The sequence below is a fragment of the Melozone crissalis genome, unplaced genomic scaffold (assembly GCF_028551555.1).
Source record: "Melozone crissalis strain CALT ecotype California unplaced genomic scaffold, PUWL_Pcris_2 ptg000002l_1, whole genome shotgun sequence".
Classification (NCBI taxonomy): domain Eukaryota; kingdom Metazoa; phylum Chordata; class Aves; order Passeriformes; family Passerellidae; genus Melozone; species Melozone crissalis.
Window position 1 is genome coordinate 25,970,460 of NW_026535780.1, and position 144,179 is coordinate 26,114,638.

General features: G+C 39.0%; 2 protein-coding genes across 2 annotated transcripts in view; both read right to left on the reverse strand.

Annotated features, from left to right (window-relative positions):
• Window positions 1-6,682: 6,682 nt before the first annotated feature.
• On the reverse strand, window positions 6,683-108,957 carry RSPO2 (R-spondin 2). The gene is made up of 5 exons (XM_054279100.1): window positions 108,380-108,957; window positions 52,965-53,153; window positions 46,994-47,137; window positions 46,113-46,301; window positions 6,683-8,254 (listed from the first exon to the last, which is right to left on the reverse strand). Exons 1-5 carry the CDS (start codon window positions 108,471-108,473, stop codon window positions 8,145-8,147), a joined length of 726 nt encoding a protein of 241 aa, XP_054135075.1. The 5' UTR covers window positions 108,474-108,957; the 3' UTR covers window positions 6,683-8,144.
• Window positions 108,958-133,108: 24,151 nt separating this feature from the next.
• Window positions 133,109-144,179, reverse strand: part of EIF3E (eukaryotic translation initiation factor 3 subunit E) — a 22,749-nt gene continuing 11,678 nt past the window's right edge. Inside the window, exons 7-13 of the mRNA XM_054269963.1 lie at window positions 143,892-144,016; window positions 143,085-143,211; window positions 141,020-141,121; window positions 140,229-140,338; window positions 134,901-135,003; window positions 134,315-134,449; window positions 133,109-133,274 (exon numbers count right to left, since the gene is read on the reverse strand). Of these exons, the coding sequence (XP_054125938.1) occupies window positions 133,236-133,274; window positions 134,315-134,449; window positions 134,901-135,003; window positions 140,229-140,338; window positions 141,020-141,121; window positions 143,085-143,211; window positions 143,892-144,016 (741 nt within the window). The 3' untranslated portion in view covers window positions 133,109-133,235. The remainder of the gene's footprint in view (window positions 133,275-134,314; window positions 134,450-134,900; window positions 135,004-140,228; window positions 140,339-141,019; window positions 141,122-143,084; window positions 143,212-143,891; window positions 144,017-144,179) is intronic.

Here is a 144,179-nt window from a genome sequence, read left to right on the forward strand (position 1 = left end):
GCATCTATGCAGCAGTGGGGGAAGACCTTGGAAAATCCTTTTAATCTTAACACAATAGTGTTTCATCTCTTGCCATGATTAATGCTTTGTTTTCTACCATACCGTGCACAGTAAATGATATAACATTCCTAATAACTTTTATAATTAATTGTTTTGATTAATTTTCTAATTAATTGCTTTAAATAATAATAAGCAGTGCAATTATCCACTCTGTCACATACCATTGTAGCCAGCATTTAGCAAGGTTTGTGATAAGCTGCTATTGTGGGAACGCGGTTTGGGAAAATTAATGAAACTCTAAGCTTTACTAAAGCAGTTGTAATCAACTTGATATGCTTCTGGACCTGGAAGGAGGTCAACAAAGCCCTGGGAGAGATCTATATTGCTAAAATGAGGCACAAGAAATGCAGAATTCATGGACCACAAGGATATTTTTCAGAGCCCTGAGATAAAAAGGAAACTAACTAGGACAATTCAGCAATTGTCCTGAAATCCAGTCTGGGTGGACTAATTAGCATAAGAAGTGAGAAATCAATAACCAATAGGAGACAGAATGCTAATTAATGAAGAAAATTACATAATTCATGAACATTATTGAGCCAATGATCATTAACTTGTTTGGTAAAATGTATAAATAGTGAAAAGTTTTGAAAGTGCTTGTGTATGTTAGGTGGAGTTATCCCCATGCACTCACAATGCTGAATAAAATAATGCTGACTTTCTAACCTATCAAACTGGTTGGAGAGTTTATTTCTAAAAATCTAGATGATCTTTAAGGTTCCTTCTGACCCAAACCATTTTATGATTCCATGATATTGCGCTAAAGAAATTAAAATTGGCCTGCTCTATGTTTCAAGTCCTATTCCAGATCTTAAAAAAATTGATCCTAGGATTCAAGAGTGGTCTTGAATAATGCCTTGGTGGAACAGTAGTCCAGGCTAAATTGCACACATTTTCTTCATTGTTAGCAAAGAGCCCATGAGCGTTAAATGATTTTTATTTGCTCAAGAAGCCTTTATCTATATTTTTATCAGTTATTTGCCATTTTAATAGGGCAAAGGTAATTTTATGATCAGATTATTTGTGGCATGAAGTTCTGTTGTGGGGCTGAGTTCTCCATCTCCTCTATTCAGCACAGCAATAGTAGCATTCTGCTTAATACTACACCAATATCAATATTTTTCAATTCTAGTATGGTAAAAAATCTTTACTTTTCTAAGTGGATTTGAAGGCTTCCCAGAATATATATCTGCTCTTTCTTCTTGCATCACATCTAAAATAATGAAACTGACCAGGGAAAGAATAAAAATAAATATACTTATCTAGAATGCACATGCTACCTATTTTCTCTCTCAGAATAACATCTGGATTTTCTTCAGAGTGCCTGGCTGTGTCACTTGAAAATACATGCCAAAAAATATCCAAGTCAGCTGTTCATTGCAAAGCATCTGCAGCTTTGAGCTTGTGGGAATCCCTTGAATTATGGCAGATGGAGCACCAGGGAGCAGGAGGGGAGGGGAAGAAAGAGTAGGCAAAACCCCCAAATCCTTGTGCTGCACTGTTAGCATGAAAGAAAAAAATAAACCCAAAATTAGAGTAAAAATGAAGAGATATTGCCTCATTCAATTAATCAGAACTGCAGTTACATACAGAAGAAACACAGTTTTGTTAATCTCATTACAGATCTTTAAAATGCTATCATTCAGCATTCACACATATCTATCATTACTACATATAAAATTAAGACTGAAAAGTCTTTCTTCCACATCTTTCTTCCTGTTGCCAAGTTTCTACAAGCTATCACCTTGTCATTAACTGTCACAGTTTTAGTTCAAAGCCAAATACACCTTCAGGGCATAAAGACCTTTTACCTTCCCTGCTGAGATCACTGACTGCCTTCATCAACAATCCCAAGGGAAATGATTGAAGACTTGGATTTTAAACAATCCCATTGACCTGGGATCAAACTGATTGGAATTTATAAAATCATTATGAACCATAAAAAAAAAGGTCAGAAAACCCATTATCTAAACTATCTTAGTAGAGCAGCAAACACAATATATTTTCCATAAAAGCCTAAAAGAGGAGGTCTACCAAGTCAAACCAACAGTGGCAATGGGCAATACTGTGTAATACCTGAGCCATTATCTGCTGTCCATTGATCTCATTTTCCCTCAGCATCTGCAACCACTGGATCAGGGATGGTCATGATATTTACCTATACACTTACCTATTTATGTATTAGCTTATAGCTGTTAGAGGTTACATGCCTCTCATCATCTGTTTATAGACCTTTAGTCCTTGAATTTCTCTTTAACTCTCTCTAGAGAGAAATATCTGATCACAAAATAAATTACTAGGATCAGTCTTAGAATTAGAAATCACATGCCCTGGCCAAGAGAATATGCAGACTAGAAGACATTTATGGTAGAAAACTGTTCACTGCTCCTACTCAAGCCAGGCTACAGCATAACAAGGAACACAAGGCCCAAAGGAGAGCACCAGGCCGTGATAGAGAAATCCTGTGACTGCATTCCATGTGCCTGAGACTTTTCATGTACCTACCACAAGACAATTAAAGACTGAAACAATCCCGGAGCAAATATCAGGAGCCCCCTTGCAGTTGTGGCCCTCAGCTTCTGTAGATGGCAACCAAGTTGTGGGATCTCAGTCTCTCAGAACTGGGGTGCAGGGTGAACGAGACCACCCCTGGGGGGCTTGGGAGTCCTGGAATGTTGCCAGAAATGTCTGGTGGCTGGACTTTGATCCCACAGGGGAGATGACATCAGTATGAGGATAGGAGGATTTCACCGGGGTGAATGGTGAAGGGATAAGTTAATTGGAGTGTGAGATACAGGGTTTAAGATTTCTGTACAGGGGGGTCTAGAGAAGTAAGATGGAGGAATTGGGGCGTGCCCTTCTCCTTCTTCTTCTTCCTCTAGGCCTCCATCTTCTGTGGTGATGTTGGCACTCTGGGATTGGACCTTACTAGGGGAACACTGGTTAATAAGGGTAGAGGGTATTGGAGAAAAATGATAAATATTGTATACGTAACTCCGGGTATAAAGATAGGTGGCCGCCCCAGGGGCTCTCAGTGTGTGCCCATGGCTGACTGCTGAGCAGAACTCTGTCAGGCCAAGAGAAAATCTTTTAGATAAGCAATTAATAAACACCGAGACCGAGAAAAAATCTGAAGTTTCTTCTCGTCCTTTGGAACGCGGGCGACCCAAGGCCATCTTGGGCTTTTCCCAGACCATCTAAACAGCCCCAAAATCCGACACCAAGTCCACTCAGAAACAGAAAGCAAAGAGAAAGTCTCACTGCAGTTTCTGAGAAAAAAAATTTAAAATAAATACTTTTTTTTTTAAAAGAGCATATCAGGGGAAAAAAACCATAAAACCAAACAGCCCCAACTAAACCCCCAAAACTCTTATCTTTCTCATAAACCCCCTTAAAGTCCGAAAGGAAGCTAAGAAACACTTGCAAACCAAGACATGTTTGCTTTCTTGAGCTGAATTTCTATTTTGAAAATAGAAATTCACAGGGGTAGAACAAAATAGCCTCATTTTTAGTGTTTATTCGTTTGTGGTCTATGAACTGTTAGTTAGCTTCATCAGTATTGCCCAATCAAAATCAAATGTGACACAAGTGTCACTGAAGACACAATTTGAAAACAAGGAGGCTGGGAGCATTTTTGCAGCTGGCACAACCAGGAATATATTACTGGCCCTTTAAGAAAGTATACAGCTTCACTGAGGTTGAAGACATATGTTTATTAGACATAAACAGAACTAGTTTGCATTTTAAAAATCAGTTGAAGTCTGAAAGAGTTTGGCAATGGACTAAACGCTGGGCTCACTTTGGACGCTCTCTCTTGTCACACTTTTCTTAAAGTTTTTCTCTTCTGAGAGGAACCGCACTTCAGATACTGGGCTGCTCTTCTCCCAGATGTCCTGCAGGTCAGGCTGCTCTAATACTTCCTAAAGTTAATGTCCTTTCCTCAGTCCTGAGGCGGAGGCTTCTCATTAAAGAAACTATGCCAGGTTCAGCACAGAGCTTTCGGTAAAGGACTAAACAAAAAGCTGACAGTGGTTTCTGGGTTACGCTTTCAGAAGGGTACATTTTGTTCTTCTTGGTGTCAGTCCAAAATAACTTCAGTCTAGAGCTTACTGGAATTCATGCTGGCTTACACCATTGGATGTGAAAGTGGACTGGTGTCCAAAGACAAATACATTTTGTTGGTGAAGATACAAACTTTGAATTCAAAACTCTCATATCCTCTGCTAAGTGGTAGCATCAGCCTTCAGTAACATCACCTGCTTAAAAAAGCATGGCACTTGTGCCAGAAATATCTGGCTATTTTTTTTCTACATTCTATTTCATCAGCATAAAGAAGCTGAAGCACTGAATTTGATTTTAATCTTTCTGGAAAAGATCTGTCTTCTCATTTTATGAGGTTTCAATCCGGATTTTAGCAACATTTTTTGTTTAAAAAAATTAACATGGCACTTAATTGATCTTTGGTTTGTTTTTAGCTAACATGGATGAAAATCTACTTTTTTTTCTGCTCTGCAGTTTTCTGTAACTAATTCTGATAAATGAAGACACATCATGTAAGCTCTGTAACTATTCACTATTCTTTTGCTGACATCTTTATATTGAGCATACAGGTGTAAGAGAACAATTTCCTTACACTGATGTTCGGAATATGGAAGGTTTGCATTACCATAATGTGGAATGCAACATTGGTTTTTTCCCCCAGGAATAAACAAAGAGACTTATAACAATAATTTCTCACTAACAAGAGTAGCTGAGATGCAATAAAGATGAGTCAGCCACAAAATAATTGCTTTAAAGATACACCTGGGTATTTTTTTATTTATTCTTTTTCTTTGCCTGTTTTGCTTTGTTTTTGTTTTGTTGGTTTTTTCTTTTTTTTTTAATTTAGAGACAGACATTAGGAGGCCAGGAGAAGCTTAGACAAACTGAGAATAGAGAGTTCCTAAATACACAGTGCACTAGGCAATTGTCTTTTCTGGGACATGTGAATAAGATATAAATGGTATGGTTTTGAAAAAGCACTTTCTACTCATCATAGCAACGTAACAGCATTTTAAAACCAATGACTATACCACATGAAGTTCTTTGTCCTCCTAATTTGAATGTTTTGTAGTCTAAAATAATTTCCTAATAGTGAATTGTTAAACTAGGGCATTAAAGCCTTGTGAACACAAAAGTTACACTGCTCTGTAACCTTTTGCTGTTTGAGAGAAAAAGATTCAAAAAGCAGCAACAGTTATGAAAGGAAGGAAAAGGTGGCATTTGTACTTGGTCTGTTGCATACTGGAAAAGAAATATGATCTTTGTGAATCCACTTCTGATCAAATTTAAAGGAAATAAGCCACAGTGGACACAGTCTGTTTTTACGCTATCCGGCTTTGAAAACCTGATCTTCTGCACTTTATCAAGAAACAGTATTTGAAGATAACTTCAAGGTAGTCTTGTTTCAAGCAAATATTTTGACTAGCTGATCTCTCAAGGTCATAGATTCATCAAATCATAGAATATCTCAAGATGGAAAAGACCCATATGGATCACTGAGTCCAACTCCTGCTCCCCACAGGAGTAACTGAAACTAGACCATATTACTAAGAGCACTGTCCAGACGCTCCTTGAACTCTGACAGGCTGGGTGCCATGACAACTTCCCTGAGGAGACTGTGACCAAACACCTTCTCAGTGCAAAGCATTTTCCTAATGTCCAAGGACTCGTCCTTTCCAACCTCCAAAGTGTGATCCTACAAAACCCCAGGACTGTGAACTCACTCACAGGGTCCACCAAGCAAAGGCAGGATGTCCAGGACAAAGGAGGAGCTACAGAGGGATACTTAGGGATAATTTTTTTTTTCATTCTACACTCCCAAGAAAACTCTTGGTGTGAAGGTGACTGGGACAGGAGAAATCAATGTACATCTAATGCTCAGGGTCTTTTCAAACAAAACAGTTGTATGGAAAATCCTCACATTTTTTACTTCTGTGGAAGGAAATCTACATCTCCCCACCTTCTGCAATTTTTCTACATGTATGAAATTCCGAAAGAATATGCTATTTGAATTAAAAAGGACCAAAAATATTTTACTCAGGAGCTTGTGACACCATTTTATTGTATTTTGTAGCATCCTTTCCATGACATGCCTAATACAATATTTGTAACCACTACTGAAAGGCTTGTGTGAGGGCATTAACTGAACTTACAGCCAAATTTGATAACCAATGAGCAAACAGACAGCTACAGTTCTCATTTTCTTTTCTTTTTTTTTTTAAGTGAGCATTTTATGTCCAAAATAGCATCCCAGAATTAGAGCAATCTTACTGTCTGTAACTTTATTATGTTCTAGGTAAATATGAACATACAGTGTAAACCTCATGGCTGAGTGGAAGTCCACAAGCAGTTTGATGGAACATTCATATGTGTGCACATACGTACATTTTGGTAGTAACACTTGTCATAGCTAAATGCAGATATATTTGTGCTTACAGATGCTTTATTTCCCGAGTTTATTTGAAAAACATATACCCCATAAAACTGAAACCAGAATTTGTGGGATTTTTCTAAAGTATATGTCAAAAAGAGGTTTGTGAAGGTCCGGGGTCTGTTCTGCTGCTCCTTTTTTTTTTTTTTTTGTGTAGGTCATATGTAAGTTTTAGTTCTAAAAGTGAAATAATTTCTCTTAAGTGACAGTCGTTTCAGTGTAGGCCTTCCCTGTCAGGTTTCCAAAAATCACCTTGAATGCTAGGCCAATGATGGTAGGTTACCAAATTACATATCCTGTGCCATTTTAATGTCCTACACAGAAAATTGTCTCTACCTCTCTCCCACAAAAAAAAATATCCCAAAGCAAACAACAGCTGCAGAATAAATTTGTTAAGCTTCTACAAATAATCGGCAATACTGGGGAATTGGTGTTTTCTGTACTTTTGGATGGTTGACCTTACATGACCTTTATTTTGTTTCTCTCTTATTCAGGGAGAAAAATTATTTGTTTTCTTATCTGACTGCATCAGAGCTAACTGAAATAAAACACTGCATTACATTGGGGGAAAAAAAAACATATCCCAAACTACATATACAGTCTTAGATACCAAGAACTTTACAAGTAATTTCTCTCCTGACACTCAAAACTTCTATCATCATCATGCCTCGTCTTAAAAAACATTAAACTTCTTTTTCTGAGACAAAATACATGGGGGCAGAGACAGAAGTACTGAATTTCAGAAAGAATTTGTGGATTACTAGTCTGGCAATTATACTTCAGAGTAGACACTCCATTGTGAGGGTCAGTGCAAGGTAGCTCTGCAAATGTGTGCCTTGCAAATGAGAAAAAAAAATCCAGTTTGTAACTATTGAGAAACATGAGAAGATAGTTAAAACATAGCAAAAAGTAAACATTTACTGGATTATTTAAAGTACATTACTAGAACCAACAGGACATACCTTTAAACATGTATAAAGTATTATACATAAAAATGCATAGATGTACAGTAAATATGTTCATTTATATGTAGACAGAGTAATATGTACACACAGTCTGTTGTGCTTGGGTGAGTCTGAGCAGTGAATCCTGCAGCACGTTGTCTTAAAGCAGTTTTATTTCACAACTGTGTCGACGTAGCAGATGTGAGAACAATCTACATTACCACTCAGTAGGTAAGTCATATCCATTTACTCTTGAAATGTACAAATATATGAAACAAAGGCCATAAATCCAATTGTACCTCCAAGACTTCCTTTTCCCCCTATTTATTTAAATATGCACAAGTCCACCTACTGGTGCTGTGTAGGTTTCTTTCCTTGCCAACATGTTGACCAGGCACTCAGAAGAATGTTGCTGATGCACTTCAGGACAACTTCCACTGATCCAACTCAGTGCACTCCTGACCTTGAAGTCTTCAGGTCAAAAATGAGAGGAAAATATAAAATAAAAAATATATAAATAACGCAAACAAGCTTGTGGGCTTTATTTTCACAAGTTATTTGCCACCAATACTGTCAAAGCAGCTGAATTGTAGTGCATCCATGGGCAGGAGCATATAGCAGCTTTTGTGCACTTTGCAAAAAAAAATACATTAAGGAAATTCAAGTCTTTACTGGCTTGTTTTATCTGTTGCTAAAAAGATGCTGTGCTGCTTCTGAGCCCTTTCCATCAAATTCTTTTTCTTCTTTTTTTTGTCCTTCGTTTTTGCTGGCCTTCTCCCTAAAAAAAAAAAAAAAAAAAGGAAAAATAAATAATAGCAATGAGTCAAGTAAAGAGTCCAGAAGTGACAAAAAACCCAACAAAAACAACTCAGTGGAAGAGAAATTATCAGTAGGGACTGCAATGGTAATGCTGGCTAAAGAGCTTCAATCATCAGTGAAAACAGAAGTTTTCAGTGTGTTACAAAAGGAAGCAGGATCCCTGACTGTCATCACTTGTCCACAGGCACAATTTTTCTGGTATGAGTAACCATGTTGATGCAGGTTTCATTTTTGGCAGGGTAAGTTGCACAAGCAACATTATGCAAGTGCCCAAGTCCCAGAGCCAAATGAGAATGCAGGCTCCTTACCCTCTGGAAGCTGGATATACGCCTTAGACCCTTGTGTAAATTTGTTTGAGTGAGTAATCCTATTTAAGTCATGTCCAACACATCTGTGATTTCAATGAGAAATTTGGCATTACAGCCCAAGAACCTGGTTGGATGCCATCCTACCTGCTTTGGCAGAGACAGTACCAGAACTCTTGATATTTCTTATTAGTACATTGTGCCTAATTCTCACAGTATATAACTGTGCAGGAAAAAAATTTTATTACATGCTTCTACTATTGAAAGTTCATTGAAAAATAAACAAAATTGGGAAATCACCATCAATTCAGAAAAAAAAATGTTTAAAAGCTTTTTGAATAAGAAAGTTTTTCCTATTTAGCTCTAATAATAAATCAGTGCCCTTTGGTTATCTCAGCAAAGATAGCATGGACAGAAAAAATGTCAGATACAAAGGCCCTCATTGAGCAGTGCATTACCTTTTAAGTATATGCTTAAATCCTATCAAGTCTAGTAGGATTTAAGGAGACGACCAAATGTTGTCGGATGTGAGAATGGTCTGGATTTTCTTGGCAGTATCATATACTAAAATATGTGATCAATGGTAAAAAAATAAGGTTATTAAACTCTAGAAGCGCCAACTTTATAAATTTTCAGGAGCACTTAATGAACTTAAGAAGACAGTAAAAAGAAATTCAAATAGCAGATTACACAAAAATGTGAAAATGCATTTTTAATCTACATTGTCAGTACTTTATTTATTGGAAAAAATGTTTGCCAGTCTGGTTTTGTCTTATTTCCATATTGTTTCTTAATTAAAAAGGCCCAAACCAGTGCAAAGAGTTTTTCTCTATTTGATAATAATACTAAATAAATCTGATTATAAAATTATCAAAATTTATGATTCCTTAAAAATATGTACATACTTCAGATTACACATTCGTAATACACTTTCTAGGCTACTGTTCTCTAGGATTTATTGGAGTACTTGTATATAAAACAGGACAGGACATTAAGGTAACAAGCACATGAGTTTAGTCCATATTAAAAATCATAAGTGTCCTTGGGGTTTACTTCTGCTTCTCATTAAAGTCTGGCATTAAAGTTACTATGGCATTTTGCCATTTTTAAATCTAGTTAATCCTACACAATAAATCCTCAGTCCAACCAAGCATTAATCAAAGCAGCTTTTAAGTTAAAACTCTTTAGTAACAGTGTATCTAATGACTAGGGGCACCTAATGAGGTCAGAGGGAAGGAACACTTGACACAAAGTGGCATTACAATAAGGTGGTTTGAATTGCAGAAATTTCAATGTAATATTTTTTTATGGAATTCTACTGGTTGGTATATTTTAAGACATCACAACTTGGATTAATGTATTTCTCAACCCTGTATTCTCACTTGCACTTTCAATATGATAAATATTTTTACCCATATCTTTGAAGTGCTTATTAAGGAGGAGTAGATGAGGGGAAATAATATGAGAGAAATGACCAATTCTGCTGGTCAATTGATTCTCACAAGACAAGCAGAATCTACAGGAGCTTTACTGGAAATTTCCTACCCAGTTTGCTCAGTGATCTTACCTTCTGGGGTTTGTCACTAAATAGACTAATCAGTAAAAGAAATATAAACTTCAGTGTCTCATCTAGTTTTTCTATGACCTCCTCCAGAGAACTAGATTAATTGCTTACTATAAGTTAAAGGTAGTGAAATATCCTATTATTTTTCCTCTAAAAACTGTGAGTTGAGCTGATAAAACACAGTTAGTATCTCTATCTAAACCTTAGAAAGTAGCTCCTGCAATACAAACATCAAACCAAATTGCCAGCACACTCCCCATATGAAATCTTTAAAATAGAAATGAATCGGTCTAGAGCTCAATGATTTGACATCACTGTGCAACAAGCACATTGCAATGCTTCTGCTGCTCTGCAGCAATTGTCTCCCTACCTGCTTTCTTAATCCAAGGGACAACAAAGGCTAATTAACTTCTACCTGTGCTGTGGACTAGCTACCCATGCAGAGGCAGCATCCCTGAGCCACTGATAAATGATAGCTTGTTCTTCTGTTAGGAGCTCTTTGGCTGCTCACAATATCTCAAATTTTCCTGTTATGCAGATTAAGTTTCATTATTTTCAGGACAATATTAAACCACAAAGAGAAAATCTAGACGATTTGGTGATGCTGAGAGTCCCAAATTCCAAACGTCATTTTAACCAGAAAACTGAATATAAAAGGTATTTCTTGGGTAACCATCAGTTCCCATACTGTTAGTAGAACATTATGGAGATTAAAGATTAGCAAGAAAAAACTGATTATGAGGACTAGAGTTCAAACAAAGTATGCTGCTGAAGTCCCCATGCATAGCAACTTTTATTAAATGAAGATTTCAATTACAGTGTTTATTTTATCAGCAGAAGCACAGTGAACAGAAGTATCTCCTGAACATCTCACTACAGACATCTTTTGAAGAACATGATGTTTATCCTCTGAGAGGATCTGTGAGCCAAGCTATCCCATTTCCCCAACTGGAGAGCGGTGGGACGAGGACAGGCAATGGAGGAGCCTGTCCCCTGGGGCCAGGGTGGCAGCAGCCACCTCTGCTCTGTGCCACGGGTCAGGCTGGGTGCAGGTTGGGTGCAGAACCTTCCCCACACCTTGCCATGCTCACTTCCTGCTCCTTAGAGCAAGAACCTGGCCCCAGGTTTGTCTCTCCATAGGAAGCAGCAGGGCTCTGCCATGCTTGGCTCTGTTGTGCAGTTGAAAAGGAGTGGGATTTTTTAGCAGCACTGTATTACAGTCCAGAACCTGCTGTGGCACAAAAAAGGTAATTCCTGATTGAAGCAAATGAGGAGAGTGAGTAAAGGGACTCTGCCTCTTTAGAGGGGTTTTATCATCATCAAAACAGAGGGGGTTTATCACCACCCAAACCAGGCTACAATAATATTGTACAGAACAGAAAGTGACAATACAAGAGAACTGGAGACGGATTTCTTACAAGGGAGGGCGTGTGGTGATAGGGCAGGAAAAAATAGCTTCAAACTGAAGGAGGGTTGGTTAAGATTAGATATCAGGAAGGAATTCTTTACTGTGAGGGTAGTGAGGCTCTATTCTTTACTGTGAGGGTAGTGAGGAACAGGTTGCCCAGAGAAGTTGTGCCTGCCCCACCCCTGGAAGTGTTCATGGCCAAGGATGGATGAGGCTTTGAGCAACTCAGTCCAGTGGAAGGTGTCCCTGCCCATGGCAGGGAGTTTGGAAGTAAATGATGTGTAAGGTCCAACCCAAACCATGCTATGGTTATATGAATATCTGAGATATTAAGTCTGATCCAATTACCCTATGGACCTCTCCTGATCAGAAACAGTATCCAAGCAAGCAAACAATCCATTGCAACTGCCTAGAATCCACAGCCAGCACTGATCTTTTAAGTGACATTACATCTTTCCTGGTGGAAGGATGCTCATCTGCTTGTTGTCTGGCAGATGGCAGTGCACCTTGCTTCTGCTTTCTGAGTTATAGGTCTCCAGGCATCATCTTTCAATCTTTCTTTTACGACTGCTGTCTTTTTTTTTAAGACTTTAATGCTAGCAGCAAGGGGAGTAAATACAAATAATCCATGCTAAGAGCAGGATGTCTGAGTACTGTCCAGATATACAACATGCTGTATTCTTATATTTATTTTGACTGTGTTTTCCCTTGCATACAAACTAGGTAATTAGCTTTTTGTTGGAAGATATTTTTTTATCTCTGACTGTCCAAAAACAGGCTCCTCAATTTCTGTATCAAATTCAGCTCTGAACATGATTTACATCATTTGTTTAATTCTCTGTAAAGTCATATGTTTACACTGAAATCTATAGGGCCCAAGAAAGATGTGAAATGTAGCTGAATTCAGTGTTCAACTTTCTACTAAAAAGAAGCCTTGAAAGTCCAATGTATCATTCTATATCTTGCATTTCTGCACAGGTTATTTCGGTAGAAGCAATACTGTAATTTAAACTATTTATTCCAATTTTTTAAAATTCAGTTTTGCAATTTGCTTTATAAATTACCAATGAGTAAGTCTTTATCTTTTAAGTAACTTATCCCAATGGGTGGTGTCTTTACAGTGTTATTCATTAAACTTTTGTTTTGACCACTTAGTTCTGGTAGGTATCCAGGCAACTAATATGCTATGCAATGAAATATTATAACATATTTTAATGGCAACATTAAATGGTAATGGTCCAATATAGGTTATCATGCAATTAGAACATGCATTCCTTGAAAAAAACCACATTATTTATGCTCGTATACACAGCAACTCTCCACACACCAAAGAGTAACAGTTATAAAAAAAACCAAAACAAAAACAACCTTAAACTGGATCTTGCTGGATTATTTTTCTTCCTTTTATGTTGCTTTTGTACCATTTTATCAGCATTCCTCCTGCAACTCATGCACTTGTGCTCAGTTTTCTGGTTTGTCTCATACCCCAAGCTGAAAGATGCTTGGAAATACTGGGTATCCCTTCTGCATGGACCCACCTGGCCAACTGGGGATACACATTACCTGGTTCAGAAGGAGCCTTTATCACCTTCTGACAGCTGCAAAGGCAGCTTTCTCCAGATAGAATTTGAGCAGCAGATTCCTTACACCCAGGGCAGTCCTGGCCCTCCAGAGTTAAAAGGCAGGAAATGTATTCACAGGGACTCCCAGCCACATTTCTTGAGATTCTTGACTCAGCCAGAGAGCATCATTTCAGTGCCTGAACTGTCCATCTGGTGTGTAAACACTGTTGCAGATATTGCTGTCCTAGGGAATCCTGTCCATTGGGAGTTTCAGCAGAGAAAGTATAGTATGCAGCCACATGAGGGCAGCAAATTTAAAGCATTTAACAAAAGGCAAGAACAAAACAACCATCTGCAGTTTTATTTCACTGTGTAATTTCAGCAGTCTTATGTACAAATAAATTTATATTCCCTTAATATTCCCTTCCTTATTTAAAACATTTTTCTCTTCTATTGATGATTACTGAATGATGGGATTTACATGCGTGGGCCTTATTCCCTTCTGGATTTTCATGCACAGAACTTTCACTACTAGTAGCAAGGCACAGAGGAGTCCTAAGGTAAGAGCAGACCCTGCTAAATACACCTTTTAGTCTTTCATCCCCTTTCACTTGTCCTTTAAGGAATAAATATTTGTACATCATGCTCCTACAGACACAGCTCTACTACAGACCTCGTGTATGGCAGCATTTCATCCATGTGGAAAGCTAGAAAAGTTATTAGCAAGACGTATCACTGAAGGATGGCAACATTAGGGAACTAATGACAGCAGAGGAAAGATGATGGATACTCAGTGATTAACCAGTCAATGATGTAATCCTAAGAGAAAGATGGCAGGTCACAGAATCATAGAATAGAGTCATTAAGGTTGGAAAGGTCATCTAAGATCATCAAGCCCAATCACCAGTAAAGCACCACCACCACGTTTGCCACTAAAACATGTCCCAGTCACAGAATCACAGAACCATTGAGGCACTGGAAAAGACCTCTAAGATTGAGTATAATCAATCACCAGCTTGCCGACTAGATCACGGCACTAAGTGCCATGTCCAGTCTTTTCCTGCACACTTCCAGGAATGGTGACTCCACCACCTCCCTGGTTTAACAACCTTTTCTGTGAATAAATTCTTTCTGATGTCCAGCCTGAACCTCCCCTGACACAGCTTGAGGTGATGCCATCTAATCCTGTCTCTTGCTGCCAGGGAGAAGAGCTCGACCTCCACCTGGCTTCAGCCTCCTTCCAGGTAGTTGCAGAGAGCAGTAAGGTCTGCCCTGATCCTCCCCTTCTCCAGGGGAAACACTCCCAGCTGCCTCAGCCATTCCTCATGTCAGCCTCTGGAGGAGCTCCCTCTGGTAGAACACTGGTCATGCACAGACATACAAATGCCTCATCACTTACTTTGCATTTGCGCCACACATCAAGCTACACATAAACACTGACTGCAAAAATCAAAAACCCAAGCAAACAAAGAATTGAGTCCAGAAATTATTCCCAGAAATAATTTATTTCCCAAGGCTTTCAGTTAAAAATTCTGGATACTGAAACTGGCAGAGAAATGCACAAATTGTTAAGAAATCTTATAAACACACACACAGTGGAAAAAAAAAAATCCTCACTGCTACAGAGTCATCCTCTTCCTAAAGCATGATTTCCAAAGTGGTCCAGAAGAAGGGGACATACAGAGCTTTAGTACCTTTGCAAACCACAACCCATGGGCATCTCTACCAACCTCACCTGCTACTGAATTCATGATTTTTTTAATGCCATAACATTTAGGCTGCTGAAATTGTGCTCAATATGTGCTTTAGGAGGAATATGATTTGGAGGAAATCAGCCAAAGTAAAATATCTTTTTGGACAAGGAGTGAAAGACATTCTGTCTTGGATGGTGACACAGGAAAAGAACGAAGGTTTAGGAGATGCAACAGAAAGGGTCAAGTGTCAGAAACCACTTCCTCATTTTCCTGGGCGAATTTCTAATGTCATTTGACAAAGTCTTGTGAACATGTATTTGCCTCTGAAGACAGCAGAAGGAATGGAATGATCACACAGAGTACATCAGCTGCCCACGATATCATTTCAAATCCGCAAGGACCAGAATGAGTAAAGGTTAACAAACATTTGCAAAGCAATGAAACATGGTAACAATGGGCATCACAAAAAGTAACGAATCCTTTAATCATTCTTTCTTCATTTGCAAGGGTTAAATAATGTCCAGCAAGTTAGGTCTTACAACAATCACTGAATAGGAATACAAAAAACCCATCAAATAATTATAGCCATCATCGAAACAGATAAAAATAAGAGGCAAATGAAGGCACTTCTTCAGCTTTGCAAGGCCTGAGTTTGCAAGCTTACTGATCTTCTTTTATTCTTTTTGGTGTAATACTGGTAGCTAATTGTATAAATATATATTTCAAGTCTAATGAAATTAATAATAGGCTAAGAATTGGAATTCACTTATGCAAACACAGAGTTTGATGTTTTGCATTCATTCTTGTCTATTTGATGCCAGCTTTCCTGATGAAATCAGAAAAATTTCTCTCTTGAGTAAACTTTGCAATTTCTACACAAACCATTACACAAGCACTCAGTGCAAAGCTGATCTGAGTGATATCTTACTCAGTTCCTTACACTCAGAACCCTGATAGCTCATTTACAACTTAATAATGTCATAACTTTAGGTAAATTATTATATCTATCCCAACCAGCATTTAGTGTTGTATATACTTGATGTTTGCATACATTAGACATCAGCTACTGAGATGAAAGCAAATTTAAAAGATTCAAAGACTAATTCTTCAACTAAAAGGAATATTAAAATATCTCAAGTTCCTGCATCTAAATCCTGTTAGGTTTTTGTTTTGGCATTTCCATTAAGAAATTAAACAAATTACTACTTAGGACAAGAATAAACTGAGTGAGGTATTCTTTTTCTCCCAAATTACCCATCTATTTTTCATCTGGCCTGAATACAAACTAACTAAGCAATACTATATAATCTGATGTTCTTTCCTGCTGATATTCTTTTCTGGACAATATGCTGTAATCAGACATTGTCATCTGTTAAAGAAATACTGATTCCTACATAAAGAATGAATTCACATGTCATAGCCTACTGAAAGTTCAGTAGTCTTTTTCCTCAACTTTAGGGCAAATTAACTGGGAAAAGAGCCATCTTACACAGCTGAAATGCAATGCACTTCCCACAGTGCAGTTTTCCAGCATATACAGTAGATGGCAGTCGGATATGAACTGAAAACTGGCTTGCTCTCACAGCATTTCCAGGAATATTATTTGTTATTTGTAGAAGTACATATTCATGAAAGAATATGGAAAGTGAAAGACTAAAAACTTCACAAACATTTTCAGAGAAGAAAGCAAGAGTAAGCACTGTTGGGGTAGAGGAAAACCAGTAACCTCAAGGGGACATGGAAACTATAAAACTCTCATAGAAGACCCCATGTTTAACTGAATACACAGATGTTGAAATGTTGGGTGCCACTGTCCCCTCAGTCACAGTTCCATGAAAACAGGCAAGTCTCCACCGCAGCCAAAATGTTTGTCTAATGTAAATTTAGCTCAGAATTCAAACAATACCAATATCAGTTGCATGCATGGTACTCACTATCCTTATCTTAATCAACACCATGTCAGATCAGATACTTTGCAAGCACAGCCAAGCAAAATATTTACAATGGAAAGTTTGGGATTTTTTATTTTTCCTCCTTTTAAAGAGAAATATAAAGCAAATTTCAAAATAATAAAAAAAATTTATACACCATCAAGAGTATGCAAACACATGTAAATACATTCTAAACCTACAGGCAACATTTATAGCTAAAATCTAATTGGCTTCAAATTCTCTAGGCTTGACTGGATATTAATCTGACTTTAAACTCCTTCTGCTCACTATTTCAAAATGTATTCTTTATTTTTTTCCTGTTTCCAGTGAATTTAATTAATTGCATTTTTACCTCATCATATTGGGGATAAAAAATTAATTTTATTGAAGCAACATTTATTTTTGGCACCCCCAAGGTTTAATTTCATACTGGAAATTGCATTTTATTCAATTAAGGGTTTCTTACAGAGAGGAAGATTATACTGAGAAGCTAAATATTTTTTAGATATATATTTTCTTCTGTGAAATACTGTTTAGTTATGAAGAGTTAGTCCTTTTTAAATTCCCTTCAAGGATTCAGGTCAAGGACTGAGGAATAAATTTGTTTCAGGATAATTATATTTTATTTTATTTTATTTTATTTTATTTTATTTTATTCCTTTTTTATAACTGACACAGCTCAGAAATTATTTTTATTATCCCCCATGCCCCTCCTTAATATTGCACAGTAAATCTAATCTTATAGATGTTCAGGAGGAGGCTAAATTAAACATCTGACAACAAACTAAAGTATAGTCCAGCAGAAAGACTCCTTCTGAATAATAACTGAAAGTGAATATGAATGCATTATTTCTAGTATGGTGTAAAATTATTGCCTCATTCTTCTCATGTAGTGCAGAGGGTACCAGGTGAGCTGTGCACCTGCCCTGCTCCCTGCACTCCCTGGATTTCTGTTGTCAGGGTGCTCAGGATGTTCCTGCGCCAGCCTGAATTTGGTCAGGCAGTCTCTGTTTATCCATACCCACTGAATGCAGGGCACACCTTTCCCTTCTCCCCAGACATCTGATCAGACCAATGATCGAAATTCAGCTTTGAGGACTTCCCCTTACCCGTACATCCCACACACTGCGGCTGCAGACTTCTCCCTAATAGCGCTAGGCCTGCATTATTAAATCCAGCAGAGCTAGAGAACATCTCCAGACCCCACCTCCACGGTCTGACCTTTGCTCTGGGGCAGCCCTGTCCTTCCCAGAGGAAGATGTCCTCCCCACCTCCCTGCCTTGGGAGCTCTGGGCTGGATGGATGTGTCCCAGCCGTGCCCCCAGTGCAGCGCCAGGTCACAGCCCAGCAACCCCAGTAGAGAGAGGGACTGTCCTTCAACTGTGGCCAGGCAGGAGTTACAGGATGTTCTGAGTTACATGGCTTTATCCCCAAACGGGTTACAATACCTTTCCTGCTTGCTCAATGAGAAGCACTTTCCCAAGATTATGAGGACCCAATAATTCACACTTGCACACTTTTTCAAAGTCTGTAGATTAAATAATAAATACATAGGCCAATTAGATATTTGTCTCTTTCAGAATGCCTACACTTAATTTAATTGAAAACATGTTTTATTGCTTAAAAATTAAGATGATGCAGTGATTACAAATGAGAATTGGGGTCAAGAGAACCTTTAGTGGGATTTCTTACATAAACATGAGAAATGAAACATTAGTTTCATATACTGTTGAGGCTAGTAACTTGCTGAAGAAACTTGTCCAACTAAATCCAAAGACAAGAGAGATGGAGGGTCCAATACTTTGATAATTGTTCCAGTAATTAATCATTCTACCACCAGAATTCCTGTCCAATTCCTAACTTGAACTTTATTATGCAGATGTTATTTCTCATTATTCCTTTCTGTCCTAGATCAGACTTTAGATTAATATTTGTTCATCATCTGAGAAGTTAAACATATGGCAGATTCTGTGCACATTTCTTTTAAGTTTATTTTGTAGCCTTGATATAATTCTTTTTTATTTGTAACTACATTTTCCAACTGAACCGTTTTTCCAATCTTTTCTATAAAATACAGGTCTCAGTCTGGATGTCAAAATTCTGAAATTTATTTTTTTTGCTTCTTCCTTTTTACTAAAGTTATACAGAAAGAAATTGCATTTGAAATTTTTCTCTATATATCGTAGTGGACTCAAATGATCTCTTTTGAGAAACACCATTTTTTGGATGCCATTCCTTATCCTGCAGCGATGTTCTCCTAGTTCTATAACTCCTTGATTCTTCAGAATAGCTTTACATTTAACTATATGAAAAGCAACTGTGATTGCTTTATGAAGTAACCTACATTTTTCTTTGGGTCTACCCTGTACTATAGTTTACCATTACCCTCAGATTATTTCTTTTTTTTAAAGATGTTTATGTAACTGACTAAAACAGTAAGTAATGCTTACAGATACATCTAGAGGCCATCACCACTTTTTCCTAGACATCCAGTCAGCAAATGTTTTAATTTTATTTTGTGGTAAAGATAAAAAAAATTCAGTAGATCTATTAATTTCCTGAGTCTGAACACATTCAAGCATGGTAGGTAGGCCTGGACATGATTCCAGTGATGCCCCTGTTAGCTTCATTTCTACAGCTGCAAATATTAATCCAAAAGGAACAAGCTTTGCAGGAGCTTTCCGTATATAATTGTACAGGCTTAATCTCACAACAAGAAATTCCACTTTTAAAGTAATTATGCTTGGTTAAACTCCTCTGATGGCATGACACCAAACAAAGAAAACCAAAACAACCTGGCCTGGACTTAACAGTATGCCTTTAACACCTTTCACATCAGAAGCTGCAATAACAAAATGTGATCTGTCAGAGTGGTGCTACAGAGCACAGGTCTGTTATTTATCTTCACTTTTGAAGCGTATGTCTAGGAAAAGCCATCAGAAACATACCTTGAGTAATTTTGGAATGAAATCAGTATTACAATTACAATTACAGGGAATGCCCTTTTTCTGAACCCAGCTGCAGCTGCTGGGGACATTTTTGTCCGAGCTCTTCCTCAGTGCCCACCGACCCAGCAATTACTACTCACAGCTTTGCAGGCAGAAGAGGATGCACTAAAATTGTCACCCATGGAAGCAAAGTGTGCCTGCAGGAAGGGTCAGCTCCACCCATGCTGCTGGAGACTGGATGGACAGCTGTGCATGTGTGTCTCTTCTCCAAACAGCTGTGCACGTGTGTGTCCCTTTTCCAGACAGCTGTGCACTCCCATGTCCCTTTCTCTGGACAGCTGTGCATTCCCATGTCCCTTCCTCTGGACAGCTGCAGGAACACCTTCAGCAAGGCAGTGCTGGCCTCATGTACAGCAACCACCCCGAATTGAACTAAGGCTTATCTGAACATTTTTTCACTAAACTGAAATAAGTCCATGTCAATAAATTTATCCACATTTATTCACAAGTTTAAATATGCTAAATAATGAGTATGCATTTCAACCCAAGTGCATCAGTGTTTAAGCACATTGTACTTAAAAGCATGTACTTTTTACATTCAGCACTGTCCAGAGGAACACAACTAAAAAATGCCTTTTTTCCCCTTGCAGAGCTAAGAGAATGGGAATCAATAAATGGTCTGCAGCATCCCTGCTGCAGCAGCCTAGCACTGTAGATGCTCTCAGCACCACAGCAGGCTGTCTTTCCCCTCAGATCCCCCTCATATACACAGCAGCTGGAGACACTCTTGGCATCACATCGTATAACAAGCAATATAATATGGTGTCCATATACATGTGGAGTGGACAAATAGGTTCTCTTCTTATTCTGAGATATATCTGCAAGATAGTACTATAACCTCTACCATCAGTTTCAACAACATGTCAAAACTAAATTGAAAACCAGAAGTTTTTCTTGTATAAAACATTTTAAGGTATATATTCACTGAAAATTCAACTGAAATTGAATTGAAGGAAAATGCATGGATACTTTCTTAAGAAGAAAAGGAAAAAGAATACATGAAATAAACACAGCATGTAGCTTAAAGGCTACTTGCCATAAAAGGCTTTTCCTGACTGGAAGTTACAGTACAGATGTGCTAAAAAAACAGATGTACATCAAAGACTGTTGATTAGAAGCACAGAGAGAAGTAATTATCAGTTTCATTTTTTTAAAAAAAGAAATTCTTTATTCTAATACCAATAAAACCCTAGTATGTACAGAATGATTCTATGGGTTTAATTAACCATATGAAAAATATAAATGCATGTGCTATTCCAGTTCCACATCATCAGATTCTTATGGCTACTTTGGTGAGCTTCTAATGTATGTGAGATCTTGCCTTTATTATTTTGTGACAGAATTAGCTGAAATACTGAAACCGTTCAAGATTTTTCACTTTATGAATAAAATCAGCAACCTGATGTGGTGGCTGGCATCCCTGGCCATGGCAGGAGGGTTGGAACTAGATGGTCATTAAGGTCTTTGCCAATTCAAACAATTCTATGTTTATATGAAAACAAACAGAGCAAGAGCACAAGTTTGAACACCATCCTGAAACACTAGCAGGTTTCCTGGCATGTTTCTTGTGCCAACTGTCTTCCAAGAATGCTACCTTCCTGTTTGTCTGTTCTTTGCAAAAGATTAAGAGATGATGAAACATTTACCCGAACCCTTGAGACCTCACTAACTTCAAATTTACAACAGTTTTTCAAGCTGAACAATTTTTACAGATTAGATGCATGAGTGATAAATGCCTGGACTGGAATGCATGGTCCTAAAAACCAGACATGCAAGTTGTGGTTTGACCCAACAGGCAGCTAAACACTGTGCAGCCATTTGCTCACTCCTCTTCAACAGGATTGGGGAGGAGAATTGGGAAAGAGCTGACATTCATGGGTTAAAGACATTCATGGTGATAAAGACAATTTCATGGGACAGAAAAGGAAGGGAAAATCACAATAACAACACCAACACCCATGATGATGGTAGAATACGGAAAACAAGTGATGCACAGTGCAATTTCCCAGCCAGTCCCTGAGACATAGCTGCTAGCCACCAGCCAATTCATGCTGGTTTTGTTGTTCAGCATGATGCCATATGGTCTGGAGTATCCCTTTGTTCAGGTGGGCTCAGCTGTCCTGGCTGTGTCCCCTCCCAGCTTTTTGGGCCCCCTCCAACTCCTTGCTGGCAGGGCAGCAGGAGAAGCTGAGAAGTCCTTGCCTTAGTGCAAACACTGTTCAGCAACAGCCAGCACATGAGTGTGTTATCAACATTACTCTCATCCTAAATCCAATCACTGTACCAGCTACTAGGAAGAAAATTAATGCAAATTTACGACTCTGGCTGCATACTTGGTCTGGCTGATATCGTTTTAAATGCTGGAAGGAACTATTAATTTGGACCAAGCTCAGCTAAGTGATTATCAGCTCCTCACATTGAGGTATGACTGATCTCTACCAAATGCTAATTATTTCATCATGTCAGCAAATACTCATTTCTTGGCCAAACATTCATCACAATCTATTCCATATGTTGATTTAAACTGTCCTGTAAGATTAATTGTGGATGACAACTGGATCATTTAGGGTGTGACATACTTATCAAATTAGTTACAAGCATCCTCTCAATTGTTTATTTTCCCTACTGAGACAATTAAACCACTATTACAGCCAGTTTCCTTCTCTCTGAGACTGGAAGCATTTTCTTCTCCTCATTTACCGACTTCACAAAAATCCTTTCAAAATCCTGTCTGAATTTATTATCTTTCCAGTTATGGGTAATATCTTCCAGTTTCCTTCTGTGTAGCCAAATAATTACTTACTCCCTAATGCTAACTAGTTGTTCTTCTTTAAACTTCTTTCCACATACACAGGCTTTGAACATGTGATTTCTGTTGCTGCTCATTCTGTGTAAATAAACTTTAGGTAATAGCTCTTTCCTCAAACCTGATTTCAACAGGAAACGTAAAGCACTAACACACAGTTGAAAAGAAATGTTTGTACTACAGAACAAGCATTTCTCACTAGTTTGTCTGTCAATTACAGGCAATTTAAATCTGAACAACCATTTGGATTATTAGTTAGAAATTGACAGTGTTAAAGCTTGTCTCTATCAGAACTATGGAAACATCGCAGGTAAGAATAACAAGGCAGATTAACTCTCATGTCTCCATGATGAACATTCACAACTTGCTTTAATCATTATTCATATGTAATTAACTTAACAAAAAAATCTTGCCACCAGCACTATAAGCATGACATCTAGAAAAAAAAAAGTTTTAAAATGCACATTAGAATATAATATCAACGTCATACCACAAGTTAGAGTTATTTATATATTTAGATTTTCATTGATACACAGTGAGTTTTTCAAAGGAAAATATCTTAGGCATTTGAATATTTCTAGAATAATGAAAAAAATTTACTATTTTAAACTATGGATCTGCACAACAGACAAAACACACAGAAACATTTAAAAGTGCTTAGTAAGGTAAGAGCAAGAAATCAATTATTCATTGTCAGGAAATGTGTCTATTTGGATTAAGTGATCATAATATTATTTGTTTCCAACAAATACAATTCTCTAATCTTTAAACAATTTATTCTTTTTAAATACCTCTGATTTTATAAATTGGATGACTGATTTATTTTTTAATATCTGGATAAACATACAAGTAAAATTTTTGTGAATCAAGACTTTCCAAGCCAAGTCTCAACTGTGGGGGATTTTTTATGATTAAGTATGAATTCCTGGAAAACATGGTTTATCATAGAAAAATTGGCAAAACTTTCATAGTATTTGCCCTAACAGGCGCCACTGTAATGGGCTGCAGATCTATGAATAGGCCAAGTACAGAAGCTAAAACTAACACTGAACAATACAATATGTTACTAAATGGGAAGATAGGGTTTTCTTTTTTTTAAAGTTATAATAGATGGGATTGATTTCATCCATAATTTACATAATGAACAACTTAACTAGCCTGATCTCATCATTTCTCAAAAACGTTGTTTTGATAAATGATTCTCTTCTGAAATTTCATCTGGCAATGAAATTTTGGTCATCTTTGAAGAATTGATTTATTCTCTTCTTATACGCAAGAATTACTACTTGGAAACATAATTGAGCTTTCAAACAACAGACCAGATATAAGTTACTATTACTAGCAAAACTTTGCTCATTCCATACTGGCCATAAGTCTTGAACAATCACTGAAACTCAAATTTCACAAATCCTTAAAAGCCAATGCGCATAATGTTATGGTCTGCAAGATTCAGCTGGTGGCATCAGAATACAAAAACATGAAAGTGGCAGCTCTGGGTGAACCGAGGATCCACCAAAACCACTACTGCAGCAGTAGCCCAAAACTAATTTGTCAGTAACAGTATAAAAGCAGACAAAGGCATGTAGTCCCTCTCACAAGAAGCTTCCCTAGCACACATGAGGCCTGGCATGTCCATGGCCATATGGAGGCTCTCACTGCAGAAGGGCTTGGAAACTGGTTTCTGCTGGAGAATATTTGTCCTGTCCTGAAAGCCTCAGCCTGACCTTTCACCACTCAAGGAACTTTGCCACTTCATTATGCTAATCCTGCATATCTGGTTGGGACCAGGTAACCATCACATTCTGACTTACAGGTTTTCAGCTGATAATAGATCAGGACAAACTTTTTTGCACAGAAGGGACAGCTGACTTTGCATGAAACTGAAAATGTATGAAATCCAGGCTTAATAAAAAAGCACAAGACATGGATTGAACCTGCAAGTCTCATATGTACTGCCTGAGACATGAGAGGTCAGAAACAATAAGGGAAAATGTGAACTGCTGTATGAGATCCCACTAAGAGAGAGTAAAAGAAGGAGTGGAGGTACAGCTCACCATAACAGTGTTTTCATGCTAAAATCATGATATTTATTACCTTATGCCCTGAACACCAGGTCCATTCGTGATTTGATAGGTCATGAATCTACTTCTTTTGCAATGCCAACCTATAGCATCATGTAGCCATCAAGATGCTGCCACTTCAAACTTGCAGCTCCATAGTGTCATACAAAAATATGCGCATGACTCCATGTCTAATTTACACTCCTTACAAATCAGACACACAGTGCTTGCATTTCAGTTATCTGAAGTTTCCTACTATAAAAAATAATTGCATTTTTTGCATACGGCTTTCAAGTACCACAGTTTGGAAAGATTGGCCCAAGATGGTAGTTACAAAACATGAAAGCATGTAGAGACTAATTTCTGATAAAATAAATGGTTAAGACTTCTGTTACAAGCTGACTACATCAGACAACACACTGAAGTAAAACTTCTATCACCTTTGGGAAAGAAAACAGAAAATTATTTTCACTGTGATTAAATGGGGTCAGAAAAGAGAAAGGCATCTGTTAATATTCTGTTGTGAGGCAAGCCTACTCAGCCAACTATTGTGCTAATGCAAATGGTAACAGTTTGTTGCAGATGTGCAGTGGAACATAATACAGCCAGATCCTCTGGGCTTTTTGAAGTAAGAAACTATACACAGAAGACATTGGTGTGTTTAATAACCATTATAAAAGAGAATTTTAAGCACAGTGCCCTTTGCTTCAACCACCAACACTGCAAATGTTCAGTTGTAAATGTTATTTTGAGGAAATGAAAATGTAAGTCGATTCAGAAATCAAAGTCCAAGTGGCTAAGGGATTTCAGGCTTCTGTGTTGACATTTCAAGGCAGACAGAATCTTTTTAGGTTCTAGTCACTTATTATATTGATTTTAAATATTATTGTAGCAGAGAGAGATAGAGTCTAAAATAGGGGAATTATTTTAGGATAGTAAGAAAGAGACACAAATGTTGCTAATGTCTCAGTTGTAAGAAAAAAGCATCCGCAGTATAGCAAAGAACAACCTTCTGCTTCCAGCTACAGTAAGTAAACTGCAGACATCTTGCTGGCATTATATATCTCACATAAGTTCTCACTATTTTTTTCCATCGTGCTCTGCTAGTCTCAGAAATTTTCCCTACAATCACCCTCAGTGTTCCAGCGAGGTGCACAGCTTCCCATCAGTCATCCAGTCACATAAATTGCCCTTCCCTGGTAAAGCAACAGACTGAGAATGTCAGGTGGACTAAAATGCCAGGTTCTCTAAATTACATAGTATGAAAGCACATGTTACATCACATTTTGGGGTTTTTTAATGAATTATGGAGAACCATGTCATTCATAAAAAAGCCATGAACTTTTTACCTCTGGCAATATGCTTGCATTTAAAATAACTAGTATAACAGTTTTGATATATATACCACCACTTCAAATTTGAAATTGAACTATGCAGAGCAGAAAATGGTTGAAGTTGGGAAGCACTTCAAACTTAAAAAGAGATGTCATCTGGTCCAACATCTCCTGCTCAAGCAGGAGCCATTTGTCCAGACTATGTTCAAATGGCTTTGGAACACCTCCAAGGTGAAAGACTCCTCAACTTTTTCAAGCAACCTGTGCCAGCACTTGGTTTCCTCACAATGAAAAAGTGTTTTCTGATATTCAGAAGGAACCTGCTGGGTCTCAATTCATGCCCATTATCTTGTTTCCACCCTCTCTTCAGGTATTCAAACACATTAGTAAGATCCCCCCAAGCCTTCTCTCTGGGTTGAACAGCTTTGCCTCTTTCAGCTTTTCCTCACAGCAGAGACAATCCAGTCCTTTCAATCATCCTCACTGAACCCTTCACTGAGCTCTCCCCAGTATGTCCATGTCTTCCTTGTACTGGGGAGCCCAGAGGTGGGGACACAACTCCAGCTGTGGCCTCACCACTGCTGAGTAGAGGGGAAGGATCTCTCTCATCCCATGGGCAGCACTTCTCCTAGTGCAGCAAAGGACACCTTTGTGACCTTCTAGGCTGTAAGGGCTGTAATGCCACTTTGCTGGCTCAAATACATAATTAAATTGAGGTTTCTTATTTAAAGGTTAGATAAATATATCCCACTCACTTAGATTACCCACTAAATACAAAGTGGTATCACAATTATTGGGCAGGCTGATAAAAATTATCAGTCTAGATTAGTTACATCAATTAATTTATTTTACACAGATTGAAAGAGCTTGCAAAATGGAATGAGTGAATTATAGCATTAATGAGTAAATAGAAAAGACATACAGAGTAGAAACCCTTGTTTATTGAAGAAAAATAAAGTACAAGCACAGGAAGCAGAAGTAAACCACGGAAGTGGGGAGGAATATGGTTAAACAGGGAGAAATGTGTCAAAAACTGAAGGAAGAAGAAAACACGCAGGGGCCCAGAAACAGTTTTGGAAGGTGCAAAAGTGCTAGAAGGCTGGCAGTCACTAGACACAAACAACACCATGACAGAAGAAATGCTGAAATATTGACATTTTTGTGAATTTATGTTTAGTGATGCTTTTTGTAGTTATCCACCAATTAATAAAGTAATTGATAACTTAATTTAATGCTTTCAAAATTAAATATTGCAATCATTTTATGGAGGGCAGAAAACTCACATCACTATGCATGTCTGATAGGCTCAGCAGCTTCAAAGATGGAGGTTTTAGTGAACAATTTCATGAATACATGAAATTGTGATTTTCAATATGCACTGTGTAAGAGTGGATCTATCTCTGTACAAGCATCCTGAGTGGAGAGCCACTCCATCAAACAGGAATATCAAATCTCATCTCAGTATAGGACTGAAAAAAATACACATTATTTGAATGGAATATTATGAAATACTATGAATTTTCTTTTTTCTTCAAGGGACTTAAGAAAACATATCAAATTTTTTTGTGGTTATGTTAGAGAGCTAAATAAAAAAAAAAATACCCAGAAGTAGAAATGTCCCAACAAAAATGCACAATGTGAGCAACAGCTCTGTCTCCTCTCCAAACTGCATTATTCCATTGAAAATAATTTATTTTAGTAACCAAGAATTGGAGTTGTAGGGTTATTCAGTAGCCACATCTTGACATTCAGAAAAATAGCTGTATATCAAGTATCACAATTATACACAGTACAATAGCAATATAATCGTACAAAACAAAACACCATCCATTAACCACAATTTGAATATTTTCAGATACTTCTGCAATTCCTACTTTTAGCCAGTTCTGGAAGCTCCAAACCTTGGAAGAAAGCTTGTTCTTATGGCATGATTTTGAGAATTTTTCATTCCTTTATAATGGTAAGATAAATCATATCATGATCAAGACTTTTTGCAATGATACAGAAAGCTAAATATTCTTGAGGTCATGGTTAGGATTCTAGGGCTGTGGGTTAATATCCAGATTATATTCAAAGACATACTTTGAAACCAATTTTCCAAACTAATATGTAATTCACAGGTAGATACAACACAAAAATCTCTATCCTTCTACTCCATGCCTTGATTTAAGCCTTGCAAAAATAGGATATTAAATAGTTGAAAATAAATTGTGCATATTTTCACTGATATCAAGCAATTCCAGAAACAGTGCAACAACATTTTTATTGATAAACTGCTTAAAATTCCCATTTCTAAACCAGTCGGGGAGGGCTCCTTGTGTAGTGTTCAGCAGATCTGACCACTCAGTTATTTGTCTCATTTGGGTTGATATGTGTAATTGTAACATAGTCTGAAATATTCATAAATCAGGACACTGTTTCTGAGGAAAACAAGAGAATAAGATTTTATGGCACTATTTACAATCTAGCATTTTATAATTTTGAAGTTTAATGTGAACAAGTACAAGACTACAAAAATCTCACAGCACGCTCTGCAATACGATTACTCTGGGCAGAAAAGACCAACTTTATGATGAACATTTTCACGAGCCCCTGAGGCATTTAGAGCAGCAAGTCCATCTAGAAGTCAGCGAAGCATTTTTATAAAAGCTGAAGGAAACTTTGAACACACTCATCCCTCAGAAAGAATACTCTTCAGCAGCAAATGTTCAAAAGTGCTCAGCACTCCTTAGGGCATGATAATAACAAAATTGTTATGGAACAAATTTTTGAAAGCCTGAACAACAGCAGCTGTGTATTAAAAGAAACACCAATGGTGAAAAATTAGAATTATTCTAGCTGCAAGCATCTTCTGGAGTTAGGAAATACCAGGAAGCCTGGGAGCATGCAAATACTTTTAGTATTAATATTATATCTAAACAGATGACTATGTCCCAGTCTCTCTAATGTGAAGGTGTTACCTTTTTGGGATAAGCCAGTAAGCTTTAGGTATAAATGAAAACTATGACATATATAGCAAAATTAATCAAGGACACACAAAATCTAAATTCCCATATCATGGCTAAATGTGTTGAGTGGTAGAAAAATACAGGCAGAATAATAAATGTTGGGTCTTGAGGCACAGTCACTCAGTCAAAAATGTTTCTACATTTTATTATTATATACACAATTAGATGCTCAATTTCCTGGTACTTTTCCATCAAAATAAAGCTAGACTGCAATAAGCACTGTTTGAAGCAAGGAAGATCCAGATCTGATTTTTATTATTATTATGTTTGTAAATTTGGTAGAAAAACACTCCAAAACTTCCAAACTAGGCAAAGTACCTCTTGCATTTATCTTCAGAAGTGTAAGATCACCCTAAGTACAATTCAGCTCCTTTTTAATGGGAAAATATGTTTGCTAGCTAAAATGAGATTATGGAGCTTGTTTAGTATTAACTTCTGCCAAGCATAAGCAATGTTCCTCTGAGTTACTATTGACTCACATGGCTAATGGCAGTAACTATTATCACTTCATTTTCTATAAAATTACTTAGTCTTGAAACCTCTCACATTTGAGCTTTGTGATAACTCATAACTGTTAAACTATCAGCAAGTATTTGCTTTCCAAATCTCATACCCAAGGTAGCATGGTGACATCTCTACCCTTCAACAGCCCTTTAAAATGAGTTTTTTGATTTTAACTTATGCTCAGCTGAACACCGTGTTCGCGTGAACACTGCTGTAATAGGACAACTTCAATCAACTCAGCTTTGAAGAAATGTTTCTTTTTCACATTTTAAAAGAAAGCCATGTTTTACTAGCAGAACATAAATATAACTGAAGTATTTTTATCTGAAGCAGGAAATTGCTGTGCTTAATACAGGATTTGGAAAGTCTGACTATATCACAACTGGGTTTAGAGCAATCTCTTTTTGGACACACAATTATACCTATTCAAGACACATGAAACTGCTGACAGGAACCAAGGAAGTAAATTACCAGCTATTATTTTGCTCAGTCACAATGCATTGCATTAGCTCATTTTTTAGAGCTTAGTAGAGAATATGAATTTCTAATCTTCTCAAATTAGCATGCCAGATAGTGCATTGAAACGTTCCATCACTAACAACACTTGATTTTTTGCTGCTGACTAGGTTTTACGTAAATACATAAAAGGAAATACATAAATGAAAACCAAATGTTTTCACACAGAAATACATCAGTTTTCACGAGTACCTAAGTAAGACAGTGTTTTAGCAAACATTGAAAACCACCACCTCTAAACATGTTCCCTTTGGGGTGGATGTCAGGTTAAAGTTGACAACCATATGGAGTCAAAAATCATAAGCCAGGTCCAAGTAAAATTTAAAACCACTGGCTTTTAGTGGAATAATTAATTTCCAGTGCTTTTCATTTAATTTCTGGTGTTGAAACATTCAAAGTGTCCATTTTCTCCAGCTTTTGCCTGCAGCTATAAAGACTGGAAAAACAGCTAAAACATTAAAAGTATTATGTGGTGGTTCCAGCAGCTGAGCTTTAAGAAATGAGGAAACTGGTGACAAAAATTACACAAGAAAGCAATACAGGGAATTAATGTCCTCACTACTACATTAATGTCCTCACTAATGCTTTATTCTCTGAATCACTTTAGGAAGTAATGAGGTAAAACCTTTTTATAACTCCTGCAAGGATACATGGTAACCTTCACAGTTCAATGAGTTCTGCTGAAGGAAGTACCTGAGATTCCTCAAAGTGTCCACAAGGAATTAATACTCACAGATTTCAGGGCATTTGTACCTTTCCTTTGTACCTGAAGCATTGCCACACTGACAGCATTGGAGTTTCACTCCCTAAAACAGGTGTCTTTCCAAAATCACTCATTTTTGGTTGAGGGAGAAGAAAAATTTTGCACATGACACTGTTCTCAGAAGGCATCCACTACTCTGTTGTCTGCTATTGCAAGACAATTAGAAAAATTACTGTAAGTAGTACAAAAGGTAAACACACCAATTAAATTGCTATTGAGCTGACATGAAGCCTCTGCCAATTCTAGTGAAGTTACACAGATAATTGTCCAACTAGATAAAATTTTGGTTCACATAGAAAAATGAAACTCCTATCAATAGATCCACATCCTTCTTTAATAGCCCTGAAAGATGATACAGAGATGCTGACTTGAACAACTGTCTAAAAAGGAATAATAATTTTTAAGTGGTTGTTTTGAAGCATGCTGCTTCCAGCTTTGAAGTGCACTCACTGGTGCAGACAGTTATAACTCCAAGTCCAGCAATGCTGTTTAAACTCTTATTCTATACTCAGCTGAGGAAACTGCATCACTTTTTGGGGGTTTTTTTATTATTTCTTCTAGGACAACCTTCACTGAAATAGAGAGAGGTTCTGAAATTGCTCAATGAAGTGAGAAGGACTCTAGTTATATTTTGGCCCCTATTTTACATTCACTTTTTAAGTTCTGAGGTCCTATTACTTCATGGAACAAGTAATAATTACAAAACAGATAGATTTGCTTCTCATTTAAACTAAGCAAGCAATTAAACTTTGCTGGCTTTTCTAGCTTTGATGGAACTTCTGATTCTTGGCAATAACCATCAAGAAGTTCACATTTATCGATGCTATGAGAGATTAATAGCAACTCCTCTGTAAAACATCACCAACCTATTCCAGATAAGCATCTCACCCAAAGAACTCGGAGGTGAATGCTTTATAAGCTTCTGTTAGAGTTTGAGATACTGTAAACCTGTGATACCATAATAAAAGGGGGGGAAAGTTCCCCTCCAAAGAAATTTAATTTCTTTTATCTCTCTAAAAAATAATTGAGCTGTTTGGAAGAAAACTAAGAGGAAAGTAAAATATTATTATTTCACAACATACTCCACCCAAAAAAACATTGTTCTGGAAAAGACATATGAATCAACTCTTTTTTTTTTTAGAGCTTGAAATTTGAAGAACAATTACTTATATAATTAATAAACTCCACTTGAAAGAACTGTTCAGCATGTTATAAAACTTCTCTCAAAACACTGTGCTGTTTTTTGGGTCATCTCTATTTCTGAGTTCTGCAGAAATAATAAATTCTCTTCTCTTTTTCCTTGCCACAGCTGCAAGGAAAAAAAATGAACTTTATCTCCCAGGATTTTTCCATTTATATGTCTAAGGCTCGTCATCCACTGGCGTCCCCTGTTCTCAAAAGAGGAATTATTGCAGCGTATGTTCAAGCTGGCACTGGACTGCAGACACGATTAACAAAGTCTGGTGGCAGAATAATCATCTGCTGAGTGCTGGGAATTAGAGCTGATAGCATCTATTCATCCCACAGTGAACATACATAGAATCACCTTCAGTGACTATGAAAACCTGATTCTGACCTTACATCAGAATGTCAGTAATTTGTATTATTGCACTGACACAATCTGTAATGATCTTGAAACTACTTCCTTTTTCTTCAGACTAGCCTCCCTTTATTCTGCCACAGTACTTTCTTTTAACTAGAAACCTCCCACCACTTACTCCAGTTGCCTAACCAGAGCAATGACCTGAAGCCTGACACAGGACTTGCTCAGTAGATATTTTTCATCTGTCAAGTTTTTATAGCCCAGAAATTTCTTCAGCCATCAGTTATCAAATGCAAAGTCTTTTTTTCCTGTTGCAAATACACTCAGAGTCCTACTCATATATCACTCTTAGTGCTATATGGCAGATTTGCAAACTGATTTTTAGTGCGTATCCCCTGCACAATGTTTTGCAATGCTTAAGATTATCCTCTATATTTGACCAAATTGTGGTTTTTCTCTGCAAACCCTAACAGAAATTTTTTCTTCTTGTTTAGAAGTTACAAGGAACAGATGGTAAATGAGGAGGTAACAAAATAATCTGGTCCATAAATTCAGAGCAAAAATAACAAGCCAGAATTTACCCATCTTTTTGGTAGCTTATAACTGGCTTTGTTTTAGAAACCCTTTAAACATTTGTCATGTCAAGTAGCAGATAGATGTAGAAACTTCGTCAGTATTGAAGAAACTATGGTATAGATGCAATCTAGCTTCAGGGCAGCAATGCTAGATCTGATCAAAGCTGCTTGGCACTTGCCTCTAGTCAACAGCTAAGGTTTCATTGTGCAACATTAAAAGCAATGAATTAAAAGAGTGTGACAGTTTTTATAGTACTCTTTCTACTGTGCTGAACTTTCTGTATAAGTACAGCTGGCAACCCATTCAAAACGTTCACGTTTGTATCTGACAGAAAAGCAGAATAATTTAAGAGCTGGCTGCCATTTTCCTCAGGAGTTACTCTAGCAAGTGCCATGGTGTTAACATGGGATATTGATGTCATTGGAAATACCTGTGATCTTTATGCTCCATGATAGCTCAAGCAGCTATGTTAGAGTTGCAAGTCATGTCCCTTGTTTGAACTTCTTGTAGTTTTTCATAAATCTGACATGATGTAGAGCACCTGCTTTGGTGTCCTGCTGCTGCTGCTGCTCTTTGCAACTAGATGCCTCTGACTTGGCACCAGGTTTGCAAAAGTAATCACATTTATATGTATGTAGATAAGAACACCAAGGAATGCTCACAGTAAACCAATAAAAGGCTTAAAACAGACAGGAGCAGCCAAGCTAATACAGGTGTGTAAGCAGAATAGTCTTAAAACGTGATCTAAAAGCTTGCTATCGTGTTTGCAGTATTGCTGCACAGTAAATAGATGTGCACAACATATGACTGAAGTGTCAAACTTGAAGGTTCTAGGTAAGACTGTATAAGCTCAGCATTATTTGAACCTCAGTAGCCTTCTACCTGATACACACTTTATAAAGATACACAAACGGATAAACTCTCACATTAAATGGCAAAGATGATCTAAGATACTAACTTGGAGTGGGGAGCTTATTAAAACCTACTTTTGGAGCCCCTTCAAAATCTAAACAGTGACACACAAAATAAATATGTTTATGATAGAGGATTTATTGCACAAAAGGGCCCTGCATTGTGTCCATCATAATTAATACTTCTGTGTTTGATCATGTGGTGCAGAATGTTTATACTGACAAAGGGAAAGAATTGAGATATCTCCATGGTACTGCATCTTTACATGCTACTATTAAATTTAGGCTAATTTATTCTTAAGACTGTGCTCAGAAAATTATTTAAACTACTCATTTTTAATGGGTACAATACCACGTAACATCAATGCAGGGTGGGGATGCCCTGTCCATCGTGAGAAATTCTTGTTTTCTCTTACTCTTTTCCTATGCTCAGGTTCCCATTCCTTTACCAAACACTGTCTGCTGTAATTTTTGTAGTTCTTCAGAATGAACCAAGAATTCAAAGTGTTCAAGAAGTTCTTTTCATTCACTTTTGAGGTGTAAAGCAAAATGCACTACAGGAATCAGTGATGCCCAAAGTTTCCAATCTGAAATAAAATTATCTCAAATTATCTCAAAAAGCTCTAGAAAGACAACAACAACACCAAAGGCAAAACCAAGCTACAATTTAAAAACATGAGTTGCAGATCTATTCTTCCTTTTCCCTTCTTCCATTGCCCTTTTTCTGCTGTGCACAAGAGGTAAAGTTGAAAACATATCTAGAAGCTTTCTGTGAAGAACTTGCATTGCACAGCCTTAAAAATCAGCACCATTGACTCCAGCCTAGTTCTAGCACTGGTGGTCACACAAATGAGAGCAGCTGGGGAGATTGTTCCTTCACATATTCCCTCTTGGCATTCTCCCTTCACTCCTCTAGCTGTCTGCTGCAAGTTAATTAAATTAAATCTGGCCTGCAGCAGAGTACTGGAAGCTGCTGCATTTATGCATCGAGCAGTGTGCCCTCCCAGAGTTATTGTGAGACTCTCTGTAATAATTAGGCAGGAATAAATCTCACAAGAGAATGAGTCCCCCAAGCGATCTATGCACCTGTAGAGCAAATCACAATTCTGCATCCCAAACGTAGTACCTCACAACCTGAAAACATTATATCTGCACAGCACCATGCCAGATCTAATAAATTGAGTGTCTCAGCAGGGACCATTAACTCCTGCACAGCACTCCGCTGACACTTCTAAACTCTCCATTTCTTGAGCTACTTTATGCAGCATTGGCTTAGGAGTCTCTGAACTACACATCACTGTAGAATTGCACTCTTTGTCTCATTTTGAAAGGCATTGGAAACCATTCAGCAAATCATCATGCGTGAACAGGGTTTACCTTTTCCTGTTGGCTAACAAAGTCATTAATTAGGAACCATATGTCTGTTCTTTCATGATTTTTTTCTAACTAACCAAAGAAGAGGAAGAGGCATTCACTCTATTTCTCAGATTCTTTCCCCCTCCTTCTCTTTCCTGTATTCCTTGTCCTCCACATTTGCGCTGCAGGATAAGAAGTAAACCGCTTCTCTGAATTTAGCCTGAAGCTGTGAGGCTCCTGTCTTAGGCTACCTTAGCCTGCCACAAGCTGTCAAGCAAGCAGGCCACAGAGCATTCAAAACGATACTCCAGAATAACAAAGGTATTAGAAAGGGTACAGATGAGACATCACAATCACAATTACAGCAGTGTAATGAGTTTCTATCTTAGCAGTGTAATGAGTTTCTATCTTGTATACACTGCTGTCTACTGCACATAGGAGGGTGATCTAGGTAATTTGCATTGGTACTGCACAAGGAGTACTGCACCTGATGGTCACTAACACAAATGATCATTGATATCAGTGACACCAAGACTGGAGGAAACCTGGGCTGCTGTGATCATGCCCTGGTGGAGTTTGTAGTCCTAATGGATATAGGTCAGGCAAAGAGAAAAGTTGGGACCTTGAATTTTAGGAAAGCAAAATTCCAGCTGGTGAAGGAACTGGGCAATAGGACCCCCTGGTCCTATTTCTGTTAGTAATTAGAAACCCCTGGTTTCCCCCCAGGAAACTGCCCTCAGGGACAAGAACTGGAAGAACTTTAAGGATGCTTTCCATAGAGCACAAGAGCTCTCTATTCCTAGTTGTAAGATATCAGGAAAGTAAGGCAAGAGAGCAGCATGGCTGAATCAAGACCTAATCGTCAATCTAAAGGACAAGAAGGAAATCCACAAGCAATGGAAGCAGGACCAGGTATTCTGGGAACAACATGGGCTCTCTGTCTGGTTGTGTGGAGGTGCAGTCAGGAAGGCCAAGGTACAGCTGGACTTAAACTTGGCAAGGGACGCAAAGAACAGGAAGGGCGTCTATAGGTGTGTCAGCCAGAAAGAGAAGGTCAAAGAAAGTGTACCTCCCAATGAGCAAAACTGACAACACTGGTAACAGATGAGAAGAACACAGAGGAACTCAACAACTTTTTTTGCCTCAGTCTTCACCAGCCAACTCTCTTCCCACACCACTTGAGAGAACAGACTGGAAGACGGGGGAGCAAAATCCATCCTGCAAGAGAAGTTCAGGTTCATGACTGCCTGAAGAACCTGAATGTACATAAGCCTATGGAGCCTGAAGAGATGCATCCCAGAGTCCTGAGGGAACTGGCAGATGTAGTCGCCAAGTTCCTCTCTGTGATATTTGAAAAATCATGACAATCAGATGAAATACCAGGTGACTGAAGAAAGGGAAACACTATACTCACTTTTCAAAAGTGCAGGAGGCAGAATCCCGGGAAATACAGACCTGTCAGCTTTACCTTTGTGCCTAAGGATACCAAAGTCAGGATGTGGCCCTTGTACCAATGCTGTGAATAAAAATACACTCTGTATACCCCAATAGGCTTATTTCTTATGAAGAGACTTCTGTGCAAACAAAGCCTTATTGAACCTTTAAAAACTGAGAAAGGCTGATTGCTCTCTAGTCATGCCACACCTGAGGCAGATGGCTCTCCAGACCTGCCATACCCAGGCTTGTGGTTTGGCAGAGGATATGCATAAAAATGTGCATAACTGATTGATCCTAAGGGAGAAACATGTGATCTCAGGCAGGTGAGCATTTTCTGGTTTCTCTGCTGTGACTGAAATGGCTGACACCATAATGTACAAAAATAACTCTTTGGTCAAGAATTAGAAGTGACTATGTATATGACTTTTCCTCCTACTAGTGGATTGTGGTTTCAGAATGAGCAAGAGACAAAAACCAACAGGAGTTACTTCACAAGGGTATGCACAATAAAATCCATCAAATGCCTTTTATGGACAAATTCAATCTGTGCACTTGGATCAGCCACAGTGTTTTTCAGAATTTGTATTTCCATGTGGATTAGCAGCTGGCTCTCCTTCAGTATTTTTAAATAACCCTGAATTGTATAATTGCCATGGGACCATTCTAACTCATACTCTGGTCATTTATGAGGATTTACACTCTGGTACACTCAGTTATTCATTAAAAACAGATAACTCCCACAGGAGACACTGCATCACTCAATACTCATGCTACTTCTGAAATATGGTGTACTTAAAGAAACGCACATGTTAAAAGTACTTATCTGGCCTAAGATATAATAATGGCAATAAATAAATAAATTGTGCATATTATCTTTTAATGATTGGGAAAACTATGTTAATGTCTTCCCAAGAAAATAGTTCCTATTACTTAAATTAAAAAGCAGGATTGAAGGATAATTTATATTCAGAAGGAAGGGAAAAATGTACTTGAGTTGGCTTTTCTGCACCGCCAGTAATTCCCTCGAAAGCCTTTAAAAATAAGCTGAAAATGTAGCCTGCCAATATGATAAAACAACACATAAATTTCCACCGCCTGTATCATCCTGATAAAGTATGCAGAGTTAAAACCTTGTGCTCAGTATATATAGTCCATTACAAGATATGCTTTGGGCAGTGGTACTGAAGAGGAAAACTAAAACAGAAATCAAACTACGACAATGCTTTTCTATACAGCTGTTTTGCTACTGTCATGAAAGGTACCTTCTACAGATCACTTTAGACAGATTTAACTTCTGGTTTATGCATTTTTAAATTCTGCTTCATTCAAACAGACTGAAGTCGCTTAAAAGCTTTAAAATGTAATCCATCGGTTAAAAAAGAAAACCAAAACCACACTTCACTGCAACAGCACTTCAAGGAAGTTTAGGTTAGCTATGTCTATCTAAGTTACAGGTTTCAATATAAGTAATGCACTATTCCACCACATTCACACAAACCCACAAATTTTAATACTTGTAATTGCAACCCATAGTAGTATTTATCCAGACAAAAACAGCAAAAAAGTTTTGTACGAGCACAGTGACACAGTCACAAGATGTCTCAACACCCATGCAAGAACCATCCCATTTTCAAGGAAAATGCAAACCCAGACACTGAGCAGTTACCTAAATGACCTAAATCTCAGAAGGGTTATTTTCAATAAATGTTGATATTGTTTCAGAGCACTTAATTAACTGCTTACTTTAACTGACCTGATTCCAAACACATGGAAAAAGGAGGATCAGTCAACACCTATATCTTGTTCACAGAGCTTTAAGAGGTACCTCAACCTTCAAGTAATGTGATGTTATCTATTAGCAGCAAAGAGGAGACATTCCTGCAAAATCTGCCTGTTGGTCCTTGGTGGATAGTACTTGGTTTCAGAATTGAACATGACTGCTACTCAAACTGACGTTCAAGTTCATGTGGCTTATAAAAACTATTTCTAACTACTTTTCAAATATGAGTCCAATTGGATTACATTTTCTCTTTGGAAAATAACTCAGGAATGGATTGCTCACAACAGTACAAAAGAAAAATAACAGCAATTGTTTAAAAGTCACAGTAAGTTTATTTGTGAACTCATTTTAATGGATATGAATCAAATGCGTGTATACTACAGAGAGAGTTATTTGCTCTCTCAGCCCCCCCCCCCAAAAAAAACCCCACAAAAATATCCATTTAATTTTTTGTTTCTAAGAAGAAAGGTTATAGAAAACATGATATTTTAATGCAGGAAAAAACCCCAGAGTTTCTTGCTTCATTTGAATTACTTTATAGTATGCTATCACCTGAGAGGTACACTGCCTAACTTTTACCTGCAAATCTAAGAAGCATCAGATATAGAAGTGCTCCAACACAAGCACATGCATACATGTACATCTATCAATGAATGCAAATATCTTGAAAATAAACCCACAAATTTGATGTGCATTTCCATATTTTCCACTTTGAAAAAAATAAAAGCAGCAAGTTGTAAATCATCATCTCTGAAATAAGCATATGAAGAGGAACATAACTAAGACCAAAAAATGGAGACAATTTAATGTCTGAGGGTTGTGAGAGTAATAGCTAATCCTGGTTTCCTCACAACTGACCTGATTTAAGCAGGAGACTGGACTAAATTACCTTCTATGTTCCTTTCCAACCTGAAACTACTTATGATTTGATTTTCACTTTTTTTATTGTTACCAAACAGAGATTAAAAATTTCTGCTCTTCTTAGAAGCTTGTATAAACTTAATTGACTATTTATGATATAACTATAGCTCCTGCCTATGTGTCTTAATTAAAATACATAGTCTAGTTGCAGGCGCTCTCACTGAAATGAGCAGTAATATGTGTTTCATTTTCTTCAGGATCTATATTTGCTTTACAATTAGTTTTCAGTGGTTGCAGCCCCTTCTGAATGTGATCAGCTAAAGGGTAGAAAAAGACCCACATTTTAATACTTTCAGAACAGCATTCTCTGTACAAAGTAGATGCTGACAATCCAGACAAGCAGAATCTGCAGCTGGCAAAGGTCTGCTTCCTGAACAAAGGTACTAACAAGTATGCCAGGCTCTGAGGTTTAAGCCACACTGTAAAACAGTTCTTGTTTCCTGAAAAGCCTCCAAAAAACAACAGACCTTTCTTGCTCTCACTTATTTGGTCCTTCACACAATGGCCATCAACTAAAATAATCGCAAAAATATTTCCTCATTACTGTTGCCTTCCCACCCTGCACTGTGCAATTAGGTGTTTTTGGTGGAGTTTGCATCTTGTAAGCTGATGCTGAAGCAGGTTTTCCTTCTCTCCTTCAAAAGCTTTGAGTCATGATTTGTAAATGAAAATGATGGGTCATATTTTCAGACAAGCTAAGGACAAGTCTTCTTGTCCAGGGTGACATGCAAAACACACATCAAGGAGGGCAACCTGCTTGGTGACACCAGGATTCTAGCAGAGCCAGCACTCAGTGGAGCTACACTTAATGCAGCTTCTTCCTGTCTGGTGAGTGCAAACGAGGGCAGATTTGGTCCAGTGGGACAGCAAAATTAACAGAGAGCTGCAGCAGGCAATGACAGTATAATTGTGGTCTATTCTATGTACTACAGTCTTGTTTAAAATTGCAATGTCTCATAAACCCTAATTTTAGTCTTAAAGTGATAAATAATATTCCAAGGTCTTAAAGAATCATGCAATACTAACAAAGTAGTACAATCTGTTTGTAAATGTCGTCATCTCTCCCTAAAGTACAGTGGTTTCTGGTTGCTACCATCTCTGGTCAGATCACGCCTCAACCTATAAGATAATCTTTTCTAAGTGGGATCCTTTTCTTGTATGTCTAACTTGACACAGACATTTATGTCATTACTTAATTAGCAATGGAATGAAATCATCAATTTACTAAAAATGTCCCAAAAATCAAACTTTTTCTTAAGATGTGAAAAGTCACAGCAAGTCCAAAACAGAGTCTTATAGCTGCATTTCTATAGTTCTGCTGGTCTTCCAATGTTTTCTTAGACTTCCATAGTGCATTAACTTAAAATAGAAGCACATTGTACAATGGATCTTTTAGATACTAAGCATGATTTTGAATTTAGAAGTGTGCAGTATTCAGCCAAAGACAGACAAATAATAACAAATAAATCAAGAAATCAGCACTTTGAACTAAGCTTTTATCCTGGTTAAGGCTAAACTTGGAAATGCATGAAACAATGGTTAACATTATATTCAAAACATGACACATAATTTGTATATAGTTTCAACCAGAATAAAATAGGCCAAATGAAGACATTTCAGCACTATAGCAACCACAATAAAGATTTGGTTTGCTCCTATTCCCTATAACCAGTCAATCCAGCTTGTCTCTAATTCAAAGCAGAAGTTATCAGAAATTTTGCAAAACTCGAACAGGAAGAAGAGTGTCCTTTCAGCACATACCCACAGGAGGTGCTGCCATTCAGACAGAATCACTCAGACTGGTCCCCAGTCCAAACATCAGCAGGACTGAGATCCCCAGTCCAACACTCTCAGTAAGACTGAGACCTTTCAGACTAGATTGTTCAAGAGTTTGTCAAGTCAGGTCTTAGAAACTTCCAAGGATGGTGCCAACACAGTCTACTGGACCAACCCAGCCAAATGCTTGACAGTCCTCATGGAGGAGGCAACAGTTCTTGCTGCTCCTGGACCAGCCTTCGCCACTTAGCTCTCTGTTCTTGTGGCAACATAGCACAACCAATAGGAGACAGAGAACATGGTGGTTATGTTCCCTGAGACCCAGCTAAAGAATGCCCTACCCTTGACTCAAAGGGCAGATGGTGTTTGTAGGTATTTGGCACTGAGACAGTCTATAAGTGCAATATATCAATTAAGGTCTCAAAAGAGTCCTAGCTTAGAAACTTTTCAACATTGGATACTACAATGTAGATGTATAAAAAAGTTTAAAAGAATGTGATCAACTGCCTGATCATTCACTGAGTTCCGGTGTTATATTTATTTTGACTGGTTTTTATTTCACTCATGAGGAAAAGATTCATTGTAGCTGAAAGGAATCTCATGAAATTCAACAAAGTGCAAAGTCCTGCATCTGGGAAGGAAGTACTCCCTGAAAAAATATGGGCTGGCGATGGACTCTCTGGGGAACAGCTCTCCTGGGAAGGTCCTGATCAAACTTGAGCTAAATGTGAGCCAAGTTTGAGCCACAGCAGCAGCAATCACTCCCTTCAATGTGCTGACCTGTTAGTACAGCGTGACAGCAGATTAAGGGAAGTGATCATCTCCCTTTATTTGACACTCATCAGACCACATCTAGAATACCATATGCAGCTTTGGGTCCCTCAGCTCAAGAAAAGAAAAATATTGATAGAGTTTGGCACAGCATCACTAACACGGTGAGGAGCTGAAGTGTTTACCCTGTGAAGAGAGACTGAAGGAACTGGGTTGGTTGAGCCTGGAAAACAGAAGGCTTTGGTGACCTAGAAGGACGTGGGGGTGCTGGTGAGTGAGAGGCTGGACATGGGCCAGCAATGTGCACTTGCAGAAGTATTACTTTGGCACAGAGTAATATTCAAGTTTCAGACAGCTTGAAGAACTGAAGTCTGATGAGCACTAAAATAGCAGAGAGCTGCTTTGCTTGCTTATGCAACACTTAATATGAATAATAAACCAGTCTGCAGGTTCCTGGAGTGTACAAACAAAAGAGGAGCAATTGCTGAGGTAAACATGAGCAGCATACAAATAAGAGGTACAATATTATATTTACATAAAATATAAATATAATATAAATATTCTATTTATAGTAAATATATGGGAAAACATGAAGAGAGCAAGATTTATCAGTATATTTTACATTTCTGACTGCTGAATTCCTCTTTTTTTTTTTTTTTTAATTCAGGTTTTCTCTCTTTTTGAGCAAAAGAGAAGAAAATTCCTTATCAGGAAGAGACCAGCACGGGTAGAAGGTGGCCTGAACAAGCCAATTCTCCTATGTCTAAGTCCAACCTCTCAAAGTAGAATTCCCATTACAATCAAAGCCAAAGGGTAACTTACATAACATTAACAGATATACAAATGTGACATTTCCATACAGTAATAGTTAAATCAGTAACTACTGACACTAAGGAAATATCTCTAAGTAAAAAATATGAAATCAGTGTTATTCTTATGTTGATAGCTTCAGTAGGAAAAAACTTAAATGATCTTCCACTTGTATTCAAGTTTGTATCTCTACAGCTCTGCAGACACTGGAGAAAGTGATAAATCATTCATCAAAAACTGAAGTTGTACCGCTGCCATATGGCCAGCTGGGTACCACTTTAAAAATATGAAACTGAAATAGTTAGTAGGAAAATAAAATTTAACTCTCCTTCTTTAACTTTCCTTCTATTGCAAATTCATAAAAATCTGTTTTGGATGTTTCCCTGTAGTGTGGACCATAAATAGCAACTTTAAAATGTACAGAAGTAGAAAGCACATGACTTTATTTGACCCTATTCTACCAAAAATATCCTTACTTCCTGTGCTCAGCTTAATCCATCACAATCTTCAATCATTTCAGCTGTATAATCCAATACTTATTCTCCACATTTGTGTGAGTTTATGTACTGAGAACATTAGGATGAAAGGATTTATTAAGAGCTTCTCAACTGACATTTACAGGGGATTATGGTTCTTCAGTCTCCCAGAAGTGCTAACCTTACAATTTTTTTTCTATTATTTCTTCAGTTTAAAAGTTCAGTCACAAAATTCCTAGCATTAGGAAAGCACCATATTTTTAAAGACTCAGGATCTCTTCCTCAGCAGCCAGAACTGTAAGCTGTGTCTGAGCCTCCCACTATGTCACAGTGATCAAATAGGCAATAAAACATTTTGAGTGTCTAATGTGGCAACCATACTAAAATATGATAAAGCAACAGGCTCTTAGACCAGCCCTGTATATACTATAAATTAAAACATACTACAAAGCAGGAGTTCTATACAGGGCAGCCTCTGTGGATTCCTCACCTGCAGAGATAACCAGGTCTGGGGAAGACTCACCCATGGCACTTAAAACACTACTAACACTCTCCCAGGAGTTTCTTAGGAGAGAGAAAGGAGCTCATACTTTGGGAGGTGTTTTCTATGATGGCACAGAAGCAGTATTAAATACTGTAGTCAGTGTGGAGAGTTCAAACCTGCAGTTTTGTACACATTTATTTTTATCTCTGGAAACAGATGCAAAGAATTCCACACCATGGGAGGACAGGATTGTAGTCTTTAGGATTTACTGAAGCCCATGAAAGAGCACTACAAGTACTACACTGAAATTGTATTTGCAGCAACAGCTTTCCTGATATGTGGTGGAAAAAAACCAAAGTTTTGACCATGGATCTTAATACAGAGACAATATGGACACTAGGCAATGAACACCAATTAATACATATGGACACTAGGCAATGGACACCAATAAATATCCTCACACTTAGGAAAGCCACTGTGCCTTTGGAAAGATAAATTTGAGATGTAAATCTTTAAGCAGTGACCTAAATTGCTAGACAAGAAAATTTGAAACAACTTAAGAGAATATGACATAAAAAGGTATGAATGCCCAAATTAACATAGTTACATGAGCATGCTACAGCCTTCTTGAATATTATGGTTCATTTAAGCATGCTTCTCAAACTTTTTACAACAATTTGAATAATTTGTATCCTAACTAAATTATCAAGACCAAATCCATATTTCTACTTGCTAGGAATTTTTATTGAAGTTGGATGCTTCATCCATAAAATACCTGCCTTTGTACACACTGAGTACATAAATGACTAAATCTGTACCACATGATGTTGAATTGAAAAAATTCTGCAATTTTCTCAAATTTTCCACTGCGAGCTAAACTGCCTGCATTTGAAGGCAAATGAGAAGAAAGAAAACACTGATTGGAGATTTAGTAGAACTTGTCATGGGCCCTTTTTATTTCCTTTCATTTCAGCAGTAAAATATTTCCTCAGCTGATCTGATTACTAACCCAGTTTGGGATCCAGAGTCTGTTACAAGGAACTGGATCCCTCAGCAGGCTGCAAGCACCGGTAAATGCCACTGCCTTGGTGCAGAGGCAGCTGGCTAATATTCAAAGATACCATGACATACATACCAAGCCCAAATCAGCCTTCATTTTACCTTTTCTTCTTCTTTCCTACAGAGATGTTAATTTTGTAGGTTCCATTCTTCAATACCTTTGAGAGTTCTATTTATGTTGAGATTAACTGTGCTGTACAATGCTCCCTGTATCGCTGTGACTGAGCCCTACGTGTGCCCATGTGCATATGAATACAGGGAGTGGGATAGGGAAGGAAAGTACATCATAGTCTGTCAACCTGGATAACAGAGAATCAGCTTTATGTACCCTTCCAGACTGACTTGCAGTCCTAGAGACAAAAAAAGAAGCTTACAGATATTTAATGTGAATCCATAAGATAAAACTCTATGTATAGCATACATACACACTGGTAGGCAGAATGTTCAAGCCAAGACAGACATCTTCAACAATCCCAGAATACAAATCAACTTATTTATGTACATTTTCTAAGACTGTTTCAGGTTTATCTTGTTCATCATGTGACAGCTTTTCTCAGGATTCTTCAAACCTTTATTTCTGTTTTTATTTGTCTGATTTCACAGTTGACCCAGCTACCAGCAGGAGGTTTGACTTGAGATCTCTTGAAGTCCATTCTTTATTTAACCCTGTGACTTTGAAAGGAATGGCATCTTTATCACCTGCTGATCACCCATCACTCCTGCAAATTTTGAAACCTCTTTAAGTTGTCAGAATCCATACCTGAGAAGTTAAACTTTTCAACGTAAAAGATAACAAAAACTCTCCAGCAGTGATGTGTCTTCAGTTTGGGGTTTACAAAAACCAAGCCCAAATTTGAAACTTGATTTCCTTTCTCATATCAGCATCACTGCTTAAGTCTTGTAACACCATGATAAAGAAATTTGTTTTTATTTACTTGGGGCAGTTGCCATAGGCTGGTCTCAAGCTGAAAATCTTGATATCTATCACTGTTCTGCTTGTATCACATCTACCACAGTTTGGCCTTGCTCCAGAATATTCAAAACAAATAATATGTTCCAGCTAGCAATGCCATGTGTAACTAACTTCTTTTAATTTAAATACCCAGCACACCAACACTGTGTGTGCCACCTGCAGAGTGGTTGAGAGTCATAACCTTTCCTGCCACGTGCAGAGTAAGGAGTTCTTCCACCATCAGCACCATTTCCATGCTGAAGCTCAAAACTGCAACCATTCTTCCATGAGGCACTTATCTGAAAAACCCTCAGGACTACACCAGAAAAAACAGTTTCACAGTCTGCTGAAGGACTGATTGCTCCCTTGCTGAGTGTTTCCCTGGTGGCTCTCTATACAGACTAGGACTGATGTACTATCGCTGCTTTTCAGCCTTGGCTGACAGAACAGAGACAGAATTTGGCCTTCAGCTCATAAAGATTTTTCTGGCATTTCCACTTACCTCCTGGACAATGCCTCATGGCCATTTTACACCGTCTGGATTCTGCAATGGTTGGACATGGTATTGTGTCTTTTGCTGGCTTCTTCACAATTTGTCTTGTTCTCGTTTCCAGGCCCCACTTAAATCCACATGTTTTGTTATTTCTGCTGCAAGTTCCCCACTCACTCCATTGACCCACTTCACAGCCTTCTGATAAAGCAAAAGAAAACTCAAGTGAGCAATCTTTCTGGGTTTTTTTGTTTTGTTTTGTTTTCCTTTTTTCGTTTTTTTTTTTTTTTTAGAATGCAATGTATATTGGTAGAAAGCAACACTTGACAGTTTTACCATTAGCAGGCAAAAAGCTAGAAAAAAAATTAAAATATCTTACAGAATCTGAATCTTTTTAGCCAGCAACCAAAAAAACGCAGATTATAAAACTGCATGTTTGATATGTTATGACAGTCCAAATATTCAAAAACTCTCCTAAGCTAATGAGATTGACTTTTTTCTATCTAATATATAGATCCTATTTGGTTGTCACTAGGGTTTGAAAACTTCAGAAGTTCACATTTCCAAGTCCTCTCCATCATGAAATGCAAGAAATACTCTTGAAAGAAAGAGTTTGTTCTGACACAAGTCCTAAAATCTTACAAATTCTGAGCAGAAAATCTTCATAAAGGTGATTTTACAGTTAAGAGGACAGAACTTTGTGATGCACAGGAGAGAGAGTGACATTCCCAGGGAAGCGTATTTTAAAGTTTGGAAAAATTTATTAGTATTATCAGTAAAGAAATCAATAATAATTCCTTACTGAATATTTCCTGATAAGAAATACTAAGCATCATCATAAAGTAGTGCCATATTTAAATTTGGCCACCTGGCCAAAGAGCTATTTGACTCACCCACACATTCCATAAGCTCTTCCAAGGCTGCAAATCCAGCGGGACATCCTCGAAAGCAGCGGCCTCTGTGCGAGTAAAAGCCACTTTTGCATTTGGTACAAAAGTCTTTGCTAAAGCAGGAGTCACAGTTTTCTATTCTGCATCCTAAATCAAAAGGATCATAAGGAACAATGAGACAGCAAAGTTAGGGTAAGACTAACTGAAAATGAAGGGGCTTACAAAGCAATAAAATAGCAATGCCAGAAATGCTGTAATACTGTCATCCTGAAATCCATCTGGTATATAGACAAAATTAGAGGTAACTGTGTTTCCAACATTTTCCTCTATGTCCTTCTAATCTTATTTTTCTAAATCAAACTGTAGATAAAACCCCTAATTTAATTATAATTGAGTTAATGATATCTCTTTGGAGGAAAAATGTTCATTATAAATTATTTTCATGTGTAAGTAATTTTGATGAAACTGAGATGCAACAAATTGTTTCAGGAAGTATGCACATTTTATATGTGTTGTCTTCAGTTTATAATTTATCACTGAAAGCAGGATACTTTTTCTTTCTATGAGGTGACCCTATGAATAGCTGAGTGGATGCTTTCATGTAGTGTATCTGATGTCTGTGTCTACATATATGCATGTGCAAGAAGTCTCAATTTTGCTGGATTTAACTCTTCTCTATTATTGAGAGACTTATTCTACAAAGAATAACCATTCTTAAATGACTAGGGGACATATACCATAATGCATAGATTAAAAATTAAAAAAAAAACAAACTGAACAAACCAAACCAAACAACTTTTATCTTTATGAAATACTATATTTCTCAGAAAATTTAAGAGGAATATGACCTGCAATAGATGACAGACTCGGGTGTAGGCTTTTTAGAAATATCCTATTCCATATTAAAACATGTCAACTTGGAAATTAGCTAGTTATTAATGATCATATGTATACCATACATACCTACAAAAAACACCAGGGAAAAATATTCTAAAGATTAAGAAGGATAAGCCAGTATATTTGGAACAGTAATGATCATTTTATAAATAATTTCTTAAAAATCTAATCCTTCAGCTAACAAAATTAAATAAGCTACAATAGCTGTATCCTCTCTTCAGCTATCTGAAGCCACAGCAAGAAGCATTTTTTATTCATGTTATGCCAGAATATAATAATAATTTTGGTAATTCTGTCACTCATTTATTCTTCATTCTTTTATAATGGAAAAATAAGCACAAACCATAAGGTCACTATTCTGAAATAGCAATTAGTAAATATTGCCAATCAACACTTCAAATTTAGCCAATATTTATGAAACTGATTTTAATACTTATTCTTGAACTTCAGCAGGCTAAAACAGGGCATCCCACAATACTTAAACAGTGTGTGAGTGAGTGTGGTTATGTAAAATCCTTTGTTAGCAATTAGGGAAATATGAGGCTTTTAAATCAGATTTCTTGTGGCATTGGGCAAAAAATTAGGCAGATGGAATGAAAAGAAAAATGTATTTTCTAATGGTGTTGACCTTTGCTTGGTTAAAAGGAATGTGAGAATCAGTTTGAAGCCTTGCCCTGACAAAGATAACCTCTGCTGGCTTATTTAGACACAACCACACATAACCTGAATGCACCAACTCCTCTGTCCAGCATTCTCCAAAGGAGCTTTTAGAACTTGATCTCATATACGCAGCACAACTTGGGATTCTTGTCCACACTTAGGGTCATAGGAAATTCCTTAGAATCATAATTTCTTTTCACAAGGGTTGAACCAGTCCCTAAAGAACAGGATCCTGGTCAATGTCTTCACAGTGATTCTGCAAAATCACTTTCCCAGATTAATGAATTGCAAGGCAAAACCAACCAGGTGATCTGCTCTGGAGATGTACCACAATAATTAATTGCTATTCTGGTTTGTTACACTCAAGATGTACTGCAAGTATTTTATTAGTCAAACATCCTGTGTCTTTAAGTATTCAGAAAAAAACATTTTCCTCTTGCCCACTCACCTGAGACACTTGAAAAGAAGTCAGAATTTTTAGAAATTGTGTAGTCCCAATAGAAGATGCAGACCAGAACATTGAAATAAAAATCAACATCTTGCAACCCTCCCTCACATCCAAGTGACACAACAAATTTTAAACAACATTTTAACCATTGCTTTCAAAAAACATGTTGGGAGTAACATGCTAAAATTTTCTCTGTGTGTGTCAAGAGGGACTAAAGCAAAAACTTTCAACAGAAGTTAACATTTGACATGATACAGACACGCTTGGCTGGTGGAAGCCGGTCTCACTTTGCACTGGGGATTCCCTCCATAAAACTATCATTCATTCAATGAATGAATAAATCCTCTTTCAGTTTTGATCATAGTTCAAAACTCCCATCTTGTTTGTATTTTCTGCTTTACCTGCAATGCCAATTTCCTTTTGTGTCACAGCAGAGTCCTTGAGATAACTATCTTTCAGAAGTTTTAGTAGGTGAATGTTGGGAGGAGTGAAGGCTGGATGAAGGTTGGGTGGAGATTTCCACCAAGACAGTTTAGACAGTTTATTTTCATTTTTTTCTATGAAAATAAACTACTCCAAACATGAAAGACATATTTTTTAATCTGTATCAGATGCAATTTAGGGGAAAATACTGAAAGAGTATTAGGAATACTGTAAGAAATCTGAAATAAATACATTAATTCATCAGAGTGATATTCATCATAATTCTTAGAGTTACTGAGTGCTAATCATAATGATAATTTAACTGTAGCTGAATACAAACTAGGAGTGACAGCAACCTGACTCTTTACAATTTCACCAATGCCCAGACTTTCCCCATCTCCATGACATTTGCTCCTTTCAACTCCTGCTCCCATCCCTCTGCTGCTCACTAGAGCAGCTTTGGTGCCACAGATCCAATTTCACACTGCCATCCTGAAGTGTCCACTGGCACTGCACTGATCTGTCATTGACCAGCAACACCTTCTGTGCTATTTTTTCTGGTAATTGAACCCCCTGACTGCTACAGTTGCAATTACAACAGTCTCAAAGGGTAATATGCTCTACTGTAGTACATAAGTATAGTTCAAGCAACAGCATATTCATGAAGTCCTGCTATTTTGTAACACTGTTAAAAAATTCATTACCTTTCTTAATGCATCGAATTAATTACGTGTGTTTAATAAATGCTCAATTTGTTTAAAAGTTTCTCTTTATCTTGCTTTTACTGAAGGTGAATGGAAGGGGAAATTACAATGTTGGGTCCACCTAGGAGAAAGAGGGAGAACCTAAACAAACAGTCAACCAAAGCTGAAGGGAGCTGTAATTTCTAATCTCTGAGTGGTTTCTCCTCCTAAAATTATATAGGTAACTATGGCCATGGACTAAGTTGAAAGGTTCAAGAAAGGCTAATACGTTAATCAGTGCAACCACCAAACTGACAGGTTTCATCTTACTCTTTAAATTCAGTTGTTTTTTTCTCATGAGGTTATGTCTTGTTGGAGCAGTTCAGTTCAAAGTCATTAATTATTAAAAAATTATGGGAAAATTAACAAAGTGTTACTCATCTCTTGGGCATTCTTCTACAGGAGAGATTCAACACTTTCCAAGTTCATGTCCAAAAGGACTGCATTGTCACACTGCAGTGTTCAAGGTGGAAATCATATCCAGCAGGAAACTACATTGATTTCTAGAGACAAGCAGTCTCAAATATCATGATTCACTGTTACTAGAAAAATAGCCTAGAACCATTTAGCAAATTCTAGGAACACACTGCTTACATGTCTTGAAATCCAAAATTTCCATCATTTTAGAGCTGCTACACTTGGCTGTGGTATTTATTGTGTTACATTTGGCACTGACAATATTTGGCTTTTAAAATCAAGACAACATTTTCCATAAAAAATATTTTCTACAGCTTCTCTAACAAAAATGGGAGTGTTCCAGTAAAAAAAATGCTTAAAAGCTTTCGTGCCTATGAAGACATTAGGGCAGAAATTATTTCAGTTTATGTAATTCAAGCCCTGTAACTCCCATAAGGATTTTAACATAGCCAAAATTTATTTTTAGCCAAGACAATGCTATCTGAGCAATGGAATCTGTAAGCATACCTAAGAAGAGCAAGTAGGAAGAAACCTATTCAATTTTTAAGGATGTTTATTTCAACTCAACTTCAGTCAACAAAATGTCTGTATGTCTACAATGCTTCATATGTGCAAACCAAGATCACCAAACCAAGGAAAAAAAGAGAAGCGATGTGTAAATAGTTAGCAGTTACACTAACATAAAAATATGCAATACAAAAATCATCAGAGGGGAACCAGGACTGGGCCATAAATGCAAGTGCATCATTATTCTCACAGGGGGAGACTGTGAAAGGCATGAGGATGAGATAAACATCAAGTGCTCAACACATGCCAGTATGGGTTAGACAGAACTGGCATTTATGCTTTTCAAAATCAATCCTGTAGTTCAGGGGGAAAGCCCCATTCCATAAGTGGTAAAACCAAAATAAATATTATTTTGAATTCACCCTCAACCTTCTGCAATTAAATTCTCCATTTTTTTCTTTTCAAGAAACTAAAGAATACTGCCAATAAGACTACTTTGCCTTTCTCACAAGCACAGTACAGGCTAATAGAAATAAATCAGTCTATTTCCTAAACCTACGAATATATTCAAAAACATTTTTACATGGGGAAGTATTTACAGCTGAGTTTTGAAAGATTTCAAGTGCAGAAGTTGAATTCAAAAATGTGTTAGGAAAACTAAGGCCAAGATTCTAAATTACTTTACAGAATGGATGCATAAACCATATACTGTCTCATTTAATTTTTGATCAAAACTTAACCACCTGGTACAGATTAGGCAGCACTCTGCAATACTACACAGCAGTTGGGAGCACTATATCCATGGAGTCCACGCAGGGAATGGGGAGAAAGAGGTGGGATAGCTTGGGACAGGTCCAAGCATGGCCATAAGTGCTCCTCATCCAGCCAGACTGCCACTGAGTGACCTCATGTGAGTCTCAAGATGATGTGTGATGTGAAAACCAGCACACGCTTTCTCACAGCTCTGTGCTCCCAATGACACAGCACAGCACCAGGGGAAAGGTGCCACACATTTAGCAGACACTTGATTATTGCAGGAAAAAAAGAAAAGCCATTTCTCACTTCAGGTTCTTATGTCAGGCGACCTGATTCTGGTTAGACTATGACAAAAACATTCTCCGCCTAAATAGGAATAAGAGGTAACAGCAGTGATTAATAATCCATATGGGTAATACTCCACATATGAGCATATGGAAAAATCGATACAAATCAGCACAACTGCCCGACAGAGGTGAAATAATGTGAGATACCAGAGCACTCGTGGATTTTAACAGTTGTGCTTCTAGGCACAAACATGCAAACAGGGAATCTTGTTGCACATTAGCAGGTTGTAAATTTCCAAATAAAATGTTTCACTAAAAGTGAAAGGTTGTTTGTTTGTTTTTAATAGTACATCTGTTTTATTAAATTAGCAACACTTACATATTAAAGCATGTCTGGTGTGAGGTGTCTGGTCACCTAAAATTTGTGTGGGAATAAAAAATATGACAAAAAGCCCACCCATATATTAGTGCTTATACTGACCTTTGCCTACACGTTAAATTTATTCTGAATCCTTTATATTTTCATATAGTGGGAATCTGTTTCTTAAAATTAGGAGTATCTGTGTGAATCATATATTTTTCCCCTAAATTACCTCTCTAATTAAACTAATAATAATAACAATAAAAAATAGGTCAATTCATCAACTAGTTAATCTGCTGAATGTTAAATATCTCAAAATGAGCTGGAACCTTCTTTAGCAAAGAAGTTTAAGATGATCTTAAGATATCGGTGAAAATACAAATGTGTTTCACAACATACCATCTTAAAAACTGACCATGAATTATTATTATTACACTCAACAAAAGTGAGTTTAAGGGTTGAAGAAATCACTCACTTGAGCATTGGTTCATGTCTGGCGTTCTCAGTCCGTAGTAGCCCGACGGGCAGGAGTGCAGGCATTCCCCGTACTGCCTCATCCCTTCTCTTCGCAGGAAGAAGAATAACTTGTGCTGGCATCTGATGCACCCATTATCCTTTGAACAAGATAAGCAACCTTTGCAAATTGGATTTGGTCCATAGTTAGCTGCAAAATAAGATAAATTACACTTTAAGGTCATTCGGAAAGTATTTTGGCTGGAGGTCCTCTATCCTCCAAAGTGTTACTCATCTTTTGCATGACTACAAACAGTTTTGAAAGGAGGGTTCTGAGAGTGCACTCACTTTCAGACATCTGCATGGGCACTGAATAAAAAGAACTGCAATCTCTACATTTTCAGTTGTATGTACAGCAGTTTAAGGATTTTACACAGATTTAAAACACAGGCAGAGGCAAGCAGAGACCAAGCTCTATAAAGCTCACAGTATAAAGTTGGCTAAAAATGCAATGCTGCATTCTGTGAAGCTGGGGACATAGCACACAATAGCATCAAAATATAAGAACTTCAGCACCCTGACATATGCACATGGAATGATATGCCCATGGAAATTGATCAACACCACTAATGCAATTTCTGATTTGTGAAGGAAGCAATATTCAGTGTACAGAAGCCTCTGCAGGGCAATGTGTGCTGCCCCTCACTCTCAGGGTCCTAGAACAGCTGTCCTCTTACAGGCTCTTCTTGACCTGAGTATCAAGACAAATTTTTCAAAAAAAGAGAAGCAGTTTTAGGAGCCTTCTTCTCTGGGCTGAACACCATATGCCATTACCAAAGGAGCACAATTAGTGCAGGTTACCATTTTAGGTCACCAGCTGCTGTGCATTCAAGTCTATGCTCTGATTTTGTTGGATTATTTTCTTTTTTTCTTTTAAATTGCTTGGCTGATAACTGCAACACAAACTTCAGTCACATCACTCTTTGTTCCTATGAGCTTTTATTATCCTGCCTTTCTGCAGAGTTGCAGAACACTCCTTTGTCCCCATGGACTGTCAAGTCCTTCTCAGGTGCTGGGTCAGCACAGTAGGTCAGCAGAGGGAGGATTACTCAAGACATTCCTGAAACCAGCACAACTTCACAGGTCTGTTTTAAATAATAAATTGCCTACAGGACTTCATAAAAATTTGTCAGTTCAAACCTGTTTTACCAAAAACAAAACAAAAATGTTATGCAACAAAGGAAAGTGTCTTTGGGGTCTCAAGAGGTTTTTAATAGAGGCCACCCAGAGAGCAGCTCACCAAAAAGGTCTATGTTTAATTGTCATATTTTTAAATTTTTAAAATTATTCACACCCTCATGTAGTGATCTGGTACTTTTACCTCATATGGTTGGATAATTGAGGTTGTTCAACTGATGACTTCACCAGCAGAGTCAGGAAAAAAACCAAGGAAAAGTCCACCACCCTCTGGAAGCAGTAGCTGATAAGCTTTACTCTCACCTTCACACATCTGTGCACCACATTCCAATTCCCTCTCTGCTCCCATCCCCCACACAGGACTCACTAAGTTCAGCATGACAGCATTCAACTCCGATCTTGGACAAATAATCCTAGTGGGTGGCAGGCAGGACAAGAAGTGAAGCAATCTGGTGTGAAACAGCTCAGTCAGTGGGACACTTTGTGAGTGTTGGAATCCCCTGGTACCAGTCTCACCAGGTGAGATCTTCTTGAAGGGAAAAGAACCCTTCCCTTCATGGGATATGTATGATTCTTCAGCACTCTGTTAACCCTTTTGTAATGAGACACCCTAACAGACCAACTGTCTTACACTCCTAAAACACTTCCCACCTCCTGTTGCCTAAAAGACTTGAGATATAACTTTTCCTACCCTTCATCTTGTAACTATTTTCATTCCCAACCAAATTCTTCAAAGCCATGCAAGACAAGCAAATTATGAATTAGGCATGGCTGCATCCCCCCTCTCGCTGTGGGCAGGGATTGCCTTACTGTAACCACATCAAATAATATGTGACCATGTACACAAAAGCAATTGTTGCTTAACACATAGTGGGCTTTCCTGTAGACTTGTGACTTCTCTTTTAGTCTCCTTGGATGTCACTCCCAGTAAATCTTTACCTCCAGCTTATACAAGGTTCCCCAGAGAAACCTGTATTATAACAAAAGAGTTAAAAGGAATAAAGCAAAAACAAGGATGCAAGATGCCTGAACTTACTCACTACTCAGAGTGTTTTTTGGAGTTCAGAATAGCTGATATAATGTATATGATTTTTGACTTAGGGCCAGGCCAATTGCTGAACAGGATCAATATAGATAAAGGCTACCATACATATCCATATCCATATCCATATCCATATCCATATCCATATCCATATCCATATACATATATGTTATACATATGGATATAGCTAAAGGGAACAAAACCACAGGCCTGCTGGCAACAGACAGGGCAAGTGTCTCAAAGGGAGAAAAAGATCTTTCCACAGGAATTAGCAGGGCTCACTGAAAGATCTTTAAAGAGATTTGAAGGGAGAAAGGGATAAAACAAGGCTCACTGAAGTCTGAGAGCAGTGTGCCAGTGCCTGAGAGACAGGGTACTAGTAGGGTCTGTCAGTCTGCTGTCTCAGTGGAGGTAGGGGTGTTTTGGCTCTCTAGAGCTTAGTGATGGTGAGTATAGGGTTGAACGGTTTTGATAAGAACTGGGGGAAGGCCAACAAGGCAGGTATCATAGTGGGAGTTTGCAACAGACCCCAAAGCAGGAGAAAGAGGCTGATAAAATACTCTCTAAGTAGCTGGGAGAACTCCAACAATCACTCACCCTTGTTTTCATGGGGAACTTCAACTTACCAGATGTCTGTTTGAAACACAGCACATCCAAGAGGAAAGAGCCTAGGACACTTCTGGAACATGGGGGCACATAACTTCCTGACAAGGCTGGTGAGGGAGCAAACTAGGAAAGGTAACTGCTGGACCTGTTTTTTGGGAATGAGAAAGGCTTGTGGAGGATGTGATGGTTGGAGGTCACTGTGCCCATCCTGGGTGTAGTGATCACCAAATGCTAAGTTATTGATTATTGGTGAAGTAAGGAAGAGGGTCACCAAAACCTCTGCCTTGGGGCAACAGAGTCCAAGAAGGCTAGATAGCCTTCAAGAAGGAAATCCTACAGACACAGGAGCAGGGATGTGCCACATGCCGAAAGAGGATCCAGGGGGAAAGAAGACTAGCTGAACAGAGAGTTTTGGCAGGAACTCAGGAAAAAAAACAGACTTTAGAACCTTTGGAAGAAGAGGCAGACAATTCAGGAGGACTCTAAGGATATCATGAGGTTATTCAGGGAAAAAATTACAAGGGCCAAAGCCCAATAAGAACTGCATCTGCCACTTCCATAAAGAGTAATGTTTCTATAAATACATTAGCAACAGCAGTAGAGCTAAGGAGAATCTCCATTCCTGATTGAACATAGGGGCAAACAGAGTGACAAAAGATAAGGAAAAGGCTGAGCTACATAATGCCTTCTTTTCTTCAGTCTGTAACAGTAATAAGACCAGTCTTTTTCTGGTACCCAGGCCCCTGAGCTGAATGACAGGGACAGACAGCAGAATAAAGCCTTCATAATTCATGGGGAATGGTCAGCAATACCACTTAGACCCATCCAAATTTATGTGGATGAAATCCACACAAGGACAATGGGGGAGCTGGTGGAGGATCATTTACTGGTCAGCCAGGGAGTTGGAAGTTGGGTGACACCGTGTAGAAGATGAGTCAGAAAAAGGATGAGGTAACTACAGGCCCATCAGTCTGACCTCAGTGCTAGGGAAGGTCATGGAGCAGATCATCTGAAGTGCCATCATGCAGCACACACAAGACAAGAATGTTATCAGATCCAGCCGGCATGATATGAAAGGCAGGTCCTGCCTGACTGACCTCACCCTCCTCTGTGACAAGATGAACAACATTATAGATGAAGGAAAGGCTGTGGATATTTCTACACGGACTTTAGTAAAGTCTTAGACACCATTTCCCACAGTAATGTCCTGAGAAACCTGGCTGCTCATGGCTGGGATGGCTGTGCTCTTCATTCAGGAAAAAGCCAGGCTGGATGACCAGGCTTAGAGAGTGGTGGTCAGCAGAGCTGGCAACTGGTCACCAGTGGTGCTCCCCAGGGCTGAGCACTGGGGCCAGTCCTGTCTAATGTCTTGATCAATGATCTGGACCAGGGGATGAAGGGTGCCCTCTGTCAGCTTGGAGATGACATAAGTTGGGCAGGAGTGTTGATCTGCTGGAGAGCAGGAAGGCTCTGCAGAGGGATTTATGGACCAAGGCCAAGAGTACAAATTTCAGTGAGGTCAAGTGCTGGGTCCTGCACTTGGGTCACAAGTACAACCCCTGCAATGGGGAAAGAGTGGCTGGACAGCTGCCCAGTAGCTGAACATGAGCCAGTATGTGTCCAAGTGGCCAAGATGGCCAATGGCATCGTGGCCCGTGTCACAAATAGTGTGACCAGCAGGACCAGGACAGTGACTGTACCTCAGTAGTGAGCACTGTTGAGGCCACACCTCAAAACCTGTGCTGGGTTCTTGGCCCGTTATTGCAAGAAAGACACTGAGGAGCTGGAGCATGTCCAGAGAAGGGCTGTGTTGCTGGGGAAGGGTCTGGAGCACAAGTTCTATGAGGAGCTGCTGAGGGAGCTGGTGTTGTTTAGCCTGGAGAAAAGGAGGGTCAGGGAGCACAAAATTCTCTACAAATACCTGAAAGAAAGGTCTAGCAAGGTGGAGTTCAGTCTTTTCTCCCAAGTAAGAAGCAATAGGATGAGGGAAAATGGCCTCAAGTTGTGCCAAGGAGGTTTAGATTGGATATTAGGAAAATGTTTTTCCATGGAAAGGCTTATCAAGCCTTGGAAAGGGCTCCCCAGGGAAGTGGTTGAATCACCATCCCTGGACTTATTAAAAAAATGTGTAGATGTGGTGATTAGGGACATGGTTTAGTGGTAGACTTGGCAGTGCTGGGTTAATGGCTGTATCCAATGATCTTAAAGGTCTTTTCCAACTTAAACAATTCTATGATCTTGTGGAGCAAGAATTAAGCTCTGGAGCAGACACATATCAGGGCTCCATGTAGGTTTGTTTGCCATCTTCTCTCATGGATCTCCATGAAAATTCTGATTTCTTTGCCACAAAATATGTCTGAGTTTGACTCTACTGTCCAACTTTCCTTTATTACTGCCACATGTTACTCTTCCCAAGCACCCTTTCTGTGCTTGTGGTAAGATGTCTTTATTGATAACCCTTTCTTTCTTCAGGCAAATTTAATTATGCTGACTCCTCTTGGCTTCAGCTCCCTAGAAAAGGAGCTAACAACATAAAATGATCTTCTATTATCCTATACTAATACTTGTTCAGGAAATGGGTGGCACATCTTTCACAGCTTAAGGTCAACTCAAGATATATTAAAGACTTCAGTAATATATTAATTCTGTAAATTGTATAGGTTCCCCAAACTATGAAATCTGGACCCTCCTCCTTCTTCATCTCCTAAGCAGACTTAAATTTTTTTTTAATTTCTATAACTGTATGTTTTTAACTTCTTATAGAAATGCACTGAGATTCAAAACTTGTAAACTGCTCAGAAATCCTCAGATATATTGTATTTATTGTTACTTAAACAAACAATTATTTAATTCACTAATTGAATTTGGACGGTGTTCAAAATCATCACTTAATTAATGGTCACATATTGATGAATTTTCCTGTAGGTCTTCTAGCTTTTTCTTTCTTTAGCACATTAAGAAATCAAAAATCACTGAAGAATTACAATGGTAAAGGGAGGATAATATGATTTGTATGTTGCATTACAAAGAGCAAACTTTGTGAAAGAATCTGAAAACTTCCCACTGCTGCTTAGGCATTAGACTGAATAATTTCTGTGTAATTTGCATATAGGGAATTACTGTAAAGTGTGTACCACTGAACTGATCTTCTTCCACATTGTTGTTGCTTGTTTTCTTTTCAGAGTTTCATGAGAAGGTCAGAATTCTGCAACCTTTCCATTATTACAATTTCTCCCAGAGCCAGGGAAAACTGTGACATGATCTACCAACAAATTACTTTGACAATGAACATACACATTCACAAACCAAATACCATAGCACTGGTTTTAGGGTCATGTATGGATGCTCTCTTGAAGATACTTACTTAACTGTGCCTCTTTTGGCCCCATATACATAGGCCATAATTGAATCCTATTAAATCCTCCTTGCCTCAAATTCTTCCCTTCCCATCTCAGTTTCTTAACACAGCAGATTGGATGTATTATTATCACATATAGCTTCTCCAGTTCACATATAATTGTTCTTTGAGGAGGAAGTGAACACCTCTGCCTTTAACAGAAACATCTATACACTTCCTTTTTAATTTCTTCATAACTTCGTTTTTCCCCCCTCTGTATTTGTCTCCAACAAAAAAACAAAAAGTTCATAAAACATGGTCTATCACATCCCAGGTTACTGACTGCATCACATGCAACGTAAAACTTCATGCTACTCATCCTTATTTCAACCCTGCCAGGAGTACCCTCCTCATCTCTGTGTGCCAGGCAGGCAGGTCTCCTCCAGCCAAATCCCTCATGGAAACCTGCTCCTTCCACACGGCCCACAAATGTCAATCAGTGTCAGAGTGCTGCTGTCATCACATCACAAATCTGGAAATGCACACATGCTGTAAGTTAGCACCATCCTCTGGCTTTCAAAGCACATGATTGCCCTCATTCTCTGTTAAGACTGTAAGCTCTCTGCAGCAGGAGTAATGTTTTGTACAAGCACGTAAGTGTGTACACAGGTGTGAACACTGCATATAAACACAAGCACACACCTTAATGCAAGGTTATGCATTTTCTATTCCTTCTGCTTCTACAACTATAGTCTAGAGCACCTCCATAATTAAAGAAAAAGCATTTACAGACTTGATTCCCCATGTAGTGCCTTTATTTTAAATCTGGTATTAAATTTGCCAAGTTTCAAAAGGTTACTTGAGAACACAGACTAATACCCAAACACACTGAATGAAACACTTCTGAACCCTAAGGGTGTTCAAAGTTTCATGGTTTGGATCCATATCAAGTAAAATCAAATATCAGCTAATTACTTTAACTCTTGTCTAGATCAAATGTATTTAAGCCACATTGCTGAAGCAGTTTTAAGTGAGTTGTTATGACTATTTGAAATCACAAGAGAATCAAAATGAGTCTAGCCTGTTCCCCACAAGAATACAAGTTGTTCTGTAAGCAAGAGAACTTAAGAGTATTTGATTTCTGTGAACTTACTGTCCTGCAGCCCATACTACAACTGCTTCTAATTTGTGACTTTCTTGTATACCCATTTGTTGGGTGTCACAAAGCTCGTTTGAACCTGGTGTTTCAGCTCACCACAAGGATCTGGTATTTTTATGCTTCTGAAAAACCAGGCTGAAATGGACAAATGAATCCAAAACCAGTTGGAGAAAGAGGAGATCCTGGCAGAGAAACAAGCACTAAAGTCATTCCCTAAATATTTCTTTAGACAGCCAGGCTAAAATGCTCACTATGTCCCTCATATCACTCTGTATCTGGTCACTGTGTCTCTCTTTGGCAATCTTTGGTTCTTTGAGCTCTCTGAAGTCAGAAACTGAGCTTGCTGATACAATGGCCAGCTTAATGACACTCTCACTCTTACTGGGACTGCAGCCACAGGAATGCTGGTGACTGGATTTTAGTACAGATCTAGCAGAAATGTCTCCAAGACACTTATCACTGTAAACACAAGATGTGCAGATGGGACTCAGAAGAGATGAGGAACTAAAAGACCACTGAAAGCTGCATTTATTGCAAAATAGTAGATTTCATAATCCTGAATTCAATTAATGCTTTGAAGACATCCCATACATATCTCAGTAAAGAACATTTGTGCTTGGCTTATGTCTTCAGAAGTGCCAAGGAACTGAACAAAAAATACAGCCTTATAGATAAACCAATACTACATAGTATATCAAGACACTGAGACTGTAACACTACAAGTCCACTACAGCTGAAAAACATCTGACTGGGTATGAACAGAAGCTGGCCATGAAAAATACCTATTTTTCATTAGAACTTTGCAAAAACAAAAGTAAGTTCTAGGCAGAAAACTTCAGCTTAAAAAAATACTAATTTGTTTCTAGTAATTATCTTTAAGAGAATTTAAAAATTCAAGGTCAGAGAGGAATTTTATGAACAATTAGGCCAATGCCCTGTACAAAAAAGCCACAGAATTTTTGCTTTACTGAAACATATCATTTAAGAAACCATTCAATCTTAATTTTTAAATTGTTAGTGGTAAGGAAACCACCACAACCTTTGTTAAGATATCATAGGGGCTAATTATTCTCACTGTTGAAAATGTGCAGTGGAATTTTGAACTTCAAGGACCAACCACTGGACCTTTTTATATCTTTGCCTGCGAGTTTGTTAACAGTTTTTCAATTATTTTTTTCCAAATGCAGATCCTCTGATCAGGTCAAGTCCAACCTTCATCATGGGTAAGTTAAACAGAGCAAGATTCTAGAATGTCTCACCACAAGGCAAAGTATCCAGTCCTTTGATCAATCCCTTACAATTTTATCAGCAGGCTTATGGATACATAAAAAAGTTCAGCATTGGAAAAGCAACTGTACCAATGCCAATTAAAGAAGTGATATAACTTCTCAACTTTTCCTAGATTTTACTCTCCTGAAATATTCGTGTGTTATGTATTTTTTTTTTACTAAGAAGATACCATTTCCCAAGTACCATGTTGCTCTGGGTAGGATACAGCCATTTTTTTTGTTATAACAGGAGATCACCCAGTGTTCCTTCTCAGGCCACCAGGCCTTCACCTCCCAGGATTATCTTCTCTAAATTCTCTAAAGTTTTCCACAGCTGAGAAAACGCACGTTCCCCACTCTTCCCTTGAAGACAGATTAACTGTAGAGAAGAACTTCACTTCAATGAGTTTGACGTAAATCTCATCAAATGTTGCTTGTAAGTGAGAAATTTTACCTGGTTTTTATTCCTTCACTTCCTTTGGAGATCTTCATTATATTTTCAATATCACAGTTTTATGCTTAAACTACTCTCACTAATCAGCTCATTTCATTATCCCATTTTTGATTTAATATCTTTCTGATTATTCTACTGTAAGCTTCCAAGAGACTTGTCTTCATTCCATCCATACTCAAAAGACAGTGGCATTTTATTCCACTTCCAAATCAAAACATTGTACTGTTGCTACACATCTATCCAGCTGAATACTTAGAGAATTTTCTGTACAGTTTTCCCCACCACCATGACATGGAGAATCACTATGACGATCAGTTTGCTATTATTCTCCTGCAGCACCCTGACAAGTCGCAAGAAATTACCAACATATTGAGGTATTTTGCAATATTTAATGACTCATTGCATACTGACTACCAAGTTCAGAAGTCTTCCAATAAAATTACATGTATGTTGGTTTCAGGATGCTTGGTTACTAAGATGTTTTGAGAACATTACTGATTTTCTTTCCAGCTGGGATAAACTGCTACTAACAGAGGTATCTCAGCCATTTTTCTTCATTTGAACATCTGGAGCTTTTAAAGGTATCTCTCATAGTTCACTTTCTGGATACCTATTGTCATCTGGAAACATTTAACTCTTCTTGTCCTCCTCTGTTCACTGTTCAGCCTACCAATCCTCACTTGCCTTAGCTCTACTGAATACTGCTTCCTTCTTCTACTTGGGATGTGAATTTTCCTCCACAATTTCTCTGTTTAGTTGCTAGACATTTCCTCTTCCCCTGAAAATGGAGCAGTCTGGTTGATCAGGCCTCTTGCATTTTCCCAGTGTTTCCCCACTAATAGTAGTTGTCTTTCCAGTATGGAAACCTGGAGCTGTCACCAATTTACATTTTATCCATGGAAAGTTCATTCTATCTACAGGATGGAAAAAAAAATACAGAACATCTGTTGCAGGTCACAAACATCACCCCATCACCTGCCTTCCTGAAAACAAGTACAGAAATAGACAGAGAGAGGAAAGTGGCATACTCCCTGTTGCAATGTCCTAGGAAATGCTAGCTTTTACTGCTATTTTCTGTTCACAGATTCACCAGTTTTCTTCTAGGTCTCCCTGTTACAACTGAGAGTTATTCAACATACACACTGGAAACACTGGTGATAAAAGGTCCAAGTATCACAACCACAGAGTATACTCAGAGACAAAAAAAACCAAAAAAAGATAAAGTAAAAAAGCCCTGCTCCATTGTGTTTGTGCAAACAGGACAGCTAAAGTGCCTGTCCAGAAAAAAAAGAGCGACACAACAACCAAGCCTTACCAACCAACTGATGCACAAACACCACTCACAGGTCATTTCTTTCAAAGCCTAGTTCCCCACCCATTCCCCACCAAGTACTCATTTTGGTACTCAAAAGTCTTACATGACGCACATTCATGTGTATGTTGCCAATCCCATTTCTGAGTTTTAGTTTATAGGCCAATCCATTTCACATACAGTAAGAAATTACATTACTCCAACAGATGAACTAGCCACTTCTTTTAATCAACTGAAGTTGCTGATTTGTAAAGTGGCTGCTTCAGTTTTCATCACACTGAGAAGAGCCTTTCCAAGATGCCTTCTGTTTCATCTCCTTATGAGTTGATAGATTGATGCTTTTTTAGAAACCCTGTAAGTCTAACAGTACTGAAGCCCAGACAATATCTGCCAGTTGCATACTATTTGCACAGCTCTGGGCAGTTTTGTCAACTCCAAATCTCAAAAGACATTTTCTTTTACTGCATCTTCAGTCTCTGTAAAAATATTCATGATATAAGCTTTGCATAAACTTCCATTGGGTTTTAGGATACTTTATAAGACCCAGATAATGTGATCAAATGTCAGTGGTTTCACATATAGTAACCTTAAGAAATTCCAATCACAAAACTCAAGAGGACTTTTAACATACAGGACTTTTGAAAGATAACTTGTCTCTCAAATGCTCTTATTTAGATTTTGCATTAATTACACTTTCTCCTTTTTCCATGTCTGTAGAGTAAAATGAAGAAATCCCCTGAAACAGCTCCTTAAAAAGAAGCTGCTGCTCTTCCTCAAACCCCAGCAATTCAGACAGGGAGGAAGAGCACCACAATCATTGACTTTGGCCACAGCACAGATTATTCATATCTGATGAAGACTGCACAAATCAAGTGATGCGACAGAGGCAGACAGCCAGTCTGCTCTACCCCTCAGATCTACCCCAATGTTTAGCTCTCTCTGAAATGCACTTCAAGCAATGACAGGGCTGTACTGTCTTAGTAGAAAAAGGGTTAGGGGCAAAATAAGTGGAAACTGGAAGTTACATTCATACCCTAACATAAATTGTAATGTTGTGGAAATTACAGGGTAAAATACAGCTGCTGCTCCCTGGCTGGAATGCTCCACAATGGCTCCACTTACGCACGATCTGCAACCAAGAGGGATGGAAGGGATGGTGGAGAGGATGGAGACTCCACAGCCAGGCTCTGTAGAAATCCTTGGAGGGAGGGGAACTCAATGGTACTTTGCAGCTGATAAACTACACAGCACCTGTCAGCCAGGGCAGATAGGAGAAAGTGTCCAGCTGCTGAGTCAGCAAGTGTGGTGAAATTGCTCTCCTCAGATGAACTCAGTTCGTTGTAACTTAATTATAATGTTAATCTCCATCCAAAGTTTCCTGACTCCAAGATATGATCATCCATCACTCCATATTTTGACACATGTGCTCTACATTTTTGACAATATTTTTAAGAGCAAAGCAAGATAATTTTACACCACTCAGTAACAAAAGTATGTATGACTAGAGCCACTCAAGTTCTACCTAAACAGAAAGAAATAGTAAGTAAGTGAGAATGGGGAAATGCTAGGGAAGACTCCATTGTAACTGCTGGGAGCAGCCAATGAGCTGAACCTGTTTTCCCCCCACAGGGGTAAGAACCATACTCTATGCACACTGAATACTTTCATTGAGGATTAGCAATATTGTATTTGAATACATTTTTGCAGTCAGATACTATCCCTGGCAATTCTTGAACCTTAATCTGTGACAATTTTATACTAATAAAAAGTGTTATTCTGTAAACTGTTAGTGTTGAATCATTCACAGGCACAAGCAGTCACTGGCAGCAGGTAACACACTCAGAGTGGGAAGATCCACTGAGGGGTCTCCTTTATGCTGTTGGTGAGTGTCCCTGCCTCAGCCAGCCAAACCATCCTCTGACCCAGGAGTGCTCAGTGAAGGGTCCCTGAAATGGGATGCTGACAAACTGGCTGGGCACAAGGGTCTCAGCTTTCCTGGAACACTGCCAGACAAATTAAATGCCAAGGGTTGAGGAAATCTCCCCACACTAAGGGTTGAGGAAATCTCCTCTTTTCTCAGGGCAGTGGGCCAGCAGGCTGGTTTGAGTGAAGGGACAGAGCTGCCTTCCATCAGGCCACCATGCAGTAACTCACCGGTCTGAGCTCTGCTGCAGGCAGTGTGTGTCTCACCAGGAGCGTGTCTGCTGAAGAGCCTGCTCAGACAGGGAGCCTGCACAGAGCTGACCTTAAAACATCTACAGCAGAAGTTGTGGGGTTTCCAAACCAATTGCTGGGTTCTCCCAAACAGGTTTTTGAAAAATCACATTCCTCAGCTGAGGCTTTATCTCTATTTCATTTACATCTAATCTACTATGTCTTACTCATATATGAGGCACAGGAACTCCTAGGCTCTGTGTGTGGGAAGAGATATGCAGGGAAGACAGTAAATGAAAACCACTATGTTCCCCAACTTATTTCAAGTGGGTGTTTTATTTGCCTTCCATTGGAAATAAATTTCATTGGGAAGAATGAGCAGATGCTCAAACCAAGGCTGATAGTTACATTTCTAATACAGAAAAATAGTCATGCTTCTTCTGGAAGCTAGAAGAAGTCTAGAAGCTAGAGTTACTATACCTTGGACCAACTCTTTATAGATAGTGCTGCTGTGAAAGCTGCAAAGGGAAACAAAACTTAAACCAACAAACCCTCCTTTACTGTTTCCTCATAACACCACACCAGTGGAGAGGCCTGGCCAGGGGAGTCCACAAGGCAGTGTTTTTTCACCTCTCAGATGGTTAAAAGTCACTTGGACACCATTCTCAGATTTTCCATTTCAGATTCCCATGCTATAGTCACTCAGAAATGCAGAGACTGTCACAGTCTATTCTGTGATTACAAAATTGCACAGAAATGCATTTTTCCCATGTACATATTCTGTGCCACTATCTGATAGCACATTCAACACAAATTCATCCAGCATATTGCTGGTGCAAATCAACATCTGGGACACAAATCCTATTGAAACAAAGTCCCAGGCATTTTAAAAAAATTCACTTTTTTCCAAGTCTTTTAATATCTAGAATATTTCGGCTAGCTGCTGTCAATAAGATTCATCTTAGCATGCAGGTGAATAAACAGAGATTTAATTTTTCTCCTTTGATGGTGGGTTTACTTTGTCTTCCATTGTAAGTTATAACTTTTGCAAGCACTGAAAACTGCAGGGATCCAACATAGAGGCATTCCAACAAAAACACAGTTCCAAATCCAGATCCACCCAAACCACAGAAGACAAAACATTATTGGCAGCACTGAAGCTATAGATGTGAAGATCCAGAACACTCTGTTTAAGACACAAAGTAAAATGACATACAAGACTTTATGCATGATGGGTGATATTTCACTTTTCTTCTCATACTTCTACCAAAAAAATCCTAAAAAGGTAAAAAAGACTGATGAACAGAAAAAAATGCAGTTAGAGAAGGAGTTTAAACAAAGTCTTTCTTTTCACTTCCCAGAAGATGAAATGAAACATATTTTAAAAGTCATAGATACCGAATCTGGACTCATACAGAAATTCCAGCAGAAATAAACAGAAGCAAAAACTAAGTAGTTATTTGCAGTTATGTTAGGTACCAGTAAACTAATGATCACACCTTAACTGTTGATACTGTTGTTCAACAGAACTGGCACATAAAGGAGATGACAAAGGAAACAAAAAAAAAAAAAGCTTGATTGCAACTGTAAATCTGTAACAGTGAAGAACTCGCCTTAGTTCTCCAGATTATATAGCAGTGAGTGCTCTAGGAATGAAGAAATTCAAGGTTTAGATAGCTGTGAATAGTCTGGAAGATTCAATGTCCTCAGATATAAGTAGCTAAGTAGGAAACTTTATGCAAGGTTATATTCACAGTATCAGAAGTTTTGCAGAAGGAATGTTGCACAGCTCTTTCCATTGAGCAAAGCTCTGACCTAGGCTTCAGTGAGGGCCTGTACAAGCAGATTTGTCAGATGTCCAAGTCTGATGGAGGGCACCAGGGTTCCAGGCTAGGCATCATAGGTTGAGAATGATGCTCTGACCACACAGAAGGAAATTGCTCCTCAGAGTATTGTGGAGGACTAAGCTGGTCATTTCCTGGTAGATTTGTCTGAAGAGAAACTGAGCTGGGTACTGTGTAGATGAGCACTGCATTTCCTCAGTATGGCAGCTGGCAGAGAGTAGATAATGGTTATGTTTGCACTAGAAAACTGAGAGCACTAAAGGTTCCATGCTGTCTTCTTGGGCTGAATACATTACAATTAAAGTTGAATTTTGTCAAAATTTTCCTGAAGCACTAGGCAGAGAGGAAATACTGTCTTATCCTTGCCCAGGAAGGAAATTCAAAGTAACATGGATGCTGTGGTTACTCCAAGAGTTACTCAGTTTGAGTAAGTCCAGAACTTCAAGTGGTGTCACAGCAGTTTAACAAAGGCACAGCCATTTCAAGCCCCAAACAGATAAATCTCAGTTAACATGGTCTGCCATCACACCTGACCCTGCTTAGAGCAGGAAATTGCTGAAGGAAATCCAAAATCCTGCCAGAGAAGTCAGTTCCACAGGACTCACCCTGTCATCCTACAACCTGTGTGTGAAGTATCAGATTTCCCTTCTTGCCTGAAGAAGGAGGCAGCTTGAGCTACATGATGGAAGAGGAATAGATAACAAAGCACATGAGGATATGCAAAGTCTCCTGCATGTCCAGGTATGTTCCTTTACACAGGGGTTCCCATGGAGGGAGAAAACAAGTATCAGTGAATGAAATAAAAACAAAGCATTTTAGAAATGTCTTGTAACTGCAAATAAGGTAACAAAAATGGTGTCTTCACAGCTGGAAGTACCCTTTCCCACACAAAGTGAGTCTTAAGAGACAAAAATTGCTTACCAGCGCAAAAGACCTATGCGGAGCAATGCAGCTCAGTTCAAATGACATGAAATCCAGGAAAGAACAAGACAATATCCAGTACTGGCCAATAAACTGCTAACAATTCCCCACAGAGACACCTCTTAAAAAGAGCAGAGACAAATTAATTTATTAATTACACATAGTCTCACACTTCAGGGCTCAGCCAATAACATTGAAAGGTTACCAACTTTAACATGCAACCAGAAGGTTCAGCTTCCCAAGAACAAAGGAAAATTATTTTTCTTCCTCTGAATGATCAGAGACTGACCATAATGAGGGGGAAATAATGTGCTAGATCAAAACTTGTGTCTAATTCATATATATCTCCAACATACTCAGAGTCAAACTAGTTATCAGATTACATACAGATTACATACAGAAAGGAATTTTCTTCCATCAAATCAGCTCAGACTTGCAGCATGTGGCATGGTTTACTAGCTGGGACTATCTGGGCAATTTCCATTTTAGTTAATTCTCACTTTTCCAAGGACCAGAAGTGGTTTTTGGCTGCTTGGTCTCTGCTGTAGTCTGTGACACATAGTTATGTAACCTTTGAATTGAAGTGCTTTATGCCAATTTGCATCCTTAGTCTGCATACATCTGAGTAAAAGGTAATAATACTTGTCACTGTATTTTAAAAACAGTTCTTCCTGGTCGTAACAAAACAAAATATGCTAAATAAATCACTTTATTTTTTACTCCCTTTTATTAAAAAGGCTGTACCTGTGAAAGGAAGACTAAACTAGCTCAGTGAGCCCTCAGTTTAAGATAGGACACACCTAAGTTCAAGCGATAATTTGGGCATAGCTGTTTTATGACTTGGGTGAAGAACTTTAGCCTTTCTTACTCTTCCCTCTTTCTTAAAAGAGAGATAATAGAACTTCACTATCTCTGGATGGAAAGAAGGTCAGTAACTTAAAGTAAGAAGCTACATTGGCTTGTATTTTCTTTTAAAAAGAGAGAGAGAGAAGAGTTCAATCTATTAAAAATGGAACAATATAATTTCTGGAGCACTTCATAAAAGAGAAATTAATCTGCCAAAGTTCTCCTATGAGTTCTCAAAATATTTCATTCTAGAGACCACCAGATATAAAAATTACATAAGCCACCGAAATAAACAGCTATTGAAAAATGCAGAAAAATTTTCCAATGAGGCACTGAAAACTTGGTAGCTAAATAGATATTCAAACAGTTTTTTCATGATTGCTGTACGTGAACAGATTTCAATCATTTCAACCAAGACAGCAGCAGTCAGGAATGCTCCAGCTGTAAGTCCCTGGTACAGTTTTCTGAATGACAATTGTTTGCTGGTAGTTTTCCAGAAAGAAAGGATGGTGCAGTACAGCCTTGGTGCAGCTATGGTCTTTAACTCAACCTGCTCACGAGTACAACTCCATTCTGAGACATTTTGACTCAAAGTAATTAACTGGAAGAAAGAAAAATTCTCTTTCCAGTGAAAGAAGATGAGCAGAGTTTTCTGTAAAGACAGGCAAAAACTCTCTCTCAAGAAAGCCTGTGGAGAGCCCAAGTAACAACACCTGAAAAGAAAATCCTGGCCCTACTGTTACTGAACGAAAGAAGCCTAAAAATTAATAGTAATAAACATGCTCTCCTATTTATTTATCCAAAGTCACACATTAAGACCTAAAACAAAAAAAAAATAATGTTCTTCATTCACAAAGCTATGTGTAATAAAAAAAGCTTTAGTGTGGGTAAGTCTAGTGTGGGTAAGTTTAGTGTGGGCTCTAAAATGAGAAGTCAAAATAACTGAGAACAAATTTACTTCATTGCATGTGGAAGGAAAGCTCGTGTCCTGGGAAGGAGAGTGCACTCAAATGACCCCTATTAACCTGTTTTCTTCAGAGTTATTTCATAGGAAGAAAGCAATATATTTAAATTCATTTCTCACTTTTTAGCTCAGACTTCATTGAGTTTTTAGTTTCTAAGATTTTTAGAGGGTATTTGTAATATATAAAGCTGCAGCTGAGAATCATAAGGGCATTTTCATTTCTACCACCAGAGGTATATTTTTAGGAAGTCATAACACATTTCTTCCCTCTGCAAAAACATCATAAAACTCATTTGTATTCAAGTGTCTATTTGAACACTTTACTTAAAATGAAACCTCAAGATACATAATCTCTATAGTATTGGGGTTTTGTTTGCTTGCTTTTATTATTTTTCTGACATTGCGAAGCATACAGAAAACAAGCTATCCTAACCTCAGCTATATTTTTTAAAAATTGAATAAATGGTGCTGTGAGAATATTCTTCAAAGTACAGTTCCTCTCCAAAACATGACTGCTAAACCAACAAAGTGGTGTTTCACAGCTGAGTCTCAAGCACTTGCCAGAATAATTTGCTCATGTTATGAGCATGTGTGTGCATCTATGTACATGCCCACATATACAGATGCATTTACACTCCCTGCCAAAACCATCCCTACAAAACAACTAATGAAACAATGTCATAAAAGGGGCTTGTATTTCCCTCAAAGGTTTTGTACTCCCTATGCCTTCTTTCAAACTACATTAAAAAACATGGCCTTCATAATTAAAAGATGTAAGTAAAAGCAGAATATAGGTTACAATTTTATTTCATTGTTCTTAAATATACAAGAATTTTTCATCACAATGCTGGCTTTGCAAAGCCAACAAGACAAACAATCACCTTTTAACACTGTAGAATTAGAATGACAGAGAATGAATGCAAGACAATCCCACAGAATATCTTCTCTTATAAAAGATTTTTGATATTTACAAGGTTATATTATCTATTTTTTTATTTTGAAATCATCATGCCTCAACATAGTACTATTCACATTAATTTTCTGCAGATTACAACCATTAAGATACAGCATAACCATAAACATGGGGCAACACCTAATTTTCATGTCCTCTTATGCTTAATAAGTAACCTCACTATCTCTGGGTCATGGTACAAGACTCAATGGTCCAGCTCACTGAGATCAAGCACCTGGCATCTGCTCCACAAAGGGACAAGGATGGAGCACCAAGCCCTGTGCAAACAGCAGCTCCCGGTGCCTCCACTTGGAGCTGTGAGCTCCCGAGCCTGCCCCTCTGCCTCCACACTGGGCATTACAGCCAGCCGTGGGAAGTTTGTGATTACAGCCAACCCTTCACCTGCCCCCAGCGACTATCTCCTTCCACCTCAGCAGGAGCATTGGCCCATGTGATTCTGAGCCTGAATTTGGGGCAAACCAAGATCCAAGTTAACTTTGGGGCTGTTTTCCTTTCGAAGAGACTTATCTTACATTTGCCTGAACAAAAAATGAAGCCGATACGTTTAATCTGATCACAATAAAAGATAAAGTAGATTATTTAGAATTACCATGGCAAATGCAGGGGAGATACTCATGTGTGATTATCAGAGTCAAATATTTCATTGCAACCAAAGGAGAAAACTGAATCTTGAAAACAGCTTCCCCTCTCTGCAAGTTTTCTGTAGGGATTGTTTGATGATGCAGTGCAGTCAGGTCAGACTAGGATTCTGGCCAAAACATATCAAATCTCCTGAAAAGAGGGAATGAAAGGGGAGAGGGATGAGGGATTTATATATACACACATTAATATATATAAATAATGGCACCTTGCAATGCCCGTTTTCTCCTTCTCCACTCCTCATATATACACCATTCCCCATGGAGCTATTAAACTCAGTACCGCCCCTTAAAATTACTATAACCATCTGATTTTTATAACTTCCCACTCCAGGCTTTCATTAACCCCAGACTCACTTGATGCCAAGTCTTCCTTCCTGGAGCACCAAGGCTATGTGTGGAGTCCAGCTGGCGAGTCAGGGACACATTGTAAATTGGAAGAATGTGCTGGAGCTACTTAAAGTTGTGGTGAACCAAAGGAAAAGGACCAATTTCACAAAAGATTTAGGAAATGGATAGAAGGTGTTAAAATATCTATCAAGAACTTAATTTGTGAAATGACATCCAGAGCATAAGAAAACCTAACATTAAGACAAACCAAAATCATCCACCCAGACCTGATTCTGCACAGTGACCCATAAAAGCAGACCCCGAACAGTCACACCTATCATCACACATTTCCTGACTTCTAGAAATGCAGCACCAACACAAAACAGCAGATTTCCCAATCTTGTTGATGTGTCTCTTATTTCAAAGCTGCCAGACTTTAATTGCTTTTCAGCAACAACCTCATATGGCATGCCTTGGCTGGGAACATATTTTTATAGCCAGTTATAGCTCCCTATCTCCAAATGGAAACACTGACAGGTTTCTAATTCCAAAAATATTATCAGGAGCCATAAAAACATGAGTCTGCTTTAAAACATAACCTGTGACCTAGAAAGTAATTCTTAACACTTTGTGTTTCAACATTTTGTGTGCTTTTTCAGGGTTGGTTAAATGTAAAAATTAGAAACTGAAAAAGAATCCCAGGTGCCAAAAGAACAGTTTTCCCTCACTCTCCACTATGGTCCTCATTGAACAGCTGCCTCCTTCCTCTCCAAAGCTGGAGAGAAAAACATAATTGCAGCATATACCTGTACAAAAACATGGTGCTATGCTTAGCTCTGCTTTGCTGCAAACACTGTAAAACACATTCATTTTACTTTAGCTTTTTAGAATTATTCATATATTAAAAAGACAGAAGGGTGCGTGAACAATTTCACAGAACAATTTGGGTTGTAAGAGACATTCAAAGGCCTTGTAATTCCAACCCCTTGCAATAAGCGGGGACATCTTCAACTAGAGTAGGTTCCTCAGAGCCCTGTTCAACCTGAATGTTTCCAGGGATGGGGCATCTGCCACCTCTTGGGGCAACAGGTTCTGGTATTTCACCTCCCTCATTGTAAAAAACTTCTTCCTTACATCTAGCCTGAATCTACCCTCGTTTAGTTTAAAACCATTATCCCTTGTCCTATTACAAACATCATTCTTATGTTGGTGGCCCCAGAGCTGTATGTAACACTCCAGGTGGGATCTCAGCAGAGCAGAGGGGCAGAAATCCCTTCCTTGCTGCAGCCCAGGATTTGTTTGTCTTTCTGGCTGCAAGTGCTCATTGCTGGGTCATGTCCAGCCTCTCGTTCACCAGTACCCCCAAGTCCTATTGGGCAGGGCTGCTCTCAATCTGCTCATCCCTCAGCCTGGACTGATACTTGGGGTGGCCCAAATCCAGGTGCAGCACCAGCACTTGGCCTTACTGAGCCTCATGAGGTCCCCATGGGTCCATGTCTCAAGCTTGTCCAGGTCCATATGGATGGCGCCCCTTCCCTCAGGCACATCATCCACACCGCTCAGTGTGTGGTGGTGTCTTCCACAAACTTGTTGAAACTGTACTTGACCCCACCACTGCGTCAATATTGAAGATATTGAACAGTACTGGGCCCAGTGTGGGCCCCTGAGGGACACCACTTGCCACCACTGTCTATCAGGACATTAATTTGTGGACCACACATCCTCTTCACAGCAGTGCTGCGGTTTATCTACAGACAGCTCTAACTAGAGTCAGAAGAATTTGCCTCAAAACCAAACTATCTCACACGCAAAGTTATCTGTTTACACAAAATCACACAAAATGTTCTGGTTACTCTAACTCACTCATAAAATAAACCTTAATGCTAGAGACATGAACTCTGCCCCACTAAAATTCAAATAAAATCACCAGAAATGCTTGACTCTGAAAGCAACAACTAATCTGCCTATTCAACAACGATTGTTAAATGGAGAATTGATTGGAAAAACATTATAAAGTAGAAGAGAATTTTTTATGTCACACTTTCCTTCTACATCACTAGTGTGATGACTTTCTAAACAAAGTTATGACAGGTATTCTGTTCCCTAACTACATAACTCTTTACCTGAATCTACCTAATACTTCAAAATCCTGTGATACAAAAATAGTCATTCTCATTTGCAGGAATGTTCAGAAAATATTATTCCACTTTACAGATCTTCCTGTTTCAAAATCAGTCTTCATTCCAGCGTAGAATAACACAGGAATAAATAATTCAAAGATAAGCCAAGTTCTGGTGCTGCCCATCTGACAAGAGTATTTCATTGCACCAAGAGCAGGAACGCAGGCACTTGGGAACTGGTATCACAGGGCTTCCCAGGTATTCATGCCCTTCCAGCATATATTTAAGGCTAAGGGAAAGCCCACATGGCTCAGCAGCAGGACACACCAGTCTGCTCTCCCCACAGTGCCTGGGAAGCCAGTGGAAAGGGCAGCCAAAACCCTGACAGCCGTGGAACGCTGTGGTAAAGCGAGAGCGGCAGCGCACAGGAGCAGCCGCAATCACCACTCCAAGCTCCGGCCTCCACAGCATCTTTCCCGACTAAAAAATATTGCCCCAGGGAAGCCCTTCAGACTAGGAGGGATTTATACGGCAGTGGTTTCTGCAGTGATTCCAAGATGGTCTAGACTGAGTTGTATGTAATGACCTGCTGACTGACAATACTTAAGCACACCCACATTTATTTGTCGACTAACAGTCTTCCAGCCATTGTCCTCATTAGTAGCTGTGTCTCCCTGACTCTCTGGAAGCAGACAGGCTGCAATAGAGTGCAAATACAAACATAGTGCATATTTTAGAACCAGGTTACTTCTTAACCATATCCATTAAATTTTACTTCATTCTACACCTCTCTTTCTCAGTCCACAATAAAAGATGTAGAATTAAGGAATTCTGACTTATAATCGGAAGAAATTATAACTATTACTAGATAAATCACCTTAGACCTGAAACAGCACATTGGGAGACAAAAATTAGGAAGTTACTTAGGATATGCTTTACTGCTGAACTTATTGGAGTAAGACTAGAGAACATGTATTTATCAATACATAGTCTACACAGAAGTTTACATACAACTACCATCTTCTTTGAAAAGTTGCCTGAACTCTCTCTTTTCCTTAAGAAAACAGAGCCTTACTTATAGCTTCCTCCAACTGTAACACTCTTAGCTCTTAAATCTATAGTTTTACTGCCAGTAATTAAAAAGTGTATGGTTAGTGTCCAAACTATGGAATTGCGTAAAAATACAAGAACTTTGTCAAGAAAATTAAGAACTTTGCTATTGCCAAATTATCATTTCCCCCTCCCCTTCAACTCTCCCCACTCTATGTCGCTGAACTAATTTTGGAACATAACACCTATCGTGCTTGGCTTTGTCCCAGACAAATCAACTTGAAATCATAATTTACCATTTATGATGCCTTTTCAAAAAACATTTGGCTACTGAATCCCAGTCAGATTCCCTTCCACAAGAGTTTGCTTGAGCAAATATGGCTTTAGACACCAGGAAAAGAATTTATACCAAGAATCAGAGTAATATACTGAAATCCTCTGTAAAAGTAAATGGATTTTCATTAATATGTGATAAAATATATGACTAAAACTTGTGGGCAGTGTTTTGATTGCAGCCTAGAAGCATTATATAGTTAAAAACCTTGTTAAGTAGAGGAGTGGGCACACATATCACAGAAAACGTACCTTAGCAGTCTTCTGTTTATGTTAATCAACTAAATGACATATGCTTTGCATCCAAAAATGGTTAAAAGAAACCACAAACAGCATACAGGAAAGCAATACTGGATGTAGACTCTGCAATGTTATATCACTTATAAAAAAAAATCCTTGAACTAGAAGCTGCATTACAGCCACTGATACCTCAGGAAGCTGTGGTTTGCTGCTTGGAATGCATAATTCATGTATTATTTTTAGGAATGTAGACATCTAAATAAAATTTTGTAGGGACACAAGGTTATCTAAGGGTGAAACTTAGTTTATCATATCCAAAAACATGAGAGAAAAGGAATAGAGAACTATAAGTGATACTGGGACAGTCGTTTTGAAGAATCTGGTGATTAGGAGAGAAAGAAAAGCTTGTCATGACTTTCTCAGTCCAAGCTGCGCCCTTAGAAATCTGTACCACCACGAGGCTTAGAAGGAGTCTCAGCTAAAGAGATGATCTCTTCAACATCACTTCTTTTCAAGAATGGATTTCTTCCCCACAATAGATGGTTAAGAAGCAAGAAAAGCCTTGGCTGGTAATGTGCAAGCTGAAGAGTTTTTCTGAGTTTATTCTGATTGCTTTTCATTTCTACTTAAAAATGAGTATGATCTTGCTCATAGCTTTGTTCCTACTGATGGCACAGGTACTGCTAGAGTCTGCTGCAGACACAAGCACCCCTAAAGGCTTCAACTGGCCCATCACAAACCTCTTTGTTGTATCAGCATCTGCTTATACTTCTCTTTTCCTCATAAAGGAAAGTTCCAGACAAATGCTGTCTTACCAGGTCCTCCTGCAGCCCCTGTACAACCACCTAGCAAAGCATGGATCTCTGTGGAACAGCCTGCATTCTCTAATTAGGTGCCCAGAGAATTAGGAATATGTAAGTTAGGAAGCAAGACACTCAGGCATTTACATTTCCAAGTGCCCAGTTAAATGGGCTCTGTAGCAGAGAAGTAGGTCACTTCAACTTTTTACCCCACTGGGCCATAAGATTGGCTGCTCTGAGGGCTCATGGGAACATCAAGGGCATTCAGAAGAAGTTTCAACAAGTTTGTAGGGAGATGGATGTGCAACAATTTTACAAGGAGGAGAACACATATGGGGTAAATAGACAAAAATTTCAAAAATTAAAATTATTCCATCACATCCACCACTTTCCTGCTATTCCACCTTGAATATATCACAAGCAATCTTACTCCAGGCCAGGATGCATTTGACTTGAGATCTTTAATTCAGTCCTTTACTGGATGAGATGCATATTAACAAAGGAGAAGCAGAAATTCAGTAACTAGGAGACCCAGGTTACAGTTCAAGAAAGAAGTTTTGTATGCTGTAGATATTTTCCTTATCTTTAGTTCTACTCGACAATAAAATGTGTAGTAAGATGCTTAAACCATTCCTACTGCCTTCTTTTATAACCCACCCCCATGGTCTTTGCTTGGCTCCACAGTCCAAGTTTGTTTGATGGAGAGGCTGCGGGTTACTCGTTAAACCTCTGTACTGAACCAGTAGAGCATTTACCAGCATTCAGCTGATTTAGTCATTTAAATCATAGGAATTTTATATACTTTGGGGATTGCCTTTCTGCTGTTTGCATTTTAGAAACTGTGCCATTCCCACCCCCATCAATCCTGCTGTGTACAGGAAGTCACACTCCTTTTCTATCAGTGGGATTTTGTGCTTGTGTGTGTCTGTGTGCCTGCGTCTGTATCCAATGCTAAACCACTTCCTCAGGCTTCAAGGAAAGGTTCTTGAAGAAAGTGGTGTGCAGAGGAGTGGATATAGACCAAAATTCCCATGCAAAAAGGAAGATAAAATAAATGCTAAGGCAAAGCCAGTAAAGGAGTTTGTTAACAGTCTGTTTCACAGTGCTTGTTGAGTTCAGGCCTGACATAGCTCAGATTCACAACTGACAATTGGATTATTGGATGAATTCTTCTACTACAAAAGCCCTCAATGCTTTTAGAGATGCTTCAAATTTTGTCAAAGTATGTTCTCTGACAGTCTGCAGTTCTATGTTAACTTCCCAAATGTCAGCTGCCATTTGTGCATGATGTTGGGGCAGACTAGCTAGTAGGATCCAGCTGGAAGTTAACAAGCTGAATCTGGCTCTGTGCCTTTTCCCTGGAGGAGGCAAACCAGCCAGCTGCCTCTCGCCCAGCTGGGCTGGGAGCATCTGCCGCCCCACAACATCACAGCCTGGGAGAAACCTGAGCACTGCTGTTTTCTCAAGTATAGGAAGGGAGTCAGCAGAGCTACAAGCTGCTGTTTATCAGAGGGGCAATGAGGAGAGAAGCAGCAGAGCTTTGCCTCCAACATAGCTCAGGGTTGCCCTGAGCTTCTGATGCTGCTGTCTCCCAAGAAGGAACCCAAACCTATTTCATATGCCCAGTGGTTAAAACCAGACCATCTTAGGCTAAAAAGAAACTTGACCATGAGATCTCCTGTGGTAGTATGTTACCTTTGAAGTCCTCAAAATGGAAGATCAAGAAAAAAGCTCATTGAAAATAGACCAAAAAGGCTGAAATTATTAACTCCTAAAGCAAATCCTCAAGCCTTCCCTATCGCTTTACAGTAGCAAATGGATAGATGGCACTTCACACAGCTTAGAGATATCTTGAATGTTTTTCATCCCTTTGGAGAGGAGTCTCACAGTGGCACTCAGCTGGAAGGGCAGGGAGGTGCCAGTGCTCTCTGAGGCACAGAAAGTTTTACTGGAGTCCTCCTGGGCAGCTGCAGTATTTCTGCCCATTCATCAGCCTCTGCATTCAAAGGCCTCTGCAGCTCAGGAGATCTCCCTCCAAATGCCCTTTTGGCTTAAACTGTTTCACCAGCAGAAATTAACAGGTTATGGTGAAGTGGGATTTTTAACAGGAAAAAAGAAGTTAGATATCCTGAACACATCTGAAAATGTCGCTTTTGATAAAGAGGATTGATCAACCAACTGATTGCTTTTTTTAACAATTTCCACCTGCTGGCAGTAGGTATATTTCGACACTGCAATACAAGATAATGCAATGAAAAGTACCTGACCTTGGAAACAGAAATTAATAGAAATTTCAGAAAACAATGCCCAGAAAGGAAAGCTATACAAACACACACACTAAATCTCTGTGGCTGAACAGGTCCCCTATTGGCAGCAGAAACCCGCTCTTCTAAGAAAAGGGGAGACCACAACTCAGTAGGACTAAGGAGGAAAAAAGGGCAGACAAAAACCCAGACTGACATGGGCCCCTACTGCAATACCCAAAGAGTACACCCACTTCATTCTCAAATAGAGAAGATAATTAAATAAAACTGTATTTAGTAAAACAGGAACAGATTTAAATATATTATTTTTGTTACAAAGTAGTTTGGAGAGTCTAAAAGCAATTACTATATCAGTTTAGTCTTTGAACTGTTTACAAAGGATTAGTCTCATCTCCTTTTGGCCGCTGCTCTTGCAGAGCAGCAATCTCAAAATATCATGTATCAACACAAACAAGTAAAAATGCATCCAAAAGTGAAAAAGCATATCCAAATGTATCTAAGTGTCTTCAGAAATATCAGGCACAAATTCAAGAGAGAACAGACTGGGTTTTGATAAACTGATACATAAACTTCTGACCGTATCCAGAAAGTGCACAAATGGAAGATCCTGGTATACAGCTGGAGAAAAAAAAAAAGTTAATGTTTCTAAACCACAAAATAACATCTGCTTACATATGTGGTGCAGTTTCGAATATGTTCCTGTGCGAGCTCCCATCTTTACATACTTATTGTGCAGAGCTTTTCCACAGATTAAGAACAGCAATTTTCTGAAGAAAGCACCATGATGGAGAGTCAAGGCTAAATTCTGCTCAGCTCCAATGGTAGTTGGAGGAATTCACTACCAACTTAATCCACCTAACCAAGCAATTTCATGAAAACAGTTCCAACATGGCCAACATGGAAAGTGTACCAACATTCCTTACTTCCAGTGGTCTTGAAATCAGCCTTGTTTGACTGGGTATTTAAAATCAGTTATGTCTGTACACATTAGAATTTGTTTGGAAACATGAGTATGGAAAGTAGCTTTCAAAGTTCTAGCAGAGTTTAGGCAATAGATGGTACCTAACAAGCATGCTTGGGACAATAAATCAATCAATTAAGCCACGTCCCAGAGATCTGTTCTTTCATTTGACCTCAAACAGCAGGTACCTGTTCCCTCCTCAACAATTGAAGTGGCACAGCAGAACACCCCAACCCTTCCCTAGCTGCACTGAGTAATATTTATTAACAATTGCTAACAGGAATAGTAGGTGTTTGAAAGAGAACTAATTAATTTAAGGATGGGTAAGAAGTTACAACACATGCCAACTCTAAAAATCTTACCTTAATGTACAGGTGCATACAAGTCTAATATGTTCACCTGCATGTGACCAGTAACTTTGTCATGAGCAAAATTACACACTCAGTTATATGGAATCAGATCATAAAATGGAAATTCTCAGTTTTCCACTCAAACACCATTGGAAATCCCTATTTTTTGTAGTAGAGAGGGGAAAAAAATCCTAACACTCGAGAAACTAAATTAAGAATCCTCATAGAAATAAAAATTATTTGCTGAATATATTTTCAATAAATCCTTCAAACCCATGAAACACAAGTCACACCAACTCTCAAAGAACTCTTAAAAAGCACTCTACAAACTCCCTTTGATCAACACTGGAGACATAAAACCCACCTACAAGGTCAGCTGTAGGGAACATCAAGAAATACAGGGGCCACACAGAAGCACTTGCCTCCACAGACAAAACAAATACAACACATATAAGATTTCAACACATTTTCAAGTCTTTTTAGAGTTGGCAGAAAAATACATGTTCCCCTGAGTCTCATTGAAACTATAAACTTTACCCAGGCCTCAGCTTTGAGTCTGTTGAAATAACTGTGTTTTCCATAGTGTATTTTGTGTCGACTACAAATGTTGGAAAAAAGTACATTTTTCCTTTTTCCTCTTTGCTGTCCAAGTCAGTAGGTGAACATATGGGACTATGCAAAGAACAAACTATCACACGCTGTGGAAACTCTAAAACAAACACATCACAATGTAAGTACTAGAGATAAAGACCGGTGACTACAATCAAAATAAAAAAATAGGAGTTAACAGAAGGCAGAAGCCTGTCAGGCACCAGTCCCAAAAGCAAAATAATTTAAGAGCCAACACATTGCCCCACCCATCTACCAAAAAAAGCCCAGGGTGGTAACTATATAGAGCCAGACAGGAATCAGAGAAAAACAATAACATATTTACACATACATAATACTGGAGAGGTTAATACTGCTGTGCAAGTGAACATACTAAGATGAGAAGCTTAGCAGAACATCTTTCTAAGCAATCCAGAAATTGAACATACTATGACAAGATGCTCCACAAACAATACTGCTGAATAATTTGAAACTTTCAAGTTGCTTTGACAGAATTGGAGACAAGCAGTTTTCTTCATTTGTTTCGGTATTTTTGTCAGCTCATTGATAGTTGAGAGAAAAAGGATGTCACTCACAGAAGTGTGTTAGCTTTGTGCACTTGAAGGCTTGCAGGATATCTTGATTGCAACTTTTGTGAAGGTCAGGTTTAGAATATACAGGAATGAAGAACAGGACAAGACCTATGCATGTTGTACAATGTAAAGTACATGCTTAGGTTTCATCTTAGAAGTGTTTTTCTACCATAGCCCTTTATCGTAATGGAATGATACTTTAAGAAAAGAAAATCACTGAAATTTCAGTCTTTAGAATCTATCAAAACTTCCCAGACAAGAGCCCATCCATTGGGACTCCAAGCCTTGACAAAGGTATTTCTTTTTAGAAATTCACAATTCTAAATTTTTTGTTGCTCTATTATATTAAAACAATATTCTGCTTTATGAAAGTTTGTAAGGTGATTTAATTTCCAGCACAGACATCCTGGGTCATTTTCAAGTCATAAACAAGTACACCCTAGTAACAATACTTAGTGAGCTGGGGATGAAATTCCGCCTCACCTAACTTAAGCAGCTAAAACCTCAAGGATTCATTCTTAGGTTGGCCCTTTGGAATAAGCCAAACCACACTTGGAGACGCTCATCACCTTCCACTGACTGGAGAGGAACCTAAAAGCTAAAGGGGATGAGCATCCCTGATGAGCTTTGCTTCACTGACTAGTGGCTACATCAGACAGAGCCTAACCTTCAGATGGCTACAGTTAAATGAAATGTGCTCCTCTCTAAATTTCAATCTAAGCCAGTGTTGTACCTTGCTGTACAAAGGGGGCTACACTTCAGGGGTAGGTGCAGATTAGGCAGCAGCTCCAAAAATACCTCATCTACATAAATATCTAACTGAAGAAATTGAGAAGCTGCAGTAAAATGTGGATTATTACTATTATTATTTCCCTAGAGGTTTTAAAATATCTTTTTTCTGTACATTTGGCTGGGAACTATGATCACTGATCAGCACATGAGTTCATAACATCTCCCTGAAGTTACCTCTAAATACCCCTTTTATTGCAGTTTATTAATCACATTTAAAACTCCTTAACCATGTAAGAAAATTACTTTGGGCTTAAATTTCAGTACAATTACCTTTCAGTGGTTGAATTTCCAGCTTTGAGATTTAAGGGGATTTTCTGGAGTTTAATGCTTTTTTGTACATATGTGCCCTTAGCATTCCTGTACTGTTATGCTATAGGAAATGAGGGACTTGTACGTAGAGAACACCAGCTTCTTGTTAAATTCAATCAGCAGACAAACAACTGTGCCTTTGTCACAGAAGCCCAAGTTCAAATGCATAAGGATCAGATAATGAAGAAAAAAATAATCTTGCATGACACAATATGCTTTCACTTTATTTAAGAAGTGAATGCACAAGTATCTAAATCAGATGCTCTGGAAGCAAAACAGTTTAAATGAGTGTATTTTATAGGCTAAAATATGCTTGCATGTTATAACAGCATATACTACATTAAAATTAAGTTTAAATCAGATTTTTTCTGTAGTCTTAAATATAAAAGAGAAGAAAACAAAACTAAAAACAAATAAATGACCTTAAGCTCCAGAAATCACTTTAAAATTTAAGGAAGAGGGGTTAAAATAATCAGACTTCATTTTCAGAGACAAATTACCATCTCAACATCCTTGTCTTTTATGTTCTGAATATGTAACAGGAAGTGGGAATTGTCAGAGGTATGTTCAACTATGCCTAAATTATAGCTATAAAGCCAGCTAGCCTAGTTGTTAGAGAACTTCTAGTTAGAACCTACTCAGATTACATGCAGATAATAAAAAGAATTAAGCTAGGAAGCTGAAGGGGTTTTTTGCCCAAGTTATTTAAACATGAATCCAATTACTGAAGTTTCATGGAGCAGCTGTCTCACTCCATTCAGTTTTCCCTAAAACAAAGATGATACGGCTGTATTGCAGTGCTGAACAATCCTGAATTAATGTGGGCAAAAGAAATCTCTTCTACAACATTCTGCTGTGGGAGGGGGTGTGGAAGAATCCCTTTTAACATAATAAAAATGATGATGATATAATGAATAATTATTATGGGATTTTATAGCTGGAAGGCATGGTAGTTATTTCAAAGCCATTTGTAACCAACAGCCTTATAAAAAGCTAGAATGTATTACATATGTGCAGAAGGTAATTGTGAGCATGTATTCAATCCCAACATCTGAAATAACTAATGTATTATGTTTGATACTACAGTAACTACTGTTTGATGAAAAAAGTGAATTTACAAATAACTAAACTAATTAATACTCAGCCCTTTTTGAAAGGAGAAATGATGACTTATAAATAAGCTTTCATGAGAGGAGATCTCTCCTGTCCTTCTCTGATAGCTATATTGTTCCCTTCCAGCATCAAACTGGTTTTTTGGTGAAATGCAGAACCTCCAAAGGTATTGCCAACACTTAAGATATGGGAGAATGGGACCCTAAATATACAGGTCCTGTGTTCCAGTGATAAATAAAAAAAACAGCAATAGCATTTCTTTCTTTAAAAAAACAAAAACTATGAAGGAAAAATAGATGAAGCGATGTCTAAGTTTGTATAACAGCCTTGAAATGCATGGGCGACTTCACAGAGCAAGAACTTTTCGAATTTTTTGCTTTATTTCCCTTGGTTTACAGAAATATCAGCAATTCCAGTAAGTTTTGAGGAAACTGTTTTACTTCATTATCACAAGGCAACACTGTGACATCACTCAAGAAGTGGCCCGTATGCCTCTCTGTCTCTCCAGGATTTAAAAATAGACCCCCACTGCTGTTACTCCCACGTAGCACAGGAACATTTAGTTTGGTAAGTGATCTCCCTGTCTTGATCTCTGCCTGTGAGCTTTATCATCCCATTTCCCCCACGCTGTTTTGCTGACGAGGAGCAGAGAGTGGCTGGGCAGGCATCTGACCCCCAGCCAAGGTCAGCCCACCGTGCTCAGACACACTCAGCCATCCTGGGATGGAGTGTGAATATCCATGTGCACTGTGGAAGTGGGAGATGCATCTCAACATGGGGCAGTTGCTTTGAAAAGAAGAACTAAATGCTCTGACTATGACTTTGAGACTGTCAACTACGTGTAGTAAAACAGTTCCTTTCAAAGTCAGTCTACCTTTTTTTAAAAAAAAAAAAGCTTAGCATTTCATGGAATTAATAATTCAATATTAAAGAGATTTTGAATGAAAATAACAAAAAGATTGATATTTGTTCGTTTTTCAAAAAAATCTTGGAAAAGACAATTTTTACGTGCTTGTTTTCTAAAATTTTTAATTTTGACACCTCAACAGAACATAGTAAGAACTTCAAAAGTATGCAGTAGCTCCCTTATATGTGGTTACATACTTACAAACTGACACATTTACATACACTATTCTGAAAAGCACAAATTATTTTAATTCAAAAACTGATGATTAGCTTCCTATCTAGGCCCTTATAATAGAGCCATGGCCTTTTTTTCTACCAAAACACGCTTGTCTCATTAGTGTTCACCTATGTGAACGTCCAGAATTCCTGCAATCAACTTCCATCAATGGTTTCTGCCTGCCCCCTAGAAGATGTGTTGGTGCCACTGGGCAGTTTTGATCCACAGAGCTTCAGACCCAGACAGGTGTGAATGGAGAAGCAGAATATCCTGGTGTGATCTGGATGTGGACATTTCTCACCAGCCTGTGCCCACAAGTGCAAATGAAGGAGGGCAAACTGCTACGCTTTTTAACATGCTCCCATTGTCAATACTGATCAAGAGTCCAGTGATCTGATTTTCAATATGCAAGAAGACCATAGGCTAGGCCAGGCAGCACACATGTACAGTCACTGTGTTTGGAAATACCCAAGCAGAAGTACAATTTTGGTGCAAGGGGAGAGGGAGGGGAAACAGTGGGGGGAAGGAGATGCAGGCCATCAAACCATTTAAATAATGTGCCCCTAGGCTAGCTACCCATTAGTATTAGCTATTTATAACTTAGAAGTTATAAACAGAGCTGTTTTATTAAAATGCTTAAACATGAAACAACTTTTAAGAAATAGTCATTAATATTTCCATACCAAAAATTATCACTGATACAGGAAGATTGCATTCTATGTTCCTGTGTTCCTGGATACATCTACTACTCTAGTCTTTATTATGAAAGAGCATAAACTAAGGTATGCATTGAAGCTATTGTTTTAAAATGCAAGTGACGTACTTGAAAAGCTGCTGCTTGTTCAAAATTAGCTCTTCCTCATGAGCAAGGATATTGCATTTCAGTTTCCAGGAATTTAAAGGGACAATGCAACCAACACTGATGCCTGTTCATTGTAGCAATACAAACTATATTCCTGTTAGTTTGAATCCATTAATGAATTAATCTTTGTCAGAAGAGTGTCTATAAAGGAGGTTCTTAAAAGGCCCTAAGGACATTATAGCACTGATGGTTTACCATTATGTGGTATAACAAAGTTTTACTCAACCAGTTCTAAAAGCAGACATATGGAGTCCATTAAAGCCCTCTCTTTTTTGTGGTGTAATTCTGAATGGTTGTATTATACTACTTATTTAAAATATGGATTGTAACTTCCACCACCAATTAATAAGAGTTCTACACAGTGCATGCAATTTATAAGATGCACAAACTTTGTCCATCAGCACCTAAAACTTAAACACTCTTGAGAACTGTATTTCAGTTAACTGCTACAAATAGAAGGTTAACACGATAAGAGCCAAGTAACTTTGACACTGATTAAGTCAGGGACACACAATTTTGTTGCTGTTAAATTGAATGAGTAGGTGCTTCTCCTGTAAATCCCCTGATATTTTGAGTAGTTTTAGCTTTGGTTTTTTTTTCAAATGTATACATTGTTATCCTCTGTCACACATGCATAATCATTCTCAACCACATATTCCCAAGTAAAGAATTTCCATTTAGCTCTTAAACAAATATTTAAAAAAAAAGAATCTCACATATGAAACTAATCAACTCAACTGGTTTCCCTTCCACAATAAAAACTCCCTTCTTCACTGTTCCTTCCACTTGCTGCCACATTCTCCTCCCTTACTTTAGCATTATCTTTTACCACCTTCATTTCCTTATTTATACTCTTTAGGGTCCTGATTAAAGTATTTAGGCCTTGATCTTACATGTGGTTCCTGAATTCAGTGGAGTTCATCAGAGACCTACAAAATACCTTGCACTATACCTTACTTCAAGATAAGGGTTATAATAAACAAACCCAAGAGGCAGGGAAGAAAGGGCATGCTCAAGACTCAAGGGACTTTGTTCTTGTAAAGCATCCTACCCCAACAAGGAACAGCATGGAAGTAAAGCTTAAGAAATATTTAGAAAAATATAGCTGCACTGCATCTGTATGCATACATATATATAGATATGGACTATCTATATCAATTAAAATGTATGTCAACCAAAATTACAGCAGAGGGTAACTAAAAGAGATAAGCACAGGAAAACTTCCTTATTTTTATTCATCCTTTTATTGCTATGAAATGTAGTTAAAATGCTAAGATTTAGTAAATTGCTCAAGCAGTTAAGAAAGAATCTTTTCAAAGTTATAAATGGAAGTAAAGGAACTAACTCTGTTACTGACAAGTACAAATTTTCAAGTCCATACAACCACTAAATTCAACTTAACATACATTGAATACTAAGAAGTTAGAGCTTTTGCTAGCAGCTCCAAGAGAATCTGAAAGTCCCCAAATAAAAATAATTTCACACAGATGCTGGCAGATAGATCGAAGAAAATGGGAGAGAAGACCACACATTCCTGGCACTGGAACAGAGAGGCTGCCCAGAGAAGTTACAGATGGACCATCTCTAAAAGTGTTCAAGCCCAGGGTGAACAGAGCTCTGAGCAACTTCTGAAAGGTGTCACTGCCCATGGCAGGGGGGTTAAACTAGATGATCTTTGAGGTCCTTCCAATCCAAGCCTTTCCATGATTCAAGACTGACTGTTTTCCTCACACGCCAGCCTGCAGCCTGTGAAGTGTTACAAGGCCACAAAGATGAGGATGTGCGAGGTTCTTTACTGGGCAGATCCATGTCCCACTGAGCCCATCATCTGCTCAGTTCACATCAGGAGGAGACCAAGAGCAGGTGATCACATCCCAGAAGATGTTGGTGGTTAATACACATCAGCAATAAACATTACAAACACAGCTAAACTTAGATGAATGTAAGGCTCCAAATTAAGTGTTTAAATCATACTATCACCTGCAACTTCATAGTGACACTTTTGCAGCTTTTTCATTCCTGTTTGGCCTCATTGGCTTATTCTGAATATGAAGGAGAAAGATTCTCTCCACCCAAGAGAATGAACCCAAGAGAATACTTTCCTTTGAAAACCAGTTCTTATACTTTATCTCCTTTCTCCAGTTATGAACCCTTGGATACTTCATACAGCAATCATATAACCAAGAATTAACAATCAAATATAACACACAGCAAATATCCTCAGATGAGTCACTGTACTCTCTACATTCTTGATTTGTTGGTTTCTTTGCTGAGCAATCATCAGCTAATTACTGGGCTAACTATAGAACACCAAAATAGTTACATCTGCTCAGACACAGCCACGAAGGACAGAAAAGATTTCTCATTTCATACTTGAGTTAAATGAAAGTGTACATAATGATAGCTTTCAAGAGATCTCCTTACAACTTTGTTTCAGCTATTCTCAATTTTTGACACAAGTATGTCCTTTATGTTTTTGAGAGGACTTCACAGCTCTATTAAGTAATGCCATAACCCTACCTCCAGGGTACTCTCCCAGGTCTTGTAATATATTTGAGCAGCTTTGGGTTCCCCAGTTCAATATCTGGAAAATTCCAATAGATCAGGTAACATTACAAAAACAGAAAAAACCCTTCTACAGATTATTTGGTAGGACATTTTTCATTGCTTTTGCATCCCACACACATAAATCTATCAAGGAATAAAATCAGATGCTACCATGGCTGTTTACTGGTCTTTTAGACATGAAAGTCTACCTGGTGGACAGGACAGAGCTGGCCACCATACAGCAGCCTGGGATTCATAGCCAAGATCTCCATACCCAGGAAACTTTCCGGAGTGTCCTCCACTGCATCAGCAAGCTGTTAAAATCATCATTGCATCAGCACAGAAATGTATCTCTCCCCACTGACAGTTGTTCAAATGGTGCATTTAGCAAGAGTACTTGCCAAAAAGGCAACTGGCTTTTGTTCAAGGAAAGCAATGCAACACAGACAACAGGCAGGCAAGTCATGCTGCAACAGCAGCTTTTAAAAGTAGCAGGGGGAAAAAAGAACTCTAAACGTTTTTCTGAGGGTTCTCATTTTTTTTTTTTCAGGAACTGTAAGAGGAATCTGCTACTGTCACAGCTACAGGTAGGGCTGCTGGTGGATATTCGGTTTCCAATTATTTGTTACAACACAGCTGAGAGGAATTAGACAGTTTACATATGACTGGTAGGAGCCCAGCGCACATTATGTGGACCATCAGGTCCTGCAGCCTAAACACAGTTCTTGATTTAATGGATAAATGAATTTTGCTAAACCACTTCAAATAGAGGAATGTTTTCTGAATCTGTGCGCAGGCTGTTAATATGGTTCTATGAAGTCTCATTCCAAAGAGATCACAGCACACTTTGTCAAGATGCAATAAAAACTGCACCCCAAAATCCCACACCAGTGAACTTGGTACTGTTTTCTGGGGCTGCTTGTAAGCTTCTAGACTGACATCTTGTTTAGCAATTATTTTTCTTTTCACTGAATGATACTTTCTATGATAGTTGTCTGCTTTTCATGAAAAAGGTTTGCTTTTTTCTTTTTTTCCTATTTCTTTGCCAAACTTTGACCACCAATAGAAAGCACCATTTTGTTTTTCTTCACCAAGTACACTGATTCCTTCACTCTTTTTCCACATTCTGTCCTGTGGAAGCATAGTGTTCTTGGTCCTAAAACAGAGAGGTCTGAGGATTAAGAAAGGGACAAATTAAGAGATACAGATTCACTGTATCTCTTACTGTTCAATTGCCAGTGCCATGGAGCTTGTCTGATTCTTGCAAAAGCCATTAATGAAGAACTGAAATTTCTGCTATGCTGTCTCTTAAAAGAAAGAAAATAATATAGCAGCACACTAACGCAATACACTAATTTTGCTGAATTATTCAATCAATAATTAATTTCTCGTTAATTTGGTGATTTCAAAAGAATGTTTCCTGTATTTATAAAAGGACTGTTCTTTCACTTATGCAAATGTGCTAAAAATATGTCTGGCTTGGAAGCCAACACACAGAAATATCTTCAGGACAAACTCCATGGACTAGAAAGGGAAACTTTATAAAAAAAACCATGATGACTTTCAGTATAAACAATACAAATCTCTACAGCACACAGTGGGCTTGATGTACTCTGGGTGAAAGAACTTATTTCAGGACAACGGGTCCATTTATGGACTTCAAAAACTTTTGAAACACCACAAATCACCACTGTAAGCAGTTGCGTGAGCAGGGGGTCTGGTCCTGGGGCACCTGGTGCAGAGACCCTGGTGGGGCCCAGCAAGGAGCTCCAGGTTTCTGCAGGGTTGGAGTGGGGCAGTGGCTGAGCTGAGCCCTCTCTGCATCCTGGCCTGTGCCAGAGGAAGGGCCTGACCAGGAGCAAGTGCTGAGGGACAGGTTGTCACCTCCTGGGGCAAGCCCAGCTCAATAGAATGGGATTTCTGGAGGAGTGAACATCTCCTGAAAGCAGCTGTGAGCTGTGAGTCCAGCCCACACATTTTGTGCAGCATGTGGGAGCTTGAATTGATTTAATCTGGAAAAGAGGATCTAAAAAGGCGTCTAAGCTGTCCTTGGCACCCAGTGAAAAGTTTGTTGAGGGTTGGTCCATGTTGGCTATGTTTCCAAGCTCTCCATGGCGAGGCTGTGCCAGATGAGATGGAAAAAGGCTGGGGAGCTGCTGGACAATGGCTTACACAGGGAAATCCAAGCAAGTGCAGAAATGTATTGCTGACTTTAGCAACAGGAATGGAAGAATCACTAAGACCAGTGAAAACTTGCATATTTCTCGTAGCCATGGTAAGGAAGAACGGATACTGGCTGCCCAAGGAAGCATCTGAGTCCCCATCCCTGCAGGTATTTAGAAAACATGCAGATGGTGTGTTTAGGGGTGTGGTTTATTGGTGGACACGTCAGTGTTGGATTAACAGCTTGACTCACTGATCTTAGAGGTCTTTCCCAAGGTGAATAACTTTATGACTCCATTAGATAATGAGGACTCTTGATCAATATTCTGTCTTTCACAAATTTCAAGCAGAAGTCTAATATCTTGACAATCCAAGAGGAAAACAGTGCATGGGAAAATTAAAACTGTATTCAAAGACTTTCAATCTTCCTTTCCACATGCATGCTCCCCACAGATAAGATACACACATTCCAATGTGGAGACCAGGGTTTGGAGGCTGATTTTCCCTGCTGAGCGGCTCATTCATTGACAACTGAGACCACTACCATCACTTCCAAAATCCTCAAGGCAGATGCTATGGTATCATTAAGAATTCATTCTTTCTCACTTTTTAAGTGATCTGAGCAACTCTCAGATTAAATTTGGGAAGGAAAACCAATCCCATATTAAAAGATCATGGCAAAATAGAACAGCTTGGATTTACTGCTTCATAGATTAGAATTACTTTTTATTATTACTCCCAATGTACAGAAAGTAGCCATTCTCATAACTGAGGAGTCTTCTTTTTCTGTAAGATTTACTGAATAATTCTTCTCATATTCTTTAGTTTGCCCTGTTGCTTGCTTCAATGAAGAATACTGAGCTGAAGGTAATAAAGGTACTAGCCCTGTCTGCTTAAGCTGCATCCAGCCAGATGCAACAGGCATCAACATCTAACGTCCAACAGTTGAAATTTCTTAAGGTCTCTTGCTCTTAACCCCAACACAAACCAATAGCAGATGAGCCTTGTCAACAATTTGCTAGTTGCTTAGTACACTCCAACTATCGTGTTCTACATATCTGGTTGGCATTAAAGTGCATAATGAAGAACATATTTGCATCCTGTATTTTTCCAGTTTTAATCACTATATTACAGGCTTAACAGGCTTACAGTTCATGTCGGGAGCCAAATTGCTCTAATAAAATATGAAGCATTTATCTACTGAAAGGCTGAAAAGAGCAAAGTTTGTTTATTGCCAAGTCTGAAACAATGCTAACTAGAGCGTGTGTTACCTAATCTCATTCATGCCCATAAGATTTTACATGCTAAGTCTAAGCTGAATAAATAAAATTCAGAAACTTGAAGGAAATCCCATTCTCTTATTTTTATTGAGCATTAGTAATAAGCTTGCCTCTGCACTGGAAATAGCCTGTTTTCCAGCTCACTTCAGCTACATCTAAGGCACCTAAGGCTAAGGTAATCTATAATCTATGAAAAATGTGAAAACTACTGGGCAAATCAGCAAAGGAGAACAGTCCTACCAGAACCCAGGAAAAGCACTGGATAAGCAAACACATCCAACTGTTGTAACACTTCATCTGACACTTGTAAACCAATGGTGATATTCTCATTGCACCCAGGTCAGCATAAGATAAGCAATTCATCTCACAGGGCCAGAATTCTCCCTCTATCTTTGCCCTAAGAAACTTGCTTTGTTTGCTTTAAGCAAATTGAAATACTGTGCACTAAAGTCTGAGCGTGAGATTCTGACCATTGTGGTGCTTCTAGGAAGAAAGCTTCCAAAGAACATGCCAGATAAAAGCACTACAGGAAGAAAACACGTAGTGCTGAGGAAAAGATCTTCCAAGTCATAAATATGCGAACAAAAAAAAGCATGTAGCAGAATGCAAGCAAAACCAACAGAATTTAATTTATTTCTCAGATGTGCAGAGTCCTCACCACTGTAGAGCTGCTGCAAGACTATGCAAGGAGTAAATGTGCCATTTTCCAGAAAAAGAAATGTGGATACAGGACATTTTCTGAACAACTTCAGCAAGGTCACATATGCTGAGAATCAGGAAATTAAAATATACCTTCTGTGCACCTGAGAGAGTTCCTTATCACTGCAGTCATCCTGCTCTGAATATTTAGCAAAACCAAACAATCATTGCAAAACCATAATTCATAGAACTCCTTAAAAAACTCAAATTATTAGATTTAAAAACTTCAAAAATTCCTACAAAGTTATATTCCAAGACAAAAATGAACCAATGAAACCACTCTCAAAAAGGACAGGTTTTTTAGATGTTGGGGGAGAAGAAGGTGATATTTCAAATAAATATGGAAATTTTAGTGACATGCTCTGAGGAAATTCTGGATTTGCAGGCAAACAAAAGAATTCATAGACACTTGGACAAACAGAGAAGGAAGAATAAATGTTATTTATGCTACCATAGCCACACATGGCTGAGAAGAGGAGCAGAAAACAATTGAACTAGAAAGGGGAAGATAGAAGAGCAGAATAAGTGTCTTTAAACATAGTAGAGAAACACTAGATAGAAAAATTAAAACTCTGAAAGTATCTGATTTAGAAAAAGATATATGAAAAATACAACTCAAACTGAATGTTTCCACACTACACAAACCTACACTTAGCTGCAGGACATCACTTTAATTCAATCCAACATCCCTGAGCTTTATACCTTGCTTGTACTCTCCACATTCAAAACATCCACCAAACCTTCTGTCATCCTCCCTGTTGTCAACCCCAGGCACCAGAGTCTGAAACTTCCAAATGATGGACCAGACTTAGAAATCTTGAACTCGAACAGATGGAGCATATTTGCTTTTCAGATATATTCATATTGCTATCTCCACATCTTGCAGGAATACTATTAAAAATGAAATTAAATGTACTAGCTGCTGTATTTCAGATCCACTTAAATCACAGCAGGCTGGGTGTCATCCTGAAAAATGACACTTAATGACTACTGGGCTTTTTTTAAATTGAAATGAGAATTCCCTCGTAAAGAAGATAAAAATGTATTATATTTACCTATGTACTCCAAGTGTTTACCATTCAGTACATTTCAAGCAGAAATTAGAATTAGTATTTGGCAAGGGCCTATTGATTTTTTTTTCCATGATTCCATGGAAATGCAAATACTGTCTTAAAAACAGACAGGTCATAGGTTTCTAAAAAACTAAAAGCTACTTGGCTGACATTACACAGCTTATGTTTGCAAAGTGAATAATGAGAGACTGGAGAATTAAAGAAAAGAGAGTGGAAGCCCTGAGGAGGCAAAGACAAAAATGGTATCTCCTTATATTCTTAATACAAGAAATACACATTTCTTAATTTTGGGAGTACCTTAAATTTTTAAAGCTATGTTTCCACTTTAAGATAAGGTAAATTTAAGTGTTCAGTTTAGTAACTCTAACTGTGGGCCTCTTTGAGATATCTTCATTTCACAGCCCAGTTCTGAGGTATCTGATAACATAGTTACCTCAATTTGGAAGGAAATAAAATATAATTTGGGGGATTTTTTGAGAATACATAGATTCTTCATATAGCAATTAAATCAGACTACTGGAAATACCTACCTTCGACTGAAGAGCTCCATCCTTTGTATCTGAAAGTTTAAATGTCAGGATAAAACCCCATTAAGTACTTGCAGACACTTACCTAGTAATGAAGAGAGGCAGTAGTAGTTTCTGCACCCCGCAGTGCGCTGATGCAGAGTCAAACAGATTTTGCTGTCTCAGTTCTGATAGACATGACAGCACAAAAGACTTCATATTAGATAGAGCAAGCACTTTCTAAAGCTCCTAAATCTTTACAATGTTCTACATGCTGGAGTGTGTCAACTGTTTATTCAGTCAATAAACTCTGAGGCAGGAAACTTATTTATGTGCTTATTATCCTTCATAATAACCATATAAATGCCTAGAGATTAACACTCTAGGACCTGTTAGCCATGCATATCACTGATATAATTTAAACTGCACTGTGATAAAACACTACCCTCTACACCAGAGGTACTGAGGCACTGAAGGGAAAGACAGACCTGCAGTGCCTGCTTGAGCTGCTCAACATTTATTTAAGAAAAACAGAGAGAGGGAAAAAAACTTGTACCCACACATGCAAATCTGTTATGGGGTGGTGGGGTAGAAGAATCTGGTTTTAAACACACTGACCAGCTCTGTTGGTAAGAGAACCAGGCACCTTGGATTCAAATTTCATGCTCTTACCACTAAACCACAATCCGTGCAGAGCATTTAAGTAAAGCTGTAAAATGGAACATCAAACAGCAAATGCAAAGCTCTAGGATGTACTTGAATATTATCAAGAGCATTCAACTAATCAGATTTCTTCTTAGCTAAAAATACATAAACAAAAGAAAAATTATTCCACACAGTAGAGTATCATGGGGATCTCTACATGATTACTACAAGGACAGCGTTTCTGTTACAAATGAAGAATGAATAAAAAAAAGAAATATATAAAAAGCAGTGATAACCTTGTTTGTGGCTAAACAAAATGGTTAAATCTTAGTTACAATTTCATAATTTAGTGGTATGAGATGCAAATGCAAAAGAAGGTTAACTCTAAATAGTTCTGACATTTAATCATTGCAATCTAAGTCTCTTGAGAGACATGCTATTTCTCCACAGCACTGCATTTCATTGTGTGCTTTTTCTCATTACATATCCACCAAACTTAAATGTGACTTAAGGTATTTTTAAAATCAAGCCCATGCTATGCTGAACCCCAAAAATATAAACTCAATTAACATTTTGCATAGAAAAAAAAACTTTTCAACAAAAATTTTACATGGAAATCTTTATACTGAGCAAAAGCATTGCTCACTCCAGCAGCAGTCAATGCTTTAGAGGAAGGTATCAGAAACCTCCTGTTGGTAAAGGCAAATTAATCTCCCAACTAAGAGTATTCCCAGTCTGTGATACTCAAGTCTTTATCTAGAAGCATGAGATTAAGTAATTCCTCTAAAAACCCTATAATCCTAATTTTAAAATTTGTAATTTTTTACTGCTATGTAGAAGTATTACCTACTTTACCTTTCAATAGTCACACCAGATTTAGCAGGAATGGCTGTAGGGGTCTGCTGCGGTGAACATCTGTCTAGCTGCATAATATTGGCACAGCAGTCATTTAATTTTCTTCAACCCCTATCTCAATTCTGTAGCAGACTTGAATAAAACAAGAATATCACTTGTGACTTGTTTTTTCAGAGTTACTAAGCATCCCCAGTTGTCATTCTCATTTATTTCATTTTGTAACCCCAGGACTCCATTTCCACACCTATGAGACACCCATCACTTCAGAGAGGTGCATGGGAAAGCACTCTGAGCACTCTAAAGCACTACCACAAAACAGAGGAACACATGATTTTTCAAAGACACAATCACAGTAATCATGTTATTAAGAATAAGGTCACTGGATTTGCTAACACCACATAATCAGAAAGCAAATACCATGGTGGATGAGGTACCATTGCTATCAACTACTCCACTTTCTTCTCTTGGAATTGGAAGTGTCGGTGCATTTATTTTTTGAAGCTGTCCACATCTATGGATATGAACTACACGTGTAGCTGCTTATCAGCCAGAGTGCATACACTGAGCTCCCAGCAAAGATAAAAGCAACAGAATGCAGATGAAAAAAGCGTTGACTTTAGTAATTAGGAAAAGCCAGCTGCAGCTAATAAGGAGAAGGAATGTTAAACTGAGACCTTTTAATTTTTTTTTTTTAACTTACTACATCTGAGACACAGAAGCCAAGTAAATCACTGGACTCTTTCACTCTACTCTGCTGGTAGAGAACTGTGCATAGAAAAACCACTGTAGTTGATCTGGTAGGAACACAAGCCCTAAATGGAGGTCTTCGTTCAAGTCAAGCTTTGGCAAATTCTAATCCTTCTCAGGTGACATTACATGTATTCAACCACATCCAGTTGATCTCTTCAAATATTTTCCTTCCTCTCCTCCTTAAGCCTTCCAGAGTGTGTTTAAGTAGCACAGACTAATGTTATTTTACCCAATGAGCCTCATGTTACATAAGGCTCAATATGCAGCAGTTTCACTTAGTTACTGCTTGGAAAGCAGTTAGAGAAAAGCCTCTTCCAAAGCTGAAATAAACCCCTACATATTGATGCCACTGCTAATTACAATAACTGAAATAAAAGTTGAAAGCAGCAAGACTTTTTCCAGGAGTCTGATGAAAGAGTTAAATTAAAGAATTCCCAAATATAGCATCAGCAAATTGACAACAATATCCCAGAGCAAGCACCATTTCAGGAATAGCCACTGTGCCTGAGAGAGATTGACATCATCCCCAGATTTACAACAAAATGAGGGAGACCAGAGTTAGGTCTAGTATCTTAATTATTACATTCACAATACACTTTTTGTTATCTGTAAATATTTGAGAGAAGAAAACTGGGGGAGCAAGGAACTCATGGGATAGAAAACCACCAGGACATAGAATCCCATTTTTATGACAACCAGTGCTACTGCTAAATACCAAGAATCTTCTCTGGGTTGATTTTAGTATTCCAACAACATTAAGGGGATTGCAACTGTGCATGATTCTGTCACTTATCCTAAGAATTCCTAAAGGGAATGAATTGTCTGGTTCCTCTCCACAGCTAGCTATCACTAAAAAGAAAAAAGCAGGCTCAAGCCAGGTACCCAATATATTTCCAAACTATCTTTCACAGAATGGCTGAAGTTGGAAGGAACTTCTGGAGGTGAAAAGAACCATTTGGTCCAATTGTCCTATTCAAGTAGGGCCAAACAAATGCAGCTGCCCAGGACCACATGTGGACCACTTTTGAGTATCTCCAAGGACAGAGACTCCACAACCTCTCTGGACAACACGTATGAGTCCTCAGTCACCCTCACTGTAAAAAAGTCTTTACTGATGTTCAGAGGGTACCTTCTGTGCTTCAGTTTGTGCTCATTGTTTCTTGTTCTGTCACTGAGCACCAGGCAAGAGCCTGGCCCTAACCTAATTGCACCCTCCCTTTCAGCTACATTGATGAGAACCAGAACCCCTTTGTGCCTTCTCAGGGCTGAACAGTCCCAGCTCTCTCAACCTTTCCTCACAGGAGAGATGCTCCAGTCCAATAATCATCTTTGTTCTTCTTTGTTGAACTCTCTCTAGTGCCTAGGAGCCCAGAGAAGGGCTGACTTGGAAAATCGTGTGTTCTTCTGTTTTGTGACAGTGCTTTAGTGTCTCAGAGTGTTTTCCCTCTGAAGTGATGGGCGTCTCATAGGTGTGGAAATGGAGTCCTGGGGTTACAAAATAGTCACCGTAGCTGACTCAGGGGGAATGATGCCCTGCTGGCAATCCAGAACACCAGGAGCCTTCCTTGCAGCAGGGGAACATTGCTGGCTCACGTTCAGCACAGCACCCACCATGTCCCCCAGGCCCTTCCTGCCAAGCTCCTTTCCTGCTGATTGCCCCCCAACCTCCAGTGATGTCTGGGGCTGCTCCTTCCCAGGTGCAGGGCTTTGAACATCTTGTTGAACTTTGTGAGGTTTCTTTTGATTTCTCCAGCTTGTTGATATCCCCAGGGCTGAGGGTATTTTCCAGAATACTGCTGGCACAAGATGCAATTAACAAGACATTTTTAGCAGAAGAACAGACAGTATAATCCTCTTCTTGCACTCAAAGCTGAGCAAAACTAGATTCCCTTTGATATAATACAGAAGTCTTTGTCTTGGGTCGCAAAAGAGATGGATAGGGCATATACAGCACAAATGCAGAACAATAACAGAAAAAATGGTCTTTCTTGCTCAAAGAGATATGGGTGAGGATGAACACTAATCTGAAATAGAGAAAATACTTATTTTTTGTGCAAGTACATGCCCTCAGCACAGAGGGGCTAAATAATCCAGGGGATATGGATGAATCTGGGAATCAAAACTACAGATCAGATGCCCAACTTTGTCCACTAATAAAAAAGGTTATTGTGTGCCTCTTCTTCTTCTCCATGTGTCAGTTTTATTTACCTGAATCCTTCAAAAGGAGTATATATATTTTTACTACTTCACATCTGTACAACACTAGACTAGGTGGTCTACAAGTTCTGTTCACCTAAACATAAGATTTTGCAGATTTTCTTCTCAGTTTTACACCACACGTTTTGCATCAAAGAAAATCATAGTTGCTACTTTTATAAGAATCTCCATTAAAAAACCCAAACCAACTAAAAAAAAAAAAAAAACAAGCAAAAAACCAGAGTAAAGTGGAGTCAAAGTAAGCTTTACAGAAAACCAAAAAACTAACTTTAAACACTACAAAAAATACTGGAAATCCCTCTCATTTTAATTCCTAACTACAGCCATAAGCATTTCCTAAAACTAAATTCCAAAACAACTTTGAAGGCCACAGACAAAATTCAGCAAACTCTGCAACTAATAAAAGAATTATGATGACTACTTGGAATTCTGCAGTTCCATTATAGCTAAAAAGAGAAATCATGACCCAGCGTCAGCTCAGCATCAGCAAAGACGCTGCATTCCAGCATATTACAATAGTGCTGTAAGAAATAAAGTTGGAAACTAAAGCACCTGTCTAGAAGCGTGTCTTCAATTAGATACTGACGTTATTTACATCCCCAATGCCATAAGATTTCACACTGGAAAGCTGCTTAGCATTTACAGAGAGGAAGAATTTATCTCCTGTTACCATTTTCATGGATGTATATACATATGATGAGTATGTATATGAACATACATATGAACATATGAGCCACAAGCTTTACAGGTAGGAAGACAAAACAGATAGATTTGCTTCTGACATCCTGAATGTACCCTCTTACCAGGGAGGCAGAATTCCCATCACTGAACCATGTCAGGTAAAACCAAACATATAATGTATAATAATGACTGTATGCATGTACAATCATTATTTGCTGAACAACTTAAAAAAGACCAAGACAGATGCATGCAGGCCAGGCATATTTTGCATGGCCCGGGAAAGAAACTTAAGTTGAAGAACTGTCCTGCTGCCACAGGAGTACCTCACAACAGCAAAGGCACACAGCTACCCTACTCCAAAAGGTGCCTTCCCTCAGATGTCCCTCAGAGAGTCAGCTTTCCCTGCACTCAACAAAGTAGGGGAGAGAACGCAGACCATTTTGGAGAAGATAGGAGAGCAAATTTAGAGGTAGAATCCCCTCCTGAGAATGTCCCCAGTGAAAATAAAACACATAACCTGATGCCAACTAATAAATAAGCAAATGCTCTCTGAAACGCTCTTTAGGTTTAGGTTTCTTGCAAGACTGAAACATCTCAGATCAGAGGCTGGTTGTAAGTATTGTACAATAATTGCTAAAAGCTTTATTAAAACTGAAACCAGCAACTGCAGTGTTGTGCTGTGAACAGAACCTCGTGTGCAAAGTGATTGTGCCAGCTTATAGTTACTCTTGCTGAGTCAAAACTGAACCCGTGCCCATCACATTATTAGTGTGCATTGTGTAAAATGAGATGTGAACCAAGTCTGAACTAGCTCACATGAAGGGACAAAGAACATGCCTGCTATGGGAAGGGAATCCAGGCAGATTTCTGATTTCTGCTCTGGTGACCTTGGTTCAGAGTCTGTCGTGTCAGCAGGATCAGCACTGCAGGGCCTCAGCTCAGCTGGGATGCTCAAGTACCATCTCAATATAGATAAAGCAAAAGATGATGGAGCTTGGCAGTGGAAACACTGTCTAAGTTGGAAAGTTTATAATAAAAACATATGGTATCTACCAAAATTTTTGAGTAATTCCAGAAAGAAGAGCAAATCAGTAACATCTATCTTTAATAAGCACAGCTGCTGTTTCAGTTGTTTCCATCTTGCCCATAATGTTTTGGTATGGATGTGATGGGTGTTGTCAGTGCTGCTATACACGTGCAGATGAATCTGTGCATGCACAACAGCCATTTGTCTGATGTGGCCAGTTTGGGGTTTTTTGGTATTCCAAAGGTGGCAACCATACGCTGAGAAGGCCATACATTACTGCAGAGCGTATGTTTGGGTGCAACATATTTCAGCCAGCATTTCAACTCAAAAAAGAAAATAATGTGCTTGGATCAGGAAGTTTTTATTTTATGGCAGCACTGCAATTCTCTAACACAAATACATTTGTCCCTTTGCAGTGTAAAAGCAGTACAAGTCTTCCAAGATAAAAAGGCACAAACACTGTCTTCATTGCTGCACACGGTCTGCTTTGCAGTTAGTGCTCATGCAACTGTCCAGTGATCAAAAAAAACCTTAAAAGCCAACATCACAAACATTACTTATCTTCCATGTCCCTTCCTCCACCTCACTACACCCATGTTTGGGTTCAGCTTTCATCACAATGGAGAAAATCTTGACCATACTCACAAAAAAAAAAATAGATAAAATTTTCTGCAAGGTAAATTTTATACTCAGTCACTAAACCATATGCTTTTGATTATTTTTAGATTTAAATCTTAGACAGAAAAAATATTTTTACAAACAGAAAATCACAGTAAAAGTACTTTCATTTTTAGATCTATGTTAATTGTACATGAGATTTGCCATTATCCTTATCAAATCACACACATAATTCCACTGAAAGTGTGAGGGGCGGGGAGGGTGGTGTTTGAAACAAAATTACAGAACTGCACACCTCTTCTAAATATTCTGTGTGTAACTTGCAATTCCTTACATTTCCCTAGTTAGAGTCTTATAGCCATCTCATAATATCAACAAAAAAGGAAGGAATGGAGACAACATTTCCTCACAGAAGGACAAAATCTTAGAGATACATCAACTACTTGGCTCTACTTAAATTTGTATTTCAAAAAGAAATACATAACAGATTAAATACTGAAACAAAGAACATGAAGGGTTTTTGTACTTCTCACCAGATCTTAACAGATGGGATCTTAAAAACCACCCATTGATCAGATAATCAAGGTACCTTAAATACTAATTACTTCTCTGCTTTCCCATAAAAATTAATCTCTTCCCCACACTATAGTTCTATTCCTTCTTTTATACCCTGTTGCACATTCAAGTCCACAAACAAGAGGAAATTTCAGAAAATTTAACTGCCAATCTTTCATATGCTGTCCACTAAAAAAAACTTTAAGCTTAAATTCGAATTTAAGTAACAAGCACTTGCATCAAGATAGGATAAGATTAAAGCAGAGCTATACAAGTTCACTGGAGTGTTTCATTCAAGGGTATTTAGGTAGAAACACAAGGATGAGACAGTGTCATCTCTACACATCCAGAAGATGCTAGCAGCTGCTCCATGGACCACAGTTTGACAGACAAAGGTCAGAGATGTGTGCAGCTCTTTGAAATCAAAGTGCTAAGGCATAGAAATCCCAAAGTAAGGACATACAACTAGTCTCAAATCCTTTTAGGCTCAGAGGAAAATCTACAGAGAAAAATAGCATATTCCATCATTTCACAGGAGTTACACTTGTCATCCCCATTCCATGTTCAGAACACAGGTTTCACACCAATTAGGTATTTGGAAATAGTATTATGTATAAATACCAATTTATTTTAATTCCTCCATCCCACCCACCCCCTCCACTGCAGCAACTTCATCAGAAAAGTGACATTAGAGAATTGGCAAACTTATGCTTTCACTCTTACCTTTCCTGTGCTTGACACTGTGTTGTATCACCATCTGCCTTTTTGGGGCAAACACAGCAGAGACCACCACCCTGATCCATTTCAACTTCATTTCTCCTCAGAGTTTTGAAAAGTATTAGCAGAAATGGACAGGAACCCCACACAGAGAGAGTAAAGTGGCACAGCTGGAATTCAAGTCTTACTTACAAGGGACCTCACTGCCCACAGATATGCAAAGCTCAACAAGTGTAACGCTGAAGTCTGACCAGTAAGTGGTCTTCGTGGGTGGAGCTGCCCGGACAAAGCCATCGAGTAGGCAGGAAAGAGAGCTCTGCATCTGCCCTGTGGTGCTCACCAGCAGCAAGATCCAAGTGACACTTCAACACCTCCCTTCCTAAGGTGCATTTGTTAGAATCCAAGTATCAAAATGTGATACCAAGTCTATTCCATCTTCTACGCCAAAAATAACTTGGGAACAGGTTTAAACCCACCACTGCTGTCCCAAAAAGTGATAGATTTACTCCTCTTGCACAAAATTGCTTTGCAGCACCACACTGACACCAAAGCATTACATCTGCATTACTACAAATACAACAAGTATACAAACCATGGCAGCACCTAATTTCAGTTTCTAAAGCAGCCCATGATGAAAGGATCAAGCTGTTACATTTGTGCCTTATCAACAGCCAATACTTATGAAGTCACGCTCTTCACTAAGAAAAGGATTAGCAAACACTTGGAGCCTAGACAAATACAGAAGGTTCTCCAACTGTGCCTGAACAAAACTTTGAGGTGAAAAGAAAAGGCATGCTTGAGGAACTGAATTTATTAAAAAATACCTGAAACTAAATCAATCTCTAACACAGGAGAGATAAGAACTTTCAGGGACTGTATCTGTTAAAGTTAAGAGCTGCACCAACATTTAATTTTAATATAGGTAGTGGATCCTTTCTCATTAAAGGCTGATTTCAATTTAGTACAGGGGCTAACACTGAAGACATATACAGCTGAACTACAATTCAATTACAGATAAAGGTAATTAAGTAACTTTATATTTATTTAGTTAGGGGTATGCTTTATCTGATCAAAGGCAGGCATCTACCACGGGATGAGTTAAATTGTACCAATGGTTTGATGGACTGCACCAATTAGATCATTCATAAAAGAACACATAGACCTTCATGTTCCAGATAGTTACCTGTAGTCACATGAATCCCACCCCAGAATTCAAAATCAAGGATGCATTTTTGGAAAGGATGTTATGGTAAGTTATAAGCTTTCAAGTTGGAGATATGTTAAGTTGGGCAATGTTTTCAGCCTGTGATGATTTGCAGGTTTGACTAGACAGTCCCTGTAGTTAGCTTAAGTTTTTGATATTAAAAAAAAAAGCTAGATTATCAGAAATGAAATGCAGGCCTCCATGGGGTAGTCAGAGTCTTGGCAGAAAGAGCAAGAGAAAGAAAAAAATCCAACAAAGAAACAGCCTTTTTTTTTTTTCTTTTAATTTTAATAGCAAACACCTCTTCCACTTTCTACCTTTTAAATAATTTCATATTTCCTTATTTTTAAAAGCAGCTTATGTAAACAACACCATACTAATATACTTTAACATGTTAATTATGCTGGCCTGTATATTGTAAATGACACATTGAATTGAGAAACTGCATTCTTGCTTTTATCACCATAATGTCCCCATATTAGTGTAAAAACTCCCTTTCAGTATCTGTCATGCATTTTGAGCTGCTTTAGTGAGAGTTTTAATCCAAGCCTTATAAAATCCCCTCCATCCCCTAAAAGGGGAAAATATACAGTTAAGACAAGTTTATCAAGCATACAAATCTAAGTTCTTTATCATAGTGTAAATCTTACAGCAGGTTTTAGCACAAAAGCATGGACACAGACCTCAAGGTCTGATCAGGCACACCCATCTAGCCCAGCCTCCTAAACCCAAGTGACCCATAATGGGACCTAAAGGGGTGGATGCAGGCAAGGAAAAGCACACACAGCCCAGCACTGTGCCAGAACAGGTTCCCCAATTCTAGCTCCCCCAGTAACAGGTCTTGGGACACCCAAAGGTGCCACATGCACAGGACCTCCCCAAGATATCCTGCCCAGCCTCTGCTGGCTAAAGAGAGTCATGTACATACCAAGCCCAGAAGGAGATGTTTTAAATATTATGAGCAGCACTAAAAACCAACTTTGGGAAGCTGAATCAAACACCTAACCTTAGATGTCTATTTTGACAGTGAATCCTGCTCTTGGTGCTTTGAGCATTCTCCTGCAAATCTTCACAATCTGTTTGAGCATTGCTTATCCTCAGTAACACTGACTGCATCATTAGCTAGTTTAGTATTCAGTCATTCACAGAGAAATTTTGATTTCTGTCAGTTTAGGACAGTAATAAGTGTAAATAGCCAAAGGTTTAAAAGCTGTAACTTTTCAATGGTTACAGAGTTCGGATATTCTATTGCTGTAGTAACAATGTATGTATAAAGAATGATCAGTAACTATCCTAAGCACAGGCCTGAGGAACAGAAGCTATGTTCCAAAGCATTTCTCCAGACCATGAGTGCCTGGTAAATTACCACTTGTGTTAGCACAACTCACTTCTTTCACAGGTTCTGTTACAACTGCCTAATGTCACACCTGAGAAAAAAAAGTATCTCAAAGTACTGCTTCTACATAGAATTTTAAGTCTTAACCTGGAGATAAAGTTAACTGTCCTTCAAACATAAAACATGTTTCAACCTCAAAGAGAGGAGATAGCTAATAACAGCTAGGATATTTGGATAATGCTAGACATTAAAAGTCATGTAGTATGACATTTTTGAGATAAATTTCTCTTTAGGAGCTAGTACAGTCCTTGTAAAAGTAGATGTGGTATTTATTTCAGTCAAGTATATCCAACAGAGTTTCTTTTTCTCTAATGCTTAAATCATCTATCTTTCCCAAAGCTTGACCATACAATCCAACTGAGACAGGTTCCAAGATTATCCCAGGTAAATACCTTGATAGGAAAGCTAAATCACAATCCCCAATATCCAAGCAGGTTTTTCTTCTAGTTGAAAATCCATGTAACAATTTCCTATAATAATAACAGGTTTGTAGTCAGGATTCCCATCTTCTATTAAGATGATAAAAATTTAATTGACATAATTTTTAACCCAGTGAATGTGCCCCTCCATATATTCATATTCTTCAATAAATGCTGTGCACAAAGCTATATTGAGGTCTGAGAAACACTTGGGAAATTTCCTGCCCCAGGCACTACTCCTGTTTCCACCTGTGGATATTTTGCCATCACCACTGTCACTCATTACTCACTCATGGCCACAGGTGTTCCACTTTTATGTACCTCTAACACAGAGTGTAAGCATGTAGGAGATAAGTATTCACCTCAGCCCTCATGACACTCCATGAACAGGAACTGAATGGAAAGACACAGGTTTTGAGTACTTGGATACAGTGGTTTTACAGCCACGGGTTTTGAGCACTTGGATAGAAACAACTTCTGGTTTAACTGTGTGAATGTGTCCCATTCACATTTTTTATTACTCCAACATTGGTCTTACAAACTGTAGAGAGCCTCTCTGTGGACTCCTGAGTTTCCCCATCAATGCAGGCACTGACTGCTATCATATTGACTTTTTTCCCCCTTGGCGAATTTTGTTAGGATCTGGCGTTTGACGGCTGTTTATAATGATCCCTATATTCTCTTCTGTCAAAACTTTTGCAGAATACCATCATGCCTCCCTGAGAGTCTCCATTCCCATGCACCCCCATTTTACCCTGTGGGACTCTTTGGAAAAGTTGTTTTCATTACATCTCAAAGGGGAAAACACACTGGTCTTTCATGTACCCTGTGATATTCAGTGAAATGCTAAGACACGAAGCTGCCCATCTTATAATGATTGCTAAAGAGAAATCTGAAAAATAAATATAAATTTTCATTGAAGAAGGCTTACAAGAGAAACAAAAAGCCAAGTTATACAATTCACGGAGAAAAGGAAAGATTAGGCTAAACCAGCTGTGATATTACACCACCCAGCTTTCAGCTAGGCAACCCTTAAATGGCTTTTCAAATATCTCCTGCAGGAAAGGCAAAAAGGCCTCAATTCTGGTCAGGGCAGCGACTTCCAGAGGGAGAATCTGGTGAAGTGTTTTAAGGAAAGTAAGGTTCTGTTCTGACCAACTATTCAAAGCAATATTCTAATGAGCTGGAACAGTAACTAAGAGCAGCAGTGGAATAAGTAGAGCCTGTTGATTATTACGTATTTATCAGAAAAAATTACTGAAGTGACATTAACTAACAAAACGCAAATCAACGCAAGGTAGGAACCACTTTCTAAACCTTATTTTATTATTCTGCTTCTACTGCAATGTTGCAAGCCTTGATTTGGGAAAGGGCTGCAAGCAGATGGAAAATGAGGAATCCTGGGAACATCTCCCCAATTTTACTTAAGTCTTCTTTACTAGAGTATTCTACTCCAGCAACAAATCCAAGCAAATGCCAATACAGGCATATACACTTAAACTTTATTGTACATTTAGCTGCTTTAAAAAAATCAGCTACACATGATATTTGCCCATAATTCCAGACTGAATGTAATTGATTCCTACCACACACGAGACTTAATCTATGCCAAAAATTGTATTTCATTAAGAAAACGATATTATGGAGCATCTGAGATCATGTAACAGACAAAACAGAATGCCAGAGAACTTTTAACTGCCAGTACCCCACAGTGACTGCCTGATTATTTGCAGATGGGATACGGAAAAATTGTGAAATTATTGGAATTTTGAGTCATGTACGAAAGCATTACTTCAGACTAGATGTGTCATGACAAATACCTATTATAATTTGAATACATTCTTAGATTGTGCTTTCAGTGCTTAGAACTAGCTATGCTTACTTCTTTATACTTATTAACTGAAAAAGTCTGCATTCTTCAAAGCCCAAAACAAAACCCATAGGTGATAGCACAAAATAGAGCCAGTAAGTCAACTGTCAATACTGATCGTATTTATCCAATAATTAAACTAAAAACTAATTTAAATCAATCTCCTTTGAAAAAGCCAACTGTTCAACAAGCACAACAATTGGTCTAGGATCAATCAGTGAACATGAGATCAATTAAAACCAGCTTAAGTTTTTGTAAGAGGACAATTCACACAACTTGAGTTAGATGTCTATTCATTTCAGCGCTCCCACAATGCAGCCCTTAAGCTCTGTTGTAAAGCAGAAATACCACTATCACCCTCCGCTGTCTAGCCAGCACTCTAAGTAGTTCCACATTTAATTAAAGACACAGTATACCCTTTGTTAGCACAGATAGTCTGGTCACTTTAAAGGACTGCTATCGCTTTAGCCACACACACATAAATTAAACTCTGGAAACCATCAAAACTAAACTGCCTTACGATTTTATTTGCACCTACTCTGAAAGGGATATATGCACAAAAGCGCAAACTATTTTCTTCACACAGTTTTATTACTATTTGTAGCAGCTTAACACTGGAGATGTTAAGTCCCTCCCCTTCCAAATAATACCACTAAAAGTGCAATTCTTTCAGAAATTTCTCAGCAGCTTGAGCCACCTGATTTTCAGCGAACTTGAGAAATGTGAAGAGGATGAGTGGCCGAGAAAATAACAGCAAAAGGGACAGAAAATATTCATTCATAATATGTGGATAATGAAACATTTTATAATAAGGTGAACCTCCCCACCACTCAAAAAAAAAAAAAAAAAGAAACAGACGAAGCCTCGGCCAGGCTGCCAGCCGGAAGGCGCTGCAGTAACCTCTCCGTCCACACGGGAGCTGTACTGGCATATTGCACCGCTCCGGCTCAAAGCTCCGGCATCCCGACATCAGCGTTTAGGGAAACCGAAGGAGCCCCAACGCACCGTTTATGTCTTTTCCTCAAAGGGCTCCGCACGTTTTCAGCAGAGCTGGCGGCACAGCACTGCCCCGGGCGCTGGGCACGGCGCGGTGCTCTCCAAGCCCCGCGGGAGCGGCACGGCGGTACCGGAGGATGGAGGGGAGAAGCCGCCTCTCTGCCTCGGAAACGTCCACGGAAAGCAGCTTCCAAGTCCGTCCCGTGGACACGCCACTCTAACTGCGCGGGCTAACAGCGATCCCCGGCAGCCGCGAGCCGCTGGACCAGGAGCGACGGCGACATCAGCGATGTGCCCTGCCCGCCTCGGGCAGCTCCCAGCGAGACCCCGGCTCCACCGGCCCCGGGCGAGGACACGCCGCGGGCGCAGCGCGCCTACCGCTCGGCACTCCCGTCCCCGGCTGCCCCGGGCTGCGGCCGGTCCCTTCCCATCGGAGCTCGCGTCCACGCCGCTCCTCCCGCTCCCGGCTCGCCCTCCGCACAGGACGGCGGCGAGCAGCCCCGCGGAGCGGTGGCCGGGCGGGCTCGGCCCCGCGCCCCGGCTCGGCCCCGCCGCCGCCCCACGTGCCCGCCCGGTGCCCGAGGAGCCGGAGCGCGGCTCACCTGCCGGGGAGCGGCCCTGCCCCGCGGCTGCCCCGGCCGGCGTCCCGGCTGAGCCGCCGGCGCCACTCACTCACCTCTTTTGCTGCGTCTCCAGCGGCCGGGCTGGCAGTGGCCGTAATCCATGCAGTTCAGGATGACCAAGGCAAAGGAGAAGAGGCGAAACTGCATCCTGGGCCGCTGGGTGGGCAGCCTCCTCCGGCGGCAGCGAGGGGCGGCGAGGCCGGCGGCGTGCGGGGCGAGGAGGGGCCGGCGGAGGGTCGCGGGGCAGCGGCTGCCGCTGGGGACCGCAGGAGTTTACACGCTTCTCGCCGCCCTTCTCGGGCGCTGCGAACTCACCGCCGCTTCCAGCATCTCCCCTGTGCTGCGGGGAGAGAGAGGTGAAAAGCCTGGACCCGGGCTCTCCTGGTCCTCCACTGCTCTGGCTCTCCCCAAAAACAAACAGACAGACAGAGAAAAATCACAACCCGTGTCGGGGCAGGAGCGGGACCGCGGAGCGGAGTCACCGGGAGCCCCAAGCCCGTCTCACGGCGGCGGACGAGCGCTGCCGCCGGCCCCGCGCTCCCCGGGACGGGCTGTCAGCCGGGGCACAGCGCTATTTATCCCGGCGCGGGGCGCTCCCCGCCCACACGCGCTCAGGTCGCGGCACGGCGGGGCGAAGCCGTCCCCCCCTGCCTCCCGCGGCCGCCCCGTCCCGCCGCCGGCTCCCGAACGCGGCTCCGCGCCGCGGGGCAGCCCCGGGCGGGCTCGGCGAGGCGGGCGGCGGGGGCTCCCGGGCACATGCAGGCGGTGTCCGCGCCGGGCCCCCAGCCGCCCGCCCCCGCCCGCTCCCTTTATGCGGCGCGGCGGGGCCGTGCGGGCTCCGCGGGGATGCGCGGCGGCGGCGCGGGGCCCGGTACGTGGGTGGTGCCGGCCCGGCCCTCCCGCCGCACGGCCCTGGCGCCGCCCGGCCCGCGCCCCCGCCTCCGCCGGGCCCTAACGCCGGCCGGCCCCAGAGCCGCTGATGCTTTCGCCTGGAGGCTCTTCCTCGGCGGGCTTCTCCCTCTGCCCGCAAAGCCTCCTCGTCCTTTCTCTCTCTGCCCTGCACACAGCCTGGGGAAACCTAGTCCTCCTCACTTCTCGGACTGCTCTTTCTCTCTTTTTTTTTTTTATTTTTCCTTTCCCTTTTCTTTACTTCTTGCTAACTATGTGTTTCAAACCTGGATTTAAGACCTTGATTGATTTATTCTGCCCACCCCTCCTTGTTTCTGACTTCGTTAAGTCTGATCTCACACATTTCGAAGTCTCTTCCTTGAAACACCACTTTCATTGTCTTGCCAAGACAGCTCTGGAAGTCCTAAAGTGTGACTTCAGTAAGTGATTTGTACTTGTTTCTAGCCAAATCTCTACTTGGCAAAGGTATTGTAAAGTTAGTAAAATGGGAATCCCAATAGTACAGATAAGGAAGGCTGAAATGAGGGAAACCAAGATTTTCCAAGTTAATTTAGTTTTGATACAAGAAGATCTGTTAATTCCTCATAACATCCACTACACTATGCCATTTATTTCTCTGCTCCTCACTCACAGCCGGTTCCCCAGCCAGGTGTGGACAGACCGTGACTCTTTGCTCGTGGTTCCCATCCCGTTGTGCCTGACCTAATGAGCCCCGTAGGACCCGGGGCTCTGTGGAGCAGGTGCAAAAGCTGGGAGGCAGCGTGGATCTGGTAGAGCTGGTGCAAAGCCAGGTCTAATAAACCCAGCTAGATCCAGGATGGAGGCTGGGTCTGTGCTGGGTGTTTCTGCTCCTCCTCCTTGTCCCCTCCCCCCAAACCCCGCGCCGATAATTCTGGTGCTGAAATACCTGAGCTGCCTCGGGATGGAGCCAGCTAGGTTCTCACAAAAGCAGATGTACTCTTTCCACAGCAGAGCTGGCCTTAGAAAGAGCAGAGCTGCATTCATGTGGCACTGTGCCTGAGCTAATATGCCGTGTTAGATCCAAGCTGGTTTTTCATCCATGGCCTGAACTGTCTAAGCATAGACAAGTGAAGTCTGACCATATGGTGTTTGCCGTACCATCCTGAGACCTCAGAATTTTTTACTGCATTTATTGTATAATATTCCTCTGGAGCAGAGAAGGATCAGTGTCATCAGTTTCCATACTGAAGACTGGCTTACAAAGGGGATAAATGACTTGCCTGAAATTAAAAGGGTCATATGACACTGTGTCCTGAATTTCCCAAGTTCTCAGATATTTCTGTAATCCCTGTGCTACACTTTTTATGTTTTTCTAGCGTAGAATAGTAGCACTACATTAGTTTAATCACTAGTATAAATTACAAAGATTTTTTTTAAGTCACATTCCAGTAGGAATTGAGTTAATCCTCAGCAATTTTGCGGAAGATACTAAGCTGAGTGATGCAGCTGACACACCTAAAGGATGGGATCCATCCAAAGGGACTTGAACAAGCTCAATAAGCGTGCACATGGGAATCTCATGGGATTTAACAAGACCAAGTGCAATGTGTCTCCTGGATTGGCAGTACCAATATGAGAGCAGTCCTGCCAAGAAGGACTTGGGAGTGCTGGCAGATGAGAGGCTGGACATCCAACAGCAATGTGCACTTGCAGCCCAGAAAGCCAAACATGCCCTGGGCTGCATCAAAAGCAGCATGGGCAGCAGGGCAACAGAGGCAATTTTATCCCTCTACTCTGCTCTCAGGAGAACCCACCTGGAATGCTGTGGGGTCCCCAGCACAGGAAAGACATGGACCTGTTGGAGTGAGTCCAGAGGAGGCCACCAAGATGATTAGAGGGATGGAGCACTTTTTCAGGAAACCCCAGGAGAATTGGAATTATTCAGTCTAGAAGAGAGAAGGCTTTGGGGTGACCTAATTGCAGCCTTCCAATACCTGAAGGGAGCCTACAAGAAAAGAGAGAATTTTTACAAGGGGCTGTAGTGACACAAGGAGGGATGTCTTCAAACTGAAAGATAGTAGTTCTATATTAGTTATTAGGAAGAAATTTTTTACTGTGAGGGTGGTGAGACACTGACACAGATTGCCCAGAGAAGCTGTGGCTGCCCCATCCCTGGAAATACTCAAGGTTGGATGGAACTCTGAGCAACCTGGTCTAGTGTCCCTGCTCATGGCAGAAAGGTTGGAACTAAATGTTCTTTAAGGTCCCTTCCAATCCAAGCCATTTTTTGATTCTATGATATGAGTATTTTCTGATGCAAAATATTTATTTATTATAGTGTCATGATGGGGTTACAGTGTGTGAGATTCCATTGTGCTATGCAGAACACCACATCTTTCAGTGTTGTCATAATGTAAGAATTACAAAGATGTGACCTGTCAACTAATTAACACAGATCTAAGAACTCTGTCAGTGAAGGTCAGTCTAGCTCAGTGTCAGTGGTATTCAAGCGGGTTTGGAGTGGATGCTAAGGGAAAGAATGCCAAAATAAGGCATGTGTATATGTGGTTTATAGTCTTTATTTTCCCCAATCTACCTACACAAGGAAACTTTTCTGTAAAACTTGTTGCAATTGATGTCATAATTTATTTCAGTCAAGTGTGTTTAGTGTCAACTGGAGCTCTCCAAGATGTGCAGTCCCTGTATCCACTCATGTTTCATGTGACATGTTGTGTACCCTAGACAGCTAAAAGTGAGCCTTTTTGCTCTAGTACTATCTTTAGAGTATGTACTTGCAATTTTCTGATGCAGAAATAAGAATTGTACCAGCACCCAAGAGATCTCCCAAGTTTTAATGCCAAGGAGAGAGATTTCAAAGTACAAGAGGGGGAAACCAAACATAGGTGTTAACTACACTTTTGTGAGGACTTCAGGAACTAATCTTCTTTACTGTTCCATGTCTACAAACCCGTAATTATGTGTCTTTGACTCTACAACAGCTTTCTAGAGTTTTGGAGTCCTTTTTGCAAACAGTGATATCAGGATCTCCTCACTAACACAGCACCACTTCTGGAAGAGTCTGAAATAAAAGCATGAAAGGACTTTATGACAGGTGTCCTGCTGGCACTGAAGATGACTGATGTCTGTCAAAGTGTGGTGTCAGTGGCCTGGAAACCAAACCAGAGTCTGCAGAGCCCAGAACACTTTCACAGTCAGAGGGAAAAATGTCAGGGGCTCCAAGAGATTAAAAATCAGAGGAAGGAAGAGTGCTGGGATGAGTTCTGTAGGGCATGGTAGACCTCTGTCTCTGCAGCTTCACGCCAGTTACCAGAGAGGAATTGAGTGTAGGTCAATGGCACCTTGTGTACCATGGCTCTAGTGATCCCTGCACTCACTCTGAGTCACAGGCAGGAACTGGGAGAATTGTCTGAGCATGTTCAATTAACAGTCATAGAAAGAATGCTTCAGTCAAGGCCCAAGTGGATGATGTGGCAATGATTGAAATATCAGATGATGACAGTCTGGGCAACAGCTTTAGCAATGGGGATAGCTAAGAACAGGTGTATTTTACATAGATCAGTCAAAACTCTTAGCAGCCAAATTAATGCATTTAGTAGTGCTGAGATGATTCATTACACACTGTTCAGAAATCATATTATTTTCTAGAACTAAATTTCAGTTAATAGAAAATTTTTAATTTTTATGTGTTGTGCTCCACAAAGTTTTCACTGACTGTAAAAGATCTTACCTTCTACATTTCAGCTGTATTAAAGCCAAAGCACTGCTGCTTTTGTGATATAAAGTAATTGTAATTGAATCTTTCCATTCTTTATTTGGCTCCCTAAGATTTGATCTGTAAGCATTCTAACTTCATCATCTCAAAATGAGCAACAGTAAGGTTTACTTTAGAAGAAATTTCTCCATATTCTTATATCTGGGCAACTCATTGCTATGTGAAAGTCATGATCTTTCCTAAGACCAGAATCTCAGCAATAATATGTAAGTCTTAGCAGCCTTACATTGCAGTAGAAAAGACATATCTTTATTTTCAGTGAAAGAAATGAATGAATCTGACAAGCTTTATATCTAACCTTCAAAAAGAAATATATTATATATAAAACCCAGCTTCAAACTTTTTATTTCTAAGTCATTTTTTACCTTCTTTAAATTCTTAAAATACACTTAATTCATTAGTTCTTCAAAATGTCATCTGAAATAATAATAACAATAATGGAATATTGTCTCCCCAAATCAGAGCAAGACAATTGGAGAACCACAATGTTTGGGGGCTGGAGCACTAGTCCTGTGAAGGAGAGCTGAAGAAGTTGGGCTTGTTCACCCTGGAGGAGAGGACTTAGAGGAGACCAAACAGTTCCTTTCCACACCTATGAGGAGGTTACTGAGCAGGAAGTGCCAGGATCCCTATGGAGATGCTGGACAGAACAGGAGACACTGGTCATGCACTGAAACAGGGGAGATTTGTGCTGGATATAATAGAAAATTATTTTTTTCTGAAGATGAACGAGAACTGGAAGCAGATTGCCCAGACAAGTTGTGGACTGTTCTTGCTACAGCAAGGCCTTAAGCAGCCCGGTCTGGCCTCTGCTGATTGTGCTTGCTTTTAGCAAGGGCTTGTACTCAGGACCCCCGCAATGTCCCTGCCAGGGTTCATGATCTGTCAGTCCTGTGAAACCCATGGGCTCCCAAAACAGGCTGAGAGGACTGCCCTGCCCACATCTGGACACCCACATCCCTTCCATCCAAACCCTGGGGAGACCGAAATATTGTCACCCTCCTGAAACATGATCAAACTCCTGGATTTTTAACCTCCTTGTGCAGACTTTGCTCTTGCAGATCTTCCAACAGTGTCCATGAGTGTTTTGCCTAAAGAACAAATTCTTCCATTCATCAAAGCTGTATGTTTTTATTAAGGGCTCAGAGAAGAAAAGATGGAGAAAAGGGGTCAACATCTCTAAAATATCAACATCTCTTCTGTGTCTCTCAAATATAATTTTCAGTTCTTTCTGAAAAAAAAAAAAAGAAAGAAATACTAAAAATAGTAAGAAAAATATATTCTAAATGGTGTGTACCCTCCTTTCCCAGTTTGGACTGGCACCACAGTACAGTTCCTACCCGCCTTGGCAGCTTTGGACACAGTGTTTCTCTTGGAGTGTGCAAGAGCCAGTGTCCTTCTGTGTGGATGCTGCATTCTGAAGCTGAGAGTTCAAATTCCAGCCTGGCAGATGCAGAACATCCACTTCTTTTGGAGAATCGCGATTTTAGTTTGCCAACATATAGGTCAGAAAATTACTGAAAAATTATTGTATACCACAGTTCAGGCTTTCTGTTTTGCAATGCTTTTCATGGCACTACAGCTACAGAGGTTGTTTGCAACACACATGCTCTAATGTGACCTCAACAAAATGGCTTCACAAGGATCTGGAATGCAAAGATGAAATGGTGAGCTGATATTTGCATAGTTTTTTTTACAAAGATTTTGCATCATGTACCCTAAGCTTTATGCAATCACTGCTTTATCTCGCTCCTCCCTCCACAAAAAATCGTAGAGTAGCTGAATTTGGAAGGGACCATGGAAGATCATCTCTTGCTCAAAGCAGAGCTAACTTCAAAGTTAGGTCAGGTTACTGAGAGCCTTATCTAGCTGAGGGTTGGAAGAGTTCAAGGTGGAAGATTCCACATGTTCTCTGGGTGACTTCTTCCAGTGCTTGACCATCCTCATAGTGAAAATTTTTGCCATATCTCCAGAGAAAACTTTCCTCATTGAAAGTTGTAATTATTGCCCTTTTGCTTTTCTCTGCAAATCCCATCTTCCTATAAGCTCCCTCTTATACCTGAATGTATATATATGTTTGTAGATATATATCTATATATTGAATTATATATATATAAAAAAATATGTATAAAATTATATATAGTTATAATTATTCTGTTTTAAATGTATGTTTCCTTTTTATTTCTACTTTGCTTTTCCTCTGTTTTCTTTTCACTTATGCATCTAATGGAGAAAATATTTAAGATATTTCTTAAAAATTATATCCCTGAGACTAACCCCACCATCTTGAAATGTCTAGTTTCTTTTCCCACTCTTTCTGTGGGTTGCAGAAGGAAAGGGAGCAAAGATGATTGTGTACCTGTAAACACAGAATTGTTACCACAACAAGCAATGACAATCAAAAGTGGCTTTCAAAATGAGAAAAGTGATATGATGGAAACTTTTTTATTGAAATGTCAGAATTTGTGACTTATTTTGTTGTAACAGGAGCATTGTTCAGCATAGACATATGTTGTATTCAACATCTTTTCTTAATAGCCCTCTGATTTAGTAACTGGCTTTGGAGATGTCTTCCAAGTATAATTTAGAGATATTTACTATTTAATGTTAATAAAGGCTAAGTGTTAAATGTTGTGATGGTAAGTGCATGTTTTCTCCAGCATATCTATTTAGCAATAAAGTGATTGCAATACTTGTTGGAATATACAAGAAGTATCTCTGCCAAATGATAATAAAGAAGGGAGTTTTAAAAGAATTTTGGACAGTTGAGAATTCTTAGATAAAATCCTGAAATTTGTGTAGTTAATCTACATTGAGTTTCAAAAGTAAAATTTTCTCCAGTAATAAAAAAAACATGTTCAAGACAGTTTTATAATCTGCAAAATATTATACTCTTCCACTGTCACATCATTGCTTACTCCTTGTCTTATAAATTGAGCAAACAGCTCAGGAAAACAAATTAAAAGAGAATTCATGAGCATTCTCTCTGGAACACTGTCACCTCCTTTAGCCCAGCTCAGGAGAGAGCTGGAGCAGTAGGTGATCCTGCACTGAAGGAGCAAATAGTGACAGGAACAGGAAAGGGGAGCATGAGCTCAGTGCACTTGGGGTGCCAGTCCCCTATGTGACCTTGTACAAATACCTATACAGAAACCAAGGGTCTTGGTGGAAGGGCAACAAAAGAGCTTATATTCAGTTTTGTCAGAGGAATTGTACAGATCTAATTGAAGACATATTTTTAAAATGTGAGAGCCACAAAATACAGCCTTTAATTTTAAAAAAGTGCAATAAACCACTGTAGAATATTGTTTTGCTTGAGCTTTATACCCTGCCACTCGTGATGGGAGCTGAATGTCAGCTTTTACTTCATTGCAAGTTTTAGAGAAGTGTACCATATCTATCTTGTGGAACCAAAATTAGATTGATTTCTTTCCTTAAAATAAAATAGAGATAAACCATAAGGGGGGAAAAGTGAAAATTTGAGGTCATCATTCTTCAGAACGATTCTTCAAAGTAAAATTAAATTAGAGAATAGGGCAGAGAAACTGTGATGGCAGCCATTTCAACAGCACCCCAGGGGCTGAGAGGGCTGCTGGAGCCAAAAGCATGAACCACAGTAGGTAAGGAGCTGTAGCCTATAACCATGCCTATCTTCTGATGATCAGCAGAAAGCCCATAAATCATGCTCCTCAGGGACTGAAAACCTTAAATAAGTATTAAAGGACTCAGTCATGCACTGGCAGAATAATACATATGATAATCTGGAGGATTTCATTTCTACTTTATTTTGGACATTTTTCTCTGTCCACTGAGCCCTTTAAAGCAGAGGAGTATGTGAGGCCATGCCAAATGCAGATATTTCACTCTCCTTTCCCTGAACTCAATACTGAAGTTTTTTATCATCACTTTGAGGGATATTTTCAGATCAGCTGAACCTCTGTGTTGATTTTCATTATTTAATGTCGATTTCTCTCCTTGGGGAAAATACTAAGTTAGGGGTTTTTTAAACTAGCATGAAAATTAACAAAGGGAATATTACAAATCACATGGTTTAGTCTAAAAACAGCTACTGATCATCTTCAATGCCCTCATGACTGTCCCAAACCTTCTTTTACGCCAGTGCTGGTTTGGCACACAGCTGGCAGCTGAATATCTTCTGACTGATAGCTGGCTTGGTGAGTACAACTAATAATATCCCTGGGCCCAAGTCCACTCCCTGCTGTTTTGTACTTCTGGGGAACAGCATCTTGCACAGTAAGCAATTGCCGAAGTATCAAAATCCACATTTTATCTGCCTCTCTTGAGGGATGCAGAGCGATGTAGCTGGGACAGTTTCAGGCAAGGGATTTTTAAAAGGGAATTTGTGTTGTGCTACTGCTGGCCCCTTACAAAGTGTCACCTTCAAAACTTAAAATGTTTTTTTAATATTAGGGAAAGATAAGGTACCTTGTCTCATACCCCTTATACATATGGGATAGAAACTAGGGGCTAAATCCCTGAAGAACATATTTGAATGTCTGCAACTAAATTTTACCTGAATTGCTGCACCTAAATACAAAATAGAAATAACCAAAAATAAAATAAAATAAAATAAAATAAAATAAAATAAAATAAAGCTTGGCTTGCTTCTCAGCTGGAGGTTTTAAATGCCATAGCACCATTTAGCTTGATTTCAAAGATCCTGGAAACTACTTCTACCTCAAACTGGTAAATGTGGAAGTGTAGGATCCTCTTCAGCAAACATATTCTCAAACCTTAATTGCAAAGCAAACATGAAATGTGCATTACTATTTTCCATCTATGCCCATAGGCCTCCCAGTGTAGTTTATCAGATGCATTCTGAGAAAATATCCAGGAACGGTGTCCTTGCAAAACACAGCTGTGGTGACTTTGTTAGACAGCAACAGTACCCTAACACTTCACAACTATTTCCCATTTGCTTCATGATATCAAAACCTACATCTCTGAATGTATCCTAAGTAATCAGTAGTGGAAGGCAGAATGGGGATGAAGTGATCTAAACAATTCCAGGAAATCAGGATTTGTTAGACTAGAAGGAAGCAGGAGAAAGAAGCCCACATTCAAGGAAAGATCCATGCATGGCTCCCTGTTTTCTGTCCCCCAGAAGATTTATGTTTGCATTCATCCGTTACTGCCTAAAATATTACGTGCCCCACTACAGAAAACCACCTTGGAATGGGGGGCTGAGAGTCTTCAGCTATAAATGACCTTTGGAGCAATCAGCCCATGACAAGCTCTGTCCACAGACATTGTCCATCAAGCATCTCTTGATGATTCCAGCTAGGGAAGCACACAGCTACCAGTGCCTGGGGAGCAGTAGATGTGGATCTGAATGCACATTGAGGCTGAAGACATTCTTGAGTATCAATATCACACCTCTTAGCTGCATGGCTCAGCCTGTAAATGACTGCACAGAATCACAGAATAAGGTGAGTTGGAAGGAACCCACAAGGATCACTGAGTCCAGCTCCCAGCCTTGCACAGCACCATCCCCAAATTCACACTATGTACCTGAGAGCATTGTCCAATGCTTTCCCTTTTCTTCAACTCTGTCAGGCTAGTGCTGTGGCTACTTCCCTGGGGATCCTGTTCCAGTGCCCAGCCACCCTCTGGGTGAAGAACCTTTTTTAATATCCAACCTAAACCTCCCCTGACACAGCTTCAGGCCATTCCCTTGGGTCCTGTCACTGGGCACCACAGAGAACAATGCCTGTCCCTCCACTTCCCCTCATGAGGAAGTTGTAACCACAGTGAGGTCTCTCCTCAGTGTCCTCTTCACCAGGCTGAACAGACCAAGTGTCCTCAGCTGCTCCTCATACAGCTTTCCCTCAAGGCCCTTCACCATCTTGGTTGCCCTCCCTTGGACACTAACAGTTTAATGTCTTATATTGTGGCACCCAAAACTGCCCCCAGCACTCGAGGTGAGGCTGCCCCAGTGCAGAGCAGAGCAGGACAATCCCCTCCCTTGCCTGGCTGGTGATGCTGTCTCTGATGCCCCCCAGGACACTCTTGACCCTTCTGGCTGCCAGAGCACTGCTGGCTCATGTTCATCTTGCCATTGACCAGGACCCCCAGGTTCCTTTCCATGGCACTGCTTTTCCAGCATCTCAATCTCCAGCCTGTCCATACATCTGGAGTTGCATCCCAGGAGTAGAATCCAGCATTGTCCCTTGTTGAACTGCATGTGGTTGGTGATTGCCCAGTTCTATAATTTGTTGAGGTCTCTCTGTGGGGCCTCCCTGCCTTCATGGGACTCAACAGCTCCTTCCAGTTTTGCATTGTCTATGAACTGACTCAGTGTTCCTTCCAGTCCCAATAATTTATGAAGGTGTTGAAGAGCACAGGGCCAAGGATGGAGCCCTGCAGACCCACTAGGGACAGGTCTCCAGTCTGATATCACCCCATTCACTGTAACCCCTTGTACCCAACCTGTGAGCCAGTTGTTCACCCATCACATGATGTGTTTATCCAGCTGTGTGAGACAGTATCAAAGAGAGACATGACCTAACAAAGGCTTTTTAAAAATAATATTGTGGATTTGGGTCTGTTCTTTGACAAAATGGCTGTAGGTAAGTGCACATGGTGACTATATTTTTCAACCCTCTTCACTGGTTAAAGCAGCATCTCCCTAATGGTGGCTCTTTGGAGAGGTGCAGGAACACTGCTGCCCCCCAAATATCTTTGACACATCACTGATAGGCAACTGTCAACCCAGCTCCTCAGTTTCCTTAGTAGCTCCATGTGATGCCTTGGACGTGAGTCAGATTTTGAGCACATGTGATGGGAGCAGAGGTGTGGGGATCACTGGCTTACTGCTACCTATGGTTTCATGACTTCTGAAAAATGCCCTTCACAAGTCAAGGATGAGAATGTGATCAAAAAGTGGCCCAGCACTACCGCTGTTTGCTGAGCCTCATTCAGGTGCCTCAGACAGAGCTGTCTTCTCATCCAAGTTAAAGGCAACCCATGCAAAAAAGCTTTGTGTTGGTATCTGCTTCTCTAATGTCATTTGATACACTGCTGCAGCCAAGTAACTGCTTGCTGGGTCAGCCGAGGAGGCTGTGGCTCTGTGAAAGGCTGTGTGAATATTGCTTTGCTACCTCTTATAATTATAAGCTTATAATTCACACATAACGCTACAGATTTTTTTGAGAGATGTTTGATGCAGGGATGCAGACAGGGAATACCACATAAAACCGGTCTAGCTAGGTGGGTTTCTCCATGCTCTTCTTTTTGTAATAAGAAATTACTGCTATGTGGGTGCATTTGAATTCCCAAATCTCAATTCTCTCTGGGCTTGGATGTGATCTTGGAGCAAAAAGCAGTGGACACAGAAGATGTCTAAGACCAGGATGATAGGATCACATATATCATTATATATTTTTGTGAGGAAACTGTCTTGCTAACTTTATCCAAAATGACCACTGCCTGCTTGGAAGACATCTGGAGAAAGGGAAATGGCATTATCCATGCAGGGGACAGGAGTAGGCACTCTTGCCCAGCCAGCAGCAGGGCATCCAGCAGCTGCCAAAACAAAGGAAACCACAGCTCACAACTGTAAAATCAGCCATTATTAAAAGGGAATATGAAGAGAGGGGAGAAGTTTTGAAAAGCTTATGTGAGTTTACAGGGAGGAAAGGTAGAAAATCATACTTACCAGTGGCAGTAGCAACAATAGAGTATAAGCATAAAACTCTTGGCGAGACTTAGAGCAGATTTTTCCATTTCACTGATGTTTTTTTCACTCTCTCTAGCCATATATCATTCTTACAGTGAAGTTTGTTCCTTAAAATGGTTTGCTCCAAAAAAACGTCCTTTGCACCTGTAAAATGCAAAATGCAAACTCTCTTTAATGAAGATGATTCCTCCAGGACTTCTTCCATTCATGTTTATGCTCAGGGTAGGACTCAGATGTTCACATCAGACACAAGATACTACTCCATCTTCAGAGGACCCATCAAACCAAGCTTTCTTTCAGACCTGCATTAGAACTCATCCTTGTCCTGTCCTGTGCCAGATCCTGGCCACAAACATATTGAAATTGCTGGGAGAAATGTATTTTGTACATTTCCAACTATTGTTCTTGCGTGTATGGTTTGTACTAGGGGAGACCTTGGACCCATGTCATGCCAGCCTTGAAGAATACACTCCTAGCAATTTCTGGGGCCTGATTTAGCTCTGGCACAGCTGCATAGCCATGTTATGGGTATTCCATCTGGGTGCATTGCAGTGTTTGGTACTGGCACATTTCCATTCAGTGGTCTCATGTACGAAGAAATTACCACAGAATTGCAGGATGGCTGAGGTTGGAAGGGCTCTGAAAGTCACCTGCTCCAACCTCCCTGCTCGTCTAGCAACAGCTGGTTGCCCAGATGGCTTTTGAGTATGTCCAAGGAACATTTTGGCAACCTGTGTTTGATCATACTCAGAGTAAAAAAGTGGGGGGTTTTGTGTTCAGATTGAATGTAGTTTTTTAGGTTTGTAATCACAACCCTCTCAACTTGTCACCAGACCCCACTGGGAAGATTGGCTTTCTCTTTTTCATCCTGTCCCAACAGGTATTTATTTATACATAGAAGATCCCCCTGTGCCTTTTCTTTACCAGACTGGACAGTCCCAGCTTTCTCTGCCTCTTCTCCCAAGAGAGATGCTCTAGTGCCACTCTGCTGGGCTCACTCCAGCAAGTCCATGCCTCTCTTAACTGGGAAAATGAGTGGTGGGTCTTCTGAGCTGGCACAGAAAGGCCAAGTGAGATGGACTCTTGTTTTGAGGTGTCGGGTCTGAGACTGCTTAGGAAGCCTGAGGACAAAAGATCTGAACCTGGCTGGGGACAGTCTAATGAGGCTGATAAACTGTCACGATTGTACAATCCCAGATCTAGCAGAACAGAGGCCATAAAAATTATACTGTAAATATTATTTTAACATCTAACCTGGTGGTGTTGTTTACGCCAGGCGAGAGATTTGGCTGAGGTAGCTGCAGCATGTTTAATTAAATGCCAAATTATCAACAACTGTTTTTCCATTTGACTCTGCAACACACACAACATAGTAATTTTCATTATTTGCTTTTTTAAACTTCCAGCAAGATGCTCTTTAAGGGGAGAGTTTTTCATAAAAGCAAGTAGTACATTAATAGAGAAAACACATCAGAGTAGCTGATGAAAAAAAAGCTTACTATTTTTAGTAAAAAAATATGTGTTAAAACCCAAACTATATACGTCATATATAGTTGTGTCCAGTGTGAGACAGTAGACAAAAAAATCCTGCAATACTTTGTAACTTGTTCAAACAAGCAGTAGAAGAAAGCCACCCTTTGAGTAAACCACCTGAAATAAGCAATTAGCAGAGCTTTGCTAAGAACAATTCCTGTTGCAAATATCTCTTATCTGTCAGATATCACTAGCTGATACCTCAGTTAATATAAATCCACTTTGTTTACACTGCTGGAGAGTTTTCGTTATACCAAAACCTTTCCATAAACTGCATCATATTGTAAACAAGGTATAGAAAGCATTTGTGTTGGGAATACTGGATTCTCAAACAATAGATTGTTTCTTTTTCTTACATATAGCTGGTTTGCTTTGAAAAAAGCACTTAAACATTGATTATATGGGAGCAATTATCAAATCTCCAGGGAGTGACCTGATCCAAAAATAATTTAAGAATTGCAAAACCAGAAAAGCCTTCTAATGAGAGGTGAGATGCTGAGGTTCAAATCCTTGTTCTAAAATCAGGAAAAAGAGGGATGTAAGCCTGGTGTTAATGTTAAATGTCCTGGGTATGCACTCGGGCTATACAGCTGACAAATCTCTCTTCTTGGTTTGTTTTCCTGATAGGACAGATCTCAGAGAATGCCCACCAGGTAGGATGGACTCCAGGAAAAAGAACACAACTTCAGCTCCTGCAAAGTTCAGCCTGCATGTATGAAATTGGACATTTAGCCATATGGAGAATTCAGAAGTCTCAAGGGTTAGATTGCAGCGGTAGAAGGCATAGCAAGTTTAAATTTTGGATGTAGGCACCTGAAAACGAAGTGATTTTCTATCACTGATTCAGCCTGTGGGGTGATAACAGATGGAGCAATGGTTTTCAAAGAGATTCCCCACTAATTGCAATCCCACTTCTGGTTGAAGAAAGGTGATTGAATACTGTGTTCTTAGACATTTCTGCCCATGAGACTTACATAACTCTCTTCAACTCCCTGAAGGGTGGCTGTGGTGAGCTGGGGGTCGGTCTCTTTCTCCGGGCAACAACAGACAGAACAAGAGGACACAGTCTCAAGCTGCGCCAAGGGAGAGACAGGCTAGAATTAAGGAGGAAGTTTTTCACAGAAAGAGAGGTGAAATACTGGAATCATCTACCCAGGGAGGTGGTGGAGTCACTATCCCTGGATGCGTTTAAAAAAAGACTGGATGTGGCACTTGGTGCCATGATCTAGTTGAGGTGTTAGAACGTGGGTTGGACTCAATGATCTTAAAGGTCTCTTCCAACCTAGAAATTCTATGATTCTGTGATAACCTTTTCTGCAAACTACCACATCTCTTCCTTCTGCTTTCTTTATCAGTGACTATTGTTGAAACAAAAAAATTATAAAACACAATTCTCTCAGTTTTAGAAGATCTGGGTAAAGACTGCAGGAAACTTGTCACAGACTTGATGCCAGATACAGAAGTACAGACAGCTGTGCTGTTCACCTGAAAGCAAGACAATTTTGGGAACACACAGTGTGCCTAGGGCAATAGTGCTGTAGGAATATAGCAAATCCTTACTTTCTGATATTTACAGGGCAATCCCATTGCTATAGTTTAGGGGATTTTTAACACACAGATTAAACCTTTCCTGAAAGTGAAACTCCAAGGGTAAGCCAGCAGAGAGGTGCTAGCAGAGCACCAGTGGTTTGGGATTCACCATGGGCTGTGCACACCTGCTGGGACCACCCAGACCTTCCTGGGCTTCTTCTGCACCAAGTCCTGTGACATAGCATCCTCATTGCTATTCATATCTTTATGAGGTGGCCTAAGGCTATTTACTAAAACTTTTAGGAGCAGATCAGAAGAATGTAAAGAATAGGCTTAAGGCCCTAATTTTTCAGTGAACTTTATACTTTTTCCATTTATAAGTTTGACAGATGCATCTGGAAACACCATGTGGAAGGATCTTGAAAGCAGGTCTGGAGTTGGAAGCTCCTGACTAACACAGCAGTCACATTTCTAGTTCCATATTCCAGGCCCTTTGACAGCATCAAGACACACAAGCCACCTATAGTGCTTGGAACAACTATGCTCTGGAAACTTTTATACTCATTTTAGATCAGTCTAGCAATAATAAATTGATTCTTAAGGTTCCTGGCAGGCTGCCCCAACATAAGAAGGCTTCTATCCCTTGCTGAAACACAGGATCCTTCAGCCAACCTTCTCTAGCTCAGGGAGGCTTGGACTGCAGTGGCTTCTTGCTCTCAGCCATCCCCACATTATGTTATTTATTTGTGGCATTTTGTATAAGAGCTCCTGTGCAAATTAGAGCTTGGAAGCTTTGTCCAGTGCATAGCAAGAGCTGCAGTGTGCCATTCCCCCAGTGGCAAGTCTTCTTCCCTGTCACTTAATAAATCACCCTTCCAAACACAAGAGAAAAAATATAAATATGTTGGAAATTTAAAATTGGATCTTTTCTGTCATTCTTCCCTCATCACAAATAAATCAAAAAGAAAAGAAAGATGCTTGTGGTACTAGAAGCCTTTGGATTGTCCTAAATACTAACCAAAACCTCCAATAAACTGCCAACCAGACTACTTCCCTCAAGTTTATTATTCCATTTCTGTTTCTGCCATGAAACTCCTCAACTGTAATATTGCTATGCAAACAGCATGGTGTGTCCAAAATATCTTATCTTACGTTAGAGAGAAAACAATTTTTTTCGGGGAGAACACCGTATCTTTTCCCCATATGGCTACAACTATGCAAATGCAAAATGGTTTCTCTCTTGGCAGGCAGGCGGGATATCTAATGAGCCAACACACAGAAAACAGATAAAATTAAGAGACAAACAGCAGAGCATGTTTCATCCTCTTTCTTTTCCCACCATGTTTGTCCAGGTTTTATGTCCCAGTTATTACCCCTAACACCAACAAATATTTAGAAATTACATTTCAACCAATGTCACTGGCCCATGTGCCCCATGCACTGATGCAAATTTAATACTGCTCCCCGATATTCGTGGCTATCTGGAATTTTTATATCTTGTCTATATCTCTGTTCTAATTTCTTCCTAACTTTGCCTAGTACTTTTTGATTCTTCTTATATGACAGCTTCTTTTCTCTCTTTTTCATAACATGCCCTATGTTTTTTCACACTGTCCTTGTACTTTCCTCAGGCTCCTCCTCCCCTTGCCTTATCCTGTTTCTTTAGACAAACCTTTCAAACACTCCTCTGGAGTAGAGGCTTCTCCCATGACTTCCCTTCACATCCTTTATTTCCTTATATGGATCCATAATAATTCCTCAGTTTGAGAACAAAACAGATGGAAAAACCAACAGGAGGAAAACATCACATCTCAAATTCCCTGCTGCTCCAGAACCGGTGATGTTGAGTTGATGGTTCCTGCATCACGGATATTTAACTAATGGATGGATGCCACTCGTTACCCAGATGGAGCCTGCCAGCTGACGGATATCCCTTGTATATCCTCTCTTTTTTTCTCACAAGTGCAGCACTGACAGAGAGGGAAGGGGAGGGCTGTGTTGTCTCTCCTCATGGGACCAGCTCAGAAGCTGTAGGGGAAGTGAAGATAAAGAGAACATGGTGGGGTACCGGAATATGTGGCCTTAAACTAACACCACATACATCTCTTTGTGGCTCCCTCTGCCTACACATACAACAGTCCTGCTGAGCCTGGTTCTACTCAAGAGCAAAGCATACACACAATAGCTTATTAATAATATTTAATATCTAATTTTTCCCTTTTTTCACCCCAGGAAAACACTTAGTATTTTATCGGCTTTCAGTTCTGTTGACTCCTAACAAGCTTTTTAGGGGGATTTTTTTTTTCCTTGATTTGGTTTTGGTGGTAAGTAGGAGTGAAGAAAGAAATTCAATAAGCCAGCAGGCAATTGCTGCATTGGCAGTGTGTATTGCTTTTCATTTTGGAATTGGCATGAAGGCCCTCCAAGTAACATAAGCTCTCGTTTTTGAGGGAATTGACAGATAAATTATATACACAAGATGTAGTTGGATAGTTTTTGGGGGGATGAGGATTGAGTGAAATCAAAACGGAAAGCTCATTTCACATCAGGGATATTCCTTCACTGTTTTATTGACACAAGACACCTTTGATCCAAAAGGCTCCTATAGCACTCCACTAAATATAGCCAAAATTTGAAATGATGTGGCTGTCTAAATTAAGTTCCTCGATGTAGAGTTGGCTATACTAGTAACAACTCAATAATCACAAGTGTTTGACCTCTCATAAATTCTGTTTACTTGTCGGGGACGCTGCAAATTATTAGTGCCTTTAAGATGTGTAATCATAGTTTCAACACTATATTTGCTGAAAACACTCATTGAATTTGTCCAGGAAACTAATATCTAACTTTGTTGAAAGCCAAGATAAATGAGTGCTCTTGTTACTTTTAACCTAATTTGAACCTCCTGGAACTCACAGAAATCATCTGACATTTCCTATTCTGGGTAACATTTGCTTTATGTTCAAATTATATAAAATATTGGATTATATTTTTACTACTAATAATTTCCAATAAGTGTTTTCAAAGCTTTGGAAGCTGACTGCCCTGAGTGAGTTTCAGATCCTTCAGGGAGGCAATATGGCAATAAGGCAATATGAAGTGTGGAGCAGGGAAGAAATGAATTTGAAATAAGCCTCTCCCAACATATGCAGTAAGGAAGGCACAGCACCAAACAAATAGTACCAGTAAGATCAAAAATAAACCCATGGAAAAGAAACAAACGGGTTGTTCTCTGTTCTTTACACTGAGCAAACTTTAAAATTTCCTGTATTGCAAACAAAATTTCTTCATTTAAATTCATTAGGAAAAGGGTTTTTACATCCAGGAAATCATACAACACAAGGTTTGTATAAGTGAGAAGGAGGAACTGCAGCTTATTGTAGGAAAAACTGTTACTGTCTAAATGTCATCACCTTTTCTCTCTTCAAAAATACCTCAATCTGGCATCATAGGAGGAAAAATGCACCTTAAGGCAGAAGAAATAGGGGAAAAATGCCTAAATTATGCAATTATTATCAAATACCACAATGCATTTCTGTGGGCCCTACTGTAAAATATGAAAACATACAGAAATAATTTACACTCCAAAACTCAAAAAAAGTACTTTGACTTCTAATTCCTAAGAGGGGACACAAAGCATACATTTCTTTGCCATGAGATTAAACAAGAAATCTCTGTCCATGTGTAGAATCTTGATCCTTCTACAGGCAGCCTCACTGTTCAGTCACAAGGTGAATACTTTTACATGTTCTTTACAATGGCTCTTTGGCATAGCACAATATTTCCCTAAATACCACCACTCCTGATCTCCGCAGGAACACAATTTAGCCTTCTCAACATGGGTATAAAAAGATAATTGCCTTAAACAATTGCTTCTACATGCCCTGCCCAGGGTCCTTATAAGAGCAATATCATCTGCATGTTCTCAACTCTTACAAACTCACACAGTGCAGTTTTCCAGCCTGTGGCCACTTCAGCCAAGGCAGCTGGAGCTGAGCAGCATGGTCAGCACCTTTCCAGATTCTACTGCAGTGTGTGCAAGCTCTCACAAGCACCTCATTTTTTTTTAAGGGAAATTCTTGTATTTACAGTAGATGTTCACTGCAACAAGAAGTTTAACCTACTGAAACAAGTTTAAACTTTTATGTTCTTTGCATTAAAAGAACTCCTCATTGCCAGCTTAGAATATTCAGGGTTGGTTAGCTCCAGAAAGATGAGATCCAACATGACAATAATCTAATTCATACACCCTTTAAATGCCTTAAGATGTGGAATGTATATACTGCATTATGATTTCACCTCTTGCTAAAGCTCAGCTTTGTTCAGTGGCCATAGCGCACATATGAACACAAACCTTCACACTGAAGATACTTTGGTACACAGTGGATGGAGAAGTTTAGATTTTTCTACTGGCACAGGGCAGATGGGTGAGGCCAGCCATGTCTGGTCTAGTCTGCTACCACGCAGCCTACTTTTTTACAAGGAGAGATATGGATTATTCATACACTTCACTCAAAATATCATCCTGTCACTGAGGATGCACCGATCAAGAAACAAATGGACTACTTCTGAAGATGTGTGTGATGTGAAGTCAAGGAAGATGTGGTTATGTGGCCTATTCTTTTGCCTAGGCTGCTAAGAAACCACAGCCATCCACTGAGTGAACAATTAATGGAGAGCTGTATTTTTGGAGAGCTGTACATCAGTGGTGGTTTTGGTCTTGGCAAAGCATTACTCCTTCTCACACAAAATCAAAGTATTCATTAGGAGGCATGCAGATTTGTATTTCCACATCTTTACACTTTATTTAGTCAGGGTTGCATGACGCAAGTAATCAGCTGGGTACTCATACATGGCAAAGAATTTGTTTCACAATTTGGCTTCTAGTGCCAGCTGCCATCCTTTCTAAGGACACCCCATTCATGAATGCAGCTGCAGGGAGCTCACATGCACCTCCCAAAGTTCCTGGGTAGCCAATTCTTGGTGCTAATCACCTTACTGCGCTGTTACCCACAGGCCTTGGAAATCTTGTTCTACAGAGGAAGGCACCTACCTGTTGCCATCTTGTTTATTTACAAAGATAGTTCATACACCAAATCTCTGCTGAGTTACAAAATTATCAAGGAAAGCCAAGTCCACTTTTCAGCCCCTCTGTGCTCTTGGCATTTTCTGTTGATCTCCTACGTTTGCTCATTCCCCATTGTGACTCACAACAATTCCAGCAGTCAGTGCTCTTTGTTGGCACAACAGAGTCTTAGGCTATAAAACCTAGTGACAACTTGGAGTAGAAAATGTGTCTGCCTTTCCAAGCTGCAGGTGGGATTTAGGTTAAACTTTTATTTTAATGTACAGCTTACACTCATCTGATTTTGCCTCTCTCCTGGATATTAAAGGTTATATAAACAATTTCAGAGAAGCGTGGCAGTCCCTCTTGCAGTTCTTCCACTCTCACCTGCTATAAAAGGAGCTCTCTACCAGAAGCAGCACTGTTAAAGCAGCACAACCCTCCTGTTAAAGATCCTTGAATGGCTTTTGCAAGCTTAATTTCTGATGGCATTTCTACAATGGGAATTACAAAGACATTTATTGAAACTATTAACATTTTATTAAAATAATGACAAACATGGCAACACACCTTCTCTAAATAGGATAGATGAAATATTTTAACCCCCAGACAGTCATAGCTTTACATGTTACAGTTGCTTAAAGGGAAAACAGCAATCTTTATAGTCTCCAAAAAGAGGGAAAACTTGATATTATAACATTGTATCTGCTCAACAAGTTTATGGAAAAAAAAAAAAATCTTGATTTTTAAGAGTTCTTGGAGCAGAAGTACAAAATTTTTTTCACCCTTCACCATTCCAAAACCTGAAGGAAAGCGAAGCAAGTCTTCGAACAGTCTTCCTCTCCCCTTTCCAAATCTTCTTTTAGCAGTTACTACAAATATTTTTTTGTACAAGCAATGCCAAAACAAGAGACGAAGTAAACCTTATCTTCATGTAATTTAGAGAACTATTCTTGGATGTTTATAAAACATTGCTACTAATGAGATTGCTAAAGCTTAGTCAATGGAAAGTTATGACAGAATTTGCAATTGTCATGCTTGAAGAAAGCTTCATCTACTGCCAACCTACTGCAAACTCACGCTCTGGCCGCATCACCCTCTGCCTGAGAATAAACTTTGCCTTCCCCCTTATACTGTCCCCTGCCTGTGCAATTCAATCATAACTCAGTTCTTTGTGAAGGTGTTCCAGATTGCCAGGCAGGGAAGGCAGCTCATTCTCCACAACCACAGGGACAGTCCCAGCCAAGCGCACGTTCAGCCGCATGGAAAAGCCCTCGGGAGGCTGCTGGCAGAGCTGAGGGCTGTTGCAGCACCATCAGGAGAGCCCATGACAGGCTTGTCCTTGGAGATGTAGATTCAGCCAAGGTTTCCTCTCTGAACAGCAGCACTGGGACATACAGAAAAAATGAGTGAATTCTTACTGGGGTGCTGAAAGCACAGGGGATTTACTTCACCAAGAGGTACCTGGAACCAAAGTCCTTCATAGCAACATTTTGAATGAAGCATTTCCCTTTCAGCCATTGAAACCAGGTGAAATCTATCAATTTACAAGAATGATTTTTAGAAACATTATTTCATACGTGTAGCAGCAGGTGGGCCTCAGAACACATACACCACTCTCCAACTATACAACCACCTTTCTGTTTAATTTTTTGTTTTAAAGAGGGACAAGAACATTTTTTAAACTTCTAAGAAGAGATGAGGGGTACTGACAGAAGTACTAAAAATAAATCATTAGCCTAAAACCCCTCTCATCTAAAATTGGAATTTCAGAAAATGGGAAGTATTTGAGATGTCACCAGTGAATCTGTTCACTCTGAATCTTACATCCATTATATGATTTCTATTTTAGTAAACTAACCAGCAAATGTCTCTTCTGGAAATCAGTATGAATTATTTTGAAATCTTGTCCTGAAACCCATCTGTGTACTATAATCCTCAGTGGTGACAGCACCAGCATTTAAACGACAGTGCAAAACCAAGAAACTCCTAGCCTGCCACCCTCCTTAAAAACAAAACAAAAAAAAAAAGCTTTGCATCCGCAACTTGAATCAACTCCACCCTTTGAGCTTCCTAAGGACCAAATAAAAGAGTAATGATTGTTTCTTTAGTGAATGTCAAAGTCATAAAAGTGCTGGGGTTTGTGAGCTGGACTGAAATCTTTAATGGGAGATCCTCTGACACATACAGCATCATGATAGAGCAAGAATTAAAGGCTAGAGATGACTAAGACATTTTGTTGCTCAGTACTTTTACAGAAGATATCGTTATAATTTTGAACCAAAGTTTTGCTTCCAGGTTTTCAAATTTACAGAACATTCTCAAGCCTAAAAACTTCATGGAACTGACATGACACAAAGTTACTAAGCATTTTAGTAGTGCTACAATTTGCATGTACCTTTTCTGTGCCTAAACAGCTGGTACTTGAAGGGTCCAAAATACAGAGAAATGAATGCTAACACAGTATCTCACTCCTGGGATGAGATTATTTTAAATCTGTACTTTTAATTCTTCCAGTCAAAGGAAAAACTGCATGTGGGCTCTTTCCCCGCTGTTTACAAAGAAACATTCCTATTTTATCTCATTTAAAAATTCTTTAATTATTACACAACTGCACTTCTATGATTGTGTTAACAGGGAACATGGCTATTACACAATCCGGATTGTTCTAAAGTGACTGCTTTGGGGCTGTAACAATATAGAGTGAACCTACCGATTGCAATTTAATCAATCCCTTGATAGAAAACTTGGGGAATAAGGAACTTGGCATAGAGCATGCTCAGCCTTATGAAACTGCTCTTCAAAAGCAACTTGCTAACTTCAGCTGTGTTCCAGACTTCTCATCCCCATCCTAGGAACCAATGTTACACATAAAGTGAATCCTTGTGCTGTACACCAGCTTTCTTGCACCATGATTACAGACGAGCAGCAATCTACTTTTAACTGCTTATTGCCACCACTTCTTAAATTCCAGTTGCTCAGCCAAGGAAGAGACCTCTGAAGGCCAGAACTCAACTCCCTCCTCAAAGCAGGTTTAGGTCTATCTGGGTGCTGAGGTACTTAGTAAATCCAAAGGAGGAGATTGCATATCTTTTCTGGGTGACTGCTTCTAGTGCCTAATGATCTTTTAAGCAATAAAACAAAATATTGTTTTTCCCACTTAAATCTAACTGGATTTTCCCATGTTTTGTGTCCATTGCCACTGATCCTGTCTCCGTGCAGCTTGAAGACTTGTCTTGTTGTGAATCTACCCAGTAATACAGTAAAGAGTAAAAACTCGTCTTCACCTTAAGGCTGAGCATCACTAAACTGTTTATCCTTTCCCAGGCAACATGTAATTCCAGACAGCAAGCAGGAGTGTTGGCAAGCTGAAACGACTTTACACACATAGATGAATCCCAGAACTCAAGGAGTTAAGAGGGAAACAGGCACACAGCTGGAACAAGCTCAAGGTGAGTCATTGGTGTTTCCCTCAACCCAAAACTGTGCAGTGATAATGCCTCTTCCTTTCCAACATCCACACTTCACCTCAGTGATCAGTCACTATACCTGACAGAACTCATAAAAAGGATCTGTGATTTCTCTTAAAGATACCTCTGCAGTGCAAAGGTACTAAGGAAATCCAGGCAAGTGTCAAACAGTAGTTGAAAACCCCAGAAACTTACAAAGTCCCTCCAAAATCCAATAGTTGAACTAGTTTTTTGCTCTCTTATATTTGCATCATTTATCTTAAGAACTTCAAATTTCAGAATGAAAGTTTTAAACCATATGCAGCTCACTTGTCAGGCCTTTTGTAATCCTCCCTCCCAACCAAAAATATTCCAGAAAGTTTAGAACATAGGGCAAGATTAAAAATGTGATTTCAAACAGGAAAAATTCTGAAGCATGAACACAAGAAGTCTAGTCAAATTATTCTACATGTAGATTACGTTAGGTTTCACAGAAGATACTGGCTGCAAGTGCCTTTGCTCTTCCATGCTTCTCCCTGTAACAAACAAAAACATGGAAGCACAGAAGATTTTGGCTTGATCACATGTTCAAACATGGTCTACTTTTTTGTTCCACACACATCTAATTTTTTTAACATGCAATGTTTGCAATAGGTAAAAAAATCTCTAAATCCCTGCTTCCAAACTCAGCCCAGAGAGCAAAAGCATCCTTTGGTACAAACAGACCTAACACAACTGACATCCTAAATTTTGCAAAATGTGATCAAAAATGCTGTAGAATACCATTATGTTAAGAAGTCCTTATAAAACAGAGGATTCTATTTAAATTAAACATACACAGACTGATAAAAGTAGCCAATTTTATTCAAATAACATAAGCGCTAACACATAATTACTTTTCTCAAAAAGGTTACGTATTTATGTGCTTTTTTAGTCAAATAAACAGATTTGCCCCCACTGTAGAAGTGTTTCAATAGAATCCAGAGTCTTGAGTAGCCCAGTTGGGTGCCTAAAAAATGAATAAAGATTAAAAGAAATTACTATATTACTTAGTACTTACTGAAATGTATAACACATTAATTTAAACAGTGGGAATGTTGTTAATAATGAAGGATACCCTATAAGATTAAAGCCAAGTGTTCACATACCAGACACACATACTGTAATTGAGTTGTACAGCTAGAGTCCTCCAAGCTAGTAGTTTCAAAAGGGAGAAATTCTGGAAGATCCCAATATAAATATAGGAATAATTTCTCAGCTGTATTTTTTTAAAGAAAGCAATGATACACAAGTTTTGTGAAACTTCCCATTAACAGAATAAAATAGTGCACCACTGCCTGTCCAACTTCCACCAGTATTTCAGCCAAGCACTGAGGAAGCACAATAAAACTTATAATGTTTAAGCTCTTTTACTACATAGCTTGTTCTGATTTTTGTTTGTTTTAAAGATGTATGGCTGGGCCTCAGAGCCATCCCCATTAGAGTGCTGTTCTGCCTCACAGAGCTTCTCATATTGTAATATGGAGGGAAGCAAAACCAGATGATCTAGCCTACTTTCTTATTTTCACTGGTTCTACTTAAACCTTTCAATGACAACTACATTTTCTAGAATTTCACTTAACAGATTTAACAGTTAGGGTTTTGCACAATTCTCCTTCCATATTCCAGTCTTAAGCACCATTAATTCTCCTTTCAATACCACATCTGCACCGACAATACTTTTGAGTACAACTCACTTGGAAAAGTATTATAACTACTTTCATAAGTGTCACACTTCATGATCTGCCCTTTCCTAGTGGTGAAGGAGACCATTTAAAAGAAGCAGAGCAGCAAATGACAGAAACAGTTATGAATAAAATCTAATAGAAGAGAAAGGCTAAAAGAAAGCAAGAAGCACTTTGTGTGTGGTCACTATGTCTTTTCCAACACAATTCCTGGTATTAGAACTAGGAGTAGGCACACCTGGTGAATTAAGGCATAGGTTAAGAATTATACTTAAAATTATCTCTTAAAAAGGCAAGAATTCAGAAAAACAAAACTTATACTGACCTCAGATCTACCACTCTGATTCAGTTTCTTCTCAATGTTCATAGCCAGCATTTGACTACGAAAAGACAAGCTTTTGGTCTTCTCAATCACTTGTTGATAAGGTGAGACTGCATTGTTGCCCATGACTACATGGCCCTAAAACCCAGCAAAGACAGAATAAATTTAACAATTGCTCAGCATGCAAGGATCTTTAATGTAATACTCTGCTTTCCGAACTTTCACAGGTCTTCCAGACAAGCACAAAACACAATAAATGAAATCCACTACAGTTTATCTGGGAACAGAAAGTTTTGATTTCTATTGTTTTTCTTTGCCCATGAAGTAAAAGAAATTTAATGAAAAACCCAACAAACTCACTTGGATCCATCTGGCTTTAAAATGAAAGAGAGCAGGTTTAGATTAGATTACTATGAGGGTGGAACAGAAAAACTGTGGGTGCTGCATCCCTGGAAGTGCTCAAAGCCAGGCTGGATGAGGCTCTGAGCAACCTGGTACAGTGGGAGGTGTCCCTGCAGGGGGGTTGTAACCAGACAGTCTTTAGGGTCCTTCAACAAAAACCACTCCATGATTTAATGTGCAGTCTTACCAGCTTGGAATCCAGTTTGGCATCCAATCGTGCATTCCGGATCAGATTGACAATCCATCTTTCTGCTTCTTCAGGAGTCATATTTAGCTTATCTGCCAACATACTAAAATATAAACAACTTATTAAATGGCAAATTAAAACCTCTGATGTTGGTAAACATAACAAGAGACTATGGAATACAAGTCAAACCAACACAAAATACAGCCCAGTCCAAGATTCAATAAATACTGCATAGCTGGGAAGCTTACTTTAATTGGACTGAAATTACTTAAAAATTACATACAGGCTCTCCTGCCCATCTCCCACCTCCACTGCAAATAAGAAATTCATATCCCAAAGTGTATACTTACTCATTCTGAACTACACCACACTGCTTTTAAATCTTGACCTGCACAGTTTTCCTATGTTCCTATTAAACCCTTTTATTCTTACTTAAATGCAATCAGCAGTCAAGAAAGCATAGATTACCTAGTAGAAAAAATACATTTAACAAGAAAATTTCTCTCCAAAGTTCAGGAACAAGACCCATGAGACAGAGCTTGGTATAGAAGATATGACAGATGCCCTATGTTAGAACTTCTTGCAACTTCAAGGAAGGAAGGTGGGGGAAAACAGAGGAAAGGAAAACTATTAATCAAACACTCTTGTCCAGGAATAATTCCTCCTAATAGTGCTTCCTGTGGCTTTCCAGCTAACTCCTCCAGCTTCCTGCTGGCAGTTGGCTCACACAGGGCATTAGTAACGCTCATTCTTCCATCAGCTTGCAGACTGAGGTAACAAACATGAGGTAAAGGCTACAGGCATGACTAAAAAGCCAGCTGACTACAGTGAGTTGCACAAGAGGTCAATTTCTCACCATTTCACAGAATCTTGCCTAAACATCTTTTTCTCCACCTGAAAAAATGATTTTTTTCTTGATGACTATTTGCATCAAGTCACTACTTTACAACATCTACCTGACTGGACTTCTACACACACTTCTTTATAGAGTTGTCTCTCCTATATGATCTTGATCTCTTACCTTTGTCCCAACTATAAAGGCAAATTCCATTTTTTCTACAGATAAACATGAAGTGAATAGAAAAAAAACCCCAAAGTAACTTAAAATACTGAACTTACACTGACTCACTTCAGCAAAATAAGAACACAAATGGGTAACAAGTGTTTGAACTTGGCAAAGTAAGGGGAAGTAAAACCCAAACCGAGTTGCTACTGTTCCAGTAGACCTTTTAATCTGAGTTTGAATGAGCAATTATAAAGGCAGAAGAGAGCAGAAGACATCAGGCATGGAAATTTTTGTGGAATTATCAGTCACCTGGACAGAACATGAGACACTTCAATACAAAAAAAGTACAATAACTTTATTACCCTCAATCAGTGATGTTAAGCATTTGACTTGAAACTAAAGACATTTTAAACTGCAAGTACAAGGGGGCGAGTATAATTCTCACATTTCTCTTTTAAAAGCCTTAGTAAGATTTAGATAAAGTAAATTCCCTTCCAGATGACCACAAGAAAGGCTACTGCCACTACACTGGAGATTAAGCAACCCAGCTTTGGGATTACAGTGCAGAACCTCCATTGATGCAGATAGGAGGATTTACTTGTGGATTCCTGACTAAGCAGCATAATGGAATACTGCTGTGGGACCTGCTCAGAGCTGCAACTGGGTTCACAGGAGATCAAACCAGATAATTTCCAATCTACAGCACCTACACTTTGCTTTTTCCTTAACACAGTTCTCATGTAATTAGAGAGTAAGAGGGCATATATGTCTAGAGAATCATTCCAAGCCAGAAACTATGAAGTATTTTGCATTTGTTACTAGCAAATAATTTTACCTTTTTCTAATATATCTACATTTTCCTACTAGCTCAGCTGCTTGAGAAGTGGATTTTTTTCAACTAATATGTAGCAACACAACAGAAGTAACACTACAAAAGTATTATTTTCCTGCACATGTATTTGGAAAACTTGAAAATCAGAGAATAAAAATGACAGTAAAAAGGATGTAAAATCTGTTTTATCTCCTCTTGTAGCTTTGAGACTTACACAATGTTTAAATTTTAGTACAAAACAACTGATGTTATTAGGTAGCAAGCATCTTCCACTGAATAAGGAATAAATCTATTAAAAACCTAGAACTTAAACCCATCTTTGACACAAGAGATGACCTTCCTCTAGTACTTGGGGCAACTGGACTCCCTTTTAAGAGTCTCTCCTTGCAGCCTACATTGAAGCAGCCAGGACCACCCAAAGTGGATGGATGTATAACATAGAGGTATTTCCCTGGTAAATTAACACACATGACCAAAAAATATTCTCTATCTTTGCAGAGCAAAAAGCACAGAAAATCTATCCTGATTACAATTCTGTAACAAACACTATTCTCCTATCACAGTTAGAACATGTATTTAAAACTCTTGAGATACAAAATACAGCTTAGCCTCATTTAAGTTTGACAGCTGAAGTAATAGTGACATGTTTAGATTTACAAATACATATTAACATCACTGATATTAAGGAAAGAATGCAACACAATCTGTATTATAGGTTACCATTGTTTATAAAGATTCCTGATATAATTCAATAAAAATGAAGTCAATTATAATAAAATACTATTAAAATTTAAAGAATGGTCTACCATATCAAGTTAGAGTTAATTCCAAATGGCAGACTTTTAAATAATTTCAGTTCCCTAGTTATAGAAGGAAATTCACTTATTTGGATCATGCTAGGGCTAGTGTTCCTTAAGTTTTCATTTACTTAAAAGGCAAGCAGAATTCCCCACATGCTCATATATGAACAAGCCCATCTTATATAGTTTTCATGTATGTGCAGTACAAAAGAAGAATGAAGCATATTCAGCTCTCCAATTAAACACAAGTATATCAAACTAACTAAAACAGAATTAGCATCATCTATTACTTCTGATAAACATGATATTTCAAACAGCAAACCAATCACAGGGTGATTTAGGATGTGCAAACTTTAAGTTGCAACTGATAAATATAAAGAAGTTTCCTGCTGTTTTCAAAACCATTCTGAATAGCTAAGCAGTACTCATCAAGCACTGTGCTACAATAATTTCGTTTTTTGCTCCAGGATTAGCAGTGGAAATCACTTGTGAACAAGAAAATGCAAGAACTACGTCTCAGCCCAACATTCATTTCAATTGGCTAATTTCTTCAAAAGCAATTCAAATACACTAAGAAATAATTATGTACCTTATTTCATCAGCTCAAATATAATCATTGTTACAGCTTGCAAAGAAATTTAAGGCTGATATCGATCATTAAACACACAATGACCTACTGAGAACCACCTCATTACTGATGACTGACTCCATGTGCAATTAACTTAGGGGTATGTGGTAGAAAATATCCATATCACTCTGAGATAAATGTCTCAACTCTGAATCTATCACTTGCCTCAGAACACATTATAATGCTTATAAAGAAAGATCACTGCTACCTATATTTAGGAATTACACAACAAGGACAGCCAACTACATTTTTTATCATACCTAAAGTTGAAATATCACACACAGCACAAAAAAATATGAAATATAAGTAATAAAAACAAAATAAATGACAATTACCTACCACAAAATGTGATAGAGCTTACAATTTTTGCCATAATGAATTATTGGTATGTTGCCCACAGTTTATCAATATCTTCTGATACAAGACTTGAAAAATTCTTAACATAAACACTGCAGAGTGTTTGCTCATTGACTGGAGTCAGGTAAGAGGAGACTTCTTAGAAAGCCATCTAGTCTCTAGTTAAAAAAGCTTAAACATCTAATTTCATTGAGAACTTGTGCTTGATGATGTGCAGTATTCACACCACAAAAAAGATTTCTTACAAAGAGCAGGATACTATTGGGTTTCATATTCCCCAGAAACCCACCTTCTAAGACCACTATATATATGGGGGTTTCCTTCTTTCCAAATACTTATTCAAGCCCCCTTAATGCCTAACCATGCAGTACTTCTGCTTTAAGTGATTTCAGACAAAGCATCAGCCCTCTTATAAGAACAAATATTAAGCATGGAAAAGCTCTGCTCACAGAATGCAGTTCCATTTCCTATTAGGACTGTATGCTTAAACCCAATACACTAGAGCTGACTAAAATGCTCAAATTCACTGTTTTCCTTTGACATCAAAGCCACTGTTTTAAGCTGATACAAAGGATAAAATTTTTTCCAGAGGCAATGAAGACAAACATCAGCCAGTGACAAAAGATTAAAAGTATTAAGAATCAGTCCTTTTTCCAACTATACCTATTCATAAAAAAAAGCAATCCTTCGAAGAAGTTTGCAGTATTAAGACAATTTTCTCTCAAATCCTTTCATTTGAAATCAGGCAGTGTTAAATCCTTTCCTCAGAGGACTAGATGCACTTATTTGCTCTGGATACAAGCTAGTAAGAAGACTGCATTGAACTTGATCAATTCAACAGCCTTCATTTCTCCTGTCTCAAAGATCTCTGCAGTGCTCTCTACCAGTGAGATTTTTATAGCATTCAGAGTTTTTCACTTCCTCCTTCTTAATTTAAGGATGTGCAAATAAGGGAAATGTGGGCAAAGGCCAAGTGGAAAAAGATCTCAAGCATACAAAATATCTTCTCATTTAGTTTTTTTTTTAAAATATATATATATAAGAGGCATCAGACCTGATCCATTTGAAAAGTCTGCATTTATAAAATAAATCTGAATAACCAACAGACATATTTGCTAATAACAATTCTTACAGCTGAATCACTTTGTGTCCCAGGGAATTAAATCCATTGTTTTCTATTTAATTAACGAAAAAGGCAATGTGATTCAATAAATTTCAAAGAACATATCTATAAGATACACATGGGTATCCGTATCCACCAAATAAAAATAAATTTAAGCAGTTATTGTATTTGCAGTTTGTATTTACTTAATATTAACACTCTATCTCAACATGTGGAATTGAGGCCCAAATGAGGTATTTCCACCAGGACTTTGGTGACACTGGGTATGAAAGTTCCCATTAAATTCAGCATAGATCCCACTTAAAATCACAGCAGTTGTAGCTTGAAAGTACTGCTTGTCTGGGGGGACTAGTGGTGGTAGAGAAGGGTTGTTTTGAAGTTAAACACAATAATTAAATTCTGAAGTATAATTATAATTCAAGTACATCACATTAGAGTTATAAAACTAGAAAGAATACTATGCAAATGAGATTCCAGTTAGGATTTCACCTGACAACTGAATACTTCCTGAAGTTTGCACTGTCTGTCAAACTGCCCTCCATGACTGATTTTCTGAACTGAGGAATGAAGACATTCTCTTACCCGATGCTGATGCACTGATGGATGCGACAGAAAGTCTCAAATATAAAGAGACGGGCATTCTCAATGAAGTCCTCAAGGCACGCCACTAAGAAGAAATCATTCACAAGCACCTGCACGTGTCAGCAGAAAGGAAACATGAGAGCAAACGTGTGAGTGGAAAGGTACTGGTAGACACTGCTAGTAAATAATGCCAGTAACTACGGGGCAGCCCACAGTATACCTAAAAACATTATAGCTATGTTCAAAGATGCAGCAAACAAGCTACAGATGAACAATATTTTTCATTGTTTCATTGTTCAGCATCTTACTAAATTTAAATTGCATGCTAACATGATCACTGAGGTCTGGCTCAAGAAGAGAGTAAGGTGAAGGTCAAACTCTACTGCTGCCCTAACTACTGAAGATCCTTTCAACACAAAATTTGACTCCCCGCTCATCTTTCACAACAAAAGGCAAATCTGAGCTTTTCTTCAAGCATTTCTCAGAGTTTAATGGAACACCTGAAGCTCAGCCAAATGCATGATTACCTATTTGCTTCTTCTTCTAGAACTTCTTAAATATAACATTATTACAACATTAAAGCTGTATTCTTAACAGTAAGTCACGTGTGTTACAAAATGAGTTGTCATAAAACCCAAAACCACCCAACCATGAATTTAAGTTTATCAGAAAACATTGGCAATGTAATCAAAGACCACCTCAAAGAAATTAGCAGTCCATTGTGAATTTTAGAGGTCTTTCCTTAAAGGAAAAGGAGTCTTAAAAATATTTTGTCTTATATTTTGTCTTACTGTTTCACACTCTCTCAGCTTCTTCTGCGCTCCATCAAAATCGAAGTTAACGTACAAGCATTCCACAAACTCTGTGATAGGGTCCCTGTATGTGTAGGACTCCTATAAAAAATTGGGAACAACATCAGAAATCAAGGCCATGTGGTCACTCATGCATTCCTTAGAGTCTTAAAAAAAATTAATAGTGGAAACAAGCCCATGTATCACCTTAAAAAAAAGCCAAACTTCCAAATTCCAGTTATAAAAGCTACATAAATGTGCTTCCTCCCACTAGTCTGGTAAAACAACCAGAGGTGTAGCTTCACATTCAGCATTTAATGCTGCAATCTTTGGGCTAGGAAACGGTCAAGAGATTAGAGCTGTCTCTGTATCAAACCTCCAAATTTCATAAAGTAAGATGGAATAGTCTTTCTAAATTCTGATTTCAAAGATGACTCCAACATCAAATCCTTCATACTTGAAACTGAATGATAATTCGATTTTCATAGACAACATAGCTAACAAAAGAGCTACTTTCTATACACTAATTACTTCAGTATTACAGAAGTTACTCAACTTTCTCAATTACCAGGGAGAGATAACGCTACATCTATACACAATTGTGTAAATTCAAGTGTAACAAACTTCCCTTTAAGTGTTTCTAATGCATATTATAAGACAGCTTAAATCAGTATGTATCAGTAACCGCTTTAGCATCAGATAATCATAAAATCAACAGATTAAGGGAATTCCTAAGAGAGATTTTTCTTTCTGGATCAGTTATTTTTTCCTTCCCCAAAGAACTGTACTTACAGTCTCATTATTTAGATTTAAAATTCAGTTCTATACATGTTTTTCACATCAGAATTGCACTTGTTAACCATTATTTGCAAAATGGTCTTAGAACGAGCGCGTCTCAATTTCAATAAACAAACTGCATACCTATCAGTTCAATACTTGCAAAGATGTTGCAAGTTTAAACAATCTTTTACTACTACTAAAGCAGCACCACGAGTTATTTCAAATCTATAAAACCTTTACCACATCATCATTTAATATCATGAATCATACAGAGTTAGAGGAGTACTAAGAAATCTGACAGGCAATTTCAAAACCAAAAGCCCAATTTGGTATTTTCAAAAGGAATTCACTAATGGTGTGCAAGATTAAATAAAAGCAAGAAGTTGTAACATGTTACTTGAAGTATTAGAAATTCATCTTCTATTAAAAACTCAATGTCACAATCAGATTTTAGATAAAGATAAAAGCTGAGTCACAAGACTAATCACGGATTTATTGCTTATGGTGCCTTTTGTGAGCACTAACACTTAAAAACAAATTAAGTTGCAGGTAAAACGTGATCTTTGCATTGACTGTGCTTTGCACAGGTAGTTTCCCAAATGCTTGAAGTGGTTAAAACTGACTACTAGCCTATAATAACTGTACTGTCATATTTACATATATACACACACAGAGATACAATATTTATTACTCACAACATTATCAAGTATTTGAAGTGCATTGGTTTGTATACAAGTTGTTTGGTGATTTCAGATAAAAATCCAGACCTTAAACCCCTGTTGACTGCTACCAAGCAACTCTTTTATTGCTCTTCTCTGTATCTCCATCCTCATGTCACTGTGACAACAACCATTTTCAAGAGAATGCATGTGAATTCAAATCAACACACACAATTCAGTGATTTTGAAATGTAAGAAAGAACTCTTATTCATACAACAATTTACTGTACAGATAGTTGAAAAAGAATCAGATCCAAAGCCATTTCACATCTCACTGAATTTTCAGCATTTAGTAATATAGAAGGTAAGAATGGCACGTATACTCTACTGCATGTATGTGTACATGCAGTAGATATGTACATGAAAGGAGAAAAAAGTTATTCCATCCTCCCACTGACTGATATGCATTTTACTTCAGTAAAAACTTTCACTGACAAAGAACAAGTATTAAAATACCTCAAATACTAACCCAGATAGTATTATAACCTTCTTCTATTACTAAAAGAAGGTTACAATGAAGTCTTCTTAAAAATCAGGCAAAAAATTTCAGATACTGCAGTCCTTACCTGCTGAATGACCTTGACTAGATCTTTCAGCACTTGTCTACGTTTACGAACATCCTTATTTGTTATGACTGCAGTAGTCAAATATCTGAGGATATGTGGGCACATGGTCTGAATTGCATTGAGATACCTAGAAAGAAAAAAACATATGTAAGATTCAGAACTCAAAGGTATACTGAAGTTTGCTGATGACACTAAAATGAGAGGAGCTCTCAACTCCTCCAAGGCAGAGAGGCCCTGCAGGGAGAGCCTGACAAAGAGGTCAGAGGGCCGGACAATCACCATATGGAACAGGGCAACTCTAGATCTATGTACAGACTGGGGAATCAGAGGCTGGAGAGCAGAAAGGGATCTGGGGCTCCTGGTCAACAACAAGCTGAATGTGAATCACAGTGTGTCCTGGCAGGCAGGAGGGCCAACTGTGTCTTGGTGGACATCAGGCACAGAACCACCAGATGGGCAAGGGACGGGATTGTCCTGCACTATTCTGCACTGGGGCAGCCTCATCAGGGTACTGGTTGTAGTTTTGGGTGCCACAACATGAGAAAAGTATCAAGCTATCAGAGAGCATTCAATGGAGCAACAAAGAATGCTAGATCTACATGTAAGTCAATCCTCTCACAAATAAATACAGTGTTTCAATTTTCATTTTTAGTCTGGGATTTCCCAAGAATCTTTTGAAATAGCTTTCTACAATCAGAATAGAACAATACCTTCACCCTGCAGCCCTAAGCTCAGCAAGCTTGCATATTTATCATGTGCCTTCAATTTCATTTAAAGACCCACCCCAGATGGTACAACACAACTTACTGTGGCTGATAGAGAAAAAGGTCAATGATGTTATCTCTCCCTTTAGGATGATTAAAAAACACGAACAAAGACCAGTGGATGAGCCATGTTCTTTGCTGAAGAGACTGCAGTGGAGAGCTGACAGACTAGGAGAAAATGTAACATTGGTTCAAGTCAAACACAGCACAAAGTTTGCTTGAATACTAATCCATGGAAACCTGTAATTGCCCAAAATTTTCTGATTTTGCATCAGCTCTTTATAACTGTCATCACTGTCAGGCTGAGTTTGACCTCCAGCTTTTCTGTCAT

Bases quoted from the DNA above. Each gene is read 5' to 3' on its own strand.
- RSPO2 (XM_054279100.1), bottom strand. From the start codon at position 108,473: ATGCAGTTTCGCCTCTTCTCCTTTGCCTTGGTCATCCTGAACTGCATG. The intron at 47,138-52,964 runs GTGAGTGATTTC...CTTTTGATTTAG, and splicing joins AGACATGAACCAATGCTCAA to GATGCAGAATAGAAAACTGT. The intron at 8,255-46,112 runs GTAAGTGGAAAT...TTTTTTTTTTAG, and splicing joins CATGAGGCATTGTCCAGGAG to GGAGAAGGCCAGCAAAAACG.